The 129,422-nt window shown below is 64.7% G+C and overlaps 17 protein-coding genes across 20 annotated transcripts in view; 13 read left to right on the forward strand and 4 right to left on the reverse strand.

Annotated features, from left to right (window-relative positions):
- Positions 1–13,130: 13,130 nt before the first annotated feature.
- GLI1 (GLI family zinc finger 1) lies at positions 13,131–21,781 on the forward strand (the record flags this gene model as incomplete). Its single annotated transcript, XM_083881200.1, has 11 exons — positions 13,131–13,227; positions 13,322–13,399; positions 13,598–13,793; positions 13,965–14,115; positions 14,690–14,791; positions 14,880–15,020; positions 15,578–15,727; positions 16,404–16,568; positions 17,307–17,555; positions 18,476–18,755; positions 19,560–21,781. 11 exons carry the CDS (start codon positions 13,131–13,133, stop codon positions 21,779–21,781), a joined length of 3,831 nt encoding a protein of 1,276 aa, XP_083737326.1.
- Positions 21,782–22,744: 963 nt separating this feature from the next.
- On the reverse strand, positions 22,745–26,602 carry PRPH (peripherin; the record flags this gene model as incomplete). Its single annotated transcript, XM_083881217.1, has 9 exons — positions 22,745–23,919; positions 23,996–24,072; positions 24,201–24,250; positions 24,556–24,776; positions 24,859–24,984; positions 25,056–25,217; positions 25,287–25,382; positions 25,510–25,570; positions 26,259–26,602. The coding sequence occupies 9 exons, from the start codon at positions 26,600–26,602 to the stop codon at positions 23,878–23,880; spliced, it is 1,179 nt and encodes a 392-aa protein (XP_083737343.1). The 3' UTR covers positions 22,745–23,877.
- A 1,201-nt stretch (positions 26,603–27,803) lies between these two features.
- Positions 27,804–31,822, reverse strand: LOC310920993 (tubulin alpha-1C chain). Its single transcript, XM_083881050.1, has 4 exons — positions 31,724–31,822; positions 29,898–30,120; positions 29,657–29,805; positions 27,804–28,812 (listed from the first exon to the last, which is right to left on the reverse strand). The coding sequence occupies exons 1-4, from the start codon at positions 31,724–31,726 to the stop codon at positions 27,838–27,840; spliced, it is 1,350 nt and encodes a 449-aa protein (XP_083737176.1). The 5' UTR covers positions 31,727–31,822; the 3' UTR covers positions 27,804–27,837.
- A 4,540-nt stretch (positions 31,823–36,362) lies between these two features.
- LOC310921020 (tubulin alpha-1A chain) lies at positions 36,363–40,498 on the forward strand. Its single transcript, XM_083881098.1, has 4 exons — positions 36,363–36,446; positions 38,265–38,487; positions 38,580–38,728; positions 39,342–40,498. Exons 1-4 carry the CDS (start codon positions 36,444–36,446, stop codon positions 40,320–40,322), a joined length of 1,356 nt encoding a protein of 451 aa, XP_083737224.1. The 5' UTR covers positions 36,363–36,443; the 3' UTR covers positions 40,323–40,498.
- A 3,212-nt stretch (positions 40,499–43,710) lies between these two features.
- On the forward strand, positions 43,711–47,927 carry TUBA1B (tubulin alpha 1b). The gene is made up of 4 exons (XM_083881120.1): positions 43,711–43,825; positions 45,517–45,739; positions 45,832–45,980; positions 46,760–47,927. The coding sequence occupies exons 1-4, from the start codon at positions 43,823–43,825 to the stop codon at positions 47,738–47,740; spliced, it is 1,356 nt and encodes a 451-aa protein (XP_083737246.1). The 5' UTR covers positions 43,711–43,822; the 3' UTR covers positions 47,741–47,927.
- Positions 47,928–48,357: 430 nt separating this feature from the next.
- Positions 48,358–54,289, forward strand: LMBR1L (limb development membrane protein 1 like). Its single transcript, XM_083881037.1, has 17 exons — positions 48,358–48,734; positions 50,292–50,376; positions 50,666–50,702; positions 50,854–50,993; positions 51,090–51,193; positions 51,264–51,390; positions 51,502–51,570; positions 51,726–51,790; positions 51,929–52,004; positions 52,116–52,199; positions 52,383–52,459; positions 52,542–52,619; positions 52,713–52,786; positions 52,891–52,981; positions 53,207–53,273; positions 53,364–53,525; positions 53,614–54,289. Exons 1-17 carry the CDS (start codon positions 48,663–48,665, stop codon positions 53,670–53,672), a joined length of 1,467 nt encoding a protein of 488 aa, XP_083737163.1. The 5' UTR covers positions 48,358–48,662; the 3' UTR covers positions 53,673–54,289.
- A 1,763-nt stretch (positions 54,290–56,052) lies between these two features.
- DHH (desert hedgehog signaling molecule) lies at positions 56,053–59,987 on the forward strand (the record flags this gene model as incomplete). Its single annotated transcript, XM_083881138.1, has 3 exons — positions 56,053–56,364; positions 57,710–57,971; positions 58,541–59,987. The coding sequence occupies 3 exons, from the start codon at positions 56,053–56,055 to the stop codon at positions 59,206–59,208; spliced, it is 1,242 nt and encodes a 413-aa protein (XP_083737264.1). The 3' UTR covers positions 59,209–59,987.
- Positions 59,988–61,294: 1,307 nt separating this feature from the next.
- Positions 61,295–63,694, forward strand: RHEBL1 (RHEB like 1; the record flags this gene model as incomplete). Its single annotated transcript, XM_083880997.1, is given in 11 exon segments — positions 61,295–61,349; positions 61,352–61,515; positions 61,661–61,717; positions 61,806–61,860; positions 61,863–61,887; positions 61,980–62,013; positions 62,017–62,037; positions 62,041–62,071; positions 62,074–62,135; positions 62,346–62,390; positions 63,356–63,694. Coding segments are annotated over 11 exon segments (888 nt in total).
- A 2,008-nt stretch (positions 63,695–65,702) lies between these two features.
- Positions 65,703–67,480, forward strand: LOC310920941 (histone-lysine N-methyltransferase 2D-like; the record flags this gene model as incomplete). Its single annotated transcript, XM_083880998.1, has 8 exons — positions 65,703–65,776; positions 65,849–65,975; positions 66,061–66,311; positions 66,391–66,488; positions 66,581–66,746; positions 66,867–67,032; positions 67,115–67,229; positions 67,310–67,480. Exons 1-8 carry the CDS (start codon positions 65,728–65,730, stop codon positions 67,478–67,480), a joined length of 1,143 nt encoding a protein of 380 aa, XP_083737124.1. The 5' UTR covers positions 65,703–65,727.
- Positions 67,481–67,611: 131 nt separating this feature from the next.
- KMT2D (lysine methyltransferase 2D) lies at positions 67,612–92,510 on the forward strand. Its single transcript, XM_083881033.1, has 46 exons — positions 67,612–68,477; positions 68,722–68,856; positions 68,951–69,813; positions 70,029–70,142; positions 70,456–70,566; positions 70,668–70,772; positions 70,985–71,166; positions 71,241–71,405; positions 71,499–71,605; positions 71,697–71,738; positions 71,847–72,062; positions 72,148–72,291; positions 72,383–72,499; positions 72,914–73,038; positions 73,126–73,315; positions 73,724–73,798; positions 74,122–74,226; positions 74,349–74,522; positions 74,787–74,871; positions 74,982–75,226; positions 75,511–75,584; positions 75,663–75,713; positions 75,845–77,524; positions 77,687–77,860; positions 77,943–78,091; positions 78,308–80,391; positions 80,484–80,607; positions 80,701–80,788; positions 80,936–81,002; positions 81,148–81,380; positions 81,990–85,100; positions 85,184–85,327; positions 85,403–85,567; positions 85,653–85,809; positions 85,894–85,975; positions 86,072–86,247; positions 86,614–86,762; positions 86,868–87,003; positions 87,084–87,220; positions 87,568–88,738; positions 88,976–89,112; positions 89,238–89,368; positions 89,475–89,760; positions 90,190–90,263; positions 90,365–90,473; positions 90,585–92,510. Exons 1-46 carry the CDS (start codon positions 67,634–67,636, stop codon positions 90,675–90,677), a joined length of 15,126 nt encoding a protein of 5,041 aa, XP_083737159.1. The 5' UTR covers positions 67,612–67,633; the 3' UTR covers positions 90,678–92,510.
- A 575-nt stretch (positions 92,511–93,085) lies between these two features.
- Positions 93,086–96,528, forward strand: PRKAG1 (protein kinase AMP-activated non-catalytic subunit gamma 1). Its single transcript, XM_083881218.1, has 12 exons — positions 93,086–93,176; positions 93,253–93,343; positions 93,841–93,944; positions 94,019–94,100; positions 94,176–94,234; positions 94,334–94,379; positions 94,477–94,531; positions 94,617–94,743; positions 95,290–95,455; positions 95,585–95,622; positions 95,723–95,869; positions 95,955–96,528. Exons 1-12 carry the CDS (start codon positions 93,171–93,173, stop codon positions 96,051–96,053), a joined length of 1,020 nt encoding a protein of 339 aa, XP_083737344.1. The 5' UTR covers positions 93,086–93,170; the 3' UTR covers positions 96,054–96,528.
- Positions 96,529–105,128: 8,600 nt separating this feature from the next.
- Positions 105,129–107,435, reverse strand: WNT1 (Wnt family member 1; the record flags this gene model as incomplete). The annotated part of the gene is made up of 4 exons (XM_083881156.1): positions 105,129–105,617; positions 106,362–106,627; positions 106,813–107,066; positions 107,335–107,435. 4 exons carry the CDS (start codon positions 107,433–107,435, stop codon positions 105,129–105,131), a joined length of 1,110 nt encoding a protein of 369 aa, XP_083737282.1.
- A 2,758-nt stretch (positions 107,436–110,193) lies between these two features.
- Positions 110,194–113,166, forward strand: ARF3 (ARF GTPase 3). The gene is made up of 5 exons (XM_083880917.1): positions 110,194–110,263; positions 111,036–111,215; positions 111,326–111,436; positions 111,521–111,645; positions 112,187–113,166. Exons 2-5 carry the CDS (start codon positions 111,068–111,070, stop codon positions 112,346–112,348), a joined length of 546 nt encoding a protein of 181 aa, XP_083737043.1. The 5' UTR covers positions 110,194–110,263; positions 111,036–111,067; the 3' UTR covers positions 112,349–113,166.
- Positions 113,167–114,851: 1,685 nt separating this feature from the next.
- FKBP11 (FKBP prolyl isomerase 11) lies at positions 114,852–116,950 on the forward strand. The gene is made up of 6 exons (XM_083881063.1): positions 114,852–114,973; positions 115,422–115,487; positions 116,222–116,309; positions 116,390–116,423; positions 116,515–116,585; positions 116,656–116,950. Exons 1-6 carry the CDS (start codon positions 114,854–114,856, stop codon positions 116,871–116,873), a joined length of 597 nt encoding a protein of 198 aa, XP_083737189.1. The 5' UTR covers positions 114,852–114,853; the 3' UTR covers positions 116,874–116,950.
- Positions 116,951–117,049: 99 nt separating this feature from the next.
- DRC2 (dynein regulatory complex subunit 2) lies at positions 117,050–120,293 on the reverse strand. Of its 3 annotated transcripts, none has more exons than XM_083881060.1 (9): positions 120,253–120,293; positions 119,652–119,779; positions 119,286–119,453; positions 119,046–119,215; positions 118,755–118,893; positions 118,477–118,674; positions 117,830–118,048; positions 117,595–117,747; positions 117,050–117,485 (listed from the first exon to the last, which is right to left on the reverse strand). In XM_083881060.1, exons 2-9 carry the CDS (start codon positions 119,775–119,777, stop codon positions 117,312–117,314), a joined length of 1,347 nt encoding a protein of 448 aa, XP_083737186.1. In that variant the 5' UTR covers positions 119,778–119,779; positions 120,253–120,293; the 3' UTR covers positions 117,050–117,311. The 3 variants fall into 3 exon arrangements, with proteins under 3 accessions (XP_083737186.1, XP_083737187.1, XP_083737188.1); XM_083881061.1 differs by having other exon boundaries at positions 120,197–120,286; XM_083881062.1 differs by lacking the exon at positions 117,595–117,747 and having other exon boundaries at positions 117,050–117,476.
- Positions 120,294–120,538: 245 nt separating this feature from the next.
- On the forward strand, positions 120,539–127,155 carry RND1 (Rho family GTPase 1). The gene is made up of 5 exons (XM_083881139.1): positions 120,539–120,689; positions 120,773–120,860; positions 122,913–123,022; positions 123,892–124,026; positions 126,342–127,155. Exons 1-5 carry the CDS (start codon positions 120,570–120,572, stop codon positions 126,585–126,587), a joined length of 699 nt encoding a protein of 232 aa, XP_083737265.1. The 5' UTR covers positions 120,539–120,569; the 3' UTR covers positions 126,588–127,155.
- Positions 127,156–127,864: 709 nt separating this feature from the next.
- DDX23 (DEAD-box helicase 23) overlaps positions 127,865–129,422 on the forward strand; it is a 7,233-nt gene continuing 5,675 nt past the window's right edge. For both annotated transcript variants that reach the window (XM_083881025.1, XM_083881026.1), the window contains exons 1-5: positions 127,865–127,940; positions 128,555–128,757; positions 128,863–128,961; positions 129,073–129,169; positions 129,291–129,356. In XM_083881025.1, the coding sequence (XP_083737151.1) occupies positions 128,555–128,757; positions 128,863–128,961; positions 129,073–129,169; positions 129,291–129,356 (465 nt within the window). In that variant the 5' untranslated portion in view covers positions 127,865–127,940. The remainder of the gene's footprint in view (positions 127,941–128,554; positions 128,758–128,862; positions 128,962–129,072; positions 129,170–129,290; positions 129,357–129,422) is intronic.

Here is a 129,422-nt window from a genome sequence, read left to right on the forward strand (position 1 = left end):
CCCAACGGGCTGTTCTCCACCTGGAGAATCCCAAATTCAGCTCTGGTCACTCTGGCTCCAGGGGAGTGATTTCAAATGCTGAGCCACAGCCCATCCCCAAATCCTGGGCCCCACTGCACAGCCCCTGACCGTGTCCCACCTCCCCAATCCCCCTCGTGTGCTCCCCTAAACACAACCCAGTGACCCCAGTCCCAGCCCCACCACAGACAGAGGGTCTGGTGGGTGATGGGGAGTCTCCTGCAGGACATTTGGGGTGGGATGCTCCTGGAGCAGGAGGCAATGCCCCCTTCCCATCCCGCTGAGATCCCACACGCTGGCCTGGCTCCTGTTGCGCAAGCTCCCGCTCAAAGCTCAGTTTGGGGCTCTTTTATCTGGGGACAAACCTCCTTGATTTCCCAGCTTGGCCCTGCCAGCGACCAAAGGGCAGCTTTCATCAGCCAGTGCAGCGGGCAACCCCCGGCACCCGGGGCACCGCGGCCATCACCTCGCTCCCAAAATATCCCCGCTGTGGGCAAAAGCCAACAGCACCTGCAGGATGCCTCGGCCTCCTGGGCGCTGCCACAGCCCCAGTCCATGTCCTGGGGGCACGTGCTGCTCTGCACACGCTGGGAGCTCCAGGGAGGGCACAGGGATGTGTGTGGTGTCTGCAGAGTCACCTTGTTCCCCTCCCAAATCAGCGTTCTGGTACAGAATACATCCAGCCACATGGAGCATCCCACCGGGACAGCAGAAATGAGTTTTCTGTCGCCAGCAAGGGGAAGTTTTGCTTTGTTTTTCCCCCGTGGCAGTGAGTGTGTTCCCGCTGTCCACACGAGTGTGAGGGATGTGCTGACTCACTGACATACTGACACGCTGCCCCCACAGCGAGGTGCTGAGCTGGCCATGATGGCACCGCTAAATCCCTAATCTGGGGGATCATCTGGGCCCTGCTCTGAGCTGCTTTGACTTTCCCAAACAGGAGACCGGGATTATTGGTGAGGTGGGGGATCCGGCAGGGTCGGGGTGTGGTGGTTGAGAGCTGCTCCGAGGGGTGTTGGTTACACCCAGGGGTGGGAGCTGGTGGCAAAGGGACATGGGAGAGTCTCACCATAGAGATGGTTCTGTGAGGAGAGGGGGGTGGGCTTGGGGCAAGTCCCTGGACCCCAAGCAGCTTATCCAGGGTGACACTCATCCCGGGGGTAAAGCTGCTGAGCCGCTTATGGCTGTTACAAAACAGGGATGGAGGCAGTTCCTCACCTGCAGCACCCCCTCACCTGCATCACCCCTCACCTGTGCCCACCCCTCACCTGCAGCACCCCCTCACCTGCAGCACCCCCTCACCTGCACCACCCCCTCACCTGCACCACCCCCTCACCTGTGCCCACCCCTCACCTGCACCACCCCCTCACCTGTGCCCACCCCTCACCTGCATCACCCCCTCACCTGCACCACCCCCTCACCTGTGCCCACCCCTCACCTGCACCAGCCCCTCACCTGTGCCCACCCCCTCACCTGTGCCCACCCCTCACCTGGCCCACCCCTCACCTGTGCCCACCCCTGGGCCCTGCTTTGGGGCTGCTGTGGTGGGACTCAAGCCATGACAGAGTCTGGGGGCACCCCAGGACCCCGCTGGCTGTTTCCCCCTCCTGCCAGAGGAAGGGGTTGACCCTGCAGGTGTTGTCATGTCCCCTGTGTGCTGGGGGCAGCAGAGACCCCTCCTCACCCCCACCGTGGTGAGAGGGGCGGCAGGGAAGGAGCAGTGAGGAGGGAAACTGAGGCGGGGAATGGATTCTGCAGGCCACAACTGGGAGCAGAGTAGCTCTCAAATCCTGTCACTGCTGTCCCATTGTCGCCCCTCTGCCCTGGGGGTCCCGGAGCTGTGACACCGTGAAAATGTGAAGCCTCCCCCGGTGGGCGGTGACACCAGGGGACAGGGGACAGGTTAATGCCGGGGACAGCAGAGTTCCTGGCGGGGTAATCCCGGTAAGCGGCTCCGGGCTCAGCCCCGTCACCTTCGGGGCGCGCACCGGGCACCGCCCGCCGCCACCAGGGGGCGCTGCCCCGCCGTGCGCGCCACCCGCTCCAGCCCCGACCCCCGCCTGGACCCCAGAGAGGGGTGGGATGTGTCCCACGGGCGTGGGTGGGCTGGAGGATGTGACACCCCCCACCCCTGGGTGCGTGGTTGTGCACCCTGAGAGCGTGTGAGGCGTTCCCCGCGTGTGCAGAATAAAACGGGAGATATTGATTTCAAATAAATAGTTATAATTTTGGGTCAGGGTCAGGGTTAGGGTTAGGGGCTGGGAGTGTGACCCCACGTGGATGTGGGATGTGCCACCCACGGGTGCGTGGGTTTATCCCCTTGAGTGTGTGTGGGATTGTTGTTATCCCACAGTGCCTGCTGCGTGTGCGTGTCCGTGGGCTGTGAGGCATCCTCCCCACGCGTTCCTGGGCTCTGCGACCCGCGTGTGTTTGTGTGCGGGCTGTGTCCCCTGTTTGTGCGTGCAAACCGCCCGTGGCACCCGCGTGTGTGTGCGTGGGCTGGGGCTGCGACCCCACCTGTGGGTGGGGCTGTGTTCTCCCCCTGAGTGTGAGTGTGCTGGACCCCCGAGTGTGCGTGTAACGGGGCTGTGCCCACCACTGTGCGTGTAACGGGGCTGTGTCCATCCCATGTGTGTGTGTAACCGGGCTGTGTCCATCCCATGTGTGTGTAACCGGGCTGTGTCCACCCCGTGTGTGTAACCGGGCTGTGTCCATCCAGTGTGCGTGTAACCGGGCTGTGTCCATTCCACGTGCGTGTGTAACCGGGCTGTGTCCATTCCGTGTGTGTGTAACCGGGCTGTGTCCACCATGTGTGTGTGTAACCGGGCTGTGTCCATCCCATGTGTGTGTGTGTAACCGGGCTGTGTCCATCCCATGTGTGTGTGTAACCGGGCTGTGTCCATCCCGTGTGTGTGTAACCGGGCTGTGTCCATCCCATGTGTGTGTAACCGGGCTGTGTCCACCCCATGTGTGTGTGTAACCGGGCTGTGTCCATCCCGTGTGTGTGTGTAACCGGGCTGTGTCCACCCCATGTGTGTGTGTAACCGGGCTGTGTCCACCCCATGTGTGTGTGTAACCGGGCTGTGTCCACCCCATGTGTGCGTGTAACCGGGCTGTGTCCACCCCATGTGTGTGTGTAACCGGGCTGTGTCCATCCCGTGTGTGTGTGTAACCGGGCTGTGTCCACCCCATGTGTGTGTGTAACCGGGCTGTGTCCATCCCATGTGTGTGTGTGTAACCGGGCTGTGTCCATTCCACGTGCGTGTGTAACCGGGCTGTGTCCATCCCGTGTGTGTGTGTGTAACCGGGCTGTGTCCATCCCATGTGTGTGTAACCGGGCTGTGTCCATCCCATGTGTGCGTGTAACCGGGCTGTGTCCACCACTGTGTGTGTAACGGGGCTGTGTCCATCCCATGTGTGTGTGTAACGGGGCTGTGTCCATCCCATGTGTGTGTGTAACGGGGCTGTGTCCATCCCATGTGTGTGTGTAACCGGGCTGTGTCCATCTCATGTGTGTGTGTAACCGGGCTGTGTCCATCCCATGTGTGTGTGTAACCGGGCTGTGTCCATCCCGTGTGTGTGTAACCGGGCTGTGTCCACCATGTGTGTGTAACCGGGCTGTGTCCTCTGCGTGTGTGTGTAACCGGGCTGTGTCCACCATGTGTGTGTAACCGGGCTGTGTCCATCTCATGTGTGTGTAACCGGGCTGTGTCCATCCAGTGTGCGTGTAACCGGGCTGTGTCCATTCCACGTGCGTGTGTAACCGGGCTGTGTCCATTCCGTGTGTGTGTAACCGGGCTGTGTCCATCCCGTGTGTGTGTGTGTAACCGGGCTGTGTCCATCCCATGTGTGTGTGTAACCGGGCTGTGTCCACCACTGTGCGTGTAACCGGGCTGTGTCCATCCCATGTGTGTGTAACAGGGCTGTGTCCATCCCATGTGTGTGTAACCGGGCTGTGTCCTCTGTGTGTGTGTGTAACCGGGCTGTGTCCATCCCGTGTGTGTGTAACCGGGCTGTGTCCACCATGTGTGTGTAACCGGGCTGTGTCCATCCCGTGTGTGTGTAACCGGGCTGTGTCCCCGCGTGTGCACGGGCTGGTGGTTGTGCCCCACCTGCGTGTCCGTGGGTTGTGCCCCCTGGGTGTGTGTGGGCTGGGGAATGTCCCCCCCGTGTGCGCCTGGGCTGTGTCCCCCTCGTGTAGGTGTGCGAGGGCTCTGCCCGCTCTTACACACGCGTGTGCACCTTGTGTGACCCCTCACACGAGTGGGCACCGCTGCAGGTTCCCACACACGCCTGTCCCCGCGTGTCCCCACCTCTGTGAGTGTTCCCGACCCTCAGGGCACCCCAGGGACACGCGTGGGGCTCCCCCGGCCGGGGGCGAGCGGGCCCGCTGTGCCCGTGGGTGGGGGGGGGTGCGCGCGGGCGGGCGCGGGGCCGTGCGTGTCCCGGATCCATCCCGGGTTTTCGGGGCCGCCGCTCCCGGCCGGGGTCTCCGTCCCGAGCGCGATCGGCGCCGCCGCCGCCGCCGCAGTTGGCGGAGCGGGACCCGCCGGGATCCGCCGCCCCCGCGGGGCTCCGGGAACTTCCTCCGGGCTCCCGGGGCGGGCCGGGGGAGTGCGGGGGGCGCCGTCCCGTCCCGTCCCGTCCCGTCCCGCCCCATCCCGGCCGCCGCCGTCCCCCCCTGGATGTTCCGCTTCTCTCCCAGAGCCGACCGCCGCCGGGGGAACGGGGGACACGGAGCCGCCGGAGCCGCCGCCCCGCCCGGGGCCGCTCGGAGCCCCCCCGGAGGTAAGAGCCGTCGGGCCGCGGGGTCCTCGCTGCCGGGATGGCGCCGATCCCCCTGCGGGCCGTCCCGTGGGCTCGGCGGGGGGACCGGGACTCCCAGCGGGGCTCCCCGCGTGGGGAACCGGCCACGCGGGGCGGGCGGAGGGGGATCGGCCCCACGCGTGCCCCGGCACGTCCCCTCGTGCTCCCGCCCACGTCCGCACGCTCCCGCCGCGCTCGGAGCGCCCGCTGGCTGGGTGGGTGGGTGGGAGAGCGGGTCGCTGTGTGGGTGGGCTGGGATGGGAACGGCCGCGCCGGGCCGGGGGAGCCGCTCAGCCCGCGGGAAGGCGGCTGGTTCGGGGCTGGGGGTTACTGAGGGTTGCCCAGTGCTGCTGGGGGTTACTGGGTGCTACTGGTGCTGCTGGGTCTGTCTGGACCGGGGATGTTGCGCTGGGAGCAGCGACCAAGTGAAAGTTGCTGTCCCGGCCGCGGTGACGCAGCAGCCGCAGGACTGTCCCAGGGGGGCTGTGCCAGCTGTGCCACCCACCCTGCCAGCCCCTGGCCACCCCGAGCCTCGTATCCCACCGGCCGGAGGGTCCAGCACCCGCCCCGTGGGCCTCAGCACCCGGCCGGGCAGCGGGGTGGCCCCAGGGCCGGATGGAGCCACCGGCAGCACCCGCTGTTCCCGGGGCCCTGGCCCGGCTCCCAGGGGTTGGCGCGGGGATAAAGGGTGCTCCCAGCCCCCTGATGTCCTGCCAGGCCGTGTGATGGGGGCTGCACCTCTCCCGAGAGGGTGAGAGGATGGAGAGGACGGAGCTGAGCGATGGCTGTGGAATTTTGGGGACACTCTCAGCACTCTGCTGGCAGTCTGAGGGCTGCAGCCTCTCCTGGGAGGATGGTGAGGACAGAGAGAAGGCGGCTGAGGAATGGCTGTGGCATTCCAATGTTGTGTTTGGGGACTGGGAAACTACTGGATACTCCAGCCACAGCTGGGGTCCTGCTCCTGGCCCTGGAAGCGATTTGGGGAGCTGGCAGATGCTGTTGAACACCCTGAGCCCATGAGTTTCCTCCCACTCCTCTGCGTGTGCCAAACCTGAGCTGATGGATGCGGGTGGGCACTGGGGTTTGGGGGGAAGGGAGGAGGAAGAAGGAGCTGGATGAAATTTCTTCTTCAGAAATTCAGACCTAGAAAAGCTTTCCAGTTTTCCTGCTGCGTCCAGCTGAGGCAGAGGCTGCCTCTGCACGGGACAGGGTATGGTTGCATGGGGAGGGGATCCTCATCTCCCCCATATTCCAAAGTCTTTTCCACCTCAAAACCAAGGCCAGGTTGGGAGCTGAGCGTCTCCGGGCCCTCAGGGCCGGTCTGGTGGGACGTGGTGGAATAAACTCCGTGCTGGAGCTGGCTGAGCTGCGAGGATCTCCCTGGAGCAGGGAAGTTTCCATCCCGGAGTGAGTCAGCACGGACACCTTGTGACGCGCAGCCCGGGCGGGACAGCCTGGGGAGAGGCGGGCGGGGAGCTCAGGCTGCGGTGGGACCCTGCCTCGCTCCCCACAACCTGGGGAGCTGCTCACGGGAGGTTTAGATCGGATATTGAGGAAAATTCCTTCACTGGAAGGGTGATCAGGCACTGGCACAGGCTGCTCAAGGCAGTGGTGGAGTGACCATCCCTGAAATTGTTCAAAGCTCATGTGGATGTGGCACTTGGGGATGTGAATTAGTGGTTGCAGTGTCAATGCTGGGTTAATGGTCGGGTTTGACCATCTTGAAGGGCTTTTCCAACCTGAATGATTCCATTATTCCAAAGGTGGGTGGGCTGGAAGACATGAGGGCCTTTCACTCAGTTCCCCCAGGATGCTGTTGGGGACATCCTGCCCTTCACCCAGTGGCCCTGGGGTGATGTTGGGGACATCCCACAGCTCCAGTCACAGCACCAGCTCATTATCCTGGAGCAGCAGTGCCCTTCCCACCCTCCCAACCTGCTGCAGACGTGTCCTCACACCTGCACAGGTACCCTCCTGTACACACTGTGCACATGTTCACATGTGCTCCCTTCAAGAAGTGTTTGGATGCCACTCCCAGGCAGGATTTTTGTTGGGTGGGATCCCAGCAAATTCCAGGTGGGATTTTTGTTGTCCCCTGTTCAGGATCACAGGGCCTGGTCCATGGTGAGACTGAGGGTTCCCACAGGAACACAGTGAACTCACCCCAATCCTTATGGCACATCCAAACCTTTGGGAAGCCACAGGAGAACAAGGTGAACAGCTGATAAAATAAAATGAAAGAGCTGTCTCAGAGTGGGAACAAGTGGCAAAACAGAGTCAGGTTTCAGCTCCGCTGCATCCAGAGTGAGGTTGGGGGGGGATGTTTCCAGATGTTAGAACCCTACTGTTCAACTCCTGGCCAGGATTTAGGGGAGCAGAACTCTGGCTGGTGCCCCTGGAATGGCAGAGCACATCCTAGAGGGGATGGAGTTGCTGTGTGGGGACAGAGGAAATCTCCAGTGAAGGAACAAGCCACAACCACCACTCGTGGCAGATGGTTCAGGAGAAACAAATGTACCCCAGCAGGGAAAACATGGCTTTTGGGGATTTTGGGAACAGCCTGAGGACACTCACACCTCCACCCCTCAGCAGACAGAGGGGTCTCCTGCCCCAAGAAACTCCCTAAATCCCCAAGGGTGCTCCGTGCTCAGCATGTCAAGCCAAAGGCAATCCCACAGATTAACAGGATTCCTGTTTATATCCCATCCTTTAGCGGGTGCCAGAGTCCCTTCTGTGTCCTGCACATCCTCCTGTTCCCATCCTCGGAGGAATCCTGAAGGATGGAGTTGTTGGGGTCGGAACAGGCTCGGTGTCAGTGCCCTGACTGCAGTGGGAGGGTGGATTTTGCCACTTGCCCTGTCTGACCTTCGATCCCTGGGGATGGCAGGATGTCCAGCATGTCCCCAGCCCGCCCATGCCGTGATGGGACGATTCTTGATGCCATGGGAGGGAGTGGTGCCTGCCAGGGGCTCCCACAGCCGTGACTCAGAGCTGGGCTTTTATGGGTCCCACATGTTTCCATGTTGTTGCTTCCCTCCAGCGCCAGGGAGGAAGAGGGAAGCATAAAAATTCCTTACACCAGCTGCTCCCATGCCCCTCTCACCTCCACCCCAAAACCTTGCCCCCCACCCAGCCTCCAGCCTGGTGAAGGTACAGGCCGGGGAAGTGGCTTCAGGGGAGTGATTTGGGGGGTAACATGTGCTGGGGGCCAAAGCAAACAACGCGCAGCGAGGGTCTCCCGCCTGCCTGGGGACCACCTATGGAGCCCCCCCACCCCTGCCTGGCCTGCCACAGCTTCCTGAGCAGCTCTGCTGTGGTGGAGGGCTGGGAATCCCTTCTTTCCAGGGAGTCTTGCAGCCCCTTTCTGTGGGTTATCCCTGCTCTGGGTGTGCAGGACCCGGCTGCCTGCCTTCCCTTCCCCGAAGCACACGTGTGGCAGCGTGTGTTAACACGTCCAGAGACGTGTCAGTGCACGGCCCTGGGTGGGTGTGAGTGCATGTGGGAGGCAGGGGGAGATGGTTTTGCCCCTCTGAGATGTGGCACTGGGGTGCTGGGGGGACACCTGGAGGGGTGGGTGGGCTGGGAAGGGATTTCTGATCCTCTCTGGGAGTGCTGCAAATGGCAGAATTTTGGGATTGGGTTAAGAATGAGGATGTGACAGGCCTGAGAGAAGGAGGATGGAGTCTGGGATGTCCCAAGTCTGTCTTGGCAGTGTTGTGTCTGCACCTTTCCCTCCATACCAGCATAAACATCCCCAGCTTTAAGCTGGTTCTTCCTCTCCTCAGCTTTTCCAGGCCAGGGACCACCTTGGAACGAGCTTGGCAGCCCCCACCAGCACGGGATCATGACCCTGAGTCGTCCCCTTTCAGACCCCCTGAACCTGAAGCGATGCGCTTTGTGGAGCCGCGGTCCTGGGCAGATTAGCTGCCCCATGCGGAGGGGCTGGGGCTGCTCCTAAAGCCCGGCCTAACGGGAGGGGTCGGGGTTCCACACGTCGCTTCTGCTGCAGGCAGAGTTCAGAAAGATGTGGGGTCGGGGGAAGCAGCTCCCAGCTCGGGATGAGCTCCCAGGGCAGGGAAAAGGTGTTTGTTCCGTGGGGAATCTCCAGCAGGACAAGGGAGGATCGGAGTGACCCCGCCAGACCCCTTTGCCCTGGGCAGCAGCTGGGATGTGTCCCCATGGTCCCACTGTTGGTGGCACAAGGGAGTGTTGGCCCCTGACAGATCCATCTCAGCCAGGAGACTTGCAGCCCAGGTTTAGGGTCGGGGTGAGGGTGGGGTGGGTTTGGGGCTGTTGGGGTGGGCTCAGGGGTTTGCCTGTCCCAGCACAGACCTTGGCTCTCCTGATAAAAGGGTGCCCTGGAGTCTTCTGGGGTGTGTCCCCACCATGGCCCCTGTCGCACCACCCCACCCTTCCCTCTGCCTGTTCCCTCTGCTCTGGCCCTGCCTCGCTCCTCCCTGAGTGAGGATTTGGGGTGGCTGGGCCTCCCATCAGGCCCCCCATCCGACGTCCCTGTGTCCCTCCATTCCCAGGGGCTCCATCTGCCTCCCTCCCTCCTTCCCACCACTCACCACTTTTGGGGCGTCTCTGCTCCCACCACCCCTCGATTTTGGGGCATCCCAACACTCACCGGTGTCACCACCCTGATGTTGCCCCCCCCCAAAAAAAAAACCAAACCCACTCCCACATAAATCCCCACGCACACATGCAAACACGCAGGAAACCCGTGTGTTCACACAGGCGCTGACAGCACAACGCCCCCCCCCCAGGCCCCCCCCAGGCCCCCCACGCCGGGGGCTGTGCCGGCGGGTGATGGATTGTGCCACACACAGCTCAGAGCGATGGCGGGGGCTAATCCAAGCCCTGACATCGCATTCCTCCACAGTGGGGCTCCGGGGCGGTTAACCCTGCCGGGGCTGGGGGCGCAGGGACCCCCCCAGGGGTTGGGCTGGGCTGGGTGGGAGCCGCCCTGCTGCACCCACCGCTGCACCCACGGCTGGGGGGGAGAACAGGAGCGTTCCCGGCACAAATGGGAGCAGAAATTGGGGTCTGCAGTGTCGTGGGGTGCTGGGGTGGGGGTCTGTCCCGTCCAGGGTGTGGTGGGGGGTCTGCCCACCAGACAGGGGTATTGCAGCCGCCTTCTCCTCCTCTTCTGGTCTCATCAGTGCCCACGTCTGTCTCACACCTTCCCGGCATCTCTGCCCCGCCACCCGTCGGTGCTGGGGTCTGTCTGTCCCCGCCGCTCCTTGTGTCACCATCCCGACCTCCTACCCCATAAAGTCCCTCTTTCCCACCCCATAAACTCCCTCCGTCCCCTTTCTCTCTCTCTGCCTTCCCCTCCATCTCCTTCCCTCTCTCCCCCCGGCCCCGTTCCCCAGTGTCCTCAGGAAACTGGAGCCAGATGACACATTTTCGATGCGTTTGCAGGAAATAAAAGGCGAGGGGCTTTGGGGGGGATGGGGGGCGGCCAGCCCCGACCCCCTCCCGCGCCGCGTTTGGGCGTCTGGAGCCAGCCCTGCTCCGAGCGCTCCCGCCGCTGGCTGCGCTCCTGGTTTTCTTGGCAGAGAGGAGCAGGAATGTGTTTCAGTTTGAGTTTCTTGGCAGGAGGAGAGCGAGGGAAGATTCCCCTCATCCCGCCTGCGCCTGGCTCTCAAATTTATGCCCAAAGGCTGCGACTTGGGTGGGCCGCGGCGGTGTGCGGCCGGCGGGGGAGGCGAGCGCGGCGGTGGGCGAGACGCCGGATGGTTCCCATTGCTTCCCCTCGCTTCCCGTGCCTTCCCATTGGCTCCCGGCGCTCCCGGCCCCATCCAGCCCCCTCGGCTCGGGGGGCCGCCGGGCTTTGGGGAGCCCCTGCGGACCCCGTGGGTTGGAGGGGGGAGCGTCCTGTGGCTGGGGCCGGCGGTTTTGGGGTGGTTTTGGTGTTGTGTAAGTCGCTCCTTGTCGTGGGCTGGTTGTGGGGGATTGGGGAGATGCCACCTGGCACCCACCTGGCACCCACCTGGCACCCACCTGGCACCCACCTTGCCCTTGCCAGGCTGGCTCTGCTCATCAAAACCTCCCCCTACTTTTACCCAGCACTGCCTCAGCACAGCAGAGCCCTCATGGTCCTGCTGCACCCCTGGAGTTGGGGGCCAGAGCCCCCCAGAGCTGGCCCAGGGAAAAGGGGGGACACAGCCCAGGGGCAGAGCAGTGGTGTGAAAACCACAGGAGTGCCAAGGCGGGGATGGTGTGACCTGTGCTGTACCTGTGTGTTCCCCATGTGCAGTGACACACATGTGGGGCACATGTGGGACAGCCTGGAAATGTTCCAGGCCAGTTTGGACGGGGCTCGGAGCAACCTGGGCTGGTGGAAGGTGTCGCTGCTCGTGGAACAGGATGAGCTTTAAGCTCTCTCCCAGCCCATCCTGTGAGTCTCCGTGTGCCCTGTGTGTGTTTACCTGTGCCCTGTGTGTGTCCTTTGGCCGTACCTGTGCTGGTGTCACACAGGTGCTGCACGAGGTGTGTGAACCTGTGCTCCAGGGTGCTCAGGGCTGGTGGTCACCAGGGCAACCAGGGGGTCTCAGGTGATGGTTGTGGGGAGGAGGAGGGGGAGGTTTGCTGAACCCCAACCCCCCCATCACCTCCCAGGTGCACATACCCCTCTCTGGTGGGTCAGGCCGTGCGTCCCTGTGTGTGCACACACACCTGAGCAGCAGCGTGCACAGGGGGCTGGGGGGGCTGAGGTCACCCCAAAACCCCACAGACTTTAGGGGAGGGGGCTGCAAACCTTGTTAGCCCCGGCAGGCTGAGAACAGGTGGGAGGTTTTGCTGGGGCTGATCCCCAAACTCTCCTGCAAGGCCCAGGCCCAGGTGAGAGCCCCCTTCTCTGCCCCCTGTTTCCTCCTCATCTCTCTTTCCCCTTTCCCCCCCAGTTCCACCACCTTCCTGGGCAGCCCCCTCCCCTCTGCCTGCCCCGCTGCCCCCCCCCCCTCCATTCTTCCTGCCTGACACTCTCACAAAGCCCCTAGACGAGCTTTCAAAGGGGCAACTCATGCGGAAGAATTGCTGCCCCCCTCGCCCCCCCGGCTCCAAACGCAACCCAGCGCTTTTCCCAGCGGGGTGAGGGGCTCCCACTCCCCCAGACCCCTTGTTTGGGGGCGATTCCCCGCGTCTCAAAGGGGGAAGCCGAGGGGGCAGGAGCTCTTGTTCCCAGCGCCACCCACATCTGCCTCGTCCTGTGGTGGCTTCTCCTGCTCCTGTCCTTCATGTCACAGCCCTCGGGGGGCTCGGGGCAGGACAGGGACCAGGGGGGTGGGAATGGGTGGGCCCAGAATGGTGGCCCTGGATGGAGATGGACTTGGGGGGCAGGACAAGGACCGTGGGTGGGAATGGAGGGGGGGGGCAGGACGGTGATCAGGGGGTTGGGGTGTATTTGGGGCAGAATGGTGGGCCTGGGTGGAGATGGAGTTGGGGGGCAGGACAGGGACCGTGAGTGGGAATGGAGTGGGGGGACAGGACGGTGATCAGGGGGTTGGGGTGTATTTGGGGCAGAATGGTGGCTCTGGATGGAGATGGATTTGGGGGGCAGGACAGGCACAGTGAGTGGGAATGGAGTGACAATGATCAGGGGGTTGGGGTGTATCTGGGGGGCAGAATGGTGGCTCTGGGTGGGGCCAGGCTCAGGGCAGGACCCCACAGGCAGGGATTGACGGTGGGCTGGGCTGGGCCCCGTGGCAGGGGCGCGATGCGTGGGTGGGACAGGGCAGGGTGGGGACCCGCGGGCAGGGTGGGGACCCACGGGCAAGGCAGGGCTGGGTGGGACCTGCAGATGCTGGAGAATCCCTGGGAAGGGAGGAGTAGGGAGCCAGCGCTGGTCCTTGGCCCGGGAATGGTTCCGGCTGTGCCTCGCTTTTCCATTTCGTAGAATCCCAGAATCCTGGAATGGTTTGGGTTGGAAAGAGGAACCTTAAAGTCACGTTCTGACTCCTCACCATGGGCAGGGACACCTTCCACCATCCCAGGTTGCTCCAAACCCCGTTCAACCTGGCCTTGGACACTTCCAGGGATCCAAAGGCAGTCACAGCTCCTCTGGACACCTCTGGCCTTCCCCCACCCTCACAGGGAGGAATTTCTTCCCAATATCCCCAAAATTTCTATTTTAGTTCAAAACCAGTCCCGGGTCCCGCGTGCTGCGGCGCCCCCTGGCGGCCAATCCCAACCTCTGCCCGCCACCCCCTCCCCCCGCCCCGCCCAGGTCCCCGTGTCGCCCCCCGGGCCCCGCCGCCCCCTCGATGTGCCCCTGAGACACCCCCGGGCCCCATCGCGACATGTTCGACCCCGCGGGACCCCCGGCCGCCGGCTACAGCGAGCACTGCTGCCTGCACCCCCCCCACGGACCAGCCCCCGCTGCCCCGGGACCACCAGGTGGGTCATGGTGGGGGTCATCCACCCCCCCGAGGTCAGGGGTGCTATGGAGATCCCTCTCCCACACCCACCTCACCTGTCCTCCTTCCTGCAGGACTTGATTTCCCCGTGTGCCATCAGCCTGGGCACCGTGGGTATGGGCTGGCACCAGGAGCTGAACACCCTGGTGATGGTGAGTCTCAGGTTTTGGGGGGCCATGGGGCAGGGGGGATTCTGTAGAGGAGTTAAGCATCTCTCTGTTCTAAACTCAAAGTGAACTGGCACATTTGGGGCACTCCTCCAGCCTCCCAACACCAGGTGTGTCTCCTTGGGGTGTCTCCAGCCCCCCAGGGCCGTGCTGAGGGCAGTGCCCCCTGCTCTGCCCTCCCAGGCTCCCGCTTCTCCACGCCCCGTGGTGCAGGAAAGCTGGGCAAGAAGCGGGCACTGTCCATCTCCCCTCTGTCCGACTCCAGCATCGACCTGCAGACCGTGATCCGCACCTCTCCCAACTCCCTCGTGGCCTTCATCAACTCCCGCTGTGCCTCTGCCGGCGGCTCCTACGGGCACCTGTCCATCAGCACCATCAGGTGGGCACCTCCCTCCCCTCAGCCCCCTGCGAGCCTGGCTGGCAGCTGAGTGCTCATTCCACCTTGGGGAGCAGGGTGGGATGGTGGGGAAGGGATGGTTGAGATCCCTGGCTTGGCAGACCTTGGTTTGTCTCCTGACATGTCACCTGCTCGTCCCTCTGGTCTCCACAGCCCATCCCTGGGGTACCAGAGCCCACCTGGGCAGCAGAAGGGCCAAGGCCACCTGTACACGCCTCCCCCACCCTGCAGCTCCCACGAGCTGCCCACACGCCCGGGGCTGCTGCACCACCCGCCTGCTCGTGGGGCCCTGAAACACTGCCAGGTATGGGGAGCACCTGTGGGAGAGGGATCTGTGTGAGGGGGATCCGTGTGAGGGATCTGTGTGAGAGGGATCCATGAGAGGGATCTATGTGAGAGGGATCCCTGTGAAAAAGGATCTGTGTGAGAGGGATTTGTGTGAGAGGGATCTGTGTATGAGGGATCCGTGTGAGAGATCTATGTGAGAGGGATTCCTGTGAAAAAGGGTCCATGTGTAAGGGATTCCTGTGAGAGAGATCTCTGTGAAAAAGGATCCGTGTGAGAGGGATCTGTGTGAGTGGGATCCATGAGAAGGATCCATGTGATAGGGGATCCATGTGAAAAATGATCCATGTAAGAGGGGATACATGTGAGCTGGAGAACTGTGTGAGAAGGGATCCATGCTAGAGGGGGTCTGTGTGAGCTGAGGGTCCATGTGAGAGGAGATCTGTTAGTGGGGATCCCTGTGAGAGGGGATCTCTGTGAGTGGGGTTCCATGTAAGTGGGGATCTGTATCCATGTGAGCTGTGCATCCATGTGAGCTGTGCTCCAAGGGCTGTGTCCACGCTGACTGCTTCCCAATTCCCCTGCCCCGGCAGCAGCTGAAGCTGGAGTGGAGCCTGAGCAGCCCCCTGAGTGCCAAATTCCCAGAGGAGCGTTCTGAGGGTGACATCTCCAGCCCAGCCTCCACGGGCACCCAGGTACCCCCCAGGCCATGAGACTCCCCTGCACATCCCCACACTCCTGGGGGTCACACCTGGGAGTGCTCACCTGCCCGTGCTCCCCCAGGACCCCTTGCTGGGCATGCTGGATGTTCGGGAAGAGCTGGAGAAGGAGGATGGGAAACCCGAGTGTGAGGCTGTGTATGAGACCAACTGCTACTGGGACGGCTGTGCCAAGGAGTTCGACACACAGGAGCAGCTGGTGCACGTGAGTCAAGGCCTGACAAGGTGTTCCCACCCCAAAAGTTGCCCTCAAGCTGATGGGCAACGTCCCCCTGGATCAAGCCACAATTGCTGCTCCCAGTTCCCAACCACCTGCCCTGGGAGCTCACCATGATGTTGGAAGTTCTCTCCTGGGAAGGGAGGGATGTGCAACCCCCAGTTCTCCTCAGCCACTGGTGCTTCCTGACTCCCTCCTTTGCTCCAGCTTTCCTTCCTCCAACTCTCCCATATCCCCCTGACCATCCTTTGGACCATCTTGACCCCTCTGGCTGCTCTTGGTCCTCCCAGAGTGTCCCTCAAACATCCCCTGCATTCTCTGTGTCCTCCAAACACCCTCTGACCTGCTCTCCCCCTAACTCTGGCGTCTCCACCTGCCATCCCAGTCCCTCTATGTCCCTTTCTCCCACCTCATGTCCCTTTCTGCCATCCCAGTCCTCTCCCAATCCCTCCATACCCTTTTCTCCCGTGATATTCCTGTCTCTCCCTGTCCCTTGTCCCCCTCCCCAGTGCCACCAGTGCAGCCACACTTCTCTCCCTCCTCAGCACATCAATAATGAGCACATCCACGGGGAGAAGAAGGAGTTTGTGTGCCACTGGGCAGCCTGTTCCCGGGAGCAGAGGCCCTTCAAGGCTCAGTACATGCTGGTGGTGCACATGCGGCGTCACACGGGAGAGAAACCCCACAAGTGCACGGTGAGATGCCCAAAATTCCTCAAAAGTGATGAGTGAGCTGGGAAATTGAGAGGAGACAGTATGAGAGGGGGTACAAGTGGAGCAGCTGGAGCCCCTGGGGTCCGTGGGGTGGCAGAAGGGGATGGGCAGCAGGTGGATACAGGTATGAGGCTAATGGAATCCTGGAATGTTTTGGATTGGAGGGACCTTAAAGTTCATCCCATCTCACCCCCTGCTATGGGCAGGGACACCTTCCACAATCCCAGGCTGCTCAAAGCCCCATCCAACCTGGCCTTGGAGACACTTCCAGGGATCCAGGGGCAGCCACAACTTCTTTGGGCACCCTGTGCCAGGCCCTCTCCACCCTCATAGGGAGGAATTTCTTCCCAACATCCCACCTAAGCCCAGAATCACAGGGAATATGTTGGAATATGTTCCTGGATTGAAGTCAGGATGAGAGCTGGGTGTTGCAGTCAATCCCAGTTTGTGGGGACACTCTGAGGGGCTGCCATGGACAGGGACACAGCGAGGTGGCACAACCCCAGGGTGAAGAGCTGTGCCACGGTGTGAGGGTGCACCTGAGGAGGGCAGGTGTGTTGGGAGGTGAGATGTGTGTCCCCAGGGGTGTGGGATGTGTGACGACGTGGTCCAAGGCCTGGTGACAGTGTGTGACACGTCCCACCCTGCTCTGCCACAGTTCGAAGGCTGTAACAAGGCCTATTCCCGCCTGGAGAACCTCAAGACCCACCTGCGCTCGCACACGGGTGAGAAACCCTACGTGTGTGAGCACGAGGGCTGCAACAAGGCCTTTTCCAACGCCTCTGACCGCGCCAAGCACCAAAACCGCACCCACTCCAACGAGGTATGGCCCCACCCTGGGCTCCCCGTGTGCTTCTAGATCATTCCTGTCCTCTGAGAACTCTCCACATCCCTGGAGTTTGCCCCAACTCCCTCTTTTCCTGCTCTAAATATCTCTTTCATCACCAACACTCCCCCTGGCATCCCTTTACCTGCTCCTGGGGAGCTCCTTCCTTCCTCTGCCTTCTCTGAGCTCTCTGCAGCACCCACCGTGTCCCCTCCATGGGGGCTCACCCGCTTTAATGCCACCCTCAGCTCTCTCCAGAGGATGGCAAAGGGGGTTTGTGAAAGCTGGGAATTACCTGGGACAGAGCAAAGCTTAGTCCAGGTTCCCTACACAGAGGGAATAAACCTGAGACCTTGGGAGGTGGGAGATTAGGAAGATGCTAATAGAGTAATAGTTCAAGATTTTAGATTTATGAGGTCAAGCCACAGCCCTGTAACCAAGTTTGGACACCTATCCCCAGGTAAAACCCTATAAAAGTTTGGACACCTACCCCCAGATAAACCCTTATAAAATGCCAGGCTAACCACACCCCTGGCCTTTGGATGCATTAAATCAGATCTCTGAGCTATCCATCATACCCATCTCGTTCATTAACCACACGCAACCCAACCAAACCAAGATTGGGGTCACGGGCATCCCCCTGCTCACGACAAGGGGTTATTTTTGGGGAGGGGGCTGCAGCTGGAGCTGACCCCCTCCCTCCCTCCTCCTTTCCTGGTGGTTTTCCTGGAGCAGAAACCCTACGTGTGCAAGATCCCCGGCTGCACCAAGCGCTACACGGACCCCAGCTCCCTGAGGAAACACGTCAAGACCGTGCACGGCCCCGACGCCCACGTCACCAAGAAGCACCGAGGGGACGTGGGGCCGGGCCGGGCGCTGCCCACCCCCAGTGCCCCCCCAGACATGAAGCAGGAGAAGGATGCAAACGGCCCCAGCGAGGCTCGCAAGGACGATGGGAAACTCCTGGTGCCTGAGCTGGCCTTGGTGAGGAGCTGCGGGGGCTGGTGGAGGAAGGAGGGAGGGTTTGGTGGTGGGGGGATCATCCCCAAGTGATAAGATAAGAGGAAACAACCTCAAGCTGTTCCAGGCTGGATATTAGGGAAAATTTCTTCGTTGTCAGGCACTGGAATGGGTGGAATAGCAGCTACACCATCAAAAAAACACACTGCTACAGGAATGGGCTGCCCAAGGCAGTGGTGGAGTCACTGTCCCTGTTGGAGTGTCCAAAAAACACTGGGATGTGGCACTTGGGGATGTGGTTTAGTGGTGAACACTCCAGTGTTGGGTTAATAGTTGGGCTCGGAGATCTCAGAGGCTTTTCCAACCTTCATGATTGTGGCAGTGCATCCTCACACCCGAGTTTGGATGTTTCCAAATAAGGAAAAGGGTTTCGGTTTCACCTCAAGACTTTTAAGGAAGAAAAACTAGAATCTTCCATGCCCTTCTTCCCGTGGTTTGCTCAGTGCCAAGACAAAGGCACCTGTTGGTGTCTGTGGCTGTTCCTCAGAAATTTTCTACTGGGCAGTTTGCCAAAAGCCCTCCTAAAACATTAAATATTTAAGAAGGAGCACAGAGGTGCTCAGGTGCTTTTTGGGGTGTCTTAGCCAGCGATAGAGGTTTCTCTGCCCTGTGCCCGGAATTTGCTTTGTTTTTGTATCCTTTGTTATTTTCTCATTGATTAAAACCTTTTGCTTTTCGAAGCACACACAAATTATTTTAACCCATTTCTGCGAGGTGCTGGACACCTTTAGAGTGTATTGAACCCTCATGGAGCTGAAAACATCTGGCTCGGCGAGAATTTCAATATTGAGAATTTCAAAATGAATATCATTATTTTTGAAATTACAATTCCATGTGTGTCCTGGGTACCTGACCCCCTTTCCCTTGGCTCTGGTTCTCCCCAGAAGCCACAGCCCAGCCCTGGTGGACAGTCCTCGTGCAGCAGTGACCACTCGCCCCTGGGCAGCACCACCAACAACGACAGCGGCGTGGAGATGGCTGGAAACGCTGGTGGCAGCTACGAGGACCTGTCCACGCTGGAGGACGTGGTCCCTGGGGAGCCCGTGGGCACCTCGGGGCTCATGGCCCTCCACAAACTGGAAAACCTTCGCATTGACAAGCTGAAGCAGCTGAGGAAACCAGCGGCTTCCAAGGGCCTGAACCTGCCACCCATCCCTGGAGCCGGTGAGATCAGGGTGCCTCTCCCACTGGGATGTGGGGCCTGGCACATGGGAAGTGTGTGGAGGGGTCTGGTGGGCAGCGAGAGGTTTCCACACCTTGCTGGTGTTAGAAGTGGACCCAAAAATCTGGGGAAACCTCAGAGCCCTAAAGGGGTTCCAAGAGAACTGGAGAGGGATTTTGAATAAGAGCCTGAAGTGCCGGGACAAGGGGAATGGTTTCATGTTGAAAAAGAGGGCAGGGCAAGGTGGAATATTGGAAGAAATTCTTCCCTGTGGAGGCTCTGGCACAGGTTGCAGCCAATCCCAGTTTGTGGTTTTCCCGTGGGGATGCTCTGAGGGGCTGCCATGGACAGGGACACAACCAGGTGGCACAAGCCCAGGGTGAAGGGCTGTGCCACGGTGTGAGGATGCACCTGAGGAGGGCAGGTGTGTTGGGAGGTGAGATGTGTGTCCCCAGGGGTGTGGGATGTGTGAGGACGTGGTCCAAGGCCTGGTGACGGTGTGTGACACGTCCCAAGCTGTGGCTGCCTCATCCCTGGAAATATCCAAGGCCAGGCTGGTACAACCTGGTCTAGTGGGAAGCATCTCTGCCCATGGCAGGGGGTGGAACTGGGTGGTCTTTGGGATCCTCCCAATGCAAACCATTCCATGATTTTTCCAATCTAAATGAGTCTTCATTGCCACCTGCTCCCCATCCTCGCAGGCTCTAACCATGGAAGAGCCACATCCCAGCTCTGCAGGCGGCTCCTGTCCCTGCTCTGACATTCCCACTCTGTGTCCCGGGCTAACTCCTCCTTCTCTCCCCCAGGCCTGCCCAGGGACGTGCCCGGTGTCCCGGTGCCTCCCCCGGCCTCTCACCGGCGCATCGCGGAGCTGTCGGCGGCAGAGCTGGGGCTGACGGCCCTGGGCGAGCGCCGGAGCAGCGGCACCAGCACCGTCAGCTCGGCCTACACCGTGAGCCGCCGCTCGTCCCTGGTGTCCCCGTATCTGTCGGGGCCGTGCCCAGGTAGCGAGGGCTCGGCCATGCCTGGCGGGATGTGCCTGACCGACGGCTACGATCCCATTTCTCCGGATGAATCGCGGCGCTCCAGTGAGGCCGGAGTTTGCGGGGGGCTCCCGGGGGTGGGCAGCCTCACCCCGGCACAGCGTTACCGCCTCAAGGCCAAATACGCCGCGGCCACGGGCGGCCCCCCGCCCACCCCCCTGCCCAGCGTGGAGCAGGTGGCCACAGGTGGCCACGGGGGTGTCCCCGGGGGCTACCCAGCTCCTCCCGGACCTCGCTGCATTGCCAACGGCTTGTTGAGAAGGCACAGCTCCAATGATGGCCCCGGCTACCCAGGCGGCGTCCCTGCTCACCTGGTGCCCCGTCACGGCGTGCGGCGGGCGAGTGACCCCGCCAGGACGGTGGCCAAGGCTCCGGCCGTGCCCAGGGTGCAGCGGTTTAAGAGCGTGGGGAATGTGAGCGTGGGCAGGACAGCGCTGCAGCCCCTGGGCGGCTCAGAGGCCAACCTGCAGCGCCACGGCTTCTCCCCACGGCCCCCCAGCATCACCGAGAATGTCTTTTTGGAGAGTATGGGGGGTCCTGGCCCCGAGTCTGGCCTGCTGGAGATGGATCAGTACCTGAGCTATCCCGAGGAAAGCTTCCCTTGCCAGGGCACCGGTGTGGAGCTCCAGGGTGGCATCTACGGTGCTCACAGGACCATGGTGGGGACACACGGGGACATGGAGGAGGGGATGCTGCAGCCTGAGTTCTCCCTGCCGCAGTGCCAGATGAACCAGCGCTTCCCCAGTTTGCCTGCTGGGAACGGGGCCATGTCTGAGCCCTGGAATGGGCCCCCCCAGGGTGCTCTGGAGATGAACTCCAGGCAAAGTGTCGCTGCTGCAGCTCCCACCATGTCCGGGCCGCACTGTCCCCATCAAAGCGTCGAGTACCCCCATCCCAGCGCCTGTGGGCAGCATCCCAAACTGGTGAACTCGTGCCAGGACGGCGAATTTTCCGGGGGGCACCGGTTTAACCGACTCCAGATCAAATCGGAGCAGCGATACCCAGCGCCAGCCCCAGCACTTGCTCCCTGCCCCAGCGCCAAACTGGCCGGACCCGCAGCATCCCCTGCTGCCTTCGGCCCTGCCATGGAGGTGGGGCCGGGTGGGTTCCCCCCTGCAGGACCAGCACCGGGCGGGTACATGGGCCTCGCCAGCCCGGGCACCCGCAGGGCCCAGACCCCCACCCTGCAGACCAAAGAGGTGATGGTCAGGAACTACGTGGAGGCACAGCAGGCACTGATGTGGGGAGAGCAGCCCCACTCCAAGGGGAATGTGGCCGGTGTGGGGCTGGGCAGCGAGCCCGGGCAGTGCCAGGCCATGCCAGCCCCACCGTACCTCAGCCCCAGGTACTGTGGTTACCAAGCCAACAAACCAGATCACCTGCAGAGCCTGGCGGAGCCCCAGCACCTCCTGAGCCCTCCCTGCTCCAACCCCGAGATGATCCCACACCCTCCGTGTGGCCCGAAGCCACCAGGTCACCAAGGCAGCCTGAGCTATCCTGGCACCCTGGCACAGCCAGGGCATGGCTATGACGGGGTGGACACCAGTGCCCGGCGCCTGCCCCGCTTGCCCCCTGCCCGCCTGGTGCCTGACGGGCCTGGGAACCCCCCCCTGTACTACCCAGGCCACAGCCCCCATGGGCAGGTGGGCAAAGGTGGGCACAAACTGCTGGGCCAGGGGGCAGCGAGCTGTGGGGGGAACGGCCACTACGGCCCAGAGGGACTCAAGGGCACCTCCTGTTACTACCTGGACTCGGGGGAGCAGGTGTCCAACAGCCTGGACTCACTGGACCTGGAGAACACGCACCTTGACTTTGCTGCCATCGTGGAGGACGTGGAGACCCCCACGGCCCTGCCCAGACCCCCCAGCCCAGCTGGGGGGCTCCTGCTGCCCTCCTCTGGGGGGGCCAACATGGCAGTGGGGGACATGAGCTCCATGCTGAGCACGTTGGCAGGGGAGAGCCACTTCCTCAACTCCCTGTCCTAACGGGGGGTACCTGCCCTCAGGTGGGCACCTCTGCGGCCAGGGGGGCCCAGCGTGTTGGGCAGAGGTGGGAATCCTTCTCACACTCGGGGAAAGTGGGGAAACACCCCTGGAGTCCTGTCTTCTCCACTCTGTGAGTGTCACCCTCGTTCAGGAGGGTCCCAGACACAGCCCCAACCCTCCAGGTGACCTCTGGTTTTACTGGGCCCTTGTTGTGGTGCCTGGGACAAGGCGCCCCCGCGCAGCCTTAACGCCAAAACCAAAGAGCCCTCGCCCTGTGGGCCCCATCCCAGTGCTCCCAGTGCCCCCAAAACCCCAAATCCCAGTCTGTCAGGACTGCAAGCGTCCCCAGCCCTGCTCCGGGGGGGGGCAGCTCCCCAGAGGTGGGGCGGGGGGTGCCTGTACATAGTGTTCATATCTGTCTGTCTGTCTGTCTGTCCCCCAAAACCTCCTGTCTGTGAGAGCACCAGCAGTGCCACCCCCTCTGCTCATTAAACCCTTTCTCAGGGGACTGTCACTGTGTGTTTGTCACTCCTGCGAGGTGTTTGTCACCCCTGCTGGGGGTTCCCAGCTTGATCCCATCCTGGGGAGGAGTGGACAGGACATTCCTCGGTCCTCTGTGACCAAAACCCCCTGAGAGAAGCTTCCCCACCCTCAGTCAGGGATCCTGAGCTGTTCCTGGGGTGTTGCCATGACCCAGAATGAGCGATATTGCAATTAGTGCTTAAAATAATGCTATTAATTACGGAAAAATTGGTTAAAATAATTCATGCGAAAAATTACCTAAGATAACGTAATTAATCATGGGAAAAAAAACAACCCAGCTTAAAATAATGCAATTTTATGTAATTTTGTTCATGTAATTAATGGTGCGAAAATTGCATAAAATACGGCAATTAATTATGCCAAAGCTCCATGAAATTATGCAATTTTGTATAATTTGCCATAACACCGTAATGCAAAAAAGTACTTAAAATAACGCAATTAACGATGCGGAAAATCCTTAAAATGCAATAATGCAACGTTTGCTTAAAATAATGCAATTATGTGTGGAAGATATATTTAAACACCTGAATTATGCATAATTTGCTTAAAATAATTCAATCCATGGCGCAAAAAAAAGTGCTGAAAATAATGAAACAGTGCCAAAATCTGCTTAAAATAGCAAAACTAATAAGCAAATTTTGCATAATTTGGTTGAGGTAGCGCAATTAATCATGCAAAAAAAAAATTTTTTTGCTTTAAATAACGCAGTTATAGCGATCAAGGTGTTTCCCCGCACACCCAGAGCCTTGTCACGCTGTAATTAACCCGTAATTAACGCATAATTAACCCGCGGTGGCGATGGGGCCGGGCTGATGGCGCCCTCTGGCGGTCGCGGTGGGGAATGAGCGCTCTCGGTTACCGGGGGTGCGCCGAGACTCCCTGGGCCTGGAGCTCCCCGGGATACCGGGAGTGGCCGTCGGTCCTCTGGAAGTCCCCAAGAGGGAGCGGGACCCGCGAGGGTTCAGAGTTCAGGGCGTTGAGGCTCCTTCCTGCGTCCCCTCCCCGAGGCGGTGACAGCAGAGGGGACAGAGCGTGGGTGCCACTGGACCCGCCAACCCCGGTGCTGGTTCCAGTGATGGGAGAGGAGGTGAGACCCCCCAGAGTGGGAGTCGTGGTGATGTAAGAACGGGACTCCAGGGGCCCAAATCCCCCCCAAGCCAGGAGATGGTTCCCTTTCTGCCCCACTCCCCAGGGCAGGGACACCAGAGGGGACAGCGCTTGGATGTCACCGCACACACCAACCCCGGTGCCAGCTCTGGTGGTGGGACCCCCTCGGCCCCAGGGGAACACTCGATAATAAATACAGCTGGGGTTGTGGTTGGGAGAATAATAAATAGGCAATAAATAGCGATAAATAGTGGGGGGACAAGGCACAGGGACACATTGCAAAGGCACAGGGACACACCGCAGCGTCGTGCCGTGGTGCTGACAGCAGGAATAGGAATTGGGGCGCTCCCAGCCCCCCTGCTCTGCTCCGTGCCCCGCCCAGGATGCAGCAGGGTCTGGCAAAACCCCCGCCATGGGCTCGGGGCCATCGCAGCAGCTCCTCTCTGTCACTTCCCCGCTCGCTCCTTGTGCGACTCCGTCACCACTTGCTGCAAGAGGAGAATTTGGGGATCAGTCCCGTAGCAGGGTGGGGCCTCCCAGGCAGGGGGCACCCCCAATTCTCACCTGCCCATCCCGTGTCTCGATGGTTTTGATGAGCACCATCCTCCGTGCCGGGCTCTCCGCGGGCTGGGGCTCCAGCACTGGGCACAGAGGGGCCATCAGGGCCCTGTGCCCTCCCTGACACCCTGGGCAGAGCACAAGGACCCCCACACCCACACAGGGTCTCTACCCCCCAGAGATAGTGGGAGACCCCCAGCTTGTGGCTCACCTGAGCTCCTCATGCTGAAGGAGGTGGTGGGGTGCAGTGGGATGGTGATCCTGGGGGGGAGAGGGGGATGAGGAGGGTCTGGGGCTCCTGGACATCGCCAGTGACCCTGGCCCTTCCACACCCTCGAGTTTATTACCCACATCCCAGCTCAGCTGGGGGCTGTGCCCATGGGCAGCCAGGCTGGCACCTGGAATGGAGCTGGAGGCAGCTCCCCCCCATCCCTCCAGCCCCTGGCCTTGCCTTTATCTCAGCAGCAAAAACCTCCCATGGGAACCTCTTGTTTTGCTGTGGGAATGAGGCCTGGGGACCTTCCCCGCCGGCAGAGGGGACACGCCGAGCTCCGGGCTCCCCTCACCGGCTCTCCTCGCCCTCCAGCAGCTTTCGGTACGTGGCAATCTCGATGTCCAGGGCCATCTTGACGTTTAGCAGGTCCTGGTACTCGCGGAGGTGCCTCGACATCTCCTCCTTCATCTGCTGGATCTCCTGCTCCAGCCTGCCCACCACATCCTGGTAGTTCCCGATCTCCTCCCCGAACTCATCCTCCATCTCCCGCATCTGCCGCTGCAGCGCCTCGTTCTGCGGGGGAAAAAGGGCTGCAAAAGGGGCCAGGTGGGGTCTGGGCCTTGCACAACCCCCCAAAACATTCCCTAGCTCTCACCACGCCCTTCAGCCCGTCCACCTCGCAGGTGAGGCTCTGGATCTGCCGCCGGGACTCGTTCATCTCCTGCTTGGCCAGTCGCAGCGCCTCGTGGTTCCTGTTTGCTGCATCCGAGAGGTCGGCAAACTGCGCGGGCCGGGCCAGTCAGGGCTCTGGGACGGCTCAGCCGCCCCAAAACCCCTCCCAGCCCCGGGTACCTTTGACTTGTACCACTCCTCGGCTTCCTGCAGGTTCTTGACGGCGATGCTCTCGTACTGGGTGCGGATCTCCCGCAGCGCAGCCGTCAGCTCGGGCTTGCAGATCTCCGCCTCGGGCAGCCCCGCCGGGCTGGGGGCGCTCCCCTCCAGGTCCCGCAGCTCCTGGATGGGTGTGTGAGCATCACAAGGACCTGACCTGTTCCCCCTCACCCCATCCCGCCCCGGCCCCACCTCCTCGTGCAGCTTCTTGAGGAAGCCGATCTCGTCCATCAGCAGCTCCACCTTGCGCTCCAGCTCCAGGCGGGACAGCGTGGCGTGGTCCACGTCCTGGGGGAGAGGCCGGGATGAGCTGCAGGGCAGCGCGGAGGGGATGGGAACACCCTGGGGTCCGCCCCGGCGGGTGGGGGGTGAGGGTTCGGTCCTGCACGGAGAGACGGGCCCGCCGTCCCCTCACCTTGCGGAACAGCACCAAACTCTTCTCGGCATCCTCGCGCTTCTGCGTCTCGTCCTCCAGCCTGGGGACGGCAAGGGATGAGATGAGGAGGTGGGGGAGGAGATGCAGACCCTCCTCCTGCCTCCTGTTGGAGCCCCCTCCACACGCAGCGGAGGCGAACGGGGATGGAGCGACCCCAGCGCCCCAGCGATCCCCTCCCAGCGCCCCCACCTCGCCCTGCCCCTCCCAGTGCCCCCGCCTCGCCCTGTCCTTCCCAGTGTCCCCACCCTGCCCTGCCCCTCCCAGTGCCCCCCATCCCTGCCCTGCCCCTCCCAGTGCCCCGCCTTTCCGCAGAGCCCACAACTCCCAGTATCTCCCAGTGCCTCCCAGTGCCCTCTGAGCATCCCGGGTGCCTTTCCCAGTGTCTGCTGGGGGTATCCCTTCCCGGGGATCCTTTTCCCCGGATATTCACCACTCCCTGCCGCGACTCGCCCGGGGCTCTCCCATCCCCATCCCGCTGCATCCTCCGCTCCCCATCCTGGCGCAAGCCTCATCCCACCACATTCCTCATGCCAGCGGATCCCCCACATCCTCCAGTCCCCATCCCGTGCATAACTCATCCCGACACATTCCCGATTCCCATCCCAGTTCATCCCGGTGCGTTCCCTGGTCCCCGTCACATCCTCCAATTCCCACCCCGGCTCATCCCTCATCCCGCCGCATCCTCGGTCCCCATCCCGCCGCCTCCCCCGGCCCCACCGCGGGCCCACCGCTGCCGCAGGGCCGCCAGGTCGGTGGCGAGCCCGTCGCGCTCGGCCTGGAGCCGGTCCCGGTCGCGGCCGAGGCGCTGCAGCCGCTCCCGCAGCCCCCGCAGCTCCCCCTGCACCAGCCCGGTGCGGGGCCCGGTGGCGGCGGTGGCGCGGCCCAGGGCGGCGCGGAGGGTCCCGTTCTGCCGTTCCAGCGCCCGCACCCGCTCCAGGAAAGCGGCGAAACGATCGTTCAGCGCCGCCAGTTCCTCCCGCTCCGCTCCCCGCGCCGCCGCCGCCGCCGCCAGCCGCCCCGGGGCCGCGGTGGGGGGCGGGGACAGCCCGGGGTCCCGGTCACGGCGGCTCATGGTGGCACCGGGAGGGCGGTGGCCGCCGGTACGGGCTGTTTATAGCGGGCAGCGGCTCCGCCCCGCCGGGGGGACCCAAGGGTGCGGGACAGAGAGAGGGGAGGGGTCTCCCGGCCGGAGGGAGGACCAGGGGTTGCGGATGTCCCCTCTGAGGGGGCGGGGAAAGGGGCTGGAGGTGGTCGGAGACCCCCTCAGGATGAGGGGCAGGGGCTGCAGGCAGTGCCCTTCAGGGGGGCTCGGAGACCCCCTCGGGATGAGGGGCAGGGGCTGCAGGCATTGCCCTTCAGGGGGGCTCGGAGACCCCCTCGGGATGAGGGGCAGGGGCTGCAGGCAGTGCCCTTCAGGGGGGCTCGGAGACCCCCTCGGGATGCAAGGCGGGGGATGGTGGGTCCCCCCTCGGCGGTGCAGGCAGGGGAAGCACCACGGGCGGGGGGGAGAACGGCCAAGGGTGCCCAGGAGACACAAGACCCCCACCCACCCACCCACATGGGGTCCCCCCCAGGTAGCACAGGGGTACAGACCCCCCCAGCGGGGATGCAGAGAGGGACTGGGGGCTGCAGGGCTCAGGCAGAGCACCCACCTGAGCTGGGGCCCATCCAGGGAGGGGGAGCCTCTCATCCCCACCCCTCCCTTTCTGTCGGGGCCGCCGTGACTCGGCTCTGCGGGAGCTGCCATGCGCGGGGCAGCGCTGGACAGCGGGCTCTGCAACCCCCCCGAGCCCCCCCTTTCCGGGCAGCCGGGGCGGCTCTTATGGGAAGGACTCGGTGCCCTGCCCAGAGGATGTGGGGAGGGTCCCCCCCCGCCCAGGACCCCCTCCCAGCTCTGCAGAGAACCGCACCGAGGGTGGCTCCCTGCCAGTAGCAGCATCACACCACGTCCAGCCCATCTGCACCGGGCATTGGGGGCTCTCAGAGGTCCCCACACACCTGGTGACCCCCCAGGGCCAGCAGGACGGCGAGGAGGACATGAGCCCCCCACCACTGCAGACAGCCCAGCAGGGCACTGCCAGCTGATAGCACAGGGGCCAGCCAGGGACCCTGACCCCACACAACCCCCCAGCCTCTCCCAGTGCCAGCTGGCAGCAGGGCCGGGCAGCCAGCCCAGCTGAGGCCCCCCTCCCTCCCCTGGGATGTCCCCCCAGGTCACCACAAGGCGGATTGTCCCAGCACAATGAACGAGACAACATTGGAAAGACCCATTTTAATGACCAGCAGTGTAACAGCAGAGACAAGGCACTAATATTCCTCCCCTTCCTCATCGCCCTCCAGGCTGTCAGCCCCCACCTCCTCATAATCCTTCTCCAGGGCAGCCATATCCTCACGGGCCTCCGAGAACTCCCCCTCCTCCATGCCCTCCCCCACGTACCAGTGCACAAACGCCCTCTTGGCGTACATCAGGTCAAACTTGTGGTCCAGGCGGGCCCAGGCCTCGGCGATGGCCGTGGTGTTGCTCAGCATGCACACGGCGCGCTGCACCTTGGCCAGGTCGCCCCCGGGCACCACCGTGGGAGGCTGGTAGTTGATGCCCACCTTGAAACCAGTGGGGCACCAGTCCACAAACTGGATGGAGCGCTTGGTCTTGATGGTGGCGATGGCGGCGTTGACATCCTTGGGCACCACGTCCCCGCGGTACAGCAGGCAGCACGCCATGTACTTGCCGTGACGAGGGTCACACTTGACCATCTGGTTGGCCGGCTCGAAGCAGGCGTTGGTGATCTCGGCCACCGTCAGCTGCTCGTGATAAGCCTTCTCAGCAGAGATGACCGGGGCGTAGGTGGCCAGCGGGAAGTGGATGCGGGGGTACGGCACCAGGTTGGTCTGGAATTCTGTCAGGTCGACGTTCAGGGCTCCGTCAAAGCGCAGGGAGGCCGTGATGGACGACACGATCTGGCTGATGAGGCGGTTGAGGTTGGTGTAGGTGGGACGCTCGATGTCCAGGTTGCGGCGACAGATGTCGTAGATGGCCTCGTTGTCCACCATGAAGGCACAGTCGGAGTGCTCCAGGGTGGTGTGGGTGGTGAGGATGGAGTTGTAGGGCTCCACCACAGCTGTGGACACCTGCGGGGCCGGGTAGATGGAGAACTCCAGCTTGGACTTCTTGCCGTAGTCGACAGAGAGGCGCTCCATGAGCAGGGAGGTGAAGCCAGAGCCGGTGCCACCGCCAAAGCTGTGGAACACCAGGAAGCCCTGCAGCCCTGTGCACTGGTCAGCCTGCGAGGTGGGAAGAAGAAAACAAGACCAAACTGTCAGTAATTCTGAGCTTCAGCTGGCACTGACTTGCCCAGGAAGGCAAATTTTCCTCACAGAATGGCAAATATTTGTCCCAGGATCTCAGTCCCTGTGATTCCATATGGCCTGGTCCAGGGAGAGGGATCCCTTCCTGCAGGGATTTGGGGACACTCAGTAGAGACAAGAAGGGGCATGTTTATTCCAGGCAGCAGAAGTTGCTCCTCTCTGTGGCCACACGAGGACATTATTAGGGTGCCCCAGTACCACAGCAGGAACCACCACACTGGGGGACAAAGTGGCCCTGACCTTTCATATTGGACACTGACTCATGGTGGATACCCCATCTCTTGAGAGACATCCCAGCAGCTTCTGGAATAAGTCAACCACAGCTTCACCCCCTGTTTTGCCAAGAGGGTGCAGCAGGAGCTTATCCCACAGGAGCCCATGGGCAGCCAGCTCAGCCTTTGATGTGCCAGGAGCTCCCGGAGCGGAGCCGGTGGCGCAGCAGGTCCGGCCACCCCGGCGCCAGCCCCAGCGTGGGAACCAGAGGTTCAAAGAGCTCGGGCAGCCCCACCAGTCAAACCAGTGCTGCACCAGCACCCAAACCATCTGTCCTGGCCGTGGGGCTTCCCACCCTCCTCCCCTTGGCAAGGCTTAGTGCTGGGCTGGGATAGGGGCAGCAGGTCCCTCCTGGGACAGCCCCACCCTCTGGCCCAAAGTGCTGATGGGCTGAGAAGGACTTGCCCAGCGACATCTGGACCTTCCCTTTGTCCCCACATCCCCCGCAGGGATGGACCCACCCCACGAGACCCCACAGGACACTCACCAGCTTGCGGATTCGGTCAAGGACCAGGTCGATGATCTCCTTCCCGATGGTGTAGTGCCCGCGGGCGTAGTTGTTGGCCGCATCCTCCTTGCCCGTGATCAGCTGCTCGGGGTGGAAGAGCTGCCGGTACGTCCCGGTGCGCACCTCGTCTGCGGGGACAGCCCCGGGCCCCGTTAGCGCCCGCCGCCAGCCCGCGCTCCCCCCGCCCCATCCCGCCGGCCGCCCCCCGCCCGCCGCTCACCGATCACCGTGGGCTCCAGGTCCACGAACACGGCCCGGGGCACGTGCTTGCCGGCGCCCGTCTCGCTGAAGAAGGTGTTGAAGGAGTCGTCCCCCCCGCCGATGGTCTTGTCGCTGGGCATCTGCCCGTCGGGCTGGATGCCGTGCTCCAGGCAGTACAGCTCCCAGCACGCATTGCCGATCTGCACGCCCGCTTGGCCCACGTGGATGGAGATGCACTCGCGCTGCGGGGGCACACGGCACCGGCTCACCCTGGTTGGCACCTCTCTGTCCCACCCCAGCACCCACCGGGCTGGGAAGGGCCCCTCCCCAGGGCTGGATGGGGCCAGATCCTGCCCAGACCCATTGCAGGGAGTGCTCAGTTCTGGGGGTCCCATCCTGTCCCTCCCCAAGGCTGGATGGGGCCAGATCCTGCCCATTGTGCTGGGTCTGGGGGTGCACCCGCTGTGCTCAGCTTTGGTGTTCCCATCCTGCTTCCCCTCCCCAGGAGCTGAGTCTGCACCAGTTGATGTCCTTCACCCTACACACCCCACAGAGCCAGGAATGGGGTTCCCCAGCAGAATTCCTAGTTGTGACTATTCACAAAGGCTGGATGGGGCCAGATCCTGCCCAGACCCATTGCAGGGAGTGCTCAGTTCTGGGGGTCCCATCCTGTCCCTCCCCAAGGCTGGATGGGGTCAGATCCTGCCCAGACCCACTGCAGGGAGTGCTCAGTTCTGGGGGTCCCATCCTGCCCCTCCCCATCGGGACGTGAGACCCTCCCCATTGAGGGACAGAGCGATAACACGGTGGGCACAGGCTCAGCCCCCCAAGCCCCGGTTGTGCCCTGGATCACTCAGGGCTGGCCCAGCATCATCCCAAACTCCAGCTGGAGACACCCAGGAGCTGAGGAGGGAGGTGTAAAGGGACCCCCATGTTTGGGGCCAGTGAGCACAGCCCGTGGGGTTCCAGGGACGCAGCAAGTTCTCAGCTCTGGGGGTCCCATCCTGGCCCCCCAGGGAGGTGGAAACCTGCACATTCATGCCCCCACCACCTCCTGCGAGCCGAGAATTGGGGTTCCACAGGGTTATTCCTGCTCCCCACCATTCCCAATCCCCACCATCTATAGCACACAGCGACAGGGACACTTCAGCCCCTTCCCCAGCGGGCTGCTCACAACTCCTCGCTCCGGGGGCAGCCTTGGATCTCACGGAATGTGGAGCCACTCTCTCCTCCACCAGACTTTGCACAACCCCGGATTGTCCCGGTCCCACCGCAACCCTTAAACCGCGATTGTGGGGGCCCGGCTGGCAGGCAGCTCCACCCGGGACAGGAGCAAAGTTCGGTGACCAGGAGAACTTTCCTGGTTGTGCCCGGGCCACGCTGAGAGCCCGGGATCTGCCCCCCCCCCGCCGTGACTCACTGCCACGCGTGTCCCGGCGGACAGAGCCGGGGAGGGGGGCATGGGGGGTGCCCCAAATCTCCTCCCGGCCGGTTCCTCTCAGAGGGGTGATGGAAGGACGTGATTAGTACCTGTGTGGGGGCCCGGGGGGGAAGGGTCCCAGGCAGCGACCCCCGGCTGAGGAAATTCCGGCGGACACACTCACCCCCACCTCAAGTCCTGCCCAGGACGAGCAATAACTCGTCAGCTCCTCGGGACGCCCCGAACACTTGAGGAGCCCCCAACCCCTCCAGACCTCCTCCCACGTGGTGCAGGGGCCTTGGGGGGGACCCGGCTCGCACCCACAGCTCAGCCCCCCGCGCTGCTCTGGGGGTCCAGCATTCCCAGGGGGGGGGCTCACCCCACGCCGTGCCCCCCTCACGACCCCCCACGCCCCCAGCCCTCACCATGGCCGCTCGCTGTCCGCGCAGTTACGAAGCCGTCGAGGAGGGAGGCGGGGGTCGCCCCGTCGGGCCCCCCAGATATACCCCGGGGGCGGGGCCAAGGGGGCGGAGAAATGGGCGGGGCCATTGGCTCTTAGCCACGCCCCTCCGGGCCACGCGTCGCTCTGGACGCGCCCCCCCACCCGCCTCGATTCTGATTGGCTGGTTCGAAAGTTGGTGAGAGTGGGTGGGCGGTGACGTCAGCGGAGCGGAATGCGGTGGGCGGGAGGCCGGGAGGGGGCGGGGAAGGGGCGTGGCCTTGTGTGGAAATGGGCGTGGCTACAGGCGGGGACAGAGGGGCGGAGGGTCGGGGGTCCCGAGGGGTGGGGGGGGGCTGGGCGGGCAGACAGGGGGCGATTGGGGGAGTCGAAAGGGTCGGGAAGCATTAGGGGCAGCGGGGCCGGGGGAGCATTGGGGTGAGGGGGCTTTAGGGAGGCTTTAGAGGCGGGGGGCTTTGCGGTATTGGGGCGGGGGGCTCAGCCGGCAGCAGGATGTGCCCCTGAAGCCCCCGGCCGCAGCCTCAGGTGCCGCATCTCCCCAGGGAGCGCCCCCCCCCTCCTAGGCTGGAGGCCTCGGGGGATGCGATAACCCCTCTCGGTGCCCCCCGCCCCATCCCTGCCCCGTTCCCGTGGGAAGCCCCGCGGGCTCCCGTCGCGCCGGCTCCTGTCCCCGCCGCCGCCCTGTTCCCTGCCAGCCCCGGGGCTGCTCCCGGGGGAGCCCAGGTGGGGCAGTTCCTGTGGGGCAGGACGGACGGGGCCGGGGGAGGGTCCCCCGCCCACCCCCGGGGTGCAGTGCCCTGTCCCACCCTGCCTCCCCCGCTCTGGGCTGGTTTGGAGCGGGAAGGAGCCGCGTTCCAAAGGCCAGAGAGGAGTTTGGGACAGCATGGGGACATTGGGGTCGGCCCTGGGACAGAATTACAGACCCCACACTCTCCGGGCACCATGGTGTGCCCCCAACCCCTGGGCACCCGCATATCCCCTCCCACCCTGGGCACCTCAGCATGTCTCCCCCCCCCCAGGGTACCTCGGTGTCCCCCCCACTTCCTGGGCACCCTGTGTCCCCTCACAGCCCGGTCACCCCAGTGTCCCTCCCCTCCCCGAGCCCTCCGGTGTCTCCCCGCTCCCCGGGCACATCCTCGGTGCTGGCAGCACACGCCCAGGCCCGGGGGGTGCCCGTTGTCCCAGCAACACACACTCGATGGCCCCAGAGCCCTCAGAGACCCCACCCCGCCGGTTCCGGGACCCTGCTGGGGGTCAGGAGATGCTTTAGGGGGGCCGAGCCGAGGGCGGACCCCTCCGACATCAGGATCTCTCCCACCCCTCCGCCGCCCCGCTCCTTTATTCCCGGCTTTGCCGCATTGCGGAGCCGCCCCGCAGGCAGGCGGTGCCGCAGCCCCCTCCCCACGGCAGCGCTCCCGCAGCCCCCCGCACCCCACGGCTGCTCCCCCCGCCTTCCCCTGCTCCCCCTGCACCCCAAAATGCCCCCCTCGCTCCCGGGGCCGAGTGTCCCTTTTGTTGTGGCTCTCGCAGAGCGGGAGGGGGCGGGAGGGGTGGCGGGAGGGGGCATCGGGACACTCAGGCTGTGGGAACACCGGTGACACCTCCCTGTTTCCTCCCGCAGGGAATGGGGTCACCCGCTGCCCCCAGCACTGGGGTTGGAGGGGTTTTCCCTGCTCTTGGGGTGGGGCCGGGGCTCGGGCAGGGGTGGGTGACACCCCTCGGAGGGTCCAGCCCTCGGTGCCACCCTGGGCCCCTCCACCACACCACGGCCTCACCCAGCATCCCCCCTCCTCCGCCCCCGAGCTGCCTTGTCTCTCCATCTGAATGAATCTGTCACATCGATGGTGGCAGCGGATGGACAGACAGACAGACAGAGCAGGGTTCTGCGGGAAAACAGGCTAAAAATAGCAGCAGCCTGTGTCTGAGATGTCAGCCCTGAGCCACAACAGCCCCTGACGGGGCTGAGACCCCTCAGCCCCTGGGGATGGCGTGTCCCAAATCGTCGGGTTCGAGGTCACCAATTTGGGATCCCCAGGAAGGCCCAAACTGGGGGAGGTTGGGAATCTCGGCTGTGCCACGGGCACGAGTCCAGCAGCCAGGAAATCAGCCCACGGAGGGTGAGATGCCAGCTCTGGGAGCCCCCGAGTCGCCCAGCCCAGGTGGGGACAGCCACGGGGACTCTGTGCAGACAGAGGGGACCCCGGGGGGGTCCTGGGCCTGTCCCACCCAGCGGCACCAGGGGGATGGACATGGCTGGGGGAGGACAGCAACCGTCACCAGGAGCCACCGCGTTGCTACCAACAGTCAACAGAGCACAGACGAATGGGAAGTGCGGGAGGTGGGGGGGCTGGGAGCTGTGCCAGACCCCCCTGCGTTCACCAGGGCTGGATACTGGGGGGCCACAGGGCTGGTGACCTCCATGGCAGGGTGCAGTGGGGTGTGAACTGGGGCACCCCATGGCCTCTAATCCCCTTGGCACAGCAGAGTGATCCGGCACTGGGGGACCTGCAGATGGTGCCCCACCCTCAGGGTCAGGTACTGGGGGTCCCAAGGGTGGTGCCTCACCCACAGCTGAGCGGGGTGAGGCAGTGGGGGGTCCCTACTGTGACAATAAGGCCAGGCAGTGGTGGGAAGCCGGCCTGCTCTGCCTGCAACCCCCCTGCATTCACCAGGGCCCCGGGATGGATGTTGGGGAAGGGGGATGCGAGGGGGGTCCCAGCCCGTCTCCTAGCAACCGGTCTCCTAGCAACCCCAGCAGTTGCCTGGCAGCAGTCGGTGCAGGACGTGTGGTCGTCCATACCTAAGGAGATGGGAGGGGGCTGGGGGGCACCAGTGGGACTGCAGCACCCAGTGCCCCTCACCCTCCAGCCCACATCACCCACCGGGGCTGAGCCACCCCCTGCCCTGTGAGCACCTCCTGCCCACAGCTCAGGGCAATAGGATGGGTGTGGATCCTCCTTAGCTTGGAGAGTGGTCCCCGAGTCAGTCAGGGGGCTGCTGTGAGCCCACAAAGCCCCTGGGTTTGGGGACACAATGGGGACACCCTAACGGGCTCCACACTGGTGTTGAGCACTTGGGACTGTAGGGAAACAAAGGCAGGAGGGATTTCCCATACAGGGATGGACCTACAGCAGGGTCAGGGCTGTGGGCTGAGCTGCTTTGGGGTCAGGGTGCCCCAAAACACCCATTTGCCATGGAGCCCAGCCTGTAGGGAGGCAAATCTGGTTTTTCTCTACTTAGCAAAGCCAGGGCCACCTGGTCCTTTGTTCTGGTGGGCGATGCCCAAATCCCACCCTCTCTTTGTCTGCAGCTCTGCAGCCCCAGCAGCACCCCAAAAACGGGACACCAGCAGGGGCATGGGGCTGGCAGTGGGGACACAGGGCTGGCAGTGGGGGCATGGGGATAGTGGTGGGGACGTGAGTTTGGCAGCAGGGACGTGGGAACCTTGGATCTGCCCAGAAATCTGCATAACGTGGGAAACACCAGAGAAATAAAGGGGTTTCTCAGCAGGGAGGATGTGCTGGCAGCTCCACCTGCAGCAGCTGGGGCCGTGCATGTGCTGTGGGGTCACTCCTCTGCAGGGACTGAGCCCCCCCAGCACCTCCCGGCCTGGGGAACCCAACCCCCAAACCTGTGGGCTTTGCAAGAACAAACAGGAGGGGGAACCCCCCCAGGAGTGGGAAATCCTGGGGCTGTGAGGCTGGTGGCTCAGGGGGGGCTGTGCAGGGGCTGCAGCAGATGGAGGGGTGGCCAGGGGACGCGTGTCCCGGTGTCCCAGCTGTGTCCCCACCACCAGCTGCCACACAGCAGCTGCTGCTCGGTCCGAGCCCCCAGCCCAAAACTGCCCTGGGGGCTTTTGTCCCCCTGTGTCCTCCCACTGTCCCTCCTGCCCGTCCTCAGCTGCCCGGGGGATGAGTCTTTGTCCCCACGCCTGGGCCCCGCAGCGCCGGTTCCCACCGCCCGAGCAGACAAAGAGGCACTGGGAGGGCCGGGCACGGCCGGGAAAGGGCCGGGACAGGCACAGGGCCATGGCAGGGACGTGCCTGAGAACCAGGGCACTGTGGCACGGCCAGGGATTGGGACAGTGTCCCTGGGGATGGGGACCAGGGCGTGGCTGGCCGGGAATAGGGATCGGAGTGTGACAAGGGATGGGAACAAGGGGATGGCTGGGGACAGGGACCAGGGCAGTGGCCAGACAAGGGGGAGGGCCGCATCACCGGGGCCGGGGACAGGGCGTGGTCCTGTCCCGAGTAACGGGAGCCCCGGGACCGAGAGACTCATCCCGGGCAGCGGGAGAACGGGATGGGGAAAAGCGGCAGGACTTGGGGGAAGGGGAATGGGGACCGTGGGATGGGGACCCGAGAGTGACCGCTGGCTCGGCCAAGAGCGGGGAGCGGGGCGTGGCGGGGACGGTGCCAAGGACACAGCCGGGGCCCCTCCGGCGGCGGGGCCGGGCCGTGGCCGCCGCAGCCCCCGGGCCCCCCCGTCCCGCACCGCCCGGCCTTTGTCTGCGGCTGCGGGGGGGCATTACCTCATTGCGGGCGCCCAATGGCCTCGGCCGCCGCCCCCCCGGCCCCGCCCCGCCGCCGCTATAAAGGCGAGCCCCGAGCCCCGCACTCCGCCGCGCCTCTTACATCGACCGCCTCAGCGTCGGGCTGTGAGACCGCCCCGGACCGACCGCCGCCATGGTGAGGGGGTGCGGGGGGTCGGGACCTGCCTTGTCCCTATTCCCACAGTCCCTATTCCCGCAATCCCCATTCCTGTGGTCCCCTTGTCCCCCGTGGTCCCCTTGTCCCCCGGTCCCGCCGGCCCCATCCCTCCCACCCCCGGACCCCAATCCTCACCGTCCCATCGTAGTCTTCGCTTTTCATCCCCCCCCCGGGTCCCGTTTTGCTGTTGTCTCTGCTCCCCAACCCCCCTGATCTCCATTCCCAAGGGTTTGTCGTCCCCTCCCCTCCCGGGATGAGCCCTGGGCGCCGGGGCTCCTCCCGCACCGGGCGTGGCTCCCGTTACACCGAGTAAAATGCGTCTCCCGGGACCCAGCCCCGAGCGTATCTCCTGTTAAATGGGCCTGGGAGGGTCTTTTTGCCTCCCCCGAGCCCGCAGCGGGCGTGGCTGCCGTTAAACCGAGCAGGATGGGACCCCCGGGACTCAGCACTGGGACCCCCAGACTCAGCATTGAGCCTCCATTGGGTGTGGCTCCCGTTAAACCGGGCAGGATGAGACCCCGGGACTCAGCACTGGGACCCCCAGACTCAGCACTGAGCCTCCATTGGGTGTGGCTCCCGTTAAACCGGGCAGGATGAGACCCCGGGACTCAGCACTGGGACCCCCGGGACTCAGCACTGAGCCTCCATTGGGCGTGGCTCCCGTTAAACCGGGCAGGATGGATCCCTGGCGCTGATCCACGGTACCGCACCGGGCGTGGTTCCAATTAACCCGGGCAGGATGGGACCCCCGGGAGCGAGCCCCGAGCCTGCACCGGGCGTGGCTCCCATTAAATCGGGCAGGATGGGTCCCCGGAGCTAAAACCCGAACTGGGCGTGGCACCGGTGGAAAGGGGCAGGATGGGGCACCCCATCTTACGGTACCGAGCCGCCGCCCGTCCCTGGGCGTGGCTCCCGTTAAACCGGGCAGGACAGACCCCCTTTCTCCCCTCCCGGCCCCGGTGCTGAGCCCTCAGCCTGCGCTGGGCGTGGCCCCGGTTTAACAAGGCAGAAAGTGTGTCCAGTGTGGGGTGGGCAGGGCAGAAAGGGACCCCCAGTGCTGAGCACCCCATCCCGAAGCTCGGCAGGATGGGACCCCCCCCAGTCAGCACAGGGCGTGGCATTGTCTCGGCTGGGACTGGGATGGGCAGGAGGAGTCCCCGGTGCTGAGCCGCGCTGGGGCTTTGCTGGGTCTCAGCAGGGCAGGGTGGGGCAGGATGGGCACCCCAGGGCTCCCTGTCTCACCATGGGCTCAGTCACCCCGGGCAGGATGAGCCACAAGTGCTGAGCTGCTGAGCAGAGTGCCAGGGGTGATGGGGACAAGACAGGATGGGACCCCCTGCTCTGGGAGCCCCTCCAGAGCAATGGGTGTGTCCGGGCAGGATCCGGCCCCATCCAGCCTTTGTGAGGGGCCCTTCCCAGCTCAGTGACAGCCCAGACATTGTCGGGGAAGGGGGACAAAAGGAGGTCCCTCCACACCTCCCTCCTGAGCTCCGGGGTGTCTCCAGCTGGAGTTTGGGATGATGCTGGGCCAGCCCTGAGTGATCCAGGGCACAACTGGGGTTTGGGGGTCTGAGCCTGTGCCCACCGTGTTATCGCTCTGTCCCTCAATGGGGAGGGTCTCACGTCCTGATGGGGAGGGACAGGATGGGACCCCCAGAACTGAGCACTCCCTGCAATGGGTCTGGGCAGGATCTGACCCCGTCCAGCCTTGGGTAGGGGCCCTTCCCAGCCCGGTGGGTGCTGGGGTGGGACAGAGAGGTGCCAACCAGGGTGAGCCGGTGCCGTGTGCCCCCGCAGCGCGAGTGCATCTCCATCCACGTGGGCCAAGCGGGCGTGCAGATCGGCAATGCGTGCTGGGAGCTGTACTGCCTGGAGCACGGCATCCAGCCCGACGGGCAGATGCCCAGCGACAAGACCATCGGCGGGGGGGACGACTCCTTCAACACCTTCTTCAGCGAGACGGGCGCCGGCAAGCACGTGCCCCGGGCCGTGTTCGTGGACCTGGAGCCCACGGTGATCGGTGAGCGGCGGGCAGGGGGCGGCCGGCAGGATGGGGCGGGGGGAGCGCGGGCTGGCGGCGGGCGCTAACGGGGCCCGGGGCTGTCCCCGCAGACGAGGTGCGCACCGGGACGTACCGGCAGCTCTTCCACCCCGAGCAGCTGATCACGGGCAAGGAGGATGCGGCCAACAACTACGCCCGCGGGCACTACACCATCGGGAAGGAGATCATCGACCTGGTCCTTGACCGCATCCGCAAGCTGGTAGGGGCACGGGGGATGCAGGTGGCGGGCGAGGACAAAGCCTCCATTCTGTCTGGCTCTCCCATCCAGACTCGCTGGGTTGGCTTTAGATTTAATTTATTAATTAATGTTAATCCTGTTGTGCAGTGGCTGCCATTGGCCGGCAGCGGGACGAGGCGCAGCTGGAGCTGGAGCCGCTCCACAGCGCCGCAGCCCCCAGGCGCCGCCGGTGCTGAGCTCGGCAATTCCCTCTTTGTTCCCACTTGGCTCCTGACGTGGCCCAGTCCAGCTGCGTGCGCTGGGGACGGGCAGCCTCGAGCCGGTTCCTCCCAGAGTCATGTGGCTGTTACAGTCCCTGGCAGTCAAACTTGTCCCCGCTCTGCTGCCGGTGGTAATTCTGCACTTCGAGGTGCCCCTGACCACAGTCTCACCCCAAAGGCCCAGGGGCTTCCCTGGGTGATTCACCATGAGTCAGTGGGAAAAAAATGGAGTCCATGCCACCCTGTCCCCCATTCTGCTGACTCTAGCTCTGCTGCTGGAAAGCCCCCAACTGTCTTTGTGAGGCCACAGAGAGGAAGGAGTAACTTCTGCTGCCTGGAGTAAACATGCCTCCCCACCTTGTCTCTCCCTGCAGGCTGACCAGTGCACAGGGCTGCAGGGCTTCCTGGTGTTCCACAGCTTTGGCGGTGGCACCGGCTCTGGCTTCACCTCCCTGCTCATGGAGCGCCTCTCTGTCGACTACGGCAAGAAGTCCAAGCTGGAGTTCTCCATCTACCCGGCCCCGCAGGTGTCCACAGCCGTGGTGGAGCCCTACAACTCCATCCTCACCACCCACACCACCCTGGAGCACTCCGACTGTGCCTTCATGGTGGACAACGAGGCCATCTACGACATCTGTCGCCGCAACCTGGACATCGAGCGTCCCACCTACACCAACCTGAACAGGTTGATAGGCCAGATTGTGTCGTCCATCACAGCCTCTCTGCGCTTTGATGGAGCCCTGAACGTCGACCTGACAGAATTCCAGACCAACCTGGTGCCGTACCCCCGCATCCACTTCCCGCTGGCCACCTACGCCCCGGTCATCTCTGCTGAGAAGGCTTATCACGAGCAGCTCTCGGTGGCCGAGATCACCAACGCCTGCTTCGAGCCGGCCAACCAGATGGTCAAGTGTGACCCTCGTCACGGCAAGTACATGGCGTGCTGCCTGCTGTACCGCGGGGACGTGGTGCCCAAGGATGTCAACGCCGCCATCGCCACCATCAAGACCAAGCGCACCATCCAGTTTGTGGACTGGTGCCCCACTGGTTTCAAGGTGGGCATCAACTACCAGCCTCCCACGGTGGTGCCCGGGGGCGACCTGGCCAAGGTGCAGCGCGCCGTGTGCATGCTGAGCAACACCACGGCCATCGCCGAGGCCTGGGCCCGCCTGGACCACAAGTTTGACCTGATGTACGCCAAGAGGGCGTTTGTGCACTGGTACGTGGGGGAGGGCATGGAGGAGGGGGAGTTCTCGGAGGCCCGTGAGGATATGGCTGCCCTGGAGAAGGATTACGAGGAGGTGGGGGTGGATTCTGTGGAAGGAGAGGGAGAGGAGGAAGGGGAGGAATACTAAACTCACAAGGGTGCTGCTGGAACAGGGAACATAATCTAGTTGAAGACCCTGCGGGGTCTGTAGCAGTGTGTGCGCCGCGGTCTGTCCTGTCAATGGTCTGTGCTTCAATGGAAAAGTCTGTGACGGACTCACCCGTCCTCTCCTGTGGGTCTGAATAAAAAGCATTCCCTGTCTTACCCTGGCTCTGGTGTCTTCACTCCCTGTGGCGATGTCCCTGCCTGGCTTTGACACTGTCCCCACCAGCACATGACACGGCCCTGCAGTCCCTGCCTGTGCCCAGGCTCTCCACCCTGTCCCTGAGCGTGTGCCGGGGTTGTGGTGAGCTCAGCACCTCACAGACCCTCCCAAACCCATGCTTGTTCCTCATCCTGCTGGGTTTGGTGTTCTGCCCCCACTCCAAGGGCTGGGGAAGTGGAGAGAGTTGGGTTTTCATAGTACCAGGAGTCAAATGAGCCTCACATGAGCACACTGGGGGGCCTTAACTCCTCTGGGTGGGTTGGAGATCCCTGAAGCCCCTCTGTTTGGCAGAAGTCTTTGGTATCTCTGCTACTTCCTCTTCCCGGGCAGGGGAGGGGGTGCATTGGCCTGGGGTGGGGAGGTGATGCTCTGTTCCCACAGGTGGGAGTGCTGGGGATGAGAGGGTTCCCTTCATCCAGTTCGGTGTCTGGGGATACACGAGGTTCCCCCAACATCAACCACAATGTGGTTCCTCTGACTCTTTCAGGGATGAGGAGCTGGCCCCATTGGTCCCAGACACTGGAAGGGAGGAGGAAATGTAAAAGCAGCCCCCTTGAATGAGGGGGAGCCTTTTTACCCTCCCTTTCCTCTCCCCTACCCTGTCCCCCACGGCTCCACAGGGATAAATAATGAAGGAGAAGTTGAACACAGAGTGAAACTCGAGCAGGTGCTGCAGCTGGGGGAGGACCCCTGGGACCCTCATTTGTGTGGTGCACCCCTCCCTCTTCTGCACAAGGCCAGGCCTTGATAAGCAGCACCCAGGCCGAGCTCCTCGAGTTTATCAGCAACAATTTCAGCTCCCAGGAACTTGTGTTGTCAAACCAACTCCTTAATTTTACAGAACAACCTTGGGATTTTTTTTTTTTTTTCTGAAGAACAACCCGAGTGCAACAACATGTTTGTTATCAAACTTTCAAATTGTAACTGGGATAGAAAATTAGGATGACAAAAAAAAAAAAAGCCAACACTCACAGTGTTATAACCAGCAGGTCCTGAGTGAGACCACTGAGTTCAACTGGATCACAGCAAGGCAGGAAACTCTCAGGGATGGTGAACTCACAAATTTGGGATTCTCAGAGGATGAACAACAGAGCTTGGGCTGAACCCCCAGAACTTGGGGCTCAAACCTTGGCCTGTGAGAAAACACAAAGGCACCGGTGTCAATATTGAACTCAAGGTGGATTTTTTACAGGTATTTACATGTACACGTGCCCTTTAGGTATGTGCGTGTGCGAGGGTGAATATTCTATAGGGAATATGTTAGGAATGTTGCTCTCAGATTCTTAAGCATTTTAGATTCATAAATAAAATAGTAAGTGTGTTACTGTTGTACCTATAGTGAATTCTATATGAATTTGTTAGTAAATTATTTAAATTAAGATCTGGATTAAGTGCTCTTTAGGCTTAAACTGCTGGTCAAACTCAGGGTTTAGTTTAACAATAGGGCAGGGAGTCCACTCTGCCCCTCCTGACTCAGAGGGAGGATCTCACTTATTGTTACATTTCATCCTAATCATTCTTTTCCCATCCCCAGCCTCCCCTTAGGTAATTTTTCGCCCAATTCCAGTTTTACACTGACCGATTTTAAATTTCAGCCCCATTTTCCTCTGTCGGGTTTCACCACCGACTCATAGAGGGGAAGTGAATTTTGTCTCACTTTCACTGTAACATTAAACCAGCTTTTGCCGGCTTTGAGCCACCCAAAAAAACCACTGTCCTAACACCATTCCAGGGGTGAAAAAACACCATTCCAGGGGTGAAACACCATTCCAGGGGTGACGTGATGTGCAGGGAATCCAGGAGGGGGGGGAGTGTAACAATCCCCCCTTTTTCCTGAACGCCCATTCCATAAACACCAATTAACACCACCATCAGTTATTACCACGCTGTCAGAACCGATTTGACCCCCCAAGCCCCACCCAGGACCCCCACTCTGTGAGCAGGGGGGGAGCCTGCAGCGGGCAGGTTAAAGAGGAAGGAGAAGAGCTTTTCTTTCCCGGTGGGAACAGCAGGACAGCAGCGGCCATGCGGCTGCCAGGCATTAATGGCGGGGAGCCACGTCACCGCTGCAGTGCAATGCAGCAGCTGCGGATCCAGCCCCGCCAAACCCGCCCGGGCTCGGCTTTTTCCCGGTGACCCCGCACTGGGGTGGATTCGGTGGGTTTTCCCCCCCAGGGAGCAGCGTGTGTTGCCGAAAGGGCCGCTGGGTTTTCCGCAAAGCTCTTGGCAAAACAGGAAGGCGGATTATTGGGTGCAAATAGCTCGGCGGATTAGGTGGGGGCTGGGGATGGCTCACATCCCCCTCCTCCTGTGGCTCCACGCGGTGCTCTCAGAGCAGGGCAGGGGGCTGCTCTGCGATGGGGGGCACAGCGGGACCCCCAGCGCGTTCCCCTGTTTTTATGGCACTCACAGTGATCCCCCCTCGCTGCGGATACGGCTGAAACAAACCCCACCCTGAAAAGCGGGAGCTGCTCCACCCAGTGTGCGACCCCCGCAGGGAGACCCCAGACCCCCCCCCCATCGCAGTGGGATCCGGGGGGGCTGGGAGGGGCCGGGGGGTGCAGATGGACATGGAGGGTGCTGGAGGGGTGGGGAAGGGGCTGCAGATGGTCTGGGAGGGACCCCCGGGGTGCAGATAAACCGGGAAGGGGGGCAGTGGGGGGCTGAGCGGTGCAGATGGGCCGGGGGGAGGTGGGGGGGGGGGGGGGGGGTCCGTCCGGAGAAGCCGATTAACAACCCGGGGACGGCGGAGGGCGACACCGGGCGCGGCAGCACGTGCCGCTTGCCCCCCCCCCCCCCCCATGTCGCAGTTTTCCTCCGCAGCGGAGCCGCACCGGGCGGGAGGGGCGGCGGAGGCGGGCGGGCGGGAACGGCTGTGGCCCCCCATCCTACGCCATAAACCTGTTCCCGGGGGGGCACAGGAGCACAGCAAGGTCAGACCCCCCCGTACCCCTCACTCCCCGTACTGGGGGCCCTTTGCAAGCCCGGGGGGAGGGGGCTGCACCCCGCCTCGGGAGGGTCCCCGTCTACCCCCCCCCTCAAGCCCCGCAGCACGGAGGGAGGAGGAGGCGGAGCACGCCACGCGTCTCCACCAATCAGCAGTGCGATCGCGCTGATGGACTAACACTGCGGCCAATAGAAGCGCGGGGCGGGGGCGCTCGGCCCGCCCCCCGGGCCGGTATATAGGGGGACGCCCGGGGGCGGCGGTAGTTGGTACTTGCGTCGATTCCTTGCTTGTCGGGACGAGTAACCAAGCCGCAGCCATGGTGAGGGGAGGGGGCTGGAGAAATGGGGAAGGGACGGGCCCAGGGCATGGCCGGGGAAAGGAGGAGAAGGGCCGGATCTGGAGGGTGCGGGGGGCTGGGGGAGGATGGGCGCTTAGGAGGGGAGGGGGAAGAGACTTGGGAAGGCGGGAGATAAAGCGGAGGGATTTAAGGGTGGGGGGTCCAGGCGGGAAAGTTGGGAGGGAATGGGGGGTACGGTGAGAACTGTGGGTGGGCAGAGCCGGGGCTGGGGGTGCTGGGCAGAGATAAGAGGGTGAAGCCCTTGATAAAAGGAGCACCCCTGGAAGGGCTCCCGGAACTCGGGGGGTGGTCGCACGTGGTCTCCGGTACCCCACCGGGGGGGGGGCGGGGTCAGCCCGACCGTTACCGTTCCCGCGCGCGGGAAGGCGCGCGCCGGGGGCTCAGCCCCGCCCCTCGCCGGGGGCTCGGCCCCGCCCCTCCCGCATTCTCACCCTTCCCCCCCAAATCAAACCCCGAGCCACCCCCCAATTCACCCACGGACCCCCCAACCTCACCCCTCCCTGCAGCATGAGATTCCCTATTTTTTATATATATTTTTTATATTTATATTTTATGATATGGGGTCGGTCGCGCTCCGTGGTTCCTGCGGAGCCTCCCGCGGGCCGCCCTCCCCCAGATCTCCCCCAAACCCCGTTCTCCCCCCGGCCCGGGGGACAGGAACGCGCGGAGCAGGTGGCCCGGGCAGGGCAGGGAGCGGCCGGGAATGTGCGCGACCCCCCGGGGCTGACGCCATCGGCCCGTCCCCGCGGTTTCGGGTCAGCTGCTGCAGTCTCGGCCCTGCTGCTGCTGCTGCGCTGAGCTTCCTCTTCCTCCTCCTCCTCCTCCCCCCGACCTCGCCCTGCCCAGGCTGCCCGGCTGGAAAATGTCCTCCCCGGGCGCCATTTGGGAGCAGATGGTGGCAGCTGCGGGGTGGTGAGACCCCCAGGGCGCTGCCCACAGGTGGCTGCAGTCTGTTCCCAAACACGGATGTCACTCCACACCTCCCTGCTCGGGTCCCGGGTGGCCCTAGTGAAGCTCAGGCACTAGTTGGGGTGGCACAAGGGCACAATTGGGGTTTGGGGTGCTGAGCTTGAATCCCCTGTGAGATCTCTTCATTCCCCCCCCAAAGAGAAGAGCTGCAGCTCCCGGGAGGGGCAGGATGGGATCCTGGGAGCTGAGCACGCCCTGCAATGAGGAAAAGATGTTTCCTGGAATAGGGGTGTCCTTGAACTGAGAAAGGAGGGTATTTACCAGCCCCCTGCAGAGGGGGGTTAAGTGTCCCTGTCTATAGGGGAGCCATGGATGAAGGAGACTGGGAATAGTCACAACCAGGAATTCTGCTGGGGAACCCCATTCCTGGCTCTGTGGGGTGTTTAGGGTGAAGGACATCAACTGGTGCAGACTCAGCTCCTGGGGAAGGGAAGCAGGATGGGAACACCAAAGCTGAGCACAGCGGGTGCACCCCCAGACCCAGCACAATGGGCAGGATCTGACCCCATCCAGCCTTGGGGAGGGACAGGATGGGACCCCCAGAACTGAGCACTCCCTGCAATGGGTCTGGGCAGGATCTGACCCCATCCAGCCCTGGGTAGGGGACCTTCCCAGCCCGGTGGGTGCTGGGGTGGGACAGAGAGGTGCCAACCAGGGTGAGCCGGTGCCGTGTGCCCCCGCAGCGTGAGTGCATCTCCATCCACGTGGGCCAAGCGGGCGTGCAGATCGGCAATGCGTGCTGGGAGCTGTACTGCCTGGAGCACGGCATCCAGCCCGACGGGCAGATGCCCAGCGACAAGACCATCGGCGGGGGGGACGACTCCTTCAACACCTTCTTCAGCGAGACGGGCGCCGGCAAGCACGTGCCCCGGGCCGTGTTCGTGGACCTGGAGCCCACGGTGATCGGTGAGCGGCGGGCGGGGGGCGGCCGGCGGGATGGGGCGGGGGGAGCGCGGGCTGGCGGCGGGCGCTAACGGGGCCCGGGGCTGTCCCCGCAGACGAGGTGCGCACCGGGACGTACCGGCAGCTCTTCCACCCCGAGCAGCTGATCACGGGCAAGGAGGATGCGGCCAACAACTACGCCCGCGGGCACTACACCATCGGGAAGGAGATCATCGACCTGGTCCTTGACCGCATCCGCAAGCTGGTGAGTGTCCTGTGGGGTCTCGTGGGGTGGGTCCATCCCTGCGGGGGATGTGGGGACAAAGGGAAGGTCCAGGTGTCCCTGGGCAGGTCCTTCTCAGCCCATCAGCACTTTAGGGCAGAGGGTGGGGATGACCTCCTGCCATCCTGGTGGGACCTGCATGACCCCTGTTGTGCCTTCAGGATTTGAGTCATGTGTCAGCCTCTAGCACATCCTGGCTCTCCATGGGGTCTGGATCCTCTAAGTGATCAGGATCAGCCCCTTCCCCTCCCCATGACCTGAATCCCTTTATTCAAGGCTCTGCAACCCCACCAGGCCAGGGTGTGCACCCTGAGCATGGCATGTTCCCAAAGAGTGTGATGGGGCTTGTAGGATTCTGTGTCATTTCTGTCCCTGGGAAAACCTTATTTCACCCCATTTTTAAGGTCATGTGAGGTTTCTCCTTGATCTGGACTCTGATCCTGCTTGACCAACTGCTTATGAGCAGCTGTGCCAAGTATTTAACTCTTGCTGTGGCAGCTCTAGTTGATTCCCTCTTCCCTCGAGCAGATTGTGAGGGTCACAGGAGGAAGCAGCTAAAGAGAGGGAGCAGGAAGGGGTCCCTTTTCCTGAGAGCAGGTCATGCTGTATCACAGGGGGCTGTGTCTGGAAGTGCAGCTGGCAGAGATGTCCCAAAGTGTGAGATCCTTGGGGGAAAGATGTGTCCTCCTGGGCAAGTCAGTAGCAGCTGAAGCTCAGAATTACTGACAGTTTGGTCTTGTTTTCCTCTTCCCACCTTGCAGGCTGACCAGTGCACAGGGCTGCAGGGCTTCCTGGTGTTCCACAGCTTTGGCGGTGGCACCGGCTCTGGCTTCACCTCCCTGCTCATGGAGCGCCTCTCTGTCGACTACGGCAAGAAGTCCAAGCTGGAGTTCTCCATCTACCCGGCCCCGCAGGTGTCCACAGCCGTGGTGGAGCCCTACAACTCCATCCTCACCACCCACACCACCCTGGAGCACTCCGACTGTGCCTTCATGGTGGACAACGAGGCCATCTACGACATCTGTCGCCGCAACCTGGACATCGAGCGTCCCACCTACACCAACCTCAACCGCCTCATCAGCCAGATCGTGTCGTCCATCACGGCCTCCCTGCGCTTTGACGGAGCCCTGAACGTCGACCTGACAGAATTCCAGACCAACCTGGTGCCGTACCCCCGCATCCACTTCCCGCTGGCCACCTACGCCCCGGTCATCTCTGCTGAGAAGGCTTATCACGAGCAGCTCTCGGTGGCTGAAATCACCAACGCCTGCTTCGAGCCGGCCAACCAGATGGTCAAGTGTGACCCTCGTCACGGCAAGTACATGGCGTGCTGCCTGCTGTACCGCGGGGACGTGGTGCCCAAGGATGTCAACGCCGCCATCGCCACCATCAAGACCAAGCGCTCCATCCAGTTTGTGGACTGGTGCCCCACGGGTTTCAAGGTGGGCATCAACTACCAGCCTCCCACGGTGGTGCCCGGGGGCGACCTGGCCAAGGTGCAGCGCGCCGTGTGCATGCTGAGCAACACCACGGCCATCGCCGAGGCCTGGGCCCGCCTGGACCACAAGTTTGACCTGATGTACGCCAAGAGGGCGTTTGTGCACTGGTACGTGGGGGAGGGCATGGAGGAGGGGGAGTTCTCGGAGGCCCGTGAGGATATGGCTGCCCTGGAGAAGGATTATGAGGAAGTGGGGGTGGATTCTGTGGAAGGGGAAGGAGAAGAGGAAGGGGAGGAATACTAAATGCTGGGTTCCTTCTGTCACTGTCGCATGTCCGTGAAATGTCTGCTTCAAACACTTGAGCTTCCTTGTGCACTGCGTGGGGTTTGGCCCCTTGGGGCTGACCAGGGCTGTGCTGCCCTCTCGGATGTGATCATGCAGATTTTCCATGTGTCTGTACCGTGTCTGTGAATAAAAGGCTTTAAGAGAAGCTACACTGTGTCGGATACAAACCCTCTGTGTCAGCGCCTGCTCTCGCCTGGCCCCATCCCATGGGAACAGACTGTCCCTATTGTCTGTGCCCAGTGAGGCAGCTGGCATGGTGCTGCTGCTACCCGAGCTGCCCAGCCCTTCTTGCTCTGCTGGCTGGCGGGAGTAAAACCCCCCACATCCCCGGGTTCCACAGGGTGGGGCCTCACCCTGGCTACTGCTGGGCTGCTTTATGAGCTGTCCATGATCTCCCCCAGGGGGGCCATGCCCTGCCATGTGCCATAGCCCTCGGGAGCCCAGCCCTGCCCCCCGCGGCTCTCCGGGATTAACGCGCCCGGGATTAGCCGTGTCCCAGGATTTGCTCCATCCCTGTTCCTATTTCCGGGGGGGGCTGCGGTGGGGCCGGGGGCCCGTGGGAGCGGCGGGCGGGTTCAGCCTATCAGCGAGCGCCGCGCCGCACTCCGGCCAATGAGCTTCACCTCATTCAAGCCTCGGAGCCAATGGGCGGCCGGGGGCGGGGCCTGCAGGGCCCTTTCAGGCTGCGGGGACGAGACGCGGGGGCGGGGCCAGCGGGAGGGGCGGGGGCAGCGGCGGCGGCGCTGGGCTGGACCGGGCGGGCTCCGAGCGGCGGCTCCCGGCGGTACCGGAGAGCCTGGACCGGGCTGGCGGTACCGGCCTCGCCGTCCTGCCCCTGCCCGCAGCAGCCCCCGCCCGGCCCTGCCATGCTGGCCGCAGAATGGCCCCTGTGGAGCAGGACGCGCTGGCCGTGCGGGAGCAGCTCTTCCACGACCGGGTCCGCGAGTGCATTGTGAGTACCGGGGGCGCGGTGAGGGGAGGGGGAAGGGGGCTGGTGTGGCGGGGAGAGGTGGGAGGGGGGCTGGGAGCTCGCAGTTCTCTATGGGACCGTGGAGATCCCCGGTGGCGGCTCTACGGCCCGGCTGTGGCAGTTCCCCACACCCCGCGCTTATCGGGGCCAGAGCCGCCTGGGCTGCCTGTGCCCGGCTGATAGCGGGGTCCCAGGGCTGGACCCTGCTGAGCCTCTGTCGAGACCCCTCTGGCGGCTCCAGCAGTCCCAGCTGCGGTCCCGGTGTGCTGGGAGGGCTGGGGGTGCTGGGGGTGCTGGGCTGTGGTGATGTCAGAACCAGCCCCATGTCCCCAGGCTCCTTGTCCCCAGGCCAGCACCTCGGTGTGGGCAGGAGGGGACCCTACAGAGCCCCCTAAACTTCGGGTACCACAGAGGGAGCCAGCTGGGTCTGCTCCTCTGCTCCCACCGTGACAGGCTCAGGGATGGGGATGGGGATGAGCTCCATGTCCTGGTCCTGGCATCTCCTTTGGGCCTGTGGGATGCTGCGTGCAGGGCAGCCAAGGGGGCTGTGACCGGCAGTGCCGAGGGTACCTTGCTGCAGCCTCGGTGCCACATTCGGTGCCTACAGGGAGGGCCTGGTGGCCAGAGCCCAGCACCTCTGCGCTGGAGCCCCCCAGACCTCCATCCCAGGGAGCTGCATCTCACCCAGGAGCCCCTGGCTTGGCATGGGCAGCACAAAACTTACTTGGCCCGACTTCACTGAGTACAGATGGTGTTGGGGGTCCCCCCACCAGGCACAGCATTGGTCTATGGGGTACAGCCCATGGCAGGAGGGAACCTGTGGCCTGAGACTCTTCACTGGGAGGGAGCAGGAGCAGAAGGACCTGCTGGGCACTTTCTGGGAGTTCAGAGCTGGCCCATCTCTGAGGGCTCCCTGTCACCCCACTGGCAGATCCTGGGGACCCTCAGCCAGGGCCAGAGCACCCCCCCCCAGTCAGGCAGAAGGGAGGTGCCACAGCTACTCCCCACTGCACCTGTGCCAAGGTGGAGGATCTGAGCGACCTTTCCTCATCCTGACGCGTATCCCGTGGGATGAAAGGTCGGCGTGTTCCCTGCACACCATCCCTGCTCTGGCCTGACCTCGGCGTTCCTGCGGGGGCAGGAGGGACACTGCAGATATCCTTGGCGCCTGATTCAAGGCTGTTCCCGTGGCTCTGCTGGTGCCAGCCAGGGCTGTGGGATTGGGCACTTCAGGGATGTCCCACGGGGTCACAGATTTGCTGTGGCACGGGCTGATTCAGGCATTATTGGGTGGGTGCTGGGTGCTGTGCCAGCTTGTGGGCATCCATGTGTGAACCCTGTGTGCAGCCCCCATTGAACAGATCGGTCTGAGCACGCAAGTGAGGTGTAACTCACTCTTGTAACCAGGGCCAGGAGTGGAAAAACAAATAGGGTGGAGCTGACAAGCCCCAGGGTTGGCATCATCACCATCCTCCTGGGGTAGGAGCTGGGTGCTGCCTTTAGGATATGCCCACACTGCCCACACTCCTCTGCCCACAGATCTGTGCCCTGCTCTTCGCCAGCCTCTACATCCTCTGCCACTTCATCATAACCCACTTTAAGAAGCACACGGATTTCACAGCAGGTAAGAGAGCAGGAGCTGCCAGAGCCAGGCAGCCCTTGACAGCCACATTCAGCCTCCCGAGGATTTTTCCCGTTCCTTCGTTGCTTTTGGCCTCCCCCAGGAGCCCTGGTCCTGCCACAGCCTGGACACCAATTGCTGCCAGCTGCCCTAGGCGGGAGCAAAGCCCAATATCCCTGGGAGGATTTCTGTAGCATTTGGAGTGGAGAGAACTTGGGCAGAGGGCAGGGAGCGATGTTCTGGGCTCTCCCCACCTCCCCAACCCTCTGGTTTGGGATTTTTGTCCCCGTAGTGCACGATGACGAGGATGCTGCTGTCAACAAGATTGCGTAAGTTCCTGCTTGTCCCTTTCCCTGACACTCGGCCTCTTCCTCAGCCAGGACACCATGTCCTGTGGGTGCTGGTGACGCTGGGGGGCAGAGCTGGGCTGTGACACCCAGAGGAACCCTGACCCAGAGGTGCTGCTTGTCCCTCTGGCAGGTTGGAGCTCTGTACCTTCACCCTGGCTGTGGCACTGGGTGCCGTCCTCCTCCTGCCCTTCTCCATCATCAGCAACGAGGTGCTGCTCTCCTTCCCCCAGAACTACTATATCCAGTGGCTGAACGGGTCCCTCATTCATGGTAGGTGCACGGGGTGACCCTGGGGTGTCCCCAAAATCTGTGGGTCAGTTGCCCTGCTGCCTGGTAGCTCACCCCATGCTGTACCCCCTCTTCCAGGCCTCTGGAATTTGGTCTTCCTCTTCTCCAATATGTCCCTGGTCTTCCTCATGCCCTTTGCCTACTTCTTCACCGAGTCAGAGGGGTTTGCAGGATCCAAGAAGGTGGGTGATCCTGCACATGTCCCCCCCCTGTCCCCCCTTCTGTGGCTCTCTGCTAACCCAGCTCCTGCAGGGCATCATGGCCAGGGTGTACGAGACGTCGGTGGTGCTGCTGCTGCTGACGCTGCTGGTGCTGGGCATGGTCTGGGTGGCCTCTGCCATCGTGGGCAACGACGCTGCCAGTCGCCAGTCACTCTATGGTGGGTGCTGCAGGCGTGCACTGGGCTCTCCCTGCTCCAGGGTCAGACCCTGGCACTGAATGGAACAAGGGATCTCTGGTGCCACTGGCCTGATCCCCACTGTCTCCGCAGATCTCTGGGAATATTATCTGCCCTACCTCTACTCCTGCATCTCGCTTTTTGGCGTCCTGCTTCTGCTGTGTAAGTTGTGTCCCCATGAGGCCCTGGTGGTGCTCCATGCAAAGGGGGACTGGAGGGGCCATGGTTCATGGCTGAAGCCTCCAGGATCCTTCTGGGGGTGTGGGGAAGGGCAGGATGGAGGGGCACCTCCTGTTCAGCCTCTCCTCCCACCACAGTGTGCACCCCCTTCGGCCTCTCCATCATGTTCACTGTTACTGGGAAGCTCCTGGTGAAACCCCGGGTAAGGCATCCCCCCCACAGTCCCTCTGCCCCAGCTTTGGGGGTGACTGCCCCCAGGGCTACCTGGTCTCCCACCTTGGGCATGGGGAGCCATTCATGCACCCCAGCAGCCACTCACAGGCTCCTCACCCATCCCCAGCTCCTGGAAGACCTGGATGAGCAGTTGAGCTGCACAAGGTTTGAGGAAGCCGCCGTGTCCCACAGGATCCGCTCTGGTGGGTGCTGCTGGCTGGAAAAGGGGAGCATGGGGTGGATTGGGGGCCCCTCTACCCCACCAGATAGGAGCCCTCATCCCCCCTGACCCCTTTGGGTCTCCCCACTGGCAGGCAAAGCTTCCTGCTGGCTCAATCTGGACATGGAGATGCTGCGGGAACAATTCTTTGCCATCAGGAGCAAGAGGCGGAAACTGGGTGAGGAACCTGGAGGGGGGAAGGCTGGGAGCACTGGGTTCCCTCCAGTTTGGCACTGGGAGCACTGGCAGGAGATGGGGTGGGGGCTGTTACGCCCCATCCCAGCACTTTGGGACCCCCTCAGTCTCCTGCCCTGGGGTGGGAACTGTGCTCCCCTCTCACCTGGGCACATCCTCCCCACAGAGCTGCGGCACCGAGCATCGCCCTGGCAGAGGAACCTGGGCTACCCCCTGGCCATGCTGGGCCTCCTGGCACTGACAGTGAGTGGCCCTGGGCTCCTGGGGGTGTTGGGGCTTGTCCCCATCCTCACCACTGCCCTCACTCACTCCCTGCTCCTCCCAGGGCATCTCTGTGCTCATTGTCTGCTTCCACGTCCTGGAGCTGCTGCTGGATGATGCTGCAATGCCACGGGGCATCCAGGTACCCTGGTGGGAGGATGGGACAGCTCAGGGTTGTGTCCCTCGCTGGTCTGGGGACCATTCCTCCCCAACCTGCTCCCTCCTCTTCCTGCAGGACGCATCCCTGGGCCAGGTTTCCTTCTCCATCTTTGGTTCCTTTGGAGCTGCACTGCAGGTTGTCCTCATTTTGTATCCTTCAGGCGGGCACTTGTGTCCCCAGTGAAGTCCCCTGTGTCCCCAACGCTGTTCCCAGCGCCATCCCATCATGTTTTCATCCTTAACACTCCTTGCAGCTACCTAATGGTCTCCTCTGTTGTGGGCTTCTACAGCTCCCCCCTGTTCACTCGCCTGCTGCCGGAGCGGCAGGACACCCCCCTCACCAAGGTGGGAGCAGCGGGACGGGGCTGGGGGACTCCTGTGGGGTGCAAGACCCTGTTCCCCACAATGTGTCCCTGTGCACTGCTTGTGGTGTCCTCACATGGGAGGACAGTGTCCCACTGCCAGGCAGGACTCCCCAGTGGTCCCCTGGCATTTGGAAAGCCCCTTGCCAGGCTGAGGGTTCCCCTGCAGCAGCACTGCCCCCACCCCAAACCTCCTCCTCCTCCCCAGATCATCGGGAACTGTGTCTCCTTGCTGGTGCTCAGCTCAGCACTGCCTGTCTTCTCCAGGACACTGGGTGAGCCTCCCAGAGGGATCGGGGTGATGCCTGGATGGGGGTGTCCCCCAGACTGGGGTGCCCTGACCAGTGTACCCCACCCTTGTGCAGGGATCACCCGTTTTGACCTCCTGGGGGATTTTGGCCGCTTCAACTGGTTGGGGAATTTCTACATCGTCTTCCTCTACAACATGGGCTTTGCGGGGCTCACCACGCTGTGCCTGGTGAAAAGGGTCTCCTGGGCAGTCCAGGCCGAGCTCATCCGTGCCTTCGGTGAGGACAGGGACATGGGGACACAGGGATGGGTGCTGGGGTGTCCCCTGTGCCCCCAGCCCGGCTCTCACACTCTCCCTGTATCCAGGTCTGCACAAGCTGCCGCTGCCCGTGACGCGCTGCCGGATCCGCAGCAAGCCCTGCTGAGCCTGGGGGACAACAGGGACGTGTCCTCCCCACTGTGGTGGCCCCCAGGGTGGCTGCCAGCCACAGAGCTGGCCCTGGTACCTCAGGGACATCAGAGCCCCTCAGGGAAAGCTGAGACACCTTTGGGGGTTGTCCCCCCTGCTCTGTCTCAGCGCGTTGTTCTACTGAGCCTTGGCCTTGAGCCACACTCCCATCACACGTCCCCAAGGGGTGTGGGGTGACCAGAGGCTGTGCTGGCTGCAGCCCCCCCACCCCCTGTTTAAATACCTCGTGCAGGAATGACCAGGCTCCCCTCAACCTCCCCTGGCTTCTCCCTGGGGTCTGGTTGGGTTTTAAATGTCACCTCACCCAGGGACTGTCCTGACACTATGGGAGAGGGTCCTGTGCTCCCTTGCCCAGAGTCACTCCACACTCCATCCCTGTGTCACTCTGCAGGGGGACACTGGTTGTCTCCACCCACCCTGAGGCCTTTGGGGTCCCTAATAGGGGGCCTGGGGTACAGGGAACAAGCCCCCCACCTCCAGCAGCTTGATGTGATGAGTATGTCGGGTCTCTGTTACCACAGAACTTGTTTGGAGCAATAAATAGCAAATGTTTTTTATATAAAAATACTTGAATCTGGGGGGTTTATTCCTCCCGAGGGCAGGGCCGAGTAGGAGGGGGGCAGGGGCAGGGGGGTCACAGTCCCACCCCTCCTTATGGCCCCTATGGGGCCACAATTAACCCTCTTCCTGGTTGGGGTTAACGAGCTTCTTCCACCGGCGGGGGCAGCTCCCTGCCTGCTGCCCCAGCTGAGGGACCCCGGCGGTGTTGGGGGGCTCGGGGAGGCTTTGTGGTCTGGGCTGAGCTACCCCAAGTGAGGGGCACAGCAGAGGCTTCCCCTCCTGGGATGGAGGGTCGTGCGGCGGAGCGGAAACTGCCCCGGGAACCGGCCCCCCACCCATCCTGCCCCGGCTGGGGCCGAGCCAGGCCGCCCCCCGCTCTCCCCATGGCGGGGGTGGGGGGCCAGGCCCCCCCTCGCTCCCCCCCCGGGCTGGGGCCGAGCAGGAAGCGCAGGAAACCTGGTTTATATTGCAGGAAATGAGGCCATCGGTGCCCGCGATTTCCCCGCGACCTGCTCCCCTCCCAGTCACCCCGGGCTGGCACCGGGGCCGCTTTAGCCGGGACCCCCCCCCAGACCCGCTCCCAACCCTCCACCACCCCGCTGCTGCCTCCTGCCCTCGCCGGGGCACCCCTGAACGCTTCACCGGGAGCTCTGGGTGCTGCTCCGAGGGGCACGGTCCCGGTCCGGGGGTGCCCCGCTGCTGTGCCCATGTCCCTCCTGGAATCCGGTGCCAGTCCCGGAGCCGCCCGGCCCCATCCCCGGCGGTACCTGGACCCCGGTGCCGGTCCGGGGGTGCCTTGGAGGGGCCGGCCGGGGCAGGGCAGCCCCGCGGGGGCGGCCCCGGGGGATGTGGCCGCCGCTGTCGCCGCTGCCGGGGGCCGGTCCGAGGCGGGGCTGCCCAGCGCCGGAGCCGAGCGGGCGCGGTGGGGGCAGCCGGGCCGGGGCGGCCGAGGGCGGCGCACGGTGCCCAGCGGCACCACCCGAGGCAGCCGGTACCGGGGGCTGGGCCAGGAACCGGGACAGGACAGAGGGGACCGGGATAGAGCCAGGGAGCGGGTCCAGGAGCGGGGCCGTGCCAAGGGGACGGAGCAGGTGCAGAAACCGGCGGCTCAGCCTTAGAATAACGAGGGTTCTCGGTGCAAGGGACAGCGGGGGGAGAAGAGGGGCCGGGACTGGGAGAGAGGGGTCCCCGATTCCAGCAGGAGAGATCCCAGGAGCAGAATCACGGCGCTGGGATGGGATAAGGGGGTGTCCGGTACCGGAGCGCAGCGCGGGGACCGTGGAGAGGAGGCGGCACCGGAGTGCGGGGTTTAGACGGGAAGGGGGAGCGAGGCTGGGACGCGGGATCAGATCCCGGTGCCGGTCCCGGGGCAGCCTCAGCAGCCGGTGCCCCGGGGCAGTGCCTGGAGCTGCTGCCGGTGACCAGTGCCGGACCCGGCTCTGCCAGGGCTTTCCCTGACGCTCGGGGTGTCCCGGGGACTCCTCCAGACCGGGGTGCAGCTCCGGGCGAGGGGGTGCTGGTACCGTGGGCGTGCAACCGAGTGGGTGAGGCACCGGGGGGGGGTACGGGGGGGCGGTCAGTCCTCCCGAGCGGCCGCGGGTCCCGCAGCAGCGACCGGACCGTGGGTGTGAGAAGGAAACGGCGCCGACCCGCCCCTGGCACCGCGACCGTCTAAAAGCCCCGGGGCCGCCGCACCGGGACCATGCCCGCCCCGGCCGCCCGAGCCCCCGGCGAGTGAGCGGGAGCGGCGGAGGCGCCGTGGCCCGACGGGCGGGATGCCCCGGTGGAGGCCGCTCGCCCTGGTCCTGCTCGGGCTCGCCGCCTGCCTGCTGGCTGCGCCGGTGCTGGGCTGCGGCCCGGGCCGGGGCCCGGTGGGGCGGCGGCGGCTGGGGCGGCGGCAGCTTTCCCCCCTGCTCTACAAGCAGTTCGTACCCAACGTGCCCGAGCAGACGCTGGGGGCGAGCGGGAAGGCGGAGGGCAAAGTGCTGCGGGGCTCGGAGCGCTTCAGGGACCTGGTGCCCAACTACAACCCCGACATCATCTTCAAGGACGAGGAGAACACGGGGGCGGACCGGCTCATGACCGAGGTGGGGGCTGCGCCCGGCCCGGCCCGGCCTGGCCTCGTTACCGGGGGCGCGGGGGCAGCGGGGGAACGGGCGGGATCACAGCGACCCTCGACAGGGCTCACGGAGCTTTCCCGGCCACCACTGATCCTCTCCAGGGCTCAGTGCTCATCCCGGGGCTCCCGGATCCCCCCGAGCGGCACCGACCCTCCCCGGGAGCCCGAATCCTCCCTGGCTAATCCCTGTCCGGTTCAGGCGGTGCCTCGCTCCCGTCCCCTGCTCCCTCCCACGGCCCTCGGAGCCCCGGGACGAGCAGGTCCCGTCGGGGATTGGCGGGACGGGATGTCACCGGGGCAGGAGGTGGCTCCATTCCCCCAGCGCGGGGGGAGAGCTCTCGGTTACCCCTTTACTCGGGGAAAATCCGGGGCGGCGGAGCCCGGGACGCGCCGCGCGCCCGCCGGGATGCTCACGGTTGCCATGGCGAGGGGCGGCCCCGCGGTCGCCATGGCGACGGGGGATGCTGCGAGTGGTCCAGGCGGCGCCGGCAGCTCCCGCGAGCCGGGACGGCGGAGGCGGCCGGGCCGGGCCGGGCCGGGCCGGGGCGGGGAGACCCGGCGGGGCCGCCCGGGAGCGCGGAGCCGGCCCGGGGTGCGGGTGGCTGAAAGGGCTCTTTGTGGCCGCGGCGGCATTCCCGGGGCCTGAGGTCAGCTCCGGGCTGGAAAGCGCCTATTGTGGCCGGGCCGGGCCGGGCCGGGCCGAGCGCATTCCTGCCCCCCCGCCGCTGCCGGGCCCCCCCCGGCACGGCCGCCCCGGGCCCGCGGCCCGCACTCCGCCCCCGCGGCCCCGCGCTCCCGGGAGCCGCTTTGTGGAACGGGGGATGGGGGGCACCGAGGGACGCTGTGACCTCAGCGGGTGCGGGGGGGAACGGGGGCAGCTCCGACCCCAGCTGATGGGAGAACGACCCCCGGGACGCTCTGCTCTCCCCGTCAGCCAGGACTCGGGGCTGGTTCAGGGTCAGCCCCCAGCTCTGTTTCACAGCCCCCTCACCAGGTTAATCAGTCATGGCCGTGGCCGCGGGGAAGGTGACACCGTCCCGGTGCCCGTCCCGGTCCCTTGCCTGTTCTGCCCGGCTGCCCGTGGAGCAGCTCCACCACGGGACCCGGGGGCACGTTAACGTTCAACCTGCATCCAGGCAGGGGGCAGCTTGGCCGTGACCCTCTCTGCGCCCTGAGAGAGCACCACATCTGCCCCCACAGCAGCCCCTTTGGGCTCTCTCAAAGCCGTTTGCCGGCCTGGTGTGTCTGTCTGCTCCTGTGGGGTGTCCTGTGTGTTGTGGGAGGGTGACAGCGGTGCTGCCGTGTCCCCACAGCGCTGCAAGGAGCGTGTGAACTCGCTGGCCATCGCCGTGATGAACATGTGGCCAGGCGTGAAACTGCGGGTGACCGAGGGCTGGGATGAGGACGGGCACCACCTCCCCGACTCTCTGCACTACGAGGGCCGGGCGCTGGACATCACCACGTCCGACCGCGACCGCCACAAGTACGGCATGCTGGCACGGCTGGCCGTGGAGGCCGGCTTCGACTGGGTCTACTATGAGTCCAAGGCTCACATCCATGTCTCCGTCAAAGCAGGTACCACACAGAAGGGGCTGCCACCAGGGCAAGGGGCTGCCATGCCCATAAACATCCCAGCTCACAGCCTCACAGCCCCTGCTGCTTCCCCTTGGCATCCTGGATCCATGTGGGATTATTGCTCCACTTGGTGTCTGGCCCCCTGATAGGCAAAAACCTCATTTTCCCCTCCAAATTCTGGCCAGATGGAGACAACCTTGTGGTTCAGCTCCCGGTGAGGGGAACAGCCATGCAGCCCCACAGCCCTGCAGCCTCCAGCCCTGCAGGCCCCAGCCCTACAGTTGCTCCAGCCAGCAGTTCCCATCCAGTCCAGAAATGACAATTGACAGAAAGTGAAAATGGCCATAAATGTCACCGTTCCAGCCCAGAACAAAGGGCGTCAGTGCCGGGTGGACAAAGGGGCCCTGCAGCGTTCAGGAGCTGCACGCAGGAACTGGGGGAACTTTGGAAAATACCCGCTTTGTTCCGGGGGTGGTTTGGGGGTCTGGGGCTTGCCGTTTCCCCTCTGGAGGTGGCGGCCTGGTGGAGGTGGCTGGTGGGGACACCGACAACTCTCTCCATCCTCCCAGATAACTCACTGGCCATCCGCACCGGTGGCTGCTTTCCCGGCCACGCCACCGTGACGCTGGAGAGCGGCGAGCGCCGGGGCCTGGCCGAGCTCCGCCAGGGTGACTGGGTGCTGGGCGCCGAGCCGGGCGGGCGCCTGGTGCCCACCGAGGTGCTGCTCTTCCTCGACCGGGACCTGCGCCAACGTGCCTCCTTCGTGGCCATCGAGACGGCCAGCCCAGCACGGCGGCTGCTCCTCACCCCGTCCCACCTGGTGTTTGCGGCCCGTGGGGCAGCCAACGGCTCCGCCGCCTTCCTGCCCATCTTCGCCCGCCGCGTGCGCCCCGGTGACGCCGTGCTGGCCCACGGGGTGGGCGGGCAGGGGCTGCGCCCCACCAGGGTGTTGAGAGTCTCTCGGGAGGATGGCGTGGGGGTCTTTGCTCCGCTCACCTCCCACGGCACTTTGCTGGTCAATGGGGTGTTGGCATCCTGCTACGCCGTCCTGGAGAGTCACCGCTGGGCCCACCGGGCTTTCGCCCCGCTCCGCCTGTTCCACGGGCTGCTCTCGCTGCTGCCGGCCCAGCCCGAGGGGGGCAATGGGACGGTGCCCGAGGTGGGAATGCACTGGTACTCCCGCCTGCTCTACTGGCTGGCCGGGGGCGTGCTGGGCCATGAGACCCTGCAGGTGTAGGGGTCCCTGTTCCCCCCCAGTTACCACATGGCAGGTGATGCCACGCACTGGAAGCAGGGGACTCCAGCCCTGGGCACCCCTCAGAGCCGGGGAGGAGGGATAGGGGCATCCCCTGGTGCTGTGGGAAGGTTGGGGCTCAGCACTGCCCTGGGGCACAGGGTGGTGGGGATGGGATGGAGTGTCACCCCCAGTATTGGGGTGGCCCAGGGACCTGGCTCAGCCCTGTCCTGTGTCCTAGAGTCCCCCACAGCTGGGACCCCACGCCTGGACCCCGACATGTTCTCCCGGTATTTATTGCTTTATTAACCACTGCGCTGGGGCCGGGGTTGGTGCTGTCAAGCCACAGCCAGGCGCCACCAGATCCTGCCCTGGGGCCAAATCCAGCTGGGGGGATGCCAAAAACACCCCAACACTGAGCACTTGGCAGCAGTTCCTGCCCATCCCCCTGCTTTGGGTCTGTCCCTGTGACCCACAGTGTCCTTGTCCCTGCACCCAGGGCGGCTGGATGGGGTGTCTGCCATGGGCACCGGGTGTCTGCCATGGGCACGGGCACCCTGTGCCAGGCCCAACTCTAACCATGCTAACCGCTAACCCACCCTGCTTGAGAGTTTTATTTTTCTATTTATAAATGGTAATATAAATGTCTCCCATGCCTGCCTGCCCCAGCAGTGGGGCTCACCCCATGGGGCAGGTGGCAGCCTGCTTTTAACCACTTCAGTTTAAAAAAAAAACAAAAGAAATACTACTATTTAATTGTTTGGGAAAATAAAAGAAGTCTATGGCCCAACTGGAGCTGTGGCTGGAAGTGGGGGATATGTGAGGCTGGGGAGTCTAGAGGGGCTGGAATTGACCAAACCAGGGGGCTGGGGGTCCCTGGGACTGGGCATCCTGAGGAGCTGGAGCATCCCAGGGTCTGGGGGTCACTGGGGTGGGGGTCAGGCGTCCCACGCAGCTGGAGTATCCAGCTGGGGTATCTTGGAACTGGGTAGGGCATTGCAGGGGGTTGGGGTATCCCTGAGGGTTTGACATCCTGGGGCTCTGGGAGTCCCTGGTGCTGGGAGTAGGGAGCCCAGTCCCCCCTGGCCTTTCTGACGCCTAGATGAGAAAAAAACTGACATTCTCCGAATTTTGGTCAAATGGAGACAACCTCGTGACTCAGCTTCTGGTGAAGGGAATAGCCATGCAGCTCTCAGAGGCTGGGGTATCCCTAAGGGGCTGTGGGTCTCTGGGGCTGGGATTAGGCACTGCAGGAAATTGGGGTATTCCCATGCTGGGGGTCCCTGAGGCTTGAGTCGCGCATCAGAGAGGCTGGGGATCCCTGGGGCAGGGGTCAAGCATCCTGAAATATCCCTGGGGGCTGAGGGTCCTGGGGCCGGGGGAGGCCGCGATGGGGATCTCGGGGAGCAGGAGTGTGTTCCCGGGTCTCTCTCCTCTGACACAGGCTGGGGGGGATGGAGGGGTCAGGACCAGGACACTCCCCCCACCCCCCCCATTCCCGCTCAGACGCGCCACCACCACGTGGCCACGGCCCTTCCCTCCGTTTTCATGAATGGAGAGCCCCTGCGGCCAATGCGCCTGCGCGGCCTCTAAGCCCCGCCCCCTCCGCCCAGCGCAGCCAATGGGAGCGGGCGGGCGGTGTTGTGGTCACGTGCGGCCGCCGGTGTAGTGTCGGCGGCCACGCCCCCCGGCACGGCGGGCGGTTTATTGCGCCGTTTGCTGCGCCCGCCCGCGCCGCCCCGCAAAGTTCCCATCCTCGGTTACCGCGCCCGGGGTCACTGCGGGGGGACTCGGCCTGGGGGTGCCCTGCGCTCCGGAGAGGGGTGCTGCCCTCTGGGGAAGGCGGCCCTGCCCTCCGGGGGTCCCTTGCCCGGTGGGTGCGTGGGAGCGGGGCTGCTCCACTGGGGATTACCGGGGACAGCGAGTGGACCGAAGGGGTTCAGCACGGTGGGTCCCCACCCCGAGCGGGGCTTGGGGTCGTGTTCAGCCTGGGCAGCCTCTCCGGGACCTCCTGTGGACCCTCCGGGGCCGTGTCCCCTGTAGCCCCTCCCGGGAAGGAGTTCCCGTCTCTCTGTCCGGCCCCGGGGTGATGCCGGGACCACCCAGCCTTGTTGTTTCCCCCCACCCAGGTAAAACCTCCATGGCCCCCAATTCCTGGAGGGAACATTCGAGTGCTACGAGCCCACGGTAGAGAGCAATAAGTCCCTCGTGGGAAGGTGGGTGGGGGGCTGCCTGCCCGGGGTCCCTCGTCCTGATACCCCTGTGAGGCCCCAGGTGATGAGGACAGACGTGCCCCCACTTTTGTGGGGGGTGGGTTGTGCCCCAAAACCTTCTGCTGGGGGCTGAGGTGCTCCTGGAATGAGGTGGAAGTGGGTCTGACTGAGCCTCCAGGGGAGGATTTGGGGGTCCCAGGCAGCCCCCCTGACCTGGTGCCACCCTTGCAGCCTAAAACAAGGTGCTGGTGGTGGGCAAAGATGAGCTTCAGCTGCAGCTGGTGGACACAGCCAGGCAGGTAATGCTGGAGCATTTTGGGGGGTCTGGGGATGTTGTGAGGCTGCTGGACTCCCAGCCACCCCTGCCACTGTTTTTTTTCCTCCCAGGATGATTACACCATCCTGCCACACTCCTTCATCATCAGCATTCACAGCTACGTCCTGGTTACTCAGTGACATCCCTGCAGAGGTGAGGAGCCCCCAAAATTCGGGGATGAGTCACCTGGGACGGGGGGACCCCTCAGGGGGAAGAAGTGGCTGGATGTCCCCTTGTCCCCACAGCTTGCTGGTGATCAAGACCCTCCACAGCGAGCTGTAGGAGAGCTGGGGAAGGACAGGATGAGTGCTGTCCCTCCCAGGTCTGGGCCCTGATCCTCCCTGTGCCTGCAGCGTGCCCGTGGTGCTGGTGGGGAACAAGGCAGACCTTGCCCTACAGAGGTAAGGGGGGTTCTGGGGGTCCCATGTTTGTGTCCCAGTGGCACATCCTGCCTGTCCCCTGCTGTGAATTGTAAACAGATGAAGGCAAGAGGCTGGCAGAGTCATGGGGGGCCATTCTCCTCGAGGAGAGCCAGGTCTGGGGGATGGAGCCCACCCGGGGTTGGGAGCAGGGTTCCCCATGTGCTGTCACTGATGTCCCCTCATCCCCAGGTGACCATGGGAATCTTCATGAAGCTCATTGAGGAGATCAACCAGGTGGACAACTCCTGTGGCAGATCCACCAGCTGCTGCCTGATGTGATCCCTGGGATGGGGCAGGACCCCTGTATGCACCAGACCCTTCCCCAGGACTGTCACCCAGTGGCTTTGGGGAAGCCAAGTGGTCCTGCTGTGGTTTGGAACCCTCACTTTGCACAGGCTGTGGGGCTCACAGGGGGCTGGGAGCAGGCTGGGGGTTCTGTCCCAGCCAGGAGCCCCACAGCTCATCACTGCTGTCCCCCCCAAGCACAAGGACAGGTCTGGGCAGTCCTGCTGTGGCAGCCAGGGCTGAATGCGGGTGTTGTTCCCAGCGTGGGGCCGCAGCCCGGCCGGGCCGGACCCGTGGGAGTCAGGGCTGAAACAATTAAACGTTGTTTTGCCTGTAAACCCCTGGACTGGGGGAGCTGTTCCTTGCTGGGGGGGAGGCAGAATGTGAGGCCCCTCCAACACCCCAGCACAGGGGTCTGCCCAGCCCTGGATGTGCTATGGGGCTGAGCCCCATTGCCCTCATGGGGCTGAGCACCCTAAGGGCCTCACTGGTACCTTTGGGGGGTTCTTCAGCCCTTTCCCCCCCATTTATCTCCCTAAGAACTTCAGCTCCTGCTTCGTGAGTGTGGGGAGGGCGCTCTGGCTGCAGTTCCCCTTGTGGCTTATCTCCACCCAGCCGGGCTAATTATTGCTAATTACCCAATTATGGTGGTAAAGAGGAACAGGAGCTGCTGGGGGGTGGGAAGTGGGTTATTGGGGTGCTGGGGCCAGGGTAGTGCAGCCCGGGGGTTCAGAGGGGCTGCACCCCCTCAATAGCGCTCCCAGATCTCTGGGTCTGGGGGTTTGGGCTCCTGGGGGCTCTGGGTCTGATCCCCCTGCCCCTCTCCGGGACTGGGGGGTCCCGGGGTGGGTTTCAGGGTCTGAGTGGGCTGATATGGCCCGACATGGGGGGTACCAGCCCCATGTACTCCTTAGGGTTTGGGGTCCACGGGTCGAGGGCTGTGCACGGGGCTCACGGTGACCGTGCGATGGGAGCAGGACCGGCTGCTCCGGGAATACCGGAACCGGGCGCGCCCGGTGCGGGACCGTGGCTCAGCAGCAGCACACGGTGTCCGTGAGCGGGGACCAGGACCGGGCACGGCGGCTGCTACCGGGGACCCCAGGACCGGGCACGGCGGCTGCTACCAGGGACCTCAGGACCGGTACAGCGGCTATTCGGGGACACCCGCACCGGACACAGCAGCTGTTCCGGATACACCGAGACCGGCCCCGGTGGCTGCTACGGGAAATGTTGGGACCGGACACAGCGGCTGATAACGGAGACACCGGCCCGGGACACCGTGGGCGGACCCCATCCCGGAGCCCATTCTCCCTTCCCCTAACCCCGTGGCCATGGCGGTCCCGGAAGGCTCTCTCTATTCACCCCCGGGGCCGCCCCGGTGCCGGTTCCCGGGAGGGGGCGGAGCCTGGCGCCGAGGCCCCGCCCCCCGGTGCCCACGTGCGCTCCCGCCCCGGCGCCGCCGGGGTTAAGCGCGGCGGAGGGATCTCCCCCCCGCCCCGCCCGGCAGCGTGCGCTGCGGCCGCGCGCGCGCCGTCACACCCCCCGCGCCCCCCCCCGCCGCGGCCGCAGCGCCCGCCCGCCGCGCACCGTCTCCCTCCGCCCGCAGCCCCCGCCGCCCAAAGTAGTGCGGGAGCGGCGGCGCCCCCCGGTCCGCGGCTCCCCCTTAGGACCCAGCGCGGCGGCGGCGGCCCCGGCGGGGCGGGCGGGGCGGGGCGGGGGCGGGCGGCGGGACCTACTTTCCTCTGGAAATGGCCGCGCCGGGGAGCACCGAACGCCCCGCGCCCCGAGGCCCGTCGGCGTAGGGCGGCCGCGGGGGTGAGCACCGGGCGGGGGGCGCGGGGGTGCGAACGGCCCCGCCGAGGGGCCCGCGCGGGCGGGACGGGCCCCGGCGGCCCCGGAAGGAGCGGCCCCGCGGTCGTGCGGGCTCGGGCCGCGCCGCCTCCGCCGTGCCGCCGCTCCCGGTAAGGCCCGACCGGGGCCGGGCCCAGAGCGCGGCTTCCCCGCCTTTGTGTCCGGTACCGGTGGGGCCCGGGAGGCTGCGGCGCGGGTCCGGCCGGGCCCGTCGCTCGGGGCCCGGTGCCGGTGCCAGCGTAGGCCGCGGTGGGCCGGGGATCGGGGCCTGGCCGGCTCGAGCCCCCGGTTGCACCGGGGAGCGGGGGAAGCGCGGCCCGGGCGCACCGGGGCGGGTGTGGGGTGCGGGTGTCCCCGCGTGGTGGTTCTGCCCACCCGGGGGCGCGGGCCGGGCCTCCCCCCGGCCCCGGAGCCTTTCCCGGGAGGGCCCGAGTGCCCCCGGCCCCGGAGCCTTTCCGGGAAGGGCCCGAACAGCCCCGGGCCCACCGGGACGTGCTGCGGGGGGGCGCTGGGTGGGACAGGCCGCTCCTGCCCCGCGGCCGGGACCCCGCCGGGGGCTCCCTCCGCCCTCCCCGCGTCGTTTCGTGTTTTTGGGGGGTTGGCGCTGCCCCAGCGCGTTTCCCCCTCCCCGGTGCCCTCGGGTCCCCCTCAGATCTCCCCCTTCACCCTCCATGTGGCTCTTGGGCAGGTTTGGGGTCCCTTTCACTGCCCCCGTGGTGCCGGAGCCCTCTCGGTTTTTGGGGTGCACATGAGGCAGGGTTGGGAGGGGGTGGCTGCAGGTCAGGTTATGCCCCCCCCTGGTTTGTGTGTCGTGTTTTGGGGTGAGTTTTCCCCCCGTACCTATCCCGGGGCCCCCTGTGCTGTGCAGGATTGGTGCCGGGCCTGAGGAAGTAGGGGCACAGGCAGGTGCTGGTGGTGGGGATGATGTTTTTTGCTGCATCCCAAACTCCTCCCGAAAATCCCCCACGTGGGAGGCACTGGGGGGTCCCAGCTTTGCTGTGGACACTGGTTGTGCTTTTTAGGGCTCCTCAGGGGTCTTGGTGACTCCCTGGGGTGTTGGTGCGTGGTAGAGTCAGGGTTACTGATCCCACTTCCCCCATGGTTTAATCGAGGTCACTTGGGGCTTTGGTTGCCCCAGATATGTCAGGGTGTCACTGCCTGGACTTGGGGGGACCTGGGGAGGCAGAGGATGATGGCTGAGGCCAGGGGGTCTCTGGGACCTGGCGGGATCAGGGAGCCACCCCCTGCTCCTGGGGGACATTCCCAATCCCAGAGCCTGCAAATTGCCTTGGGGAGAGCGATGGGAAGATGCTGCTCTGTCCCTTGAGTAGAGGGTCATAGGGGGCTGCAAAGCTGCTGGGGAAGGTGTCATCATCCCTGGTGCTGACAGATGTCCCCCCCACAGCTGTGGCCCCCCAGGAACGCCGGAGGCAGGATGGACAAACACAAGGTGCCCAGCGAGGAGAAGGATGCAGCCACACCAGGTGAGCCAGGGCAGGACTTTTGGGCACCTGTCCTTGTTTCCCCTGCAGTGGTGACACCCCCTCTCCCCACAGCCGATGGGGTCATGGCCTCGGAGGAGATGGGCAGCGCCGAGGGGGACCCCCTGAAACCCCCCGAAGGAGCCTCTGTGGGGCCGGAGCCAGAGAGCACGGGCATGGAGGCACCTCCCGAGGCTGGCAGGTGAGGGTGGGAGGACTTGGGAGTGGCATGGAGCCATTGGGGGGCGTCCTAAATATCCCTGACACCCCTCATTGTCCTCTCCCAGCCCGTTGGGCCGCCGCTGTGCCCTCTGCAACTGTGGGGACTGGAGCCTACACGGGCAGCGGGAGCTGCAGCGCTTCGAGCCGGTGCCCGACTGGCCCGAGCGGCTGGTGGGCCACGAGCCCCCTGATGGGCCTGGCCAGCCTCCCCCAGGGCCCAGCCAGCTCCCCCCAGAGCCAGAGCTGGCGGGTGACGGCCTGGCACAGATTGGCTTCTCCGAGGGGGTGACCCCAGCGCAGCTTTTCGAGCCGACGGGTGAGTATGGTCACAGCACAGGTGTCCTATCCTGCCACCTGGGTGTCCCCAGGCTGTCCCTGACGCTCTCTCCCCACAGGGCACTGCTGGGTGCACCACTGGTGTGCGGCCTGGGCGGCTGGTGCAGGGCCGGAGGTGGCCGACGTGGCCAGAGCTGTTTTCTCAGGGATCTCACAGGTGAGAACATTCCGAGGAGTCTGGGGGCATGGCAGGGGCTCGGTTTGGCTCCCCTGCAGCGGCGCTGACCCCCCGGACTCCTCTGCCCTCAGAAATGTGAATGCTGCGGGCGGGCGGGGGCCACCATCCCGTGCCGGGCGGCCGCCGGCTGCTCCCGCCTCTACCACTTCCCCTGTGCCGCCGCCAGCGGCTGCTTCCAGTCCATGAAGACCCTGCGGCTGCTCTGCCCCGAGCACGTGGCTGAGGCCGTGGACATGGGTGCGTGGGGCTGGGGACACCACCTCTGGGTGCTGGGACCCTCCTGCCCTGGCAAGGGGTCCTGGCAGGGTAGAACCCCACGAGTAGACAGCCCTGACCCCGTTTTCTCGTGGCTGACAGAGGACGCGCGGTGCTCGGTGTGCAACGGGCCGGGCGACCTGCGGGACCTGGTGTTCTGCACCAGCTGCGGGCAGCACTTCCACGGGGCCTGCCTGGACATCTCCCTGACGCCTCGCAAGCGCTCAGGCTGGCAGTGCCCCGAGTGCAAAGTGTGCCAAACCTGCAGGTGAGCCCCCAGCCCCATGGTGAGGACTGGGATGTGCACACAAGGAGGGGTCCCAGCCCTCACTTGCCCCTGCGCCCCACAGGCAGCCCAGCAGGGACTCTGCAATGCTGGTGTGCGAGGCATGTGACAAGGGCTACCACACCTCCTGCATAGAGCCAGCCACCCAGGGCCTCCCCACCGGCTCCTGGAAGTGCAAGGTAAGTCCTGCTCATACTTGGGGGTGTGGGGTGCCAGCCCCCCACTGCACCCCCTGACATATCTCTGCTTCCCCCCACAGAACTGCTGGGTCTGCTCAGACTGCGGCCAGCACCCCACAGGGCTTGACTCCAGCTGCCAGTGGTCCCCAGGGTCTGCAGTGTGTGGGGACTGCCAGCGGCGCCGTGCCACGGCCGATGTCCCCACAGCGCCAGAACACTCACCACGGCCCAGCCCCCCCGCCCAGATGTGAGTGGGGATGGGGGTGCTGGTTTAGAGGAGGGGGTCAGACCCTCTGTGGGTGGGGGGATGTGTCCCACAGCCATGGGGGTGGGGTGGCCTGAGTGCTGTCCCCTCACCCAGATTCCTCCATCCCAGGTCAGAGTCCCCTGTCCCCAGTGAGCCGATGGATGCACCTGTGCCCCCGCCTGAGCTGGAGCCTGTGGGGGGTGATGAGGAGACACAGCCCCTCGTGGACCCCAACAAAGCACCCCCAGACCCCAAAGAGGCACCCCCAGACCCCAAGGAGGCTCCCCCAGGCAATTCTGAGTCTCCTCCTGGCGAGCTGGCCTCTGTGGAGGTGCCCCCCAGTGAGGAACCCCCTGAAGAACTGCTCTCTGATGAACTGCCCCTTGATCAGCCGCCCCCCAACACGCAGCCCTCTGACATTCAGCCTCCTGATGTGCAGCCCCCTGAGGAGCCCCCTCCTCTCATGCTGCCCTCCGAGGAGCCTCCCTCTGAGGAGCTGCCCCTCGAGACACCATCCCTTGCTGAGCTGCCCCCTGACAGACCCTCCCCTGAGGAGTTGCCCCCCAGTGAACCACCCCATAATGAGCAGCCCCTCGATATCCCCCCCCTTGCCGAGATGCCCCCTGAGAAACCAGCGTTTGAAAAGTCACCCCCCCATGAGCTGCCCCCTGAAGTACTGCCCATTGACAAATCACCCCCTGACGAGCTGCCCCCCAACGGGTCACCCCCCAAACCTCCCCTCGACGAGCCACTCCTCGATGAGCCACCCCTTGAGGAGCCGCCCCTCAAGTCACCCCTCGAGGAGCTGCCCCCTGAGGAGCTGCCCCCCGATGAGCTGCCCCCCAGTGAACCACCCCCCATTGAGCTGCTCCCCAAGGAGGCTCCTCCCGAAGCGCTGTCCCCCGAGAAGCTGAGCCCTGAAGAGCCCCCCCTTGTTGAGTTGCCCCCTGAAGAGCCGATCCCCAGCGAGCTGCCCCCCGAGGAGGACCTGAAACCACCAGGTAATATGGGGACTCTTAACTGTCCTCTTTCCCCTCCTGTTGTCTCCAGTGGGTGTGAGGGTCCTACACCAAGGGCTTCTCCTAGCACTGGCTTTGCCTGATCCCCGTATTCCTCCTCTGTTTATGTGTTGATGCCCTATTTTGGGGTATATGGGGAGTTGGGAGAGGGTCCTGCCTCTCAATCCCAGGCTGGGTGGCAGAGGGGAGTGGAGGGGACCCCCTAACCCCATCCCCATCCCTCCAGGTCTCCTCCCCGAGGTGACAGTGGCAGAGGAAGCACCAGCCCTGGCTCCAGAGGTGCTCCCTGAGGAGGAGATGGAGCTGGAGCCAGAGCCCTCACTGCCCCCTGAGATGACACCTCCACCCTCAGCTCCCCCAGGTGGGTCTGGGGAAACACCAGGGTTGGGATTGGGGGGGGAATGGGTCTTCCTGGGTGGGCTGTGATATTACTCTTCTCCCCTCTCTACCCCCAGCTCTCCGTGCCATCTCACCTGCACGGACCCCAGTCCCCTCCCCTGACGCCAAGGAGGACGAGGTGCTCGAGCCCCCCACCCCAGCTCTGCCTGAGCCCCCTGGTAGCCCTGGCACCGCCATGGACACCGACCCCCCTGGCTCCCCACCGCCCCCCCTGGGCTCCCCTGCTGTCACCCTGGCCCCCACTGCACCACCTGAGGATGAGGAGATGGAGATGGCCGGTGGCGAGGGAGAGTCCCCAGCCAGCCCCCCTGGAGATGCCCCCCAAGGCAGCCCAGCCCCTGAGCTGGGGCCCTTCCCGGGCCTGCCTGAGGAGGAGGAAGAGGAGGAAGAAGAGGCACCAAGGCTGGAGAGGGAAGGCACCAGTGGAAGCTCCCCACCACTCAGCGAGGAGGATGCGCTGGAGGAAAGCCGGGCTGGGGGGGACCCTGAAGTCAAGGGGTCCCCTTCAGGGTCCCCCCTGCTCCTGGAACCAGAGGAGCTGGGACCTGAGACCCCCATGGAGGTTTGCACTACCAGCGAGAAGCTGCTGGGGCACGCGGACGAGGGGTGCCCCGAGCCCCCCGCACTGCGCCCACGGCCAGACATCCTCAACGAGATCTCCAACCTGAGCCAGGGGGACACGAGCAGCAGCTTCCCCGGCTCGGAGCCACTGCTGGGGTCCCCAGACCCCGAGGGTGGCGGATCACTGTCCCCTGAGCTGGGCCCGGCCTCGGCTGATGCCAGCCTGCAGAAGGAGGACGCTGGGTCGCTGCCTCTGGGTGCCGAGACTGATGACTCGCTGCTCTTTGAGCCAGCAGCCAAGGGTGACGGGGACAAGAGCCGGCGCCGCAGCTCCCCGGGGCGCTCCCGTGTCAAGCAGGTATGGGGCGACACCGCTTACCCCAATTTTGAGGAGACTCCTCACCCTGAGAGCCCCCCTGGGGCCACGTCCCCTCCCTGGGCTGCGCCTGCAGCAAGTAGGGGAAGGCTGTGCACGTGGTGGGGTGGGATGGGGGCAGTGCCCTTCTGCTGCCCTGGCATGGGGGTCCCACTGGGCCCCCTGGTGCTGTAACTCCCCTCTCCCCTTGGCCACAGGGTCGCAGCAGCAGCTTCCCTGGGCGGAGACGCCCCCGAGGGGGGTCCCACGGGGGCCGAGGCCGGGGCCGTGCACGCCTGAAGTCGACCACCTCGTCTGTTGACACCTTAGCAGTAAGGCTGGGCTGGGGCAGAGGTGGGGTCCAGGGAATCCTTGAGCTGTTAGGCTGAGAGCCTTCCCCATCCCCTTCCCCATCATCCCTTCCCTGGAAAGACTCAAGAGCCCTTAGTGTGGGGTGGATTGGGGTCTCATGAGAGGTGGAACTGCCTGGGCCTTTGCTGAGTCTGGGGGCTTCACCACAAAAGCATAGGGTAGGTATGGAGCTTCCCCCTGGGGTGGGGTTCTGCTGCCCCTGCATCTTCCTGGTGCCCCCCAGACTGCACAGAGAGGGTGTCCTCAGTGCTGAGCCTCCCCCTCTGTCCTCAGCTCGCTGATGTGGAGAGCTCGCCCAGCAAGGAGGAGGACGAGGACGATGATGACACAATGCAGAACACCGTCGTCCTCTTCTCCAACACTGACAAGTTTGTGCTCATGCAGGTAATCAGGGCATGGCAGGACGGACAGATGGACAGGGTGGGACAGACTCTGTCTCTCCTCTGCCAGCCTCTGTCTCCTCACTCACAACCTCTCTCCCTCAGGACATGTGCGTGGTGTGCGGCAGCTTCGGGCGAGGGGCCGAGGGGCACCTCCTTGCCTGCTCCCAGTGCTCTCAGTGCTACCACCCTTACTGTGTCAACAGCAAGGTGAGGAGGGGGCCGAGGACCCCTGGCCCCACCCCAGGACTGTGCTGTGCCCCCCAGGGACACACATGAGGTCATGCCTGGCATGTCTGTGTGTTGAGTTGTGCTCTGGTGTGTCCATGCCAAGCCTTGGCGTGTCCCCCACAGCCACACTGAGGCTAGGGGCTCCTGTGGCCATGCCCAGGGCTCACGTGGCTGCTCTCCCATGTCCCCAGATCACCAAGGTGATGCTGCTGAAGGGCTGGCGCTGCGTGGAGTGCATCGTGTGCGAGGTGTGCGGCAAAGCCTCCGACCCCTCGCGCCTGCTGCTCTGCGACGACTGCGACATCAGCTACCACACCTACTGCCTGGACCCTCCGCTGCAGACCGTGCCCAAGGGTGGCTGGAAGTGCAAATGGTGCGTGGGGGACACAAGGGGAGCCACGGGAGGAGCTCGGTGCTGGTGCTGACCCCTCGGGTCCCCCTGTGCAGGTGCGTGTGCTGTGTGCAGTGTGGGGCTGCATCCCCTGGCTTCCACTGCGAGTGGCAGAACAACTACACCCACTGCGCACCCTGCGCCAGCCTCGTCGTCTGCCCCTTCTGCCGCGAGAAGTACGTGGAGGACGACCTGCTCATCCAGTGCCGGCACTGCGATCGGTGAGCACCGCGCCCTGGGCTTGGGGGGCTCAGATTTGGGGTCCTCCAAGGAAGGCTGTGGTGTGTGATAGGTCCCCTCCCCACTGCCCGCAGGTGGTTGCACGCGGCGTGTGACAGCCTCTTCACTGAGGAGGAGGTGGAGCAGGCTGCGGATGAAGGCTTCGATTGCAGCGCCTGCCAGCCCTATGTGGTCAAACCTGGTGAGCTCACGGGGCAGGGGAAACTCTGGGGGACCTGCGGGACATTTGAGTGGCGTGGGGACTCACCTGCCTCTCTGCTTTCCTCCCACAGTGCCTCCACCTTCCACAGAGGTGATCAAAGCCAAGGATCCAGGTATGTGCGGGATTGTGCCAGGGCTGTGGGGTTCCCAGGGCTATGCCCTCTTCTGGCCATGCACCCATTGCAGGCATTTGTCCCCATTGCTGGTGTTTGTCCCCTCAGAACCCCAGTATTTCCGCTTCGAGGGCGTGTGGCTGACGGAGACAGGGATGGCCGTGCTGCGCAACCTGACCCTGTCACCCCTGCACAAGCGGCGGCAGCGCAAAGGCCGCCCGGGCACCCTCAACGGGGACGGGGGGCTGGAGGGGGGTGACCCCCTGGGCCCTGAGGACAAGAAGGATGGTGACCTGGACACCGATGAGCTGCTCAAAGCCGAGGGTGAGTGTTCCTGGCAGGAGAGCTGGGGGGGGGTTGCAGTGTGGGGGTGTCAGGGGACCCCACTAACGTGCACTCCCCCCAGCAGTGGGTGTGGAGCACATGGAGTGTGAGATCAAGCTCGAGGCTCCGGCCAGCCCTGACCGCGATGTTGGAGCTGACGGGGACTCGGGGAAGGGGCTGGAGGACCCTGAGGAGTGCAAGAAGAGGAAGCGCAAACCTTACCGGCCTGGTGAGTGTCCCGCAGGCCCTGAACCCTTCCGGGCTCTTCTGTGACCCCTCAGGCCCCACTGTGATTCCCCCTCCTTCTCTGTCCCCCCCAGGCATCGGCGGGTTCATGGTGCGGCAGCGCAAGTCCCACACGCGGCCCAAGAAGGTCTCAGCGGTGCTGCCGGATGTGGGGCGTGAGGGGCAGAGCACCGAGGGACACCCTGAGGATGGTAGGGCCCAGTGGCTTCCCTTCCCTTCCCTTCCCTTCCCTTCCCTTCCCTTCCCTTCCCTTCCCTTCCCTTCCCTTCCCTTCCCTTCCCTTCCCTTCCCTTCCCTTCCCTTCCCTTCCCTTCCCTTCCCTTCCCTTCCCTTCCCTTCCCTTCCCTTCCCTTCCCTTCCCTTCCCTTCCCTTCCCTTCCCTTCCCTTCCCTTCCCTTCCCTTCCCTTCCCTTCCCTTCCCTTCCCTTCCCTTCCCTTCCCTTCCCTTCCCTGCAATATTTTTTTTTTCATTTCCCATTCCCTTCTCACCCCCGGGGATGTGGAGGGGCCCTCAGGTTGCACCCCACAACACTGTGCTTGTGGCACAGGAACAGCCCTGGACCTTTTTTGAGAGGTGGGTGTTAATTCCTGGGGGGCTGTTGCAGGGACTCCAGGTGATGTCCCAGCCGAGGCTGGCCTGGATCCAGGCTCAGGAGAGGGGGACGAGAAGAAAAAGCGCCGGGGACGGAAGAAGAGCAAGTTGGAGGACATGTTCCCCCCGTACCTGCAGGTGGGATGGATGGAGGGGGCTGGAGGTGGATGGGAGGGGGATGGATGGGAAGGACCCCCTGATTCTGACCAGACTCTCCCATTCCAGGAGGCGTTTTTTGGGAAGGCACTGATGGACCTGAGCCGGAAGGCGCTGCTGGCAGCAGGCGGGGTGGGGGACGGGGCTGCCCGCCCCTCCTTGGGCCAGGGTGCCCCAAGGCCCAAGGGGGACCCCAACCTCGCTGGGGCACTGCACGGGGGCACCCCGGACAGGAGGGAGACCCCCACCCACCCCCGAGGTGAGTGTGGCCAGGAGTGGGTCTGCAACCCCAAACTATGGCTGCTGTCTAGGAGAGGGTCAGTAGGGGGTCGTTGTGGGTCCCTAGTGTGGTTGGAGGTCCCTGGACTTTGTCCCTGGGGTTGCCTTGGGGTTGTTATGGGTCCCTGGGTTTGCTGGATGTCGTTGAGGTCCCTAGGATGGCTGAGGATGGCTTAGGTGTTTTTCAGGGTCCCTGGAGTTGTTGGAGGTTTTGGGAGGATATTGGCGGTTGCTGGGGTTGTTGGGTTGTGAGCAGTTGCTGTGGACACTGAGGCTCGTTGGAGGATGCTAAGGACTGTGGGGGGCTGCCATCACCACTGAGGGGTGTAGAGGGACACTGGGGCCGGGGATCCTGACCCTGCTCACTGAATCCTGGGGTACCCTGCAGGTGACGACAGCACTGACGGCAGCGCCGCCGCTCCCGATGACGATGGCAAGGACGACGCGAAGGGCGAGGACCTGGGTGAGGCCCGGGGACTCCTGTGGGACCCCCAAAAGCCGAGTCCTCCACGGGGCATAGGGCGTCCACAACCATCGAGACGGAACTCTATGGTTGAGGGGGTCCGCTCTAGGGCGGGCTCAGCTCTATGGTTCCTCACTCCGTTAGTCCCATGATGCCGGTGACCATAGAGTGGCGCGTAGAGCGCCCCCGCGTGGCTTGGCATCGCTGGAGGACTGAGGGACTCCTGCCCCTTGTTGGGTTATGGGGGCTGCCCCATGGGGGTCCCCAGCCCTGAACCGGGGGGCTCCAGGGGGCTGAGGGAACTTCCTGATTCTTCCTCACAGGGACCGACGAGCCGAAGGATTCCCCAGACCGCGGGGACAGCGAAAAACCAGCCACCCCAGGCGAGGGAGCGCTAAGCTCTGACCTCGACAAGATCTCCACAGAAGGTGAGACCATCCTGTGCCCCCTCTTTCCTGAAGCAACGGTGGTCCCAGCACCCTGACCCCGAGGTTTCTCCACTTCCCATCAGTGTGGTATTTGCACCCAGCTCTTGCTTTTGTCCCTGCAGAGCTGCCCAAGATGGAGAGCAAAGACGTGCAGCAGCTGTTCAAGGATGTGCTGGGCTCGGCAGAGCGTGGGGAGCAGCCCCTGAACTGCGTGGCTGCGGGGATGGAGGCCGGGCAGGACCCCAGCCGAGCACAGCGGCCATTCCTGCAGGGAGACCTCCAGCTCTCTGGGCAGGGTAGGTGGAACTGATGTCCAGGAGGTCCCCAGAGAGTGTGATGAGGGTCAAGGGCTCGTTGCCAGCCCCGGAAAGCCAAACTCATGGGGTTGACTTGCTTGGAGAGTAGTGGTGCCTGTGGTATCTGTGAGCCCAGGCTCTAGGGGTGAACATGAGAAGTATTTTGGGGGTTGTGCTGTCTGGGGGTTGTTTGGGCCCTCAGAGCAGGTGCAGGCTTGTGCCCCAGGTTTGCCTTCCCTGCAACCCATCTTCTTTCCTTCACAGGGAGTGTTTCCCTGGGCTCACTCTCCGGATCTGTCTCCTTGGACTCGTACTCGGGGGTCTGCCAGTCCCCATTCCTTGATAACAGGTACTTAGAGAAGCTGAGGGTCCCCTCCTTGGAGGAATTAAACTGCAGGGTGTCGTGGCACTCACTCTTCCCTCACAACCTGACGATCTGTGACACTCCTCTCCACCCAGGGAGCGGAGTGGCTTCTTCAGCCCAGACCACTGCGAGCCCGAAAGCCCCTGGGCCAGCAGCTCAGCTGCCACCACCCCCTCCACCCCCACAACGCCCACGACAGAGGGCGAGGGTGACGGGCTGTCCTACAACCAGCGCAGTTTGCAGCGCTGGGAGAAGGATGAGGAGCTGGGTGAGCTCTCCACCATCTCCCCCGTCCTCTACGCCAACATGAACTTCCCCAACCTCAAGCAGGATTATCCAGGTAGGGCTCTGGGGGGGCTGCAGCTGCCTCGTTGGGGTGAGGGTTGGGGGTATGGGTGGAGTGTGACTCCCCCAGTCCCTTTTTTGAAGAGAGATCCCAGCTGTTCTGGCACTGAACTGTTCTCTACAATGGGCAGGAGGGTCTCAGCTCCATCTCCTTCCTGGGCACAGGACTGTCCCTTCACATTAGGAGGGAACAGTGATCTACTGAGGATATAAATGGGCTCATCAGGTCCAGACTAATGTTGTTTTTCTCCCCTTTATCTGCTCGTACTGGACTCCCAGACTGGTCGAGCCGCTGCAAACAGATCATGAAGCTCTGGAGGAAAGTCCCTGCCACGGACAAAGCCCCATATTTGGTGAGTGCTGGGAGGTCAATGGGGTGGGGGGCCGGGGCACCGGGGGCTGCAAGTCAGCTGGCTTCGTGTCTTTGTTAGCAAAAGGCCAAAGATAACCGGGCGGCTCATCGCATCAACAAGGTGCAGAAGGTACGTGAGGCGCGGGGACGTGCCCGGTGGCCCCGGCCCAGCCCTGGGGGGACGTGGTTGTGCCTACCCCCAGCCTGTGCCCAACCCATGGAGGGCTCCCCACAGCGCTGACGGGCTGGCTCTCTCTGCAGCAGGCCGAGAGCCAGATCAACAAGCAGACCAAAGGGGAGGGACTGCGCAAGCCTGAGAGGCCCTCGCTGCACCTGCGGATCCCCGTGCCGCCAGGGGCACAGCCCGTCTACATCAGCAGCCCCCCCGCCACCGGCGAGGGCTTCCTGAAGCCCCCAGCGGGTGCTGGAGGGGGACCAGAGTCTCCCAGCGAGCTCTTCCTCAAGCTCCCGCCCCAGTCCCCTGCCCAAGTGCCTTCGCACGATCCCTACGGCGCGGCCCCCGCCTACACGCTGGAGCCTCGCTTCCCCTCGCCCCTGGGCCAGAGCCCCACCTCGGGTGCTGCCTTCCAGCCCTTCCCTGGCCAGTCCCAGCCCCTCACAGCCCCCCGTGCTCCCCCTGATTTCCACCCCACCCCACCTGGCACCCCCCGGCACCAACCTGGCACCCCTGACCCCTTCCTGAAGCCCCGGTGCCCCTCCTTGGACAACCTCTCGGTGCCAGGGAGTCCTGGGGCGCGGCCCCCTGAGGCCCTGCTCTCTCCCCTGCCCTTTGGGGAGCAGAAGAAGGGTCTGGAGGTGAAGAAGGAGGATGGGGGAAGCCTGGGGGTCTGCTCGCCCGGCTACACTTCTGCCATGGGCTACGGGGACTCCCCAGGTGGCCCCCATCTCTCGGCTGCGGAGCTGAAGGCGGCCGATGTCTTCAAAGCCCCCATGACCCCACGGGTCTCTCAGGTAGAGCCGCAGAGCCCGGGGCTGGGGCACCGGCCCCCCGACCCCCATCCCCTGGCCCCCTCGCCCCCTGGCCACCCTGATCTCTACCGTCAGTCGCCCTACCTGGACCCCTACTCACAGCCCCCGCTGACGCCCCGGCTGCAGCCCCCTGAGGCCTGCTGCGCCCTCCCACCCCGCTCCCTGCCCTCTGAACCCTTCTCCCGCATCCCCGCCAGCCCCCAGTCTCAATCCAGCTCCCAGTCCCCTCTGACCCCCCGCCCTCTCTCCAACGAAGCCTTCTGCCAGTCCCCTGTCACCCCTCGCTTCCAGTCCCCGGATCCCTACTCCCAGCCGCCCTCCAGGCCACAATCCCGGGACCCCTTCACCCCCCTGCACAAGCCCCCCCGTCCGCAGATGCCGGAGCTGGGGTTCAAGTCAGTGGGGGTGGCTGGTGGAGGTTTTGGGGGCCCTGCAGCAGGTGACCCCCACACCAAGGCGGCGGCCGGGCCACAGCCGCCCTTTGCCCGCTCGCCCGGTGCCAGCGTGTTCCCAGGGAGCCAGCCCCCCATGCGCTTCACCTTCCCCCCAGCCGTCTCAGAGCCACTCAAGGGCTCCCCATCCCACCAGCCCCATGGGATCAACAGCCATTACAGCTCTGGGAAGCCCCAGAGCTCGGCCTACGCCTCGTCCCCCAGCTTCCACCAGGCCAGCAGCCCGCTGGGTCCTGGCACTGCCACTCCTGACTCGTACAGCCTCTCGCCCCTGCGGCCCCCATCGGTGCTGCCGCCGCAGCCCCCGGCTCCCCCACAGCAGCAGGACCCTTCTGGAGCCTTCCTGTCCCGCACTGCACTGGGACTGACGGCTGACAAGAGGGAGGAGGTGACTGCGGGGCTCTCGGCACCCCCAAACCGGGACCTGGCGGAGCTGCCTGGTGGCCAGGACGGGGCTCTCGGCACCATGAGCCAGTCAGAGCTGGAGAAGCAGCGGCAGGTGAGGTCTCTGCTGGGATCCGGCTGTGTCCATTCGGGTTTGGGACAGAATGAAAGGGGATAATTGGGACTGCAGAGGCATTGATGGCCACTCCATGTGTGGTTTGTTTTGCTGGTTTTGGTCCTGTCGCTGCTCTGGGCTCTAACACTGAATTCTTCCCAGCGCCAGCGGCTCCGGGAGCTGCTCATCCGCCAGCAGATCCAGCGGAACAGCCTTCGGCAGGAGAAGGAGAGCGCGGCTGCTGCTGCCTCCTCCTCACCAGCGGGCTGGGCCCCTGAGGCCGGCGGGCAGAGCTTTGAGCTGAGCCGGGGCATGGCCCCGTACCAACCGGCACAGGTGGGAGAGCTGGGGCACGGTGTGCATGGTGGGGATGGAGCTGATGGAGGGGTGACTCTTTTTTTTCCTTCCCTTCTTCCAGGACAAGGCTCTCCTCGGGACTCTGGCCACGGCAGCGGGCGCTGGGAAGCTGCCTGGCTCTGTCATGGTGCAGGCAGCGTTCACACAGGACGAGCGGCTCTCCCGGCCCCCGCCGGCGGCCACGCCAGCCATGCTGGACATCAGCGGGCGGTGGGTGCCCCCTGACAGGGCAACGGGCTCAGAATGCATGGGTGGGAGCCAGCAGATATTACCCTGGGAGCACATGTACCCTCAGCTTGTGGGGATCACTCTGGAGGGAGGGGATGGTTATGGGGTTTTGGGTGCTTGGCACAGTCTGAGGGAGATGGGATGTAATGTGTCGGGGCTGTACCGAGCTGGTGCCAACACCACCATGGTGTCTTCCAGGGCGACGGTGGGGCCCCCCCAGGCCTTCTACCCCCGTGGGGTCTTCCCTTCGCCATCCCCGCAGCAGCAGCAGCAGCAGCAGCACCTCTGGCAGCAGCAGCAGCAGCAACAAGCGGCCGTGGCGGCCCTGCGGCTCCCTGTCACCTCCCGCTTCGCCCCCCCGGCCGCTGGGACCCCCATGGGCAGCCTGGGCACCCGCCTGCCTACCCCTGCTGAGGCCGTGCCCCCGTCACCAGCTGCCCTGGGCGCTCCCTTCATCGAGCTGCGACACAACGTGCAGAAGGGACCCGGGGGTGTCGTGGGGTCTCCCTTTGCCCCCCAGGCACCCCGGCCTCGCTTCTTCCTGCCTGGGGAGGAGGGCACCCCCCAGGCCCTGTGCACTCCTGTCATGCCCATGCAGGTGCTGCCATCCCAGAAGGTTCCAGCACCGCTGCCACCTGCGTCCCCGCAGGGAGCCGAGATGGGCAACAGCCACCAGCAGCCCCATGCCAAGGTGGCACCACCGCTGCCGGCCCCCACCCTGGAGCTGCAGCAGCACATCCCCCCGCGCCCACTGTCCTCTGGGGCCACCCTCCGCTCCGAGGGTCCCAAGGATGGCCCCGCTCCAGACCCTGCACCGGCCCCAGGGAAGAGCCACCTGAGCCTGGAGGGGGGACGGCTGCCCTGCGAGGTGCCCGTGGAGCCTGATTTGGATGATGATTTCGGCTCCCATAAGGACTTGGAAGATGATGATGATTTGGCCAACCTTAGCCTGGATCCAGATGTGGCCAAAGGGGATGATGACTTGGACAACTTGGACAGCCTGGAGACAGCAGACCCCCACCTTGATGACCTGCTGAATGGTGATGAGTTCGACTTGCTGGCCTACACTGACCCCGAGCTGGACACGGGTGACAAGAAGGACATCTTCAACGAGCACCTGCGCCTGGTTGAGTCGGCCAACGAGAAGGCTGAGCGTGAGGCCCAGCTCAAGACAGAACCACCAGCGCCCACATTGAAGCTCCCTGACCCTGGGGACAGCAAAGATGTGACCCCATCTGTGGAGGATCAGGAGGTGCCCAAGGAAGGACTGGTGTCTGGGATGGGCTTGGGACTCTCTGCCTGTCCCACGGGCACTGTGCTGGCCCCTGACCCGGCTTTCAAGGCACAGGGTACGGAGGTGAAGGCTGGCTCCCTGCCCACTGATGTCAAGCCCAAGCTGGAGGATGGCTGCCTGAAGACCTCACCCTGCCAGTTCACCACCACTGGCCCCGAGCGTCTCCCAGTGCCGGTCAAGTCAGAAGCACTGCAGGGCACAGATAAAATCTCTGCCTCTCTGGGGCTGGGTGTCAAACCTGGCCAGACCCTCCTGAGCTCCAGCACTGGCACCACTCGCCTCAGCCTGACTCAGTTCTCCAACAGTGGCCACACTGGCATCCCTGTGCTGGAGAAAGACCCCTACACTGGCCCTGGCCGTGGGCTGGCAACTGCTCAGCTGGGTGCCCAGAGCAACCCCTTGCTGGAGAAGTTTGAGCTGGACAGTGGAGCTTTGGGGCTGGGCAGTGCCCGGCACTCCCCGGCGGATGATTTGGACAAGATGGAGAGCTCGTTGGTGGCCAGTGAGCTGCCGCTGCTCATCGAGGACCTCCTGGAGCATGAGAAGAAGGAGCTGCAGAAGAAGCAGCAGATGTCAGCCCACCTGCCCCGTGGCACCCCCCACCTCCCAGCCCCGGGGCACCCCATGCTGCACACAGGAGCGTCTGGGCAGCCTCCTGAGGGGCAGCCACCCCGTCTGGGCACCCCACAGACACCCCTCCAGCTGGGGCTGGTGGCCCGGCCACCGCTGCTGCCACCGCAGCCCCCCAGGCTCAATGCACCCCAGCAGGGCCCGGCTCTGGCCCCCCACATGGGCATGGGCTCTGGGCAGCCTCACGTGCTGTCATCCCCCCACGGGGTGCAGGTGGCCCTGGGGCAGCCACAGCAGAGTCAGCAGCAGGTGCTGGTGCAGAAGCCAATGGGTGGGGTGCAGCCCCCCACCCTGGGCCTGAAGCCCCCCCAGCTCGTCATGCAACAGCAGTTGGCCAACAGCTTCTTCCCAGACACAGGTAGGGGCTGCAGGTGATTGTTTTTGGGGAGCACTGGGCCCTTTAGGACTGGGGGCATAGGGCTGAACATGCTGTGATCTCTGTCTCAGCAGACTTGGACAAGTTTGCGGCTGAGGACATCATGGACCCCATTGCCAAGGCCAAGATGGTGGCACTGAAGGGCATCAAGAAGGTGATGGCTCAGGGCAGCATCGGGGTGGCCCCAGGCATGAACAGGTAACAGACATGGGCATCTGAGGCGTACAGGGTGGGGTGGATAGGTTGCTTTGGCTCTGGCTCACACCCCATCTTTGTGTGTGTCCCCCAAAGGCAACAGGTTTCCCTGCTGGCCCAGCGGCTCTCAGGGGGCCCAGCTGTCTCTGACATGCAGAACCACTTGCTGGCAGGGAGTGGGCAGGTGAGTGGGGTGTCCAGAGGGCCTTCAGGGGTCTCTTGGAGCTGCCAGGCCAGAACTGGTGGTTTTATGGCTCTCTGAGGGTGTGGGGACTCTGGGGAGAGGACAGAAATCCACAGCATGTGTCCTAAATACTCCCCTTTTTGCCAGGAGCGGAGCGGCACAGACCCGACCCAGGCTCGCCCCAACCCACCCACCTTTGCACAGGGCGTCATCAGTGAGTACTGACATGGCAGGGCCAGGGTGGTGTGGGACAGGGTTCACCCTTCCCCTGGGGGCTGGGGTCTCTGCTGACCCAAGGTCTCTGCTGACTCAGGGTCTTGCAGATCCCCACTGATCTGAGCCCTCTCCCTGTCCCACAGACGAGGCCGACCAGCGCCAGTATGAGGAGTGGCTGTTCCACACGCAGCAGCTGCTGCAGATGCAGCTGAAGGTGCTGGAGGAGCAGATCGGGGCACACCGCAAGTCCCGCAAGGCGCTGTGTGCCAAGCAGCGCACGGCCAAGAAAGCCGGGCGGGAGTTCCCCGAGGCCGACGCCGAGAAACTGAAGCTGGTGACGGAACAGCAGAGCAAAATCCAGAAGCAGCTGGACCAGGTAAGACCCTGCATGTTGGTGGGCATCTCGTCCCTGGTGCAAATGTGATGTCCCCAGTGCTAATGCTTCACTGTTCCCAGTGCCAGCCTCGCTATTCCTGACTTTAACACTGTGCCATTCCTAGGGCAAACGTGATGTCCTCAGAGTAAATGGGCCATTTCTGGCTCTACTGGCCCGCTGTCTACAGTACTAATGCTGTGCCAGTCCTGGTATTAATTCCCTGCTGTTCCTGGAACTAACGCTCTGCCATTCCTGGCACTGATGTCCCACTATTCCTGGTGTCCTGGCACTAATGCTCTGCCATTCCCTGCACTAATGCCCTGCTATCTATGGCACTGATGCCCCACTGTCCCCAGCATTTATCCTGTGCCATTCCTAGTGCTGATGCCTTACTCTCCCTGGTAGTAAAGCCACACTGTTTCCAGTGATGGTGTTGTGCCATTTCTACCACAAATTCCTGATGTTAATGCTCCCCTGTCCTGGGCACTAGAGCTGTGCCATTCCCACTGCTGATGCCCCACCATTCCCAGTGCTAAGGCTGTGTTGTCCCCTGTCCCTGGAACTAAAACCCTGCCATTCCTGGCACTGACACCCCGCCATCCCCATCAGGTGCGGAAGCAGCAGAAGGAACACACCAACCTCATGGCTGAGTACCGCAACAAGCAGCAGCAACACCAGCACCAGGCCTCGGCCGTGATGGCCCTGAGCCCCTCGCAGAGCCCCCGCCTCATGTCCAAGCTCCCGGGACAGCTCCTCTCAGCACACGGCGTGCAGCAGCCCGGAGGAGCCCTGGTGGGAGCACAGGGCCTCGGGCAGCAGCCAGGGCAGCCTGGGGGACTGCGCCTGCCCCAGGGTGGTGTGTCCATGGCTGTGCAGCAGGGCCTGTCCTTCATGGGGCAGCAGCCCGTGGGGAACGCCCCAGGACCTGGCTCCTCTGGCACCTTCTTCGGTGGGAACCCTGCGCTGCGTGGGCTGGCTGCTGACAGCCGCCTGATGCAGGAGAGGCAGCTCCAGAGGATGCAGCTGGCACAGAAACTGCAGCAGCAGAACATGCTGGGACAGGTGTCACTGCAGCAGCAGCCAGGTGTGATGGGACAGACGTCAATGCAACAGCCAGGTGTGATGGGACAGGTGTCGCTGCAGCAGCCAGGTGTGATGGGACAGGCATCCATGCAGCAACAGGGCGTGATTGGACAAACATCAATGCAGCAGCCAGGTGTGATGGGACAGGCAGCCATGCAGCAATCAGGTGTGATGGGACAGGCATCCATGCAGCAATCAGGTGTGATGGGACAGACGTCACTGCAGCAATCAGGTGTCATGGCACAAGCATCGATGCAGCAACAGGGCGTGATGGGTCAAACCTCCATGCAGCAGCCAGGTGTGATGGGACAGGCATCGCTGCAGCAGCCAGGTGTGATGGCACAGGCATCCATGCAGCAGCCAGGTGTGATGGGACAGACGTCGATGCAGCAACAGGGTGTGATGGGACAGGCGTCCATGCAACAGCCGGGTGTGATGGGACAGAGCTCGATGCAGCCACAGAGCATCATGGCACAGACATCCATGCAGCAGCCAGGTGTGATGGGACAAGCTTCAATGCAACAGGCAGGTGTGCTGGCGCAGACATCGCTGCAGCAGCCAGGCATGATGGGCCAGGCATCCATGCAGCAGCCAGGTGTGCTGGGCCAGGCTCCAGTGCAGCCGACAGCCGTGCCAGGGCAGCCTGGCCTGCTGGGGCAGCAGCAGCAGCAGCCCCCAACCCCACAGCCCGGCGCAGGGGCTCAGCCCATGGTGCCGAAGCAACCAGGGCTGCTGGGCAGCCAGCAGAGCCTCCTAGTGCAGCAGCTCTCACCCCAGCAGCAGCCAGGTGTGCTGGGCCATGCTCCAGGGCTGCAGCACCAGCCTGTGATGGGCCACCCCCCACCCCAGCGCCAGGTTGTCCTGGCCCCCCACCAGCAGCGGGTGCTGGGCTCTCCCCAGCTGACGCCGCAGACTCCGGGGATGCTGAGCCACCGGCTTGTGCTATCCCAGCAGCTGGGGCAGTCTCGGGCACTGTTGGCCCCGCAGCAGCAGCAGCAGCAGCAGAACTCAGCGGCTGCCCAGCCAGGTCTCCTGGGGCTGGGCCAGGGGCAGCCCTCGATCCAGCACTTTCCGCAGCACGGGGCGGGGAGCCAGGCCCCCTCTGTGCTGCACCTGAGTCAGGGAATGCAGCCGGCCCCAGCTGTCCTGGCTGCCAAGGACCAGCCCACGGGGATGGACGGCAGCGCCCTGCACACTGAGGGCGGTGAGAGCGGGGGGCAGCTGCACGGGGAGCAGCAGGGAGCCCTCAACCCTCCGGGGATGGGGGGCCCGGAGCCCCCGGCCCCCAAACACCAGGTTGAGCTGGGGCAGAGCCAGCAGCTCCTCTTGAGCTCCCCACAGCCGGGTGTTATGCGGGCAGCTCCTGGGCAGCCAGGTGCCCTACTCGCCCCACCGCTGCAGGGCACTGGGGCTGTCCACCCCGAGCTGTCCCAGCAGCACGGGGACACGGCCGGGGTGGCAGAGCAACCGCTGGGCTGTGGGACAGGCCCAGCACAGGCCATGGTGCCGGCACCGCGGCCCCCAGAGCAGCCAGGCAAGGGGGTGGCAGGGGCCCTGCCAGGGCAGCCACAGCCCCCACGGCTCCAGAGCCCTGTTCAGCACAAAGTAGGGCCGGCGTCGGGCACGGCCACTCTCCCCCCAGGTCTGCTGGGGCAGGTGCCAGGGCCAGTGATGGGCCAGATCCGGGCACAGCTCCAGGGTGTCCTGGCCAAGAACCCGCAGCTGCGGCATCTGACACCACAGCAGCAGCAGCAGCTCCAGGCCCTTCTGGTGCAGCGGCACCAGCAGAGCCTGCTGCAGCAGAACCAGGCACTACGGACCCCTGGCCCCTTCCCCGGGCAGGCCCCAGACTACAGCCTGCCTGCTGCCCGCCCACCCCCTCGTCCTATGGGGTCCCTTTTCCAGCCCCGGCCAGGTGCCCCAGCAGAGGCACAGGCCAGCTCTGCCACCGAGCCGGGGCGGGTGCTGCCAGGGCAGCCCCCCCAGCAGCCCCTGGCTGAGCTTGTTCAGGCAGCTCTGGCTGCCCGTGGCCCCCAGCCTGGCCTCATCCGCCTCCCCACGCCACCAGCCCCCTCGTCCCTGGGCTGTGCCCCCCAGCACCTGGCCAGCCCTGAGCAGAGCCCCCAAGAGCCAAAGAAGACGTCACCGGGAATCCCGGCCTTGGCCCCCAGCCCTGCGGCACCCACGGAGCTGGGGCTGACTCCCACGCCAAGTGGTGCCCTTCCTGACCCAGCACACGGCCCCTGGGACCCCGAGGTGCCTGGGGTGGACCCAGCTGACCCTGGCGAGACCCACATCAATGGGGCTGCGCCAGAGGGGGCCCCTGCGGCAGGCGAAGCCTCCCAGGTGTTGGTGAAGCAGGAGCCGAAGGAAGAGGCAGTGGCAGTGGCACAGTGTGAGGCGGATGGAGACGAGACAGCAAAACCAGAGGCCAACGGGGACCCTGGGGACAGCCAAGCCAACAGCCTGCTGGCCCCAGGTGGGCGCTCCGAGGCTGGGCACCTGCTGCTTCAGAAGCTTCTGCGGGCCAAGAACGTGCAGCTCTCAGCACAGAGCCCGGGCGAGCTCAATGGGCACATGGAGAACCGGAGCACTGGGACAGAGCCACGGCCGCAGTCACTGCTGCTGGGCCGGGAGGTGAGCAGGATAGGCTGGACTGGGGGTGTGATGGGTGAGGGGCTGCAGTGGCACAGCTCATGCCCCCTTCTCTCCCTCCTCAGGACCCCTCCATCGCCAGGAAGCCAGCGCCCACCAAGCCTAAGCGGGTGCAGAAAGGCAACGAGCGGATCCCGGCGTCCCGCAAGAAGCTGCGGAAGGATGAGGGGCTTCGTCCTGGTGAGGCCCTCATGAAGCAGCTGAAGCAGGTATGGCTGCAGGCCAGGGTGGGGCAGGGGGCTTCCTTTGTGTCCCTGCTCCCCCCCTCACCACTCTGTCCCCAGGAGCTGTCGCTGCTGCCGCTGACAGAGCCGACCATCATGGCCAACTTCAGCCTCTTCGCGCCCTTTGGCAGCAGCCCCATCAACGGGAAGAGCCAGCTGCGGGGCACCTTTGGCAGTGCTGTGCTCGACAGTGTCCCTGACTACTATTCCCAGCTGCTCACCAAGGTGAGAGGGGCGTTGTTCCCTGGTGTCCCCCTTTTGCAGGGGTCCTGGACCATCCTGCTGTTCTCACCCCACTGTCTCCCCCCAGAACAACCTCAGCAACCCACCCACGCCACCCTCCTCGCTGCCCCCCACACCCCCTCCCTCCGTGCAGCAGAAGATGGTGAACGGTGTCACGGCCCCTGAAGAGCTGGGGGAGCAGCCCAAGGACGCCGACCCAGCCCGCGAGCCCCACGGCCAGAAAGGTGAGCTTGGCTGGCACAGGGGTGGCACAGAATCCCTGCTGCCATCTGTCACTCCCCCTCATGACACCCATCGCTTCTCTGGAGATTCACCAGCTGTAGAGGTGAAGAGCCTGGATCTGCTGGCAGCACTGCCCACCCCTCCGCACAACCAGACTGAGGACGTCAGGTGAGACTCCCTTTGTGGTGACCCCCCACAAGTGACATCAGCCCCTCCATGGGTGACAGCCAGGCCCTGTGGCCCCTGACACCTCTGTCCCCACAGGATGGAGAGTGACGACGAGAGCGACTCCCCCGACAGCATCGTCCCTGCTTCATCCCCTGAGAGCGTCCTGGGCGAGGAGCTGCTCCGCTTCCCACTTCTCAGCGAGGCCAAGCCAGAGCTGGAGGAGCGTGTGCTGTCCCCCATCATCCCCATCATCCCCCGGGCCAGTATCCCAGGTGGGATGGGCTGGAGGAGTGTGTGGGTCAGGGCAGGAGTGGTCTGTGGTCCATATGGACTTGGTAGGAGGGAGTCTGTGGGATGTGCAGCACAGGGAGGGAGTCTGGAGCGTGCGTGTCAGGTAGGAAGGGATATGGATGGGGTTCCTGGTCCAGGAGGGGTTGAAGGGAGCCGTGGGAAGGGTCCTTGGGAAGTGTGGGATGTGAGGAAAAGGGATTTGCAGGATGGTGGATTCCTTGCAGGGATCTGGGGCAGCTGAATGGGCTAATGGGTGGTTGTTGGTGGGTGGCTGCTGTCTGCACAGTTCTGATCCTGGCTCTAACTTCCTGCTCCCCATGGCTCTGACCCCCCTCTCCCCACATCAGTGTTCCCCGACACAAAACCCTATGAGGTCACAGAGCCCTTTGGGGCTCCACCAGGCAAGGTGGGGGCAGCAGGCCCTGGAACCCCGTGGGAGAAGGGCAAGAGCAGCGAGGTCTCTGTCATGTTGACAGTGTCTGCAGCAGCTGCCAAGGTAAGCAAGGGGATGGGGGAATTCAAGACCCTTGGGGTCCCAGCAGTGACCCAGCACAGTGGCACCTGTGGCCCCCTGGACCCATCCTGCCTTTCTCTCACCTAGAACCTCAATGGGGTGATGGTGGCCATGGCCGAGCTGCTGAGCATGAAGATCCCCAGCTCATACGAGGTGCTGTTCCCTGACGGCCCTGTGCGAGCTGCTGTGGTTGAGGCCAAAAAGGTGGAGACTGATATGGCTGGTGAGTGTTCACCTTGTCCCCATGGCCCCCCATGTCCCCAGGGTGGGACCCCCGTGACGGGCTGTCCATCCCTCTCCCAGGAATGCTCGGAGGGAAGGAGAAGGCGCTGGCTGGGAAGGTGCCAGACAGCAGCTCTGAGTGGCTGAAGCAGTTCGATGCGGTGCTGCCAGGCTACAGCCTCAAGGGCGAGCTGGACCTCCTGACACTGCTCAGACAGGTCAGTGGTGTGCAGGGGTCCCTGTGGGGCTGGGAGATTGGGAGGGGGCTGTTGGGGAACCCATAGGGCTGGGCTGTGTCCAGGAGCAGGGGCTCTTTGGTAGAGGTGCATGGTGGTCCCTGTAGGTCACCCCGTGATTGCAGGGAGTTTCCTGAGGGGCTGAATCTCCCCATGGGCTGGTGCTGGGTCTCTCAGAAAGGAGTCCAGGAGGTCCTTGTAGGGTTGGAGGCATGTGGGATGCTGATGGGTCCCTGCAGGGCCAAGGACCCCTCCCTGCGATGCACAGGGAGGTTGAGGGTCTCCATCCCTGCAACGCTCTGACCCGTGTTCCTCTCCCCACACCACAGGAGAGCCCTGCTCCTGAGAAGACCCTTCACCATTGCTACGTCAACAACGTCTCCAACCTGGACGTGCGGCAGCTCTCTGTCCTGCCCCAGGAGCCCTCGCCCCCGCTGTCCCCCTCCGTTCCCTCCCCATCCAGCCCCGCTGAGCCCACCAGGGTCCCCGACACTGAGGCGTCCCACGAGGCAGCCCCAGCCCCATTGTCACCGCTGCCACCGGCCCCCTCGCCAGCCCCCCAGGAGGAAGGGGCCACAGCTGCCCAATCACCACCCCGCTTCAAGCCACGCTCACGACCACCAGAGGACGGGGATGAGGCGAGGCCACGGCTGAAGAAGTGGAAGGGGGTGCGCTGGAAACGGCTGCGCTTCCTCGTCACCATCCAGAAAGGAGGGGCCAAGCGTGATGGGGACAAAGAGATCGCCGAGTTCATCGACAAGCTGGGCACCACGCTGCGCCCCGAAAAGGTGCCGCAGGACATGCGCAAGTGCTGCTTCTGTCACGAGGAGGGTGACGGGGCCACGGACGGGCCAGCCCGCCTGCTCAACCTTGACCTTGATCTCTGGGTCCACCTGAACTGCGCCCTGTGGTCCACGGAGGTGTATGAGACTCAGGGAGGGGCCCTGATCAACGTGGAGGTGGCCCTGCACCGCGGGCTCCTCACCAAGTGCTCCCTGTGCCAGAAAACTGGCGCCACCAACAGCTGCAACCGCATCCGCTGCCCCAGCGTGTACCACTTCGCCTGTGCCATCCGCGCCAAGTGCATGTTCTTCAAGGACAAGACCATGCTGTGTCCCCTGCACAAGCTGAAGGGGCCCTGCGAGCAGGAGCTCAGCAGCTTCACCGTGTTCCGCCGCGTCTACATCGAGCGGGACGAGGTGAAGCAGATCGCCAGCATCATCCAGCGCGGGGAGCGGCTCCACATGTTCCGTGTGGGCGGGTTGGTCTTCCACGCCATCGGGCAGCTGCTGCCACACCAGATGGCCGATTTCCACAGCGTCACGGCCCTCTACCCCGTGGGCTACGAGGCCACGCGCATCTACTGGAGCCTGCGGACCAACAACCGCCGCTGCTGCTACCGCTGCACCATCTGCGAGAACAACGGGCGCCCGGAGTTTGTCGTGCAGGTCATCGAGCAGGGCCTGGAGGATCTTGTCTTCTCCGACTCCTCGCCGCAAGGTAAGGAGTTGGGAGATGCCAGCATCCAACCTTTGTCCCGGTGGCTGAGCCAAACCAGAACGCACCAGGGGGTGAGATGGTGGAAGGCGGCTTGAGATCCTCACTGGATCTCCAATTTCAACCCATGGCACTCAGTGCTCTACTCTGGTGACAAGGCGGTGATGGTCACTTGGACTTGATGATCTTGGAGGTCTTTTCCAGCCTAATTAGTTCTGTGGTTCTCCCTTCCCTCGGCAGCTGTCTGGAACCGGATCATCGAGCCCGTGGCGATGATGAGGAAGGAGGCCGACATGCTGCGACTCTTCCCCGAGTACCTGAAGGGCGAGGAGCTCTTCGGCCTCACGGTGCACGCGGTGCTGCGCATCGCTGAGTCGGTAGGTCCCAGGGTGGGCATGGAGGCCTCTCCTCCATACTGGGGCTCCACCCTGCTGGGGAAGGGCCTGGTGGCTCTTTTGCTGCTGCCTCTTGACCCCAAGTCGTTCTGTGTCCCCCTCTGTAGCTGCCGGGCGTTGAGAGCTGCCAGAACTATCTGTTCCGCTATGGGCGCCACCCTCTGATGGAGCTGCCTCTGATGATCAATCCCACCGGCTGTGCCCGCTCCGAGCCCAAGATCCTCACCCACTATAAGCGGTAAGCGGGGCTGGAATTCACTGGGAGAGCTGGGATCCACCAGGAGAGCTGGGATCCCTGGGAGGACCCCTCAGCTCTAACCACTCTCATCCTCCTCCTGTGAAAGGCCCCACACCCTGAACAGCACAAGCATGTCCAAGGCCTACCAGAGCACGTTCACGGGCGAGACCAACACGCCCTACAGCAAGCAGTTTGTGCACTCCAAGTCCTCCCAGTACCGGCGCCTGAAGACGGAGTGGAAGAACAACGTGTACCTGGCGCGGTCCCGCATCCAGGGGCTGGGGCTCTACGCGGCCAAGGACATCGAGAAGCACACGATGGTCATCGAGTACATCGGCACCATCATCCGCAACGAGGTGGCCAACCGGCGGGAGAAGATCTATGAGGAGCAGGTGCAGCTCTGCTGGGGTGCTGGGTGCTTGTGTGGGGACTTTTGGAAGACGTGGAGGGAGTTGGGTGACGTGTTGGGGGCTCTGGTGGAACTTGGAGAAGGAAATGGGGGGAATCAGATGTGATGTTGGGGACTTGGGTGGGATGTGAGTGGACTTGGGTGGGAAGTTGGAGGCTCTGGCAGGACATGGGAGAACTCAGGTGGGATATGGAGGGACTTGAGAGGGATATCAAGGGTTCTGGTGGGACATGGAGGATCGTAAGTGGGATGTCAGGAGCTCTGGTGGAACATGGAGGGACTCAAGTGGGTTGTGGAGGGACTTGTATGAGATTTGAGGGTCTCCAGTGGGATGTGGGGTGGTGGACATCAACTCAGGTGGGATATGGGGACATCAGGGCACCCCTCAACCCCCTCTTCTCCTCTGTGGCAGAACCGCGGCATTTACATGTTCCGCATCAACAACGAGCACGTCATTGACGCCACGCTGACGGGGGGCCCGGCCAGGTGAGCATGGGGGGCTTTGGGGTGGTGGCACACCTCCAGAAGGAGCCATGACATCTGTATGCCCTGCCCCTGGGTTGGTGCTGAGCCCCCTCACCCCACAGGTACATCAACCACTCGTGTGCCCCGAACTGTGTGGCCGAAGTCGTGACCTTCGACAAGGAGGACAAGATCATCATCATCTCCAGCCGGCGCATCCCCAAGGGGGAGGAGGTCAGTGAGGGACTAAGGGGGTACTGTGGGGGATCCTGGGGGACCCGGGGAGGGGGGTAGAGGTGGCAGGGCTGACCTCTGTGCTTTGGGTGACTCCCTGCTCCCTCCCAGCTCACCTACGACTACCAGTTCGACTTCGAGGACGATCAGCACAAGATCCCCTGCCACTGTGGAGCTTGGAATTGCAGGAAGTGGATGAACTAGCAGGGGAGCTTGGAATTGCAGGAAGTGGATGAACTAACTGGGAAAAAGGGGCTGGGGGCTGCCACCCCCGCCTCAGAGACCTCGCCGAGCCCCCCAGGGCTGCAGGAGGTGCCAGGGGCGGCCGGGCACTGAGGGAGAGCAGCGGCTGCAGCGCTGCCGGCCCTGCCCGAGCGGGACGGACGGACAGATGAACTGGCAACTCAGGGTTTTCTTTGCTTCGTCCTGCGAGGAAAAAAAGAAAAAAAGGAGTGGGGGGGCTCAGAAACGCCCCCTTCACCACCCCCTGCCTGCCTCCCTCGTGGGAGAGCCACGGGGGAGCAGCGCCGGGCCCAGCGTGGCCGGAGTGATTGTGCGGAGCCGGTCTGGATATAACGATTATTTTATTTTATTTTATTTTATTTGGTTTCTTTTTTTTTTTTTTTTTTTTTTTTTTTTTTTTTTTTTTTTTTTTTTAGAAACTAATAATATTTGCTCGCTAATTACCAAGGTAACACAGACTCCTTGAGCTCGACAATCCGGGCTCTGCCCCGCCCGGCGTGGCGGCCAGAGCTCGCTCGGTTCCTTTGATCTCTTTTTGTTTGTGCGTGTGGACGAGACCCCGGAGCGGCGGCGGGATGCAGCCAAGACCCCGACAGACACAAGGAGCTTCTGCACCCAAACCTACCTCATTTTAAGTGTTAGATTTGTTTCTTTTTATTTGTTGTTGTTTTTAAATGTGAGCCCCCCTCCATCCCAACCTGCCCTTCCCACCCTCCCCAAGGCGGGGGGGTCTTTCCCTCTCCCTCGGGCTCCAGAGGATGCAGCTTCCCCGTGTCCCCCTCCTCAGATGTGGCCCTTCCTCAGGACGCCTTGAAGGGGGGACACGGGGACACCCCCTCCTTTGTCCCCCCCCCCTCAGGAGGTCCCAGCCGTGTGAGTGCCAAGGTGTGGGGATGGGGGAGAGGGGAGGTCAAACCCACTCCCCCAGCTCTGGTGGGGGGCTGGAGGGGCTGGGTGGGGACCCCTCCTTCTCACCCCTGGCCCCACGGCTGGAGGGGCTGGGGTGGAGCCCCCCCCACTCGCCCTTGGCCCTCACAGCTGGGGCTGCACTGGAGAGGGGGAAGGTTATTTATCTATTTATACCTTATATTGTATATACTAGATGGGGCTGGGGGGGGGGCTCTTTGTGCTCTGCTGGGCTGAGATTTGGGGTGCAGGGGCAAAAAAAAAAAAAAAAAAAAAGGGGGGGGTTTAAAACCCAGTCTCCGAGGCGGGGGTGGGGAGGGGGATCTCTCTGGAACCCCCTGCCAGGCAGGGGCGGCCTCGGAGGGAGAAGCAGCGAGTGGGCATTAACACCCCCGGCCCCCCCCGGGGTCCCCGCCCGCCCCCTCCCCACTCCGGGGGAGGACCCCGGGGGGCGCCGGGATCTCTTAACGCACAAACACGGCGCGGGGGGCGGAGGGAGAGACCCCCACCCTGCTCCTGGAGGAGGAGAGGAGGGGGGTCTGACGGGGGTGGTGCCCCCTCCCCGCCCCGGTGCAGTGGGGGCCGGGGCCGATCTTGAAAAACTGCTTCCGCAAACTCGTCAAAGCTGCAAAAAAGAAAAAAAAAACAAACAAAAAAAAATCACAAAAAAATTAAAAAAATGTTTAAGGTAAAAAGGTTTAAAAAAAGAAAATTAAAAAAAAAAAAAAAAGAGGAAAAGCGCGAGTGGGGGGGATGAGAAAGTTTTAACAGAAAATATACGAGAAATTTAACTTTCAGAGCTGTACATAGGCCGGGGCGTGTAGAAATCCCGTTTTTACCAATACCGGAACCACTGGATGTTATTTTAAATAAAGCGCGTGAGAAGCCGAGGCCGCCTGGTCCCTCCTGGGGGAGCTCGGGGAGGGTCTGGAGGGGAACAGGGGACAATTGAGGACAACTGGTCTGGTGCTTGGTGTCCCCTCAGCCCGGTATCTCCAGGGAAGGTCCCTGTCCCACCCCAGGCTCTGTGACCCCCAAAATCTGACCCTGCCTGGGGTTACCCCCCACCCATTTCCCCTCATTTCCCGGCCCCATCTCCATGTCCCCCGTCCCCTGGGCCCTCCCGGTGTGTCCAGACATGTCCCCAAACCCCCGGAGATCCCCACACCGGGGACACCTCCCCAAAAACCTTCCCCGGGGCCCGGCGGGAGGGGAAAGGGCTCCTGGCCACCCTGAGGGACCGGGGCGGGGCCTGAGGGAGTCCGAGAACCGGGCGGAAGGGGCAGGAACCGGACGGAAGTGGGACACGAACCGGGCGGAAGCGGGACGAGAAGCGGGCGGAAGTGGGGCAGGAAGCGGGACGAGAAGCGGGCGGAAGTGGGGCAGGAAGCGGGACGAGAAGCGGGCGGAAGTGGGGCAGGAAGCGGGACGAGAAGCGGGCGGAAGTGGAGCCGGAAGCCGCCAGGAAGCGGGACCAGGAACCGGGAGACCGCGGGGCCAGAGCCGGGCGGAAGTGGGGCAGCGGCGCCTCGGGACGGAACGGGACCCATGGAGGTTGTGGGGGGGACACACGGGGGGTCGGGGACCGGGGGCTGCGGCCACGACTGACCCGACCCCTGTCTGTCCCCAGGATCCCGGCCCCGACCCTGACCCCGGCCCCGGCCCCGGCCCGGGCCCGGCCGCCGAGAGCCCGGCGGAGCTGAGCCCCTCGGGGCTGGAAGGTGATTCTGAGGGAGGCCTGGGGGGTCCCGGCATGCGGGGGGGTCCCGGCACAGGAGGTGACGCCTTGATTTGAGTGTCCCAAGGGCTGCAGCTACTGGGGCGGTTCCTGTCCCGGAGTCTGGGGTGTCCCGGAGGCCTGAGCTGGGGGTCGAAGGATTTGGGATGCCCCTGATTAAGGATATCCCAGAGTGAGGGGTGTTACAGAGCTTTGAGCTGGATGTCCTGGAGTTGGGAGTGAAACGGGACTTGGGGCATTCGAGGGTTTGCAGTGTCCCAGATTTGGGGTATCCCGGGTATTGGTGTGTCCTGGGATTTGGGGTATCCCGGGTATTGGTGTGTCCTGGGATTTGGGGTGTCAGAGGTTTTTGGGGTCACCCGGCGTTGGGGGTGCCACAGGATTTGGGATGTCTGGGTTTTGGGGTGTCTGGGATTGGGGATGTCCCGGGTTTTGGGGGTGCTCCAGGTTTTGGGGTGCCCCCTGACGCTGCCACCCCAGGGGACACCCACCGGGGTGCCTACACCGCCTTCATGAAATCCCATCGCTGCTACGACCTGATCCCCACCAGCTCCAAACTGGTCGTCTTCGACACATCCCTGCAGGTGTGCCAGGGCCGGGGGGGCACTTTTGGGGCCGGGGAGGCACTTTTGGGGCTCCCTGACCCCCGTGCCTGCAGGTGAAGAAGGCGTTCTTCGCGCTGGTCACCAACGGTGTCCGGGCAGCCCCGCTCTGGGACAGCAAAAAGCAAAGTTTTGTAGGTGAGTGAGAGGACTGGGGGTCTCTGGGGGCTGAGGGGGGCTGGCAGGACCCTCCTCACCCTGCCTACCCCCCAGGAATGCTGACCATCACTGACTTCATCAACATCCTGCACCGCTACTACAAATCACCCATGGTGAGGGCTGGGCTCTGCTGGGGGCACAGGTTGGACTCTGCCTGCCCCACCTGACCCTGGGTGGGTGATCCGGGTTTCTCCTCCTCCTCCTCCTCACAGGTGCAGATCTATGAGCTGGAGGAACATAAGATAGAGACGTGGAGAGGTGAGAGGAGTCACTGCTGGCTGCCTCCCAACCTGCCCCGACCCCTCCAGTGCTGTGCCTAAGCCACACGTCCCCTCACAACCCCCTCTCCCCACAGAGGTTTATCTGCAGGACTCCTTCAAGCCACTGGTCTGCATTTCCCCCAATGCCAGGTACCCTGGGGGGCAGGGAGAGGGGCACAGCTGGTGGTGGCACTCCCAGGAACACCCCAAACCCCCCCTCCCTTCCCCCCCACAGCCTGTTCGACGCCGTCTCCTCCCTGATCCGGAACAAGATCCATCGTCTGCCCGTCATCGACCCCGACTCGGGGAACACACTCTACATCCTCACCCACAAACGCATCCTCAAGTTCCTCAAGCTCTTTGTAAGTCTCTGCCCCTTGGCCTGGGCTGTGCCAGGGGCCATACTGGGACCCCCATCCCGGGCTATGCCTGGTACCTGTTCCAGGTATTACCCCAGCACTTTCACCCTGGGCTGTACCAGGGGCCACCCTGAGACTCAGCCCAGGCTGTGCCAGAGGTTGCCCTGGGACCCCCACCCTGGGCTGAGCCAGGTACTACTCTGGGACTCCCAGTCCAGACTGTACCAAGTGCCAGGCCAGGCTGTGCCAGGTCCCTGTGCCAGGGGCTGCCCTGAGACCCCCATCTCAGGCTGTGCCAAAAGCTGCCCCAGAACCCTTGTCCCAGGCTGCTCCAGGGGTCACTGAGACCCCCATCCTGGGCTGTGCCAGATACTTGCACACCAGGTACCAGCAGCTCTGGGTGGGCACAGCTCTGGTGCCTCACCACACACTGCAGTGCCAGAGGACCCCCAGGACATTGCGTGGACCATCCCCGCCTCTGCACCCCAGCTCTCTGTGCTTTCACCCCCAGGCCTGGGCTCAGCACTGTCCCCTCACTGTCCCCCACAGATTTCAGAGGTCCCCAAGCCCGAGTTCATGTCACGGACATTGGAGGAGCTGCAGATTGGCACCTACAGCAACATTGCTGTGGTTGGCACCAGCACCCCCATCTACGTGGCCCTGGGCATCTTCGTGCAGCACCGTGTCTCTGCACTGCCCGTGGTGGATGACTCGGGTAAGGATGTCCTTGTCCTCACTTTTGCTGTCCCCACGTCACCTCCTTGGGGGCTGTGTCCCCTCTTTGGAGGCCGTGTCCCCTCCGGAGCGCCAGGGGCTTGGCTGAGCCACTTCCTTCCCTTCCCAGGACGGGTGGTGGACATCTACTCCAAATTCGATGTTATTGTGAGTACTGGTGGGGTAAAATCCTGGGCTGGGGGGATGCTGTGGGATGGTGGGGGTCTCCTAATCCCAGCTGTGTTCCCAATGCTTGTCCCTGCCCCAGAACCTGGCAGCTGAGAAGACCTACAACAACCTGGATGTGACGGTGACACGGGCGCTGCAGCACCGCTCCCACTACTTTGAGGGTGTCCTCAAGTGTTACAAGCACGAGACGCTGGAAACCATCATCAACCGCCTGGTTGAGGCCGAGGTAACTGTCCCGGGGTGCTGGGGGGTCATGAGGGGGGCTGGGGTCCCTACATCCCCTCAGCTCCTCACTGTGTCCCCCTCCCCAGGTCCACCGGCTGGTGGTGGTGGATGAGAGCGATGTGGTTAAAGGGATCATCTCCCTCTCGGACATCCTACAAGCCCTGGTCCTCCCACAGGGCCCCTGAGGCAACTTAGGGGGGGTTCAGTCCTCCCAAGCCCCCCACTGTCTTCTCCTACAACACTGTGCCCCCCCGGGCTGGTGGGGACACCCGGGGAATGCCCCCACTCACCAGCAGCATCCAGCAATAACCCCCAGCCCTGGGGCAGCCCCCGCTGCCCTCCCCTGGGTGGGGGGAGCCTGCAGCCCCCCCATGCCGTGCCCTGCACTCCAAAGCCGTGTGGGATGATGGGGGCAGCCCTCGACCCCCCTGGGGTGCCGGGCCAGGGTCACTCCTATCCATGCCAGGGCTGTTCCTGCGTGGATTCTCATCCCTGTCACCCTGCACCCTCTCCCTGGGTTTGGTGAAACCCACTCGGCTCCACCCGGCCCGGGGACCCCCCCACGCCCCCGGGGGTTTCCCTCCAGGTTCCCCCGGCTGTGCCCACACCCGCCACTGCTTGGTGTGTGAAGAGAAACCACGAATAAACACAGACCTGGCACCACCCTGGCTCAGTGCAGGGCACGGGGGGCATTGGATGGGGAGGGGGTGTGTGCGGATGGGGTATGTGGGAAGGGGATGTGGCCCCCCCGTGGGATGGGGGAATCTGCTGAGCTCGCCCAGACCTTAAATCCCTGTTTGTTCCGCCTGTGGCTTTTCTCAAAGGCCAGGATTGGGGATGGGACAGAGACAGGGACCTGGCGGGACATGGGGACCCTCTGGTGGGCACCACGGTGAGCGGGGGGAGTCGGGCCGGGGCCGGGGGAGGTTGAGGGGGGAGCTGGGTGTTTGGGTCCCGTGTGGGGCTGGCGGAGATCACAGACAGCTGGGACACCGGGGTGTGCAGCCGGTGTCCGCAGGGGAGGCGCGAGGCCTGGCCCTGCTGAGCAAGGCACATTCCTGGCGGGGAGGGACGGCCGGGCCCGGGACCCTGTCCCTGCCGGTGCCGGGGTCCGGCAGAGGCCGCGGAGCGAGGTGAGCGCCGGGCAGGTACCGGGGGGCCCGGGGGACTCGTGGGGGGGGCCGTGCCGGTTGCCATGCCGCCGCCGGAGGGTTGCTAAGCTCCGCTCGGAGCCCGCGTGGGCTGCAGCGCTTGGTGCCAAACCCGCCATCGGCTGCTTGTCGCAGGGGGGGAAGGGATCCCGCGGGGGGTGGGGGGGGACACAAACACACGCACGCGACACGACACGACACCCCTGGGACGGCCGGTGGGGTCCCCGCGGTGTCGCCGGTCTCCCGGCCGCCCGGGGGTCAGCGCGCCCCGAGGTGGCCCCGGGCGGGACACGGGGGTCCCCGGGGGGACGCGTGCGGCAGGTGGGTGCGCGTGGGCGGGCGCGTGGCTCCGCCGAGGCTCCGGTGAGCCCCCCGCGGCGGGGACCCCCCTCCCCGGCGGGGCCATGCTGGGGGGTCCGGAGCGGGCCGCGGGGCGCCTGCGGATCTGCGAGCGGACCAAGCTGGTGCTGGTGGAGATCGACACGGTGGCGTGTTGCAGCCCGGGGAGCGGCATGGCTGCGGGGTGCTGGCCCGAGCCGCCCTGGACGTACCGCCGCATCGCCGGGGAGTACGCGTGAGTGGGGACGGCGGGGTGGGGGGTCCGCCCCGCTCCCCGGGCCCCGCCGCCCTCACTCCCCGTCTCTGTCTTGCAGGTACCTGGAGAAGCGCTTTGTGGCCGAGCTGGCCCCCCCTTGGCCCCCGGTGCCCTCCAACCCCCCTTGTCGCCTGCAGGACTTCACCGCCCGGCCCCGGGTGCCCCCCACCCCCTGCCCCCCGCGACAGCCCGAGGGGACGGGGGGCAGCGGGCCCTGGGGGGGGCACCCCGTGCCCGCGCCTCGCCCCCCGCCGTCGGGCGACAAGCTGGGCCCCCCCCCGTACGAGGTGCACATGCAGCGGGTGCAGGCGGCCCACGCCCGCCGCGGGGGACCCCCCCCTTACATCTCCCCCCCCGCCTATGACGGTCCCCACCGCACCCTCCAGCTCCGCCCCCTGCGGGGACCCCGCAGCCCCCCGCCCGCCCCTCGGGCCCGCGGGGCTGTGCCGGGGGGCTGGAGCCACACGCTGCCCCGGGCTGCCACCGAGGCCAAGCACCGGTGGCCCCGTGGGATGCAGCCGCCCCCGGGAAGGCCCGGCAGCCCCCGGCAGTGCCAGACGCTGCCTCGGGCAGCAGCCGGCCGGGAGCGAGCGCCGGGGCGCGGGAGGGGGCGGCGGGGGACGGGGGGACACGTCCTCATTGACGCCACCCGTGTGGTGGTCCGCGCTCAGTACGTGCCACCGCCGCAGCGACAGCAGGTCCGCTATGCCAGGGGGGCCCTGGGGGGGGCTGGTACCCCTCCTCGCAGCCCCTCCGTGCCCCCCGGGGTTGTCAGCCCCTCTAGGGCCGCGGCCTCGCCCCCCCGGGAGCCCTCCGGCAGCCCCCGCAGCCCGTGGCAGAGCCCGGGGGGCTGCCGGGGTCCCCGGGGGCAGCCCCCGCCGCGGCGGCCGGTGCTGTACGCCCAGGCCCTGCGCGAGGCCGTGTCCCGCATCCGCCGGCACACGGCGCCCGACTCGGACTCGGATGCCGAGGGGAGCGTGGGGGGCTCCCGGCAGCGGCTGTGCCGAGACCCCCGCGCCTACAGCAGCAGCAGCAGCAGCCTGGAGAGCACCGGGGCCCCCCCGGGCCGCGCCAGCCCCACCCCGGCCTGAGGGGTGTGGCTTGCAGGGGTGTGGCGCTGCTGGGGCGGGGCTTGCCGGGGTGTGGTTCTCGGGGGCGGGGCTTGGGGGTGGTCTCGGGGGCGGGGCTCAGGGCTGGAGGTCCCACGGGCTGACCCCAATAAAAGCTCCGGGATCTCGCTCTGCTGCCTCTGCCCCTGTTTTTTTGAGGTCGGGGGGGCCCATCACCCCTTCAGGCCTCTCTGTGGCCCCCAGCAAGGACACAGGTGTCTGGGCACGCCCCCACGACATTCCCGGTGTCCGGGGTCAGTCGGAGGTCCCGGGTGTCCTGGCGGCCACCACGGTGCGTCACAGCCCGGGTGGGATGTGCCAGCCCCCCCCGTATCCCCCATAATGAGTAGGTGACACAGCAGGGCTGGCCCTCGGCCACCGGCCCCACGTCACGGCCGGGGGGGGACCCCGAGTGACTCACCCGGGGGAAACTGTCCCCCCCAAACAGCCGCCACCTCTTAGTCACGCTGCGGGGGGGGAGGATCCCCGCGGCCCCAGGAAACCGCACAAATATCGTGTCCAATTTGCACGTTATTTAAAACCGGCTCCTCCCCCGCCCCCCTGCGCGACCCTGTCATTATCCCGGTGACACCGGCCCGGAGGTCACGGCACGGGGCAGCTGCCGCAGCAAGGCCACCCTGTAGGCTGGGGGGGCACCCCCAGGGCCACGTCACCCCAAGTGTCCCCTGGCCTGGCGCGTGGCCAGGATGGCATTGGAGTCCCACATCTGGGTCTGGCCTGAGCCACAACGGCAACTGCAGCCCACCTTGGCACAGCACCCGGGATGTGGCACCTGGCACGGCTTGGCATGGCCTGGCCTGGAATGGCATGGTGGGAAAGGTGTGGTTTGATCCATGTGCCATGTCATGGATTGTCACGGCACGGTGCGGTCTGCCACAGCCTGGCACAGTTTGGAACACGGCTCGGTGTGACCCAGCACAGCTTGGCACAGTTTGGCACAGGTCAGTTTGGCACTACAGCCTGGCACGGTTTGGCACAGGTCAGCCTGGCACAGCAGCCTGGCACAGCTTGGCAAAGCCCGGAAGAGCCAAGCACAACCAGCAGCCTTGGCACGGTTTTGCACGGCAAGGGACAGCCCAGCAAAGCCCAGAACAGCTCAGTGCAGCCTGGCAGAGTTTGGCACAGCCTGATACCACCTGACACGGCTCAGCACGGCTCGGCAAAGCCCAGAACACTCAGCACAACCTGTTTGGCACCGCTCATCCTGGGCACAGCTTGGCACAACCTTAGCACGGCCTGATACAGCCTGGCACGGCTCAGCTCGGCACAGCACAGCACGGGATGGCCACCAGAGCTTCACAAAACCCAGAACAGCCCAAAACAACTCTTTGTGACTTGGCACGGCTTGGCCCAGGCTGGGATAACCTGGCACGGCTCAGCACAAACTAACACAGCTTGGCCCAGGCTGGGGTAGCCTGGCACAGCTCAGCACAGCCTGGCACGGCTCAGCACAGCTTGGCACAGGCTGGTTTAGCCTGGCACGGCTCAGCACTGCCTGGCACAGCTCAGCACAGCCTGGCACAGCTTGGCACAGGCTGGGATAGCCTGGCACGGCTCAGCACAGCCTGGCACGGCTCAGCACAGCTTGGCACAGGCTGGTTTAGCCTGGCACGGCTCAGCACTGCCTGGCACGGCTCAGCACAGCCTGGCACAGTCTGGGATAGCCTGGCACGGCTCAGCACAGCCTGGCACGGCTCAGCACAGCCTGGCACGGCCCAGCACAGCCCGTCACGCCTCGGCGCGGTGCCCGGCGTGGCGCGGGGTGTCCCAGACGCGGGGGCAGCGGCTCGGCCCTTCCCGTGGGATCAGCTCCTGCCCAAACCCGCTCCCCGCCGGGAAAATCACCTTCTAATTCGGGCTGCGCCGGCGCCAGCGCCTTCCCCCGGCACCCCCGGGGCACCCGCCGGCCCCCGAATCTCCCCGCAGCCTGGGGTCCCCCCGGGGCCGGGGGCTCAGCCCATGGGGGTCCCAAGGCGTGGGTGGGACCGGGGGGTCCTGCCCGGTACCGGAGCCTCCGGCCAGGGACGCGTTGTCGCCTGCAGCCGCCAGATGTCGCCGCGCAGCCGGTGACCGATGGCACCGGGGGCACCGGGGGTCCTGCCAGCCCCGGGAGCGGTACCGGTGTCCCCAAAGAACCGCCAGCCCCGTGTGACATCCGTGCCGGTGCTGGCTGAGAGTCACGGCGGTCCTGTGTGTGTCACCGGGGCTGGCGATGTCCCCAGGGAGCTGTGACCCTCGTGTGTCACCGGTGACGGCGGTGTCCCCGGAGGGCTGGGCCCGTGGCTGTGCCAGCCCTGCTGCTCCCAGAGAGCCGCGACACACGTGTGTCATGGGTGCTGGAGGTGTCTGAGAGCCACGACCCTGGTGTGTCACCTGTGACAGCGATGTCGCCAGAGCCCTGTGCCCGTGTTATGTGCTGATGCTGGTGCTGTCCCCACACCGTCGCGACCTGTGTGTGTCACTGGCGTCCCCAGAGAGCCGTGGCTCTCATGTGTCACTGATGTTGGCAAGGTCCCAAAGGAGCCATGTCCGTGTGTGTGCCAGTGCTGGCGGTGTCCCCGCAGAGCTGTGACCTCCGTGTGTCACTGATGGCAGTGGTGTCCCCAGAGACGTGTCCGTGTGTGTGCTGCTGTTGGCAGTGTCCCCTCAGAGCCGTGAGCGTGCCACAACCCGCTTGTGCCAGCAGCGCTGTCCGTGTCCCCACAGCGCGGTGTCACCTGGTGCCAGCAGGTTCCTGCCCATCCACATCCCACCGTCCCCACCGTGTCCCCGTGGCCCAGCCCGTGGTCCGGCCCGTGGCCCAGCCCGTGGCCCAGCCCGTGGCCCAGCCCGTGGTCCAGCCCGTGGCCCGGCCCGTGGCCCAGCCCGTGGCCCAGCCCGTGGCCCAGCCCGTGGTCCAGCCCGTGGCCCAGCCCGTGGTCCAGCCCGTGGCCCAGCCCGTGGCCCAGCCCGTGGCCCAGCCCGTGGCCCGGCCCGTGGTCCAGCCCGTGGCCCAGCCCGTGGCCCAGCCCGTGGTCCGGCCCGTGGTCCAGCCCGTGGTCCGGCCCGTGGTCCAGCCCGTGGCCCGGCCCGTGGCCCAGCCCGTGGTCCGGCTCTCCCAGGCCGCGCGAGGAGCCGGTGGGAAGGGCCCGGTGAATGCGGCATTGTTGCGCGGGGTTGGAGTCACAGATAATTACCTCAATTAGTTACAATGGCAGAGTAATAAATACAGGCTTAGCGGCTCCTTCCCCACTGCGGCTTCTCAGATTAATCCAGCCCGGGCGAGCGGAGCTGAAAGGATTGATGGACAATTCATTAAACCCGCCGAATGCCGCACAAGGCACCCGTGAAGGCCGGCGTTAGCCCCCGGCGGCTCCGCTTTGTCCCTAATTGTTCGTCTCGGGCATTGGTCACCTATCAGGGAGTGGGTGACGGCGACGGTCCCCCCGGGGCTGGCATGCCCGGGGATTAGAGGCCAGCGCTGCCACCGTTGCTGGGCGCGTTGGCCCCGCGCCGGAGGAATGCGGCGGATGGGAGGGGGCGGCCGGACAAGCCGGGAGCTGGCGGGACGCGGGTCCGCATCCACCGGAGGCGAGGGGAGCCGGGACGGAGCCGTGCGGCTGGCGATGGTGACAGGGGATGGGATGGGGACGGTCCCGCAGGTGGAATGGGGCCGCCTGAGGGTCTGGGCAGGTGGGCACAGCTCTGTCTGTCTGTCCTGCACCTCTGGGTGATGTCCTGTCCTTCTGTCCTGCATTTCTGGGAATGGCACAGTCCTCCTGCCACACACTTCTGGGCACTGTCCTGTCCTGCACCTCTGGGAATGACACAATTCCTGTCCTGCAGCTCTGGGCACTGCCCTGTCCCTCTGTCTAGATTCTGGGAATGGCACCATCCCTCTGTCCCACATCCCCATCCCTCTAGACACGGCTCTGTCCTGCATCTCTCTGTGTCATCCTTTGCCTCTGCCCAGAAACTTTGGCCACTGTCCTGTCTTTCTATCCTGCACTTAGGGGAATGTCACCATCCCACTGTCCTGCACCCCTGGGCATGGCTCTGTCCCTCTGTCCCACACCCCTGGGCACTGTCCTGTCCTTCTGTCCCACACCTCTGGGTACTGTCCTGTCCCAGTGTCCTACATTTGTGGGAATGACACTTTTCCTCTGTCCTGGAAGCACCCCTGTCCCTCCATCCTGCACCTCTGGGTATCATCCTGTCTCTCTGCCCCAGGCAGAGCACCCCATGCCTGAACAGGGTTGTCCCAGCCCTCACCAGGCCCAGCTCGTGGCCACCATCCAGCTGTTACTCGGCTTCCCAGATGTGACAGGCTGGTGCAGGCTGGCACCGCCCTCTCCCTGTCCCTGTCGCTGGCCTTGTCCCTGCGCTGGCCCACAGCAGCTATTTCCAGCGCCCAGGAATATTTGTCCAAGCCAGGGAGGTCTGTGCCCCGTGCCCAGGGTGCCCCTGCCCACCCGGGGGTCGCGGCTGCCCGAGGTGCCCAGCAGGACACGCAGGAAAAGCTGAGTAACAGAGGTGACTTATAAGAATGTCATTATCTATATTCCTGACTCCTACCGCAGGAAAACAGGCTATTTTCATGCTGAAGCAGGAGCAGAATTTAGCAGGCAGATAACCCGGCAGGCGGGAGATGCTCGGAGGGTTATTTCGGGCTGTGTTCCTTTCCAGGCGTTTTCCCTGCGTTTTGGTATTTTACTCTCCACGCTGGGCTGTGTTTTGACCTTGGCGCGGGCAGCGGGGGCCCCCAGGGTGTTTTTCCCCCCCTCCTCTGAGTCTAAACATCAACTTTTCCACTATCGGCTCCGCGGGATATTTCGGGTGGTGGCAGCGTCATCCCGCAGCCTTTGATGCGGCAGAGCCTCAGGGGCCCCGAGAGGTTCCCGGCTCTGGGGGGAGCCCAGGCTGTGGGGGGACCCCTGGGACAGGTGGGCACCGGGCTGGGGGTCCCCCAGGCACAGAGAGGGAGGTTTTGATGTCCCCAGGTGTAAAGTTGTGGTGTAGGGGGATGTGTGGAGCCTGTGCCCCCCTCAGGGGTGCCCATCTCAGGGGGATGCCCATCCTGGTGGGAAACCCATCCCTGTGGGATACCTGTCCCAGAAGGATGCCCTTCCCCAGGATACCCATTGTGGGGATATGCCCACCCCTTTGGGACGTTTATTCCAGGGAAAAACCCATCTCAGGGCACGTCCTGAACATTGAATTCCCATCCCAGTGGGGTGCCCAGGCCACTGGGAGGACTGGGATACTCATTCCAGAGGGATGCCCATTCCAGAGGGATGCCCATCCAGAGGGACGCCCATTCCAGAGGGATGCCCATCCCAGAGAAATGCCCATCCCAGGAGGATCACCATGCCAGCAGAGCACCTGCCAACCACAGAGCTGCACCCCACCTTTGCCACAGCCTTTCTCTTGCTGCAGTCAGACCCCACGCATGGATGTGGGGCTGTTTGTGGGGCCAGTGGCCATCTCTGTCCCCTCTGGCCCCTGCCCCGGTAACCTCAGTGCCCTCCCCGGCCCTGCTTTTCCCCCGGAGCCGAGGGGAGCCGTCAGCCCCGGCCGGGAGCGGTGATGGACGATGCTCATTCCCTGTCTGTCGTCTTGTACCTCCCGGGGCCTCTCCCAGCGCCCGGCCTCGGCGGCACCAGCCCCACCGCCCCGGCAAATTCCAGCATCGGAGATGCTGCAGTCAAGGTGCCATGGTGATGGGACGGGACGTCCCGGCCGGGAGCGGCGGCAGGAATGGCTGGGATGGAGACGGGCACAGCGGGAGGAAGAAGGGGGTCTGCGGGGAGGGGGTGGCAGAGAGCGGAGGGAAGGAGGAGGAAGATGGACAGACAGCAGCCAGAGGGGCTGATGGATGTGGAATGGGGAGGTGAGGGGATGGAGAAGTGATGGATGGACAGATGGACACGGGTGGCACGTCCCACAGTTTGGGATATATTGGTGTCCCCCCGCTAGATCATCCCCTCCTTCCCCCAGCCCCCCAGACACAAATCAGGCCAGGAGTGATAAAAATATATTCTTTATTCTTCTCTAAAGACTATCAATGACACCTGTAACAAAGCATCATTATTATTAATTATTATTAATTATTATTATCTTTAATTATAAAAAACAAGGCCTGGGGCCAGCGAAGCAGGGCGGGGCTGGCAGCACCAAACTGTCCACAATAAATATTTTATTTACAGCAAGAAGGGACCCCGTGGAGCCGGGGGGGGAAGTGGCTGGGAAGGTGCATGGCACTCAGCCCACCCATGGCAGGATGGGGGTCCCTAGGACACATCCATACCCCCACCCATGGGTGCCTTCAATCCAGCCGGGTACCCGTCATGGGGGGTGGGTGGCGCAGACCCCCTCCGGGGCTGGGCAGGGTGGTCCCAGGGCAGGTCACAGGCACTCGTGCAGCACCTGGGTGTTGGTGCAGTTGAGGCAGCTGACGTGGCAGCACCAATGGAAGGTGCAGTTGCAGCGCTCGGTGACGCGCTGGGTGCGCGTGCGGTACCCCCGCCCGCAGCACAGCAGCTCACACCCGTCCAGCCCCGGCGAGGAGCTGTTGCAGAACCTCCCTGCCGTGCCCGCTGTGCCCGTCTTCCCGCTGTAGGTGCAGAAATTGGGGGATTTCTCGAAGTAGACGAGGTCATGGGGCGAGGGAGGCTTGTGGGCCGGGTTCTCGGGCTCCAAGTGATGCAGCTCCACCCGCGACGCCCGGTTGCTGCCCTTGTTGCCGTAGATGACGCGGGAAGCGCCGTCGAAGCGATCCTTGAGGACGTCGCCCACGGCCCGGAAGGTGGGCAGCCGCATCCAGCAGGTGCGGACGGTGCAGGAGCCTGACATGCCGTGGCACTTGCACTCCTGGCGCATCTCTGAGAAGACCGTCTGGAAGGAAGGGAGAATTTGGGGTCCTGTGAGCAGCCTGGGACCACCCTGGGCACCACTGCGCTACTACACCCCTCATTTACCTTAATTACCTCAATTAGTTACAGTGATGCAGTGTCACATCACCTTTGGACATCACTTATCCCAAAGACAAGTGCAAAACCCATCTCCAACTGTTCCCAACACACACAGGCTGAAGATCTTGGTGGTCATGCTCGTCTCCATGCCCACCCCAGTGCTGCCCACAGACCCCAGCGCCCTCACCATTCCCCCAGGACCCTCACCAATCCCCCAGTACCCTCACCAATCCCCCAGTGCCCTCACTAATCCCCCAGTACCCTCACCAATCCCCCAGTGCCCTCACCAAGCCCCCAGTACCCTCATCAAGCCCCCAGTGCCCTCACCAATCCCCCAGTACCCTCATCAAGCCCCCAGTGCCCTCACCAATCCCCCAGTACCCTCACCAATCCCCCAGTGCCCTCACCAAGCCCCCAGTACCCTCATCAAGCCCCCAGTGCCCTCACCAAGCCCCCAGTACCCTCATCAAGCCCCCAGTGCCCTCACCAAGCCCCCAGTACCCTCATCAAGCCCCCAGTGCCCTCACCATTCCCTCAGTATCCTCACCAATCCCCCAGTGCCCTCACCAAGCCCCCAGTGCCCTCATCATTCCCCCAGTGCCCTCACCAAGCCCCCAGTGCCCTCACCAAGCCCCCAGTGCCCTCACCAATCCCCCAGTGCCCTCACCATGCGCCCGGCCTCGTTGTTGTGCAGGTTCATGAGGAAACGCAGATCTCGGCCCTTCTCACTGGAGTCCACAAACTCCCTCCCAAAGAGGCGACCGAAGTCGATGTTGTCACTGCAGCCCCCCCAGTGCCAGTCAGGCCCCCCAGGGCCACGGCGCCGGTAGTCACAGGTGCAGGACTCGATGGACCCCTCCGAGCACGACCGGGCCACCGAGTGTGTCACGCCGGCGCTGGTGATGGCAAAGATGAACGCTGTCTCCCGGCAGCCTGTGGAGGGAGCGGGGCCTCAGGATGCTGCCGGGATGGGGAGGGGGTACCCACTGCCACCCCCAGCCCTCCATCACTACGGGCTGGTGATGCCCCATGGCAAACCAGGGGCTCTTTGATGAGCATCCCAACTTGGGGGTGCCTGGAGGACGCCTGGGGACCCCCGTGCTGACCCCCAGCCTCACCCCGGTTGACGATTTTGCCGAAGATGTTGGGGCCCTGGGAGGTGGGACAGTTCCAGCGGCGGTTGCGGAACTGCCACTTGCACTCCTTGATGGCCGTCTGCAGGCCGGAGCTGACGCTGTGCAGGATGCCGGGGTTCTGCCGGATCAGCTTGCGCTGCTTTCGGCTCAGCAGCTGCAGGCTGGGGTCCAGCACCAGCTGCACGTTCTTGGAGTCTGTCAGCAGGTTGGTGGACGAGGCCACGTTGATGATGCCCCTGTGGCACAGGTGGGGATGGTGACCACGAGCAGGGGGTTCGCAGCACCTCCCACCTCACCTCAGCCTCCCCGCGGGCTCCTCGATGTGACCGGAGCATCTTCCTCCCTGGTGCCCCTTTAGGGATCCCAAACAGGGGCTCTCAGCCCTGTGTCCCCCCACTCGCCCCATCCCCGAGTACAGGGCAGTGTCTGCTGTGCCCGTGCCAGCCCCGCCCTCCCGCCTCTCCGCCCCGGTGCCGGTACCGGTGCCGGTGCTGTCCGACTCACCACCACCGCCCGCTGTTGTTCACTGCCAGCGTGTTGGAGAGGGAGGAGAGGGCCAGAGCCCAGAGTGCCCGGAGCGCCAGCCCCAGCGCGGCGGCGCGCATGGCTCCGGGAGCCCCGGCAGAGTGCGCGGGCGAGCGGCCGTCCCGGTATTTATGGTGCCGCAGAGCCCCCGGCCCGGCCGCTACATCCACGCGTGTTTCCGGACGCGCGGGGCGGCTCCGAGATGAGGAGGGCCGCGGGGGGACGCGGGGAGCGCCGGGCGGGCCGGCACCGGGCTGCAGCCGGTGACCGGGGCGCGGCGTCGGGGGTGCGGTGCCCGGCGCGCACCGCCCGGGCCCTGGAGCGCGGCGTCGGGCGCTCCGTTCGGGGAGAGCCGGCGCTCTGTGCCCGGCGCTCGGCACTCTGTGCGCGGGGCCCGGCGGCGGTACCGGTGCTGGCTCTCGGCGGTCCGTGCGCGGTGGCCGGTGCCGGCGGTCGGTACCGGCAGCTCCCCGGGGAGCCGGCACGGCTGGACTCGGCTCGGCGCGGCGGGTGCACGGCGCTCAGCACCCGGGAGCATCTTCCAGCCCCTTCCCTCTTATAGGGGCGGCGCGGAGGGTCCCCGTGGGCCGGTCCCGCCGCGCGGGGCCTCCCCGCGTCCTCGCCCTAACAATGGGGAGCGGCGGAGCTGCGGCATCTCTTACGGGGCGGCGGGAGCGGCGGCGCCGGGGCTGTCCGTCACGGCCCGGATTAGCCCGGCGGGTGGCTGCGCCCCGGCCCCGCGCCCAGAGCTCCCGCCTGCCGCCCCCCGCCCGCCCCGCCGTCCCGCACACTCGTTCTACGGGCAGCGGCACCGGCGGGGGAGAGCCCGGCACGGCCCGCGGCAGCTCCCGGCGCAAGGAGGAATAACCGGAATAACCCGGGACGGCCCCGGACGCCTCGGGGCGCACGGAGGGAGCGGGGAACGGGGCCAGCCCGGGATGTCCCGGGACAGAACGGGGCGCACAGGGGCAGCAGTGACGGGATCTCCCGGGACAATCCCGGGCGCGCGGGGGAGGCAGAGTTCCGTGACAACCCGGGGCGCGCGGGGACCACAATCCCGGGACTGTCCCAGCGGCTTTCCGGGGGACACGACGTGCAGTCCCCGGGGACTTGGACCGTCGGGGCTGCGTCGGAGCCCACGGAACCCTCTCCCGCCCTAATCCGTGCCCGGCGGGACGGGGCTGCAGCCTCTTCCAGCCCCTCGAGCCCGGGTTGTCCCGGGCGCTCCTGGCGGCACCTCGGAGCCCCGGGAAGGTGCCCGTGGACACCCACGGTGTTTACAGCCCCCGTGGGCGCGGCCCGGCCCCGCACGGCTCCCGCTGCCCCGGAGCGCCCAGTCTGGGCCGGGACCAGGTGCCGCAGGTAGGGCTGGGGCGGTGGGTGGAGGGATGGAGGGATGGGGCAGAGAAGGAAGGGCAGGGGATGCTCGGACGCGGGCGGGGGGCGGCCTGAGGTGCCAGAACACGGGCACGCAGGGCTGGTGCTGGCCCGGCCTCGGCTGGAACAAGACTGTCCCCATCGTCCCCCACCCGGGCCGGTTGTGGGTGGGTGTGAAGCCCCCGACGGGCCGGGGGGCCTGAGCCGAGTCCCCCGTTGGGGCGGGGACCGGGGGGGGTAATCCCCCCGCCGCGGTTTCCCCGGACCAGTCATGCGGGGCCGGATTAGCCCCGCTGGCCCGTCACGGCCCGGGGCCGCCGCTCGCAGTTTAATTCAAGGCCGGACAAAGCCGGGGACGGCGGCGGGGGCGGGGGGCTCGCACCGGCACCCACCGCACCCCTTCCCCCGGCCCGGGAGGAGCCCAGGGCCGAGCCGGGGTCTGCTCCAGCACGGCACTCCCGCCCCCCCCGCCCCGGTTCCCGGCCGGGCCGGGCCGTGTCCACGCCCTCGGGCCTCCGCCCCGTCGGGGCTCCCGGGGCTGAGGTCAGCGGCCGCGGGGAGGCCCCGGGGCGCGGCTGGGAGGGCCCTGCCCGGGGCTGTGCCACCAGCGGCGGGGCGCAGCCACGGCCCTCGCCTCCCCCGCTCCATCCCGGGGCCCTCCGGCCCTCTCACTCCCTGCCGCCTGCCCCGAGCCCCCGTCCCCCCATCCCCTCTGCCGCAGCCCAGGGCGGGCCGATGCTCGGGATCCCCCCAGTCCCGGGGTGCCGCTGGAGCAGTTCCCGCAGCCGTCGGGGCGGCCGGTGCTGCCCGTCACCCCCGGGGTGGCCGCCGGTTCCTGCCTGGGAGCGGCGGGGGGGGACATCCATCCTGTCCCTGGCACCGAGCAGGGACGGACAGGCGGACAGCGGGGACAGACGGACATGGGAAACACCCGCGGGTCCCCCGGCCCCTGCAAGCACCGGACGGCTCCGTAGCGATTCTATGGGCAGGATGCGGGGGTGCTCAGCGGGGTGACGGTGTTGGGGTCCCCGTTAAGCACAGAGACCCCCCTCGGTGGGGGCTCTGCCTCCCCGGTGCTCATGGCGGGGGGGACGAATAAATACCGAATACCCGGTACCCCGTTCTCCCCACATCCCCACATCCCGCCGGTGCGGCTTCCCTTCGGGCAAAGCTCTGCCGTCCCGGTGGGGTCCCGGTGGGGTCCCGGTGCCCCCGGTGCGGGGCTCACGGCGGGATGGGGGGGACACATTCACACCCCGGGACTCCCCCTCACAGCCCCCCCCCCCCCCCCGCTCTGCCGCAGCCGTTGCCATGGTAACGCCCCGCGGTTCCCGCGCTCGCCCCCGCCCCGCGCGCGCCCCCGGCCCGGGGGGGGTTTGCGGGAAGCGGTGCGGGGCGGGGGGGGGGGGGGGGGGGGAGAGCACCGGGCGCTCTCGCGAGATCGGCGCGATCGGGGCCTCCGCTTCCGGCGGCGGGAGCGGTGCAGAGTCAGCGGCGGCGGGGGCGGAACCGGCACCGGCACCGGCACCAGGTGCGGGGGGCCGCGCCGCTCGGGGCTGCGGGGCGCGGGCATCGCCCCGGGGTGCGCGGGGGGCACACCGGGAGCGGGGTCGGTACACGGTACCGGCGCGGGGGGGCTGCAGCGCGTACCGGGGTGCCCGGTGAGGCGGGGGCGCGGAGGGTACGGGGGTCGTACCGGGGGCGGGGGGGGGATGCGGTGCGGTGCGGCGGCCGGGGGCGGGGGGCGATGCGCAAGGGGGGGGCGGCGCAGTGCGGGGTAGGGAGGCGGGGGTTTGGGGGCGCGCTGTGGTGGGGAGGGGGTGGTAAACACGGTGAATTCGGGGGTCCCGGGGGCGCGGGGGCTGCACACGCTGAGGGGGCGGGGGAAGGGGCGCGCTGCGGTGCGGGGGGAGCGATGGGGGCCTCCCCCTCCGGCGAGGCTGCGGTGATGGGGGATGCAGAGGAGGGGTCGGGTCCGGGGGCGCTCTGCTCCTCTCGAGGAGGGCGACAGCCCTGCCTCAGTTTCCTCCAGTGCAGCGCCCTGGGCTGTCCTTTTGCGGGGTGCAGCGGGGGGGAGCTCGGGATCTCCATGTTTGCAGCCCCCCGTATCGAGCTGCACACAGAGACACCCCCGTGCAGTGCGCAGCCCCCTCCCCAGCCCCTTGCCTGGGGTCTCCCAAGCCCTGCATTCCTCCAGGACATAAGGATCCCTGATCTCTGCAGCCCCCCCAAACACGGGGGACCCCTCAGCCCCATCCCCGCAGATTTCAGGACCTCCCCCAGCCTGCCCCGTGCCCCCGCAGGATCCGGCCTCGGAGCCAGCGCCGCCGTCACCATGGGCAACATCTTCGGGAACCTGCTGAAGAGCCTGATTGGGAAGAAGGAGATGCGGATCCTGATGGTGGGGCTGGACGCTGCTGGGAAGACCACCATCCTCTACAAGCTCAAACTGGGGGAGATCGTCACCACCATCCCCACCATCGGTGGGTGGGGTTGGGGGGGCACTGAGCAGACACCGCTCCCTGCCAGGGCTCCTCTGAAGGGGCTGGCGGCTCCCCGTGCCTCAGTTTCCCTCCGCTGTCGCTCCCCGCAGGCTTCAACGTCGAGACAGTGGAGTACAAGAACATCAGCTTCACCGTGTGGGATGTGGGTGGGCAGGACAAGATCCGGCCCCTCTGGAGGCATTACTTCCAAAACACCCAGGGTAGGTGTCTCAGGGAACACTCCGGGGGGACTCAGGGAGCAGGGTGGCCACAGAGACCCCGTCAGTGCCCTCTCCTCTCCCCAGGGCTGATCTTCGTGGTGGACAGCAACGACCGGGAGCGGGTGAACGAGGCGCGGGAGGAGCTGATGCGGATGCTGGCGGAGGATGAGCTGCGGGACGCCGTCCTCCTCGTCTTCGCCAACAAGCAGGTGGGTCTGGGGGCGGGGAGGGCCCTGTGGTGGGGCTGAGACATCCCCAGGGTGTCAGGGCAGCTATCCCTGGTGTAGGGCTTCCTGTGGCATCAAGGCTGGTGTCAAAGAGGGTGTGTGGCAGAGCCACGTTCATCCCTGTGGCATCAGGGATGGTGGTGGCCCCTGGGGTCATCCCCATGGCACTAGGACTGGTCTTTAACACACCTTGTCCATCCTCATGGCACCAGGGCTGGTCTTTAACACACCTTGTCCATCCCCATGGCACCAGGGCTGGTCTTTAACACACCTTGTCCATCCCCATGGCACCAGGGCTGGTCTTTAACACACCCCCTGGCCGTCCCTGTGGTGTCAGGGCTGGTGTCTCCCATCCCCATGGCAGATTTCCTGCTCCTTCCTGTAGCATCAGGGCTGGTGATGGTCCCCTGTGGCAGAGCTGGGCCCACCCCCATGGCGTCAGGGCTGGTGCCAGCCCCCGTGGAGGGGTCTTATCCATTCCTGCAGCCTCAGGCCCCTGTGTGACCTCCCTTGTCTGCTCCAGGACCTGCCCAATGCCATGAACGCAGCGGAGATCACGGACAAGCTGGGGCTGCACTCCCTGCGCCACCGTAACTGGTACATCCAGGCCACCTGTGCCACCAGCGGGGATGGGCTCTACGAGGGCCTCGACTGGCTCGCCAACCAGCTCAAGAACAAGAAGTGAGGGGGGGTCCCCCTGTGCCCCCCCGGCCCCCCTGGGCCGCGCCAGGGCCCCCCCCGGCCGCCCCCTCCCTGCCCCGGTTGGGTTTTGCTTTCTTCTGGCACCGGTTGCTGTGGGGTTTTTCGCCTTTTTTGGGGTCCCCCTGGTTCCCCTCGGATCTCGTGTGTGCGTGCGTGGAATTAGAGCTCTATATAACGCCCAGGGGGGCAGGGGCAGAGCCCCGGGAGGGTGGGATGGGGGCTGGGGGCACCACCTTGGCACTGCCCTGCCCGGGGGGGGCCGGGGACACCCCATCCCCAATGCATGTCCCTGCACCCCTCGCCTTCCTGTGGACCAAATGTGGGGGCAGCAGGGCCATGGGGGGGGATTTGGGACTATACACCTCCCCCTCTCTCCCAGCACCCCCTCCCAGCCCCGTGTGCCCCCCTGGGTGTCCCACACGTCCCCGGCCCCCCCATGTCACTTCGAGGCAGGTCTCCTCCCCGCAGCGTGACCCCCACAGAGGGGGGGGCACGGGGCTGGCAGGACCCCCACGGTCTCCCTGGCCATGCCCCCCCACCTCATCCTGGCCTCCTGCCCCCCCCATTCCCCATGCCAGCATAGTGATTGTATGTCCCTGCCCCTCACGGATGGACGGACGGTGTCCTCCCCCACCCCGTACTGTGCCCCCCTCCCCAGCACCGTATTTATACCCCTGGTCTGTGCTTGGTGTGACGTGTCGCTGCGGCTCTGCCCTGTCCAGGGACGTGTGTTCTCAGCCCCCCACTCCCCCCCTCCAGCCCCCTGCGCCTGAGACGGTGGGTGACCTCCCCTGACCCCCCCCTTGGATATTAAACATGTTTTATGTAGCTCTGCCCCTCGTCTCTTCTTCCGCAGCCTCCCCCAGCGTGGGGGTCCTGCGGAGGGGACGGTGATGGACAGCCCTGGGCTGGCTTTAATTAGAAAGAGCTTAACGGGGCGGGGGGGGGGGGGGATGAGGTGGGGCTGGCAGGGGGCAAGGGGGGCCCCCACCCCTTCCCAGGCTCATCTTTAGGGGAATATTGGATGAAATGGTAAATCCCATTAGCGCTAATCCCAGCTGGGGCGTGGGGACGGTGCCAGTGCTGGGATGGGCGCGAGTGGGAATTGCCCCCCCTCCCCACCACCCCTATCCCATGTCACCCCCCCGCATGGGTTAAGGGGGGCTGAGTCACATTTGGGGCCAGCACTGCCCATCCCATCCCCGTGTCCCCTCTGGATTGGTGGCTGGGGGGCTGTTGGCTGTGTCAGGGACACAGGGGGCTGTGGTGGGGGCTCCCTGGTGGGTGGGAGCTGCAGAGCCAGCACCAGGGCCTGGAATGAGGGTGACCGGGGCTCCCCAGGGGGGTGGGAATGACATGGGGGGAACTCCAGTGCAGGTAACCGGTGCCCCGCAATGGGCTGGGGGCCGTGGCTGTGATTCTGGGGAGTCAAAGTGGGGATGACCGGGGCTCTGGGAGCTGCACCGGGGGCTGCAGTGTGGATGATGACCGGGGTTCCCCGGTGGGCGGGAGCAGCGGAGCCGGCACCGGCGCGTTCCCACCGGCTGGACCGACGGCTTTGTGTGGCGAGGGCTGACCCGGCGCCCCTAATCCCATTAGCGCCCCGGGCCCAGCCGCCAGCCCGGCTTCCCCACCTCTCGGCAACCGAGGCTGGTATGTGGGTGCGCCGGTGGGGCCGGCGTGCCGATGCCGTCGCCCGGGAGCTGCACCGGGGCCGGTGGCACCAGTGCCGGCAATGGGCCATCCCCGAGCACGGGGCGGGGGGTCCAGGCTGCCCACGGTGTGACCCCATCAGGCCGGGGGGATTCCCTGCGCTCCCAGAGATCCCCTCTGTCCTCGGGGCTGGGTGTCCCCAGGGATGGGGGTGGGGCTGGGTGTCCCCAGGGATGGGGGTTCTGGGGCAGTTCCATCCCCCCGGGCTCCAGCCGGCCCGCGGGCCCCCAGCCCGAGCTCCGGGCTCGGCTTCCCTTGTCCTGCCCGGGCGGGGCTGGAAGAGCTGCAGAAGTGTCAGGAGAAGGAATGATCGCACCTGTGGGGTGCTGGAGGAGGGTTCTGCACCCGGGGAGGGTCCCGGGCCCCGGTGGGTGCCGCTTTCCCCGGGCTGTGCTGCCGCCTGCTGGCACCGGCGGCGCCAGGACACCGGGGCTGCCCCCAACCGGTACCGGGACGCGTCCAGACCCCCGCCCAGACCCCCGCTCTGACCCTCACCCGCAGCCCCGCTCGGGGCGGGCCGAGGCCGCCGGGACGGTCCCGGGCAGGGCAGGACCCGGGCGCCCACCGGGGTCCCCACGGGGCGCGGGCACCGGGACCGAGGCGGGGCCGGTCCTGAGCATCCTCCCGTCCCCCAGCTCAACCCCGCCGGGGCCCGGAGCCGCCGCGGGGGCCCGTCCCGGGGCCGCTCTCGGTGTGGGGGCGGTCCCGGGGGCGGGGCCCGAGCTCGGGGGGCGGTCCCGGTGCCGGTGCCCGTTCCTCCGCCGCCAGCCCGGCCATGCCGTTCCCCGCCGCGCTGCTGCTCCTGGCACTGCTGCTGCCCCCGCTGCCGCTCTGCCGCTCTGCCGCCGAGAGCGAAAGCGAAACGGGAGCCCGAGAGCTACGGCTGGAAACGATCGTGAGCCCGGGGGGGGACGGGGGAACCGGGGCTGCGCGGGGGACACCGGGCACCGGGATCCACGGGCGGGGAGCTGGGACCGGGGCGGCACCGGCGGGGAACGGCGGGACACGGGGCGGCAGCGGGACTGTGCTGCCCGGGGGGCACCGGGGAGCCCGGCCTGGGCACGGGGCGGGGGGGAGGCAGCGGGAGGCCCGGGGTGCCAGCGGGGGAGGCACGGGGCACCGGGAGGACCGGGCTGCGGTGGGAGCGCACCGGGAGGACCGGGCTGCGGTGGGAGCGCACCGGGAGGACCGGGCTGTGGCGGAGGAACGCGGCGCACCGAGGGCAGGGGGCCCGGGTGGGAGTTGGGCTCTCGGGGCGCTCGGGGGTCCCGGGGACACGGGGGTTGTGCGGACCCCGAGGCGAGGGGGGCCCGTCCCGGTTCCCCGTCACCTCCCCGTTGCAGGTGCCCCCCCCCGAGGGCTGCACGGAGCTGTCGGCGCCGGGGGACACGCTGCACATCCACTACACGGTGCGGGCGGGCGGGCGGCGGGAGGAACACGTCAGCACTGCGCTCCGCCGGGCGGGGCCGGGGGCACCGGCACCGGCAGCGCCGGGGGGAGCCTCGGCCGGCACCGGGGCGGCATCGGGGCGGTACCGGGGGTGGTACCGGGGTGGGCAGTGGGGCGGTACCGGGCTGGGTAATGGGATGGTACCGTGGTGGAACCGGGGTGAGCGTAGGGGTGGTACCGGGGTGGGTATGGGGACAGTACTGGGCTGGACAAGGGGATGGTGCCGTGATGCCACTGGGACTGGCGTGGGGACAGCCCCAGGATGGGCTCTGGGTGGCACCTGGAGTGCCACTGGGGCTGGCATGGGACAACCCTGGTATGGGCATGGCTGGCACTGGGATCAGCCCGAGGATTGCCTTGGGGTGGTCCTGGCACTGGGAATAGTGAGGATGTCCCAGAGTGACATGGAGAGTACCGGGACTGGGATCAGCACAGGAATGGCACAAGGGGGCCATGGGGACTGGGGTCAGCACAGGAATGGCACAAGGGGGCCACGGGGACTGGGGTAAGCCCAGGAATGGCACAAGGGGGCCACGGGGACTGGGGTCAGCACAGGAATGGCACAAGGGGGCCACGGGGACTGGGGTCAGCACAGGGATCAGCCCCAGAGCAGCACTGGGAACACACTGGCAGCCCCATAGAGAAAGTGCCAGGGCTGTGACCGTGGCAGTGACTGTGGCCATGCCCCCCACAGGGCACCCTGGAGGATGGCCGCATCATCGACTCCTCACTGAGCCGGGACCCCCTCCAGCTGGAGCTGGGCAAGCGCCAAGTCATTCCCGGTGAGTGAGGGGCTCAGGGGGAGTGGGGTAGGGGGGCAACCAGGGTAATCTCAACTCACACTCACCCCACTCTGTTACAGGTCTGGAGCAGAGTCTGCTGGACATGTGTGTGGGGTAAGCGTGGATGTGGGACATGAGGGTGGGCAGTGTCCCCCCCACAGTGTCCCCCCCACGATTTGTGGCACCAACACTCTCACTGTGGCAGGGAGAAGCGCAGAGCCATCATTCCCCCTCACTTAGCCTACGGCAAGCGGGGCTCTCCCCCCACCATCCCAGGTGAGTGCAACCCTCAGGGTCCCCGTGGGGTCTCTGTGGGGTCCCCGCTCAGGCTGTGCCCCCCTCGCAGGTGACGCGGTGCTGCGCTTCGAGGTGGAGCTGGTGGGGCTGTCCCGGGCCAGTTACTGGCAGAAGGTGGTGAACGACGTGGTGCCACTGCTGTGCCTGGGGCTGGTGCCGGCACTGCTGGGGCTCATTGGCTTCCACCTGTACCGCAAGGCCAGCAGCCCCAAGCTCTCCAAGAAGAAGCAGAAGGAGGAGAAGAGGAACAAAGCCAAAAAGAAATAAAACCTTCCCCTCGGCATCTGCGGCTGTTCCGTGGTTGCTCTTCCTGAAATAGTGATGGGCACAGAGCAGTGGGAAGGGCTGTGCACCTCTCAGCTCCAGGGCCTTGGTGGGTCATGTCAGACCTGAGCGGGAGGTGACGGACTCAATGAATGCCAGAAATAAGACCCTGGAGCACATTTTCAGGCAGTTTTGCTCTTTTAAGGCACATCCAGGCAGTGACAGTCCCTGGACTCCCCAAACACCAGGCAGGTCCCTGGTCTGCCAGGGAGCTTCAGCTGCAGCTGGTGGAGCCAGGAGTGGGGTCCTGGTGGTTGACCCCTCCCCAGAGGCTCTTGGGGTGCACCATACCCAATGTCCCTGAGTGTGGCTCCCCCATGATATGGGGCTCATTTTTGGGGATGCAGCTTTTGCTTGGTAGTGAGGAGGGCGTGGGGGGTCTCAAGGCGCCTTCTGGTTGATTGCAACCCCTGCCAGGTACTGCTGGAGCAGCCCACGCAGGTTCTGGTTCCTCTCTGCCAGGGCTGCCCGTGCCTGCTCCAGCGCCTTCTCCTCCAGCTTCGCCTTGTTGAACCTCTTCCAGAACCTCTCCAGCCCCACATAGTCCTGCAGGGCCTGCAGGGAGGCAGCAGGGAGAGTTTGGGGTCTCCAGCTTGGCCCAAGCACCAGCTGGGTGAACCCCAGGGCTGAATCACAGCCCTTGTTCCCTGTGGACTGTCCTCACCAGTGCCAGGGGCTCAATGGGGGGCTGCTCCAGGACCCTGCGGGCATTTTCCTGCTCCCACTCGGCCAGCGAGGAGGGGTAGAAGGGCAGCACCTTCTCCTCCTCTGTCTCCAGCCTGCGGCACATCTCAGCCAGGCGCAGGATGCGCTGGGCCTGGGAGGGGGACGCCAGGAAGGGCAGGTGGGAAGGGACAGCAGGACACAGGGACATCCCCTCTCAGCACTGCCCAACTCACCTTCTTCACCAGCTGCTGCAGCACCTTGAGGGTGGCACTGCACTGGCAGGTGAGCGTGACCAGGTGGGTGTGAGCCGTGGCCCTGGCCTGGCTGCTCTGAGCCCGGAGCTTCTGGAGCTTCTGGAGGGCGTGTTCCTTGTCCTCCCGTATGCGCTGGTTCTCCTTCTCGCTCTCCTGCAGGTGAGCCGCGATCTGGGCCCTAGTGGTTGTGACCATCTCCTGGTGAAACAACAGATTGGGTATTGGGGAAAATTCCTCCTTGGAAAGGGTAGCCCAGCATTGGAATGGGTTGTTCGGGGCAGTGGTGGAAGCACTGTCCCTGGAGGTGCTCAAAAACCACATGGATGTGGCCCCTGGGACACGGTTTAGTGGTGGCCTTGGCAGTGCTGAGAGAACGGTTGGACCTGATGGTTTTAGAGACTTTTCCAACCTCAACAGTTCCATGATTCCATGGCTCAGGCACTGCTCCACGAACTCTTGGGGGGCCCCTGCTTAGCCCAGCCTATTGTCACCTATTTGCCAGTTCTGGGTTGGACTTGATGGGTCTCAGAGGCTTTTCCAGACTCAACAATTCCATGATTCCATGGAAAATGAGTGGGGAATCCGGGTGACCCCATTCCCACAACCACCCATCACCCTGCCAAAACCTGGAGGTTCTGCAGCTTCTTCGCCTGTGCATCAATATCCCAGGAACTCTTCTCACACTTCTTCTTCAGCGCCTCAAACTCCACCTTCTTCTTCTCTGTGGCCTGGGCGTAGCTCTGCCGGGCCTTCTGGATCTGGTCCCACAGCTTCTCCAGCCTGGCCACGAGCTGCAGGCGGCTGTACTGCTGCTCCTGCCAGCACTGGGGACACACAGGTTACACCCCCAAACCTCCCTTGCCAGCCCTGAAAGCCCCTCGATGCTCTCCCTTGTGCTCCCTGCCTTGTTTTTGATGTCGTCCCGGGCGCTCTGGAAGTTCAGCATGGCCTCGTTGTCATTCTTGGCATGATCCTGCTCCATGGCCAGTGCCATGTCCTGCAGGCAGCAGCTTTCCCACTCTTGCTGCTCCAGGATGGTCCTTCTGCAGGGATGTATGGCAGGGCAAAGGGGTTTCCTCCCTGACAGAGACGCTGTGGTGGTCCCAGTGGGACCAGGGGAGGGTCAACTCCACCCCAGGACAGCCCATGGGTGCCACTGCTGCCCCATTCCCCTTCTCCCCCTGAAATTCCACACCTCTCAGCCTCAAACTCGGCCTTCAGGGCGTCCACCTGGGCATTAAAGCCCTCCTCCAGGTAGCCGAGGCGGCAGCGCTGGAGGTGCAGCAGTTGGTCCGTGAGGTGCAGGTGGCTGCGCAGGGCTCGGTTCTGCTGCTCCTCCGCTTCCTCCAGGTCCCTGACCAGCGTCTGGGGAGTTTTTTGGGAGGTCATGTGTGTCCCCTGGCACCTCCCCCAGCCCTGCCAGCCCTGCAGCCACCTCAATGACGCCATCCTTGCAGTCTATGACCCGTGTGAAGGTCTGGCTGAAGATCTCGATGTCCTGGCGCAGCTCTTGGTCCTTGGCCTTGCGCTGGACCGAGCGCCAGGCCGTGCGGACCTTGTGGAGACCCCACTTGCTGCTCTGCTCCTCACGGGATAATTTCCCCTGTGGAAGGGTTGTGGGAGGTGAGAAAGGGACAGGAGTGGGGTTGGGGCTGCCTCTGGTACCAGGGGGTGCAGCAGAACAGGGGCAGCCCCAGCCTGGGGGGGGATGATGGGGGCATTTGCTGGGGAAAGGTGGTTTGGGGGCTTTTGGGGATGGAGTTTGGAGGGGATCGAGGGAGGCTGCAGTGGGGTCCCGGACCTGCAGGTAGTGAGTGAGCAGTTCCCGTTTGGTTTTGGCCGCCTCCTCCTCAGCCAGCGCTTGTTTCTGCATCAGCAGCAGCTCGGCCTCGGCCCCCGTGGGGGCAGTGAGATCGGACTCCGCCATGGCTGGAGAAGGGGACAGGGCGGGAGGGGTCAGGGAATGACTGAGGTCTCCGTGGTGGCCCCTCCACGGCCCCCCCAAGCCCATTCCCCCTGCCCATCCCCACCTCCCGCTCCAGCCCCCCGGATTACGGGGAACCCCCAGACACCACAGCCTTCTGTCACTCCCATCTCCCTCCCCAGATTTCCTCAGGCCAATTTCCCCGTGCTCACCCGCAACTCCCCCACCACTTGGGAGCACCCCCAGACCCCATCAACCCCTACTCATCCCCATTTCCCTTCCAGTGACTCCCCCAGACCTATTTCCCATCTCCCTCCCCAGGCCTCCCCCAAGGCCCATTTCCCGCTGCCCATCCCCATCACCCTCCAAGGCTCCCCCCGCTCCCTCACAAGCTCCCCCAGCGTCCACCGCCCCCTGCCCACCCCTATTTCCGCCTCTGGGGCCTCCCTCCCCGCTGTGGGGTCCCGTTTCCCGGTACCGGCCCCGCTCCCGCGTCCCGCCGGTTTCCCAGCAACGGCCGCTCCCGCTGGGGGGCGTGGCCTCCGCGGCACTTCCGCCCTGACCCGCACGGGCGCCCCCTGGCGGGAAAAGCGCGCTGTCACCCCCCACGGGGCGGGTCCCGCCGGTTCTGCCTCTTCGCTATTGGCCGGCGCTCCGGGATTCCCAGCGCTGATTGGCGGAAGCGCGCCGCCGTGGGCGGGCCCTGGTGGCGGCGGGGTATATAACGGCGCTGCGGCGGCGGCGCGCAGGGCGGTGGGTGGGTGGCAGCACGGGGGGCCCGTGCGCGTTGCCGCCATGCGGGAGCGGAGGCCAGCACCGGCCGCTCCGGCCCGCTGCAAGCTGGTGCTGGTGGGCGACGTGCAGTGCGGCAAGACGGCCATGCTGCAGGTGCTGGCCAAGGATTGCTACCCCGAGGTGAGCCCAGACCGGCACCGGGCACCGGCGGCGGGCACCGGGAAAAGCGGGACTGGGCGCTGACGCTCTCGGTGCCATTGCAGACGTACGTGCCCACCGTGTTCGAGAACTACACGGCGTGTCTGGCCAGCGAGGAGCAGCGGGTGGAGCTGAGCCTCTGGGACACCTCCGGTACCGGGGGGAGACACACGCGGGGCATGTTTAGGGGGCCCTGGAGGGGGTGATGGGGTTGATTGCTGGGGAATGTGGTTTGGGGTTTCGGGGCGGGCGGTGGTTGGGATTGCGGGGCTGCGGTGAGCGGGGGGTCGCTGCAGGGGGGTGTTTTGGCGTCCCGAGGGTGTTTTGGGGACCTGCAGCGCGGGAGGGGAGGGGCGTTGGTGGCCGTAGTGAGGTCTCGGCGGTGTTTGGGGAACCCGGGGGTGTTCTGTGCTCCCTGCGGCGGCGGAGGGGGATTGGTGGCGGCGCTGGGAGGGATTCAGGTCTAGTGTCATATCCCTGGGTGTGGGGGGCGCAGGTGCTCCCCAGGGACCGACCTCACTGTGGGGGGGTCACCGAGGGCTGAACCTCCTCCCTGGGGGCTCCCCACACCGCTGAGCCTCCCCCGGGTGGGGTCCAGGGATGCTCCCTGTGCATTGGGGGGATTATGGGCGATCCCGGTGCTGCCCTTCCCTGGGCACCCCCAGGAGTTGGGGGGGCTCGGGGCAGCCCTGTCCGGTGCTGCAGTGTCCCCCCCGGCCGGGGAGGGGAGGGGGGTCCCCGCCGGTCCCCGGTTGCCATGGCGATGCGCTGGCGCAGCCTCTTTGCTATTCCGTGCACGGAGCGTCTGGGCTGCGAAACCCCTCCGAGGCCTTTGGGGGGTCGGGATGGGGGGGCTCGGAGTGTCATCCCGGACCCCCCACACCCCACTGACCCCCTCTGTGACCCCCCCGCCCCGCGACCCCCGCGGTCCCGGGTGCGGTGCTGGTGGCTCTGTGTGTCCCCGAGGACCCCGAGGGGGTGGCAGCGTGTCCCGCTCCCTCCTGCAGCCTCCCCCCCAAGCCCGACCCCCCTCGGTGCTGCCGGGGCTCCCCAGAACGGGGGGCGGGGGGGGCTGTTACATAAACACCGCGGGATCCATTTCCCGCTGCCTCGTGAAGGCGCCGATGCGACGTTGATGGGCTGCGGGGACGGGGGTGGCGTTTTTGGGGGGGTTCCAGAGCTGTGCCCCGCTCCCCGGCACCAGGGGGGCTGTGTCCCTATAGCCGTGTGTCCTTTCTGGGGAGCTGTGTCTGTTTTGGGGGGCTCTAGAGCTCGGTGCACAAATAGGGTTTGGCTTTTTTGAGGGGGTCTAGAACTCTGTGTCCCCCTGTCCCTTTTGGGGTGCTGTGTCTGTTTTAGAGGGCTCTAGAGCTGTGCTCCCCTCTCCCTTTTGGGGTTCTCCAGAACTGTGAACCCCCATGCTGGACAGGAGTGGGGCTGTGTCTATTTTTGGGGGCTCTGTCCTTTTTGGGGGGCTCCAAGGCCGTGCATCCCACCCAACCCAAGCAGGAGGTGGGTTTGTGTCTTTTGGGGGGCTGTGTCCCTTTTGAGGGGCTAAAGAGCTGTGTCCCTGTGTCCTTCTTGGGGTTCTCTAGAGCTGTGGGCCACCACCCTGAGCAGGAGGGGAGCTGTGTCTGTTTTGGGGGCTCTAGAGCTGTGTGACCCCCACGTTGGGAGGGAGGGGGCCGTATCTGCTTGGGGGTCTCTGTCCCTTTTGAGGGGCTAAAGAGCTGTGTCCACCCCTGGGCCTTTTGAGGAGCTCTAGATCTGTGCCCTCCACCATGGGCAGGAATGGCCTGTATCTGTTTTGGGGGCTCTAGAGCTGTACCCCCACTCCAGACAGGAATGGGCTGTGTCTATTTTGGGGGTCTATAGAGCTGTGCCCCCACCATGGTCAGGAATGGGCTGTGTCTTTTTGGGGGGGGCTCTAGATCAGTGCCCCCACCCCGGACAGGAATGGGGTTGTGTCAGTTTTGGGGGCTCTAGAGCTGTGCCCCCACCCCAGGCAGGAATGGGGCTGTGTCTGTTTTGGGGGGGCTCTTGACTTGTGCCCCAGCCCAGACAGGAATGGCCTGTATCTGTTTTGGGGGGTCTAGACCTGTGCCCCCCACCCCAAGCAGGAACAGGGCTGTGTCCCTTTGCCAGACCCCCTTTCCTGTGTCCCTGGGGTGGGGGGCTGAGCGGTGACACCCCCTTTTCCCCCAGGCTCTCCGTACTATGACAACGTGCGTCCCCTGTGCTACAGCGACTCGGACGCCGTCCTGCTCTGCTTCGACGTCAGCCGCCCCGAGACCCTCGACAGTGCAGCCAAGAAGGTGGGGAGGGGGCTCAGGCCCCAGGACAAGTGTCCCCGTGGGGTTTGGGGGGCTCAAGGATGCAGGGGAATCCCTGCGAGATTTGGGGGACACAGGGTCACTGACACTGCGGGGTTTGCGGGGTCAGAGGTGTGGGGACACCAGCCCAGGGGATCCCTGTGAGGTTTGGAGGATTCAGGGACACAAGGAGACTGACCCAGGCAAGTCCCTGTGGGGTTTGAGGGGCTCAGAGATGTGGGGACACCACCCCATGGGAGTCCATGTGAGGTTTGGAGGACTCACAGACACAGGGACACTGACCCTGCAGGGTTTGGGAGATGTGGGGACATCACCCCCCTGGTCCCTGTGGGGTCAGGGTGTGCAGGGACAGGGGAACAGTGATGTGGGTGATCCCTGCAGGGTTTGGAGTGCACAGAGACTTTATCTGAGGAGGTCCCTATGGGGTTTGGGGGGCTCAGGGATGCAGGGACACTGTCCAGGTGGGGTTCCTGTGAAGCTTGGGAACCACAGGGACATTGACCTGGGGAGTCCCATCAGGGTTTTGTGGGTTCAGGGCTGTCAGGACACTGTCCTGGGAAGTCCCTGTGGAGTTTGTGGTGCCCAGGGAGACCGAGCCAGGGGGTTCCTGTGGGATTTGGGGATGCAGGGCTGAGACACTCTCTCTGGGGATCCTTTCGTGGGGCTCAGGGTTGTGGGGACACTGTTCCAGAGGGAGTCTCTGTGGGGTTTGGGGGGCCCAGGGATGTGAGGGAGTATCTCTGTGTGGTTTGGGTTGTGCTGGCACACATGGAGACATCAACCCTCTGGAGTCACCCTCTGGAGAGGGTTTTGGGGTCCCCTGAGAACACCTCCGTGCCCTCACCCCTCAGTGGAAGACAGAAATCCTGGATTATTGCCCCAACACACGGGTGCTGCTCATCGGGTGCAAGACAGACCTTCGGACAGACCTGAGCACCCTCCTGGAGCTCTCGCACCAGAAACAGGCACCCATCTCCTACGAGCAGGTCTGGGGGGGCTCTGGGGTGGGTTTAGGGGGGTCCTGATGGTGGGGGGTAGGTTTTGGGGTCTCATGGTGGTCTGATGTGGGGGTGAAATTGGCGGGGTCCTGGTGTTTTCAGGGGACAGTGGGTTTGGGATGTTCCCATGTTTGTGAGGATGAGTTTGGGGGTCCCTGTTTGCAGAGGGGTGGGGTTTGGGGGGTCCTGGTGTTTGTGGGGGTCAGTTTGGGGTGCCCTGGTGTTTATGGGGGTGGGTTTTGGGGATCCCAGTGTTTATGGGGGTGGGTTTTGGGGGATCCTGGTGTTTGTGGGGATGGGTTTGGGGTATCCCACTGTTTGCAGAGGGGTCAGTTTGGGGTGTCCTGGTGGACTGATGTGGGGGTCTGTTTGGGGGGATCCTGGTGTTTGGGTCGATGATTTTGGGGGTGTCCCTGTGTGGGGACACAGGGTGTGGGTTTGGGGAGATGATGGTGTTTGCACAGGGGTCAGTTTGGGGTGTCCTGGTGTTTGTGAGGGTGAATTTTGGGGGTCCTGGTGTTTGGGGAGTGGGTTTTGGAGTGTCTTGGTGTTTGGGGGGGGGTGGTTTGGGATGTCCCTGTGGTTCTGGTGTGGGGGTGGATTTTGGGGGGATCCCGGTGTTTGTGGTGGTGATTTTGGGGCTCCCAGTGTTTATGGGGATGGCTTTTGGGGCTCCCAGTGTTTATGGGGGTGGGTTTTGGGGTATCCCACTGTTTGCAGAGGGGTCAGTTCGGGGTGTCCTGGTGGACTGATGTGAGGGCCTGTTTGGGGGGATCCTGATGTTTGTGGGGATGATTTTGGGGTGTCTCTGTGGTCTGGTGTGGGGGTGGGTTGGGGGGGTCCCGGTGTTTGTGGGGGTCAGTTTGGGGTGTCCCAGTGTTTGTGAGGGTGGATTTTGGGGAATCCTGGTGTTTGTGGGGTTGTGTTTGGGGTGTCTTGCTGTTTGCAGGGGGAGTCATTTTGGGGTGTCACAGTGATCTTATGTGGGGGTGGCTTTTAGGCGATCCCGGTGTTTGTGGGGGTGATTTTGGGGGATCCCAGTGTTTGTGAGGTGGGTTTTGGGGGTCCCGGTGTTTGTGGGGGTGATTTTGGGGGATCCCAGTGTTTGTGAGGGTGGATTTTGGGGAATCCTGGTGTTTGCAGGGGGAGTTAGTTTGGGGTGTCATGGTGGTCTGATGGGAGGGTGGGTTTTGGGGTGTCCCAATGTTTGTGGGGGTGATTTTGGGGGAATCCCAGCGTTTGTGGAGATGGATTTTGGGGGGCCACGGTGTTTGTAGGGATGGGTTTTGGAGGATGCCGGTGTTCGTGGGGTGGGTTTTGGGGGATCCCAGTGTTTGTGGGGATGGGTTTTGGAGGATCCCTGTGTTCGTGGGGATGGGTTTTGGGGTGTCCCATTGTTTTGGGGGGTCAGTTGGGGGTGTCCCAGTGTTTGTGGGGGTGATTTTGGCATGTCCCCAGTGTTTGTGGGGTGGGTTTTGGGGGATCCCAGTGTTTGTGAGGGTGATTTTGGGGGATTCCAGTGTCCATGGGGTGGGTTTTGGGGTGTCCTGCTGTTTTCAGGGGGAGTAATTTTGGGGTGTCACAGTGGTATTATGTGGGGGTGGCTTTTGGGCGGTCCCAGTGTTTGTAGGGGTGGGTTTTGGGGATCCCAGTGTTTGTGAGGGTGAGTTTTGGGGGTCCCGGTGTTTGTGGGGGTCAATTTGGGGTGTCCCAATGTTTGTGGGGGTGATTTTGGGGGATCCCAGTGTTTATGGAGATGGATTTTGGGGGGTCACGGTGTTTGTAGGGATGGGTTTTGGAGGATGCCGGTGTTCGTGGGGTGGGTTTTGGGGGATCCCTGTGTTTGTGGGGATGGGTTTTGGAGGATCCCTGTGTTCGTGGGGATGGGTTTTGGGGTGTCCCATTGTTTTGGGGGGTCAGTTGGGGGTGTCCCAGTGTTCGTGGGGTGATTTTGGCGTGTCCCAGTGTTTGTGGGGGGGGTTTTGGGGGATCCCAGTGTTCGTGGGGTGGGTTTTGGGGTGTCTTGGGTTTTGTGGGGATAAGTTTTGGAGGATCCTAGTGTTCATGGGGGTGATTTTGGGGGATCCCAATGTTTTTGGAGATGAGTTTTGGGGAATCCCAGTGTTTGTGGGGGTGAGTTTTGGGGACCCCAGTGTTTGTGGGGTGGGTTTTGGGAATCCTGGTGTTTGTGGGGGTGGGTTTTAGGGGATCCCAATATTCGTGGGGTGGGTTTTGGGGTGTCCCAGTGTTCATGGGGATGATTTTGGGGTCTCCCAATGGTCTGACACTGAGGTTGCCCCCAGGGCTGCGCGGCCGCCAGGCAGTTGGGAGCCGAGGGATACCTGGAATGCTCGGCCTTCACCTCGGAGAAGAGCGTCCACAGCATCTTCCGGACCGTGTCCGGGATCTGCCTGAGCAAAGCCCCCCCGCAGCCGCCCCGCAGCCCCCCCCGCAGCCTCTCCAAGAGACTCCTGCACCTCCCCAGCCGCTCCGAGCTCATCTCCTCCACCTTCAAGAAGGAAAAAGCAAAAAGCTGCTCCGTCATGTGAAGGGGGGAAGGGAATGACCCCAAGCACACACACACACACAAACACCTTTGGGCCACCCCCCTCCAAGCCCCTGGAATGGGGTGGGGGGGGCTGGACAGGGCCCTGGAGCCCCCCCCAAAAAGGAGGATTGGGGGGCTGCTGCCCTCCCCTTGCACCATTGCCCTGCCAGCCCCACAGCCTGGGGGGCTGCCCCCGTGGGAGGGGGTGCCTGGGGGGTGTTTTCACCTGATCCCCAACCCTGAAGGGGTCCCTGGGGGGTTTGGGGTGCACAGGACCCTGGGGACATCAACCCTGGAGGGTCCCTGTGGGGTTTGGGGTGCCCAGACCCTCAGGGACATCAACCTGAGATGGTCGCTGCGGGGTTTGGGGGACACAGGGACACTGTCCTGGGCATCCCTGTGGGGTTTGGGGTGCACATCATGGGACTCATCCATGGACTCATCCTGTTTTCTCCCCCTTTACCCCATCCCTCATCTGCTGCTTGGCCCTGGGGGACCCTGGGGGGTTGGGGAGGGGGGAGGGGGCTGTTTTATGGACTGTCTTTGGGGGGGGGGGTGTCTCTGTTCCATGTCAGTGTTATTAAAAAGCTTATTTATTATCAGAAATATAACACCTACCTATGTGCAGCACTGCCTGGTTCTGTGTTTTGGGGAGGATTCCTGTTTTTTTGGAGGGTGTTGGGAGTTTCAGGGTGACACTGAGGTGGGGCTGTGCTGTCACCCCTGGGTGCTGGTGCAGAAGGCAAAATCCCTGGGGTGGGGTGTCTTTGGGGGATGCCAAAACGGTGCCCCCAAATCTTCTGCTGCCCCCAGACTCTGCCTGAGACCCCCCTATCTTGTGAATGGGGATGCAGTGGCGGCCCGAGGCTCTGGCAGGGACGTTGATCTGGGGGTCCCTGGCGAGTCTGGGGTGCACAGGGCTGTGGGGACACTGACCTGGGGCGGTCCCCGTGGGATTTGGGGTGTGCAGGGACATGGGGGACACTGACTCGGGAGGGTCCCTTCAGCATTTCGGGTGCTCTAGGCGGCGGGGACACGGCCCCGGGGGCCTAATGTGGGTACGCAGGAGGTGCCTGCGGGGTGAGGGGGGGGGGCTCAGGGACACGGGGATACCATCCTGGGGACTCTTTGCGGTGGGGAGGGGGGAGAGGCCGCGCGGCGGAAGGATCACGGGGAACGGCGGTGCTTCGACGGCGCAGGAGCGCCGAGAGCGCGCGAGGGCTGCCGGGAGCTGTAGTCCAATGGCGCGGGGGCTGCCGGGAGCTGTGGTCCCGCGCCGTCCCGTCGTGCCCTGCGGGCCCGGCAGACATGGCGGCGGTGGCGGCGCTGCGGCGCTGAACCCGGGGCTGCGGCGGTGAGCGGGGACCGGCGGGACAGAGCGGGGGGCACTGCAGGAACACGCGAGGGACCTCCTCGGGGCCCAGGGGCTGGAAAGCTCCGGTGCCGTGGCACCGGGCAGAGCCCCGGTACTGGGCACCAGAGCAGGGCCTGGAGCGCCGTTGCGCCGCGTCCCCCGCGCCTCCCGGAGCCCTTTCGGGGTCCCCCAGGCCTCCCCTCGCCCACCCCCCACGCCTCCCTGTGCCCTCTCGGGGTCCCCCCTTCCCTCTTCGTTCTCTCCTGGAGGCCCCCTAGCCCTTCCTGCTCCTTCCTGGGGTTCCTCTGTGCCCTCTCGGGGGTCCCCCCGGCCTCCCCGCTCCCTCCTGAGGGTCCCTTTGCCCTCTCCCCGGGTTCCCCAGCTTTTCCTGCTGCTCTTTGGCGTCTGTCTCTTCCCTCCCCGGGTCCTTGAGCGTCTCCCCATTTCCTCCCGGGAGTCTTTTGGACCTCCCCACGCCTTCTTGGGGTTCTTATGTGGGTCTCAAAATCCTTCTCTCTCCCTCCCGGGTCTCCACTGCTGCCCAGTGCCCTCCCGGGGTCCCCTCCCGGAGTCCTTCTGCACCCTCTGAGCCTCCCGGTGTCCCCCGCTCACAGATGGCCGGAGAACTGGCGGACAAGAAGGACCGGGATGCATCCCCCGTGAAGGAGGAGAGGAAACGCTCCCGCTCCCCTGACCGGGAGAGGGAGCGGGACCGGGACCGCAAGAGCTCCCCGGCCAAGGACCGGAAGCGACACCGATCCCGGGACCGGAGGCGGAGCCGTTCGCGCTCCCGGTCCCGCTCCAAGTCCGCGGAGAGGTGAGGCGGGTCCAGGGCTCCCTGGGGTTTTGGGAAGAGCTTTGACGGCCCCGCAGAGGCAGATTGAGGGCTGTGCGGTGATGCTGTGATCCCCCCGTCCCTCAGGGATCGGCGGCACAAGGAGCGGGACCGGGACCGCGGCAAGAAGGAGCGGGACAGGGACAAGGATGGGCACCGGCGGGACAAGGACAGGAAGCGATCCAGGTGGGTGGTGCAGCTTTTATGAGGAGTTTCTGCTCTCCCTTAAACCCCCTGGAGGTTGGGGATCCCCAGGGCTGTGTCAGGTGTCTTATTCCCTGCTGTTTTCCTTGGAAGCTTGTCCCCGGGCAGGGGGAAGGACTCCAAGTCTCGGAAGGATCGGGATGCGCGGAAAGCAGAGGAAGAGGAGGAGAATGCCCTGAAGAAGGAGAAGGTGAGGAAGGGGTGGATGGGGCTTGGCTGAGAGTGGCTCCAGGGGGATCCAGGTGCCTGGGGAGTGGTTCCAGGAGATTCAGGTCTCTGGGAGTGCTGCTGATATCTGGCCTCACTTCCAGGCGCAGCCGCTGTCCTTGGAGGAGCTGCTGGCAAAGAAGAAGGCAGAAGAGGAGGCAGAAGCCAAGGTGGGAGCAGGAACAGGAGCTTCTCTCTGCTGGAGGGGTGGATGTTTGTGGGGACACTGCAGGGGG

Source organism: Zosterops lateralis (assembly GCF_965231275.1).
Source record: "Zosterops lateralis genome assembly, chromosome: 32".
Lineage (NCBI taxonomy): Eukaryota > Metazoa > Chordata > Aves > Passeriformes > Zosteropidae > Zosterops > Zosterops lateralis.

What these genes read in the sequence shown, in the direction of transcription:
- LOC310920993 (XM_083881050.1), bottom strand. An exon ending in CCTGGAGCCCACGGTGATCG is followed by an intron (nt 29,806 to 29,897) that starts GTGAGCGGCGGG and finishes CTGTCCCCGCAG; the next exon opens with ACGAGGTGCGCACCGGGACG. An exon ending in TTGACCGAATCCGCAAGCTG is followed by an intron (nt 28,813 to 29,656) that starts GTGAGTGTCCTG and finishes CCCACCTCGCAG; the next exon opens with GCTGACCAGTGCACAGGGCT.
- LOC310921020 (XM_083881098.1), top strand. An exon ending in CCTGGAGCCCACGGTGATCG is followed by an intron (nt 38,488 to 38,579) that starts GTGAGCGGCGGG and finishes CTGTCCCCGCAG; the next exon opens with ACGAGGTGCGCACCGGGACG. An exon ending in TTGACCGCATCCGCAAGCTG is followed by an intron (nt 38,729 to 39,341) that starts GTAGGGGCACGG and finishes CTCTCCCTGCAG; the next exon opens with GCTGACCAGTGCACAGGGCT.
- TUBA1B (XM_083881120.1), top strand. An exon ending in CCTGGAGCCCACGGTGATCG is followed by an intron (nt 45,740 to 45,831) that starts GTGAGCGGCGGG and finishes CTGTCCCCGCAG; the next exon opens with ACGAGGTGCGCACCGGGACG. An exon ending in TTGACCGCATCCGCAAGCTG is followed by an intron (nt 45,981 to 46,759) that starts GTGAGTGTCCTG and finishes CCCACCTTGCAG; the next exon opens with GCTGACCAGTGCACAGGGCT.
- LMBR1L (XM_083881037.1), top strand. Translation starts at nt 48,663, where the DNA reads ATGGCCCCTGTGGAGCAGGACGCGCTGGCCGTGCGGGAGCAGCTCTTC. An exon ending in GTCCCACAGGATCCGCTCTG is followed by an intron (nt 52,005 to 52,115) that starts GTGGGTGCTGCT and finishes CCCCACTGGCAG; the next exon opens with GCAAAGCTTCCTGCTGGCTC. An exon ending in TGTCTTCTCCAGGACACTGG is followed by an intron (nt 53,274 to 53,363) that starts GTGAGCCTCCCA and finishes ACCCTTGTGCAG; the next exon opens with GGATCACCCGTTTTGACCTC.
- KMT2D (XM_083881033.1), top strand. Translation starts at nt 67,634, where the DNA reads ATGGATGCACCTGTGCCCCCGCCTGAGCTGGAGCCTGTGGGGGGTGAT. An exon ending in CCTCAAGCAGGATTATCCAG is followed by an intron (nt 75,227 to 75,510) that starts GTAGGGCTCTGG and finishes CTGGACTCCCAG; the next exon opens with ACTGGTCGAGCCGCTGCAAA. An exon ending in GGTGGAGACTGATATGGCTG is followed by an intron (nt 87,004 to 87,083) that starts GTGAGTGTTCAC and finishes TCCCTCTCCCAG; the next exon opens with GAATGCTCGGAGGGAAGGAG.
- PRKAG1 (XM_083881218.1), top strand. An exon ending in TCTTCGACACATCCCTGCAG is followed by an intron (nt 93,945 to 94,018) that starts GTGTGCCAGGGC and finishes CCGTGCCTGCAG; the next exon opens with GTGAAGAAGGCGTTCTTCGC. An exon ending in TCAAGTTCCTCAAGCTCTTT is followed by an intron (nt 94,744 to 95,289) that starts GTAAGTCTCTGC and finishes TGTCCCCCACAG; the next exon opens with ATTTCAGAGGTCCCCAAGCC.
- ARF3 (XM_083880917.1), top strand. Translation starts at nt 111,068, where the DNA reads ATGGGCAACATCTTCGGGAACCTGCTGAAGAGCCTGATTGGGAAGAAG. An exon ending in TTACTTCCAAAACACCCAGG is followed by an intron (nt 111,437 to 111,520) that starts GTAGGTGTCTCA and finishes TCCTCTCCCCAG; the next exon opens with GGCTGATCTTCGTGGTGGAC. An exon ending in TCGTCTTCGCCAACAAGCAG is followed by an intron (nt 111,646 to 112,186) that starts GTGGGTCTGGGG and finishes TGTCTGCTCCAG; the next exon opens with GACCTGCCCAATGCCATGAA.
- FKBP11 (XM_083881063.1), top strand. Translation starts at nt 114,854, where the DNA reads ATGCCGTTCCCCGCCGCGCTGCTGCTCCTGGCACTGCTGCTGCCCCCG. An exon ending in CGCTGCACATCCACTACACG is followed by an intron (nt 115,488 to 116,221) that starts GTGCGGGCGGGC and finishes TGCCCCCCACAG; the next exon opens with GGCACCCTGGAGGATGGCCG. An exon ending in CAAGCGCCAAGTCATTCCCG is followed by an intron (nt 116,310 to 116,389) that starts GTGAGTGAGGGG and finishes ACTCTGTTACAG; the next exon opens with GTCTGGAGCAGAGTCTGCTG.
- DRC2 (XM_083881060.1), bottom strand. Translation starts at nt 119,777, where the DNA reads ATGGCGGAGTCCGATCTCACTGCCCCCACGGGGGCCGAGGCCGAGCTG. An exon ending in GCAAGGATGGCGTCATTGAG is followed by an intron (nt 119,216 to 119,285) that starts GTGGCTGCAGGG and finishes AAAACTCCCCAG; the next exon opens with ACGCTGGTCAGGGACCTGGA. An exon ending in CCATTGAGCCCCTGGCACTG is followed by an intron (nt 117,486 to 117,594) that starts GTGAGGACAGTC and finishes GCCTCCCTGCAG; the next exon opens with GCCCTGCAGGACTATGTGGG.
- RND1 (XM_083881139.1), top strand. Translation starts at nt 120,570, where the DNA reads ATGCGGGAGCGGAGGCCAGCACCGGCCGCTCCGGCCCGCTGCAAGCTG. An exon ending in TCGACAGTGCAGCCAAGAAG is followed by an intron (nt 123,023 to 123,891) that starts GTGGGGAGGGGG and finishes CTCACCCCTCAG; the next exon opens with TGGAAGACAGAAATCCTGGA. An exon ending in CACCCATCTCCTACGAGCAG is followed by an intron (nt 124,027 to 126,341) that starts GTCTGGGGGGGC and finishes GGTTGCCCCCAG; the next exon opens with GGCTGCGCGGCCGCCAGGCA.